Source organism: Coregonus lavaretus (genome assembly GCF_964263955.1).
Source record: "Coregonus lavaretus genome assembly, chromosome: 4".
NCBI lineage: Eukaryota > Metazoa > Chordata > Actinopteri > Salmoniformes > Salmonidae > Coregonus > Coregonus lavaretus.
This window is the reverse complement of record NC_139991.1, coordinates 65,637,916-65,771,346: the sequence shown is the minus strand read 5'-3', so window position 1 is coordinate 65,771,346 and position 133,431 is coordinate 65,637,916. Positions and strand designations below refer to the sequence as shown.

General features: G+C 44.4%; 9 protein-coding genes across 10 annotated transcripts in view; 4 read left to right on the top strand and 5 right to left on the bottom strand.

Annotated features, from left to right (window-relative positions):
- Positions 1-9,663, bottom strand: part of camk2b2 (calcium/calmodulin-dependent protein kinase (CaM kinase) II beta 2) — a gene marked incomplete at both ends in the record, with an annotated part of 20,941 nt that extends 11,278 nt beyond the window's left edge. Inside the window, 5 exons of the mRNA XM_084159338.1 lie at positions 151-154; positions 616-670; positions 831-890; positions 7,266-7,360; positions 9,602-9,663. Coding sequence (XP_084015464.1) covers positions 151-154; positions 616-670; positions 831-890; positions 7,266-7,360; positions 9,602-9,663 — 276 coding nt within the window. The remainder of the gene's footprint in view (positions 1-150; positions 155-615; positions 671-830; positions 891-7,265; positions 7,361-9,601) is intronic.
- A 2,094-nt stretch (positions 9,664-11,757) lies between these two features.
- On the bottom strand, positions 11,758-19,245 carry nudcd3 (NudC domain containing 3). 2 transcript variants are annotated; one of them, XM_084159241.1, is made up of 6 exons: positions 19,158-19,245; positions 16,848-17,176; positions 16,393-16,525; positions 16,039-16,182; positions 15,758-15,946; positions 11,758-12,488 (listed from the first exon to the last, which is right to left on the bottom strand). In XM_084159241.1, the coding sequence occupies exons 1-6, from the start codon at positions 19,203-19,205 to the stop codon at positions 12,378-12,380; spliced, it is 954 nt and encodes a 317-aa protein (XP_084015367.1). In that variant the 5' UTR covers positions 19,206-19,245; the 3' UTR covers positions 11,758-12,377. The 2 variants fall into 2 exon arrangements, with proteins under 2 accessions (XP_084015367.1, XP_084015366.1); XM_084159240.1 differs by lacking the exon at positions 19,158-19,245 and adding an exon at positions 18,325-18,900.
- Positions 18,857-20,672, top strand: mrps24 (mitochondrial ribosomal protein S24). The gene is made up of 4 exons (XM_084159242.1): positions 18,857-18,941; positions 19,171-19,251; positions 19,377-19,488; positions 19,721-20,672. The coding sequence occupies exons 1-4, from the start codon at positions 18,906-18,908 to the stop codon at positions 20,002-20,004; spliced, it is 513 nt and encodes a 170-aa protein (XP_084015368.1). The 5' UTR covers positions 18,857-18,905; the 3' UTR covers positions 20,005-20,672.
- Positions 20,673-22,540: 1,868 nt separating this feature from the next.
- Positions 22,541-41,118, bottom strand: gnsb (glucosamine (N-acetyl)-6-sulfatase (Sanfilippo disease IIID), b). The gene is made up of 12 exons (XM_084159239.1): positions 40,784-41,118; positions 40,112-40,171; positions 39,736-39,939; positions 38,438-38,503; positions 38,247-38,345; positions 26,375-26,625; positions 26,103-26,221; positions 25,714-25,817; positions 25,491-25,592; positions 25,224-25,334; positions 24,896-25,003; positions 22,541-23,082 (listed from the first exon to the last, which is right to left on the bottom strand). The coding sequence occupies exons 1-12, from the start codon at positions 40,961-40,963 to the stop codon at positions 22,930-22,932; spliced, it is 1,557 nt and encodes a 518-aa protein (XP_084015365.1). The 5' UTR covers positions 40,964-41,118; the 3' UTR covers positions 22,541-22,929.
- On the top strand, positions 40,849-47,525 carry polm (polymerase (DNA directed), mu). The gene is made up of 11 exons (XM_084159238.1): positions 40,849-42,009; positions 42,247-42,454; positions 42,700-42,798; positions 43,037-43,207; positions 43,353-43,424; positions 43,521-43,641; positions 43,781-43,913; positions 44,896-44,998; positions 45,244-45,693; positions 46,472-46,555; positions 47,055-47,525. Exons 1-11 carry the CDS (start codon positions 41,828-41,830, stop codon positions 47,139-47,141), a joined length of 1,710 nt encoding a protein of 569 aa, XP_084015364.1. The 5' UTR covers positions 40,849-41,827; the 3' UTR covers positions 47,142-47,525.
- Positions 47,526-57,794: 10,269 nt separating this feature from the next.
- Positions 57,795-59,502, top strand: LOC311127515 (uncharacterized protein; the record flags this gene model as incomplete). Its single annotated transcript, XM_084159337.1, has 3 exons — positions 57,795-58,080; positions 58,453-58,733; positions 59,152-59,502. 3 exons carry the CDS (start codon positions 57,795-57,797, stop codon positions 59,500-59,502), a joined length of 918 nt encoding a protein of 305 aa, XP_084015463.1.
- Positions 59,503-60,699: 1,197 nt separating this feature from the next.
- On the bottom strand, positions 60,700-63,375 carry h2az2b (H2A.Z variant histone 2b). The gene is made up of 5 exons (XM_084160430.1): positions 63,283-63,375; positions 62,299-62,376; positions 61,880-61,993; positions 61,615-61,744; positions 60,700-61,461 (listed from the first exon to the last, which is right to left on the bottom strand). Exons 1-5 carry the CDS (start codon positions 63,283-63,285, stop codon positions 61,400-61,402), a joined length of 387 nt encoding a protein of 128 aa, XP_084016556.1. The 5' UTR covers positions 63,286-63,375; the 3' UTR covers positions 60,700-61,399.
- Positions 63,376-66,923: 3,548 nt separating this feature from the next.
- On the top strand, positions 66,924-69,527 carry purbb (purine-rich element binding protein Bb). Its single transcript, XM_084160429.1, has one exon. It carries the CDS (start codon positions 66,962-66,964, stop codon positions 67,862-67,864), a length of 903 nt encoding a protein of 300 aa, XP_084016555.1. The 5' UTR covers positions 66,924-66,961; the 3' UTR covers positions 67,865-69,527.
- A 44,949-nt stretch (positions 69,528-114,476) lies between these two features.
- On the bottom strand, positions 114,477-126,927 carry cnnm3 (cyclin and CBS domain divalent metal cation transport mediator 3; the record flags this gene model as incomplete). The annotated part of the gene is made up of 12 exons (XM_084160494.1): positions 114,477-116,885; positions 118,292-118,421; positions 118,494-118,624; positions 120,467-120,563; positions 120,982-121,151; positions 121,811-121,969; positions 122,175-122,318; positions 122,529-122,686; positions 123,749-123,925; positions 124,291-124,430; positions 124,694-124,888; positions 126,196-126,927. The coding sequence occupies 12 exons, from the start codon at positions 126,925-126,927 to the stop codon at positions 116,836-116,838; spliced, it is 2,283 nt and encodes a 760-aa protein (XP_084016620.1). The 3' UTR covers positions 114,477-116,835.
- Positions 126,928-133,431: the final 6,504 nt, after the last annotated feature.

Sequence of the window (133,431 nt, the reverse complement as noted above, 5' to 3'; positions counted from 1 at the left end):
CACATACGAACACACATATACACACACAGCGGAGGGGGGATGTCCTCGTTAGGGGAAACCCCGGCTCTGCAGGAATCTCTCTGGCTCGGTTGCCATGGAGACAGGCTCCACTGCAGGGGAGTTTGTGTGTGTGTGTGTGTGTGTGTGTGCAAAGCTAGATGGAACTGAGCATGTGCAAAGAGGGGGGGGGGGGTTATGTAATAGGGAAAAATCTCCTTGGAAACGGGGAGAGGAGAGGAAAAGAGGAAGGAAGAGGAGAGGGGGAGGATGAGAGAAGAGGAGGAAGGAAGAGGAGAGGGGGAGGATGAGAGAAGAAGAGGAAGGAAGAGGAGAGGTGGAGGATGAGAGAAGAGGAGGAAGAGGAGAGGGAGAGGATGAGAGAAGAAGAGGAAGGAAGAGGAGAGGGTGAGGAGGAGAGAAGAGGAGGAAGAGGAGAGGGAGAGGATGAGAGAAGAAGAGGAAGGAAGAGGAGAGGGGGAGGATGAGAGAAGAGGGCAGTAAGAAGGAAGGCGAGAAGAAAAGGCAGAAAAATGGGATGGAAGGGAAGAGGAAGGATAGAAGAAGGAGGGAGGGATAAAAGATATAGAGGGAGGAGAGGAGAGCGCTGCCACTCACAGGTCAAACAAAAGGTAGTGGAAGCCCTCCTCTGATATACTGTCATGGAGACGAACTAGAGAGAGAGAGAGAAAGAGAGAAAGAGAGAGAGAGAGAGAGAGAGAGTGGGGGGGGGGGGAGAGAGATGGGTTGAGAACGTCAGCAGAAAACATATTCTCTACTGTATTCCTGTGCTGCAGCCCCAGCTGCAGAGAGAGAGAGTTTCAGGTACTGACCGATATTGGAGTGTTTGAGCAATCTGCAGATCCTGGCTTCCCTCTCCAGCTTCTGGTGATCTGAGGAGAGAATAAGAAGATATAATCTTGATACAATGATATCATAATATGGTACAATATGATCTATCATATTATCATTACCACAACAGGAGGATATCAGAGGTTTGCTATAAGTGTATTCAACAGGAGGCGAGAAATATTTTAGAATATGAAGTCCCCATCAATATACGCATTTGCACGCACACACACTTGCCCACACACACAAGGTTGTAGATATAGTAGATACCCTGAGGGTTTCAATTGCCCCATATTAACTCCCCTTACTATAGCTTCAGATGATGGAGAGATGGAGGGACAGAGGGAGAGGAGTAGAATAGAGGAGGGTAGAGATAAAGTATAGATATGTGGTATGGAGTATGGGCCTGAGGGTACACACTTAGTGTGTTGTGAATTCTGTAATGAATGTATTGTAATGTTTTGAAATAAAGAGGAATCAATGTTGGCACACACAACCTATTTTAGCCCATAGGGAAGTGTATGTAAATAATCCATACATATCCCAGATGTTAGGTCCTGTCAGAGGTCAGCTCCACCTCCTTACATTCAATCCAGTGGTTCTCACACCAGGGTCCATGGACCACCACCAGTCCCTTGATGTGGCTGGCTGTTCCCTGACCATTCCCTCAGATGGTCAGCTGGCACCAATTTAGATTGATTGAAATGGGGAGATAGAGGAGAGGGACATAGTGTGGTCCAGAAGCGCTCCCACTAGACCAGCCCCCGGTACCTTAAACTCATTTCAACGTTCTTTTTTTCTTTACACAAAAGGTTAAGAAACCCGGTTTCTAAACTGTGTGTTTCCCTCTACTCCAAGGTGACCTCCCAAAGTATCCAGCTGCAGCACAGCGCTCTGCAGTATCTGACCTATTAACAGTAGATCAGTGTTGTACATTGTGGGTGCCAGTGTAATACAAGATCTACTGTGTCAGGTTACACTGTCAGGAAGTCCCACAGCAAACTTAGTAATGGGTACTATAGCTCTATACAATACAACCCAGCCAGCTCAGCTCAGCCCAGTTATACCAGGAAATAAATGTATTGTGTAGAACTGATATGATTGTCTATCATGCAGATTAGGGAATGTCATCGGCTGTAGTTGTTACATTTCTGTCTGCAACATTATGAACGTTCCAGTTCCACCTCACTGAATAGGGCTGCAGGTAGCCTAGCGGTTAGAGCGTTAAGACAGTAACCGAAAGGTTGCTAGTTCAAATCCCCTAGCTGAAAGATGTGCTTAAGGGGCGCAGGACAATGGCGACTGTGACCCCACTCTCTCAAGGGGTGTTGGGATATACACATATCCAATTCACATGTTTTTTAATACACACTTGTACATGTGTGAAATAGGATAAATATAAGCACCCACATAATTATTATCATTTATACACCTCTCTCTCTCATCATAAGATATCTCCTATTGGCTAGAAACAGCTGACAATCAGGTGCATCTTAATAGTGTAAGATGTGTTCCTCCCCTCCCCTCCTCCTTCACTGACGTGAAGGTTCAGCTGTCCTGTTCAGAGGGAGAGGAGAAGAGGAAACTAAGAAGAGAATTTAGACTGTTGACTTCAGATGCATCCCTGGTGTTGTTTAGTAGCCTCATGTGAGGCGTGTGTGTGTGTGTGTGTGTGTGTGTGTGTGTGTGTGTGTGTGTGTGTGTGTGTGTGTGTGTGTGCGTGCGTGCGTGCGTGCGTGCGTGCGTATGTGTGTGTGTGCGTGCCTGTCTGACAGGTTCCTCAAGGATACTGTTCATTATAAAAATCATATTATGTGCATTATTTCCATCCTGAGACTGGCCTTTGAGACTTCCTGTAACGGGGATTGTACACACACACACACATCAACTCAAACAAACACACACACACCAGCCTGAACCTTCTCTATGAGGACATGGAGGGAATAGCTTTGATTTCGTGACAAAACAGACTCAGGCTGGGGGGGCATGCTGATGTGTGTGTGTGTGTGTGTGTGTTATCAGTATGAGGGGGGATGGCCTAGCCAAGCTCTCAGTGTTTAATTGAGTGTTTTAATATTGTTTGAGGCAGAAAGTTATAATTTGATATTTACAGGGCAGATTAACAGTCTACCAAAATATGAGTGTTGTATGTGTTTGTGTGTGTGTGTCTGTGTGTGTCTGTATGTGTCTGTGTCTGTCTGTGTGTGTGTGTGTGTGTGTGTCTGTATGTGTCTGTGTCTGTCTGTCTGTCTGTCTCTGTGTGTGTGTGTGTGTGTGTCTGTGTGTCTGTGTGTGTGGCTGTGTGTGTCTGTGTGTGTCTGTGTGTGTCCTCATTTCCTTGTGTCCTCTCCCCCTCTCCTTGACTCCTCTCTTCCTGTTCTCTCCATCCTCTGCTCTGAGCTGAGGAGACTAGAATTTGGATGACCAGCTCTTTTAGATATTCAGCCCTTTGCAGATGGTGGAGGAGATGAGGGAAAGGTGGGGTCAGCGACTGTAGATTATTGAGATGCAGCCCTTGTCTCTAAATGAAGAGCTTCAGAGGTTGTCCTGCCATATCTGTTGGCAGTAGAAAGGGTTCTACTCTCTCTCTCTCTCTCTCTCCCCCCCCCTTTTGTCTCTCTCTCCTCTCTTTCTCTCGCTCTCTCCGTCTCTCTCTCCATCTCTCTCTCTATCAAAAGTAGCATAAATGACTCTCAATCTGTAGAATCAAGCGGCATCTCAAATATGTTAATGTGAGCTTGCAGATCTAGGACACCAGAAGCACACACACATATAGACACACGCATACATGCACACACACACGTGGACACACACATGCACGCACACATTTAGAGGCATAGCTCTGGAAAAAATTAAGAGACCACTGCAAATTTTTCTTAAATAAGCATCTCTACATGTATGACATCCATTCCAGTGTCTGTTGAATTCCAACACAGGCACACCTCATTCTACTGAATTAGGTACTGATTAGGTGATCACCTGAATCAAATCTTATTTAACGAGGAAAAGTATAAAAACCACTGCTGTGGTCATCACTATCCTCCTGCAATAGGACCAGTTGAATGGCAAAAACAGTGCTAATAGTACCTCAAAAGTAATATTAATCAAAAAATAACTATTGACCATGCCAAAAGAGTTGAAAAGGAAAGTTTTGAATGAGGAAAAGAAGGGTTCAATTCTGGCTTTACTGGCAGAGGGATACAGTGAGCGTCAGGTTGCTTCCATCCTTAAAATGTCAATGACGGCGGTTCATAACAACAAGTTCAAGCAGCAGACATTGGGGACAACAAAGCTACAGACCGGCAGAGGGTGAAAACGACTCTCTACTGACCAGGATGACTGCCAACTCATTCGAATGTCACTCAACAACCGTAGGATGACATCAAGTGACCTACAAAAAGAATGGCAAACGGCAGTTGGGGTGAAGTGCACGGCGAGGACGGTTCGAAACAGGCTCCTAGGGGCAGGGCTGAAGTCGTGCAAAGCTAGAAAAAGCCCTTCATCAATGAGAAGCAAAGAAGAGCCAGGCTGAGGTTTGCAAAAGACCATAATGATTGGACCGTAGAGGACTGGAGTAAGGTCATCTTCTCTGATGAGTCCAATTTTCAGCTTTGCCCAATACCTTGTCGTCTAATGGTTAGATGGAGACCTGGAGAGGCCTACAAGCCAGTGTCTCGCACCCACTCTGAAATTTGGTGGAGGATCGGTGATGATCTGGGGGTGCTTCAGCAAGGCTGGAATCAGGCAGATCTGTCTTTGTGAAGGACGCATAAATCAAGCCATGTACAAGGTTGTCCTGGAAGAAAACTTGCTTCCTTTTGCTCTGACATTGTCCCCCAACTCTGAGGATTGGTTTTTCCAGCAGGACAATGCGCCATGCCACACAGCCAGGTCAATCAAGGTGTGGATGGAGGACCACCAGATCAAGACCCTGTCATGGCCAGCCCAATCTCCAGACCTGAACCCCATTGAAAACTTCTGGAATGTGATCAAGAGGAAGATGGATGGTCACAAGCCATCAAACAAAGCCGAGCTGCCTGAATTTTTGCGCCAGGAGTGGCATAAAATCACCCAACATCAATGTGAAAGACTGGTGGAGAGCATGCCAAGACGCATGAAAGCTGTGATTGAAAATCAGGGTTATTCCACCAAATATTGATTTCTGAACTCTTCCTAAGTTAAAACATTAGTATTGTGTTGTTTAAAAATGAACATGAACTTATTTTATTTGCATTATGCAAAGAAAAAGTCCAGTGTCTGTGTTATTTTGCCCATGTTAATCTTTTCTTTTTATTGGCCAGTCTGAGATATGGCTTTTTCTTTGCAACTCTGCCTAGAAGGTCAGCATCCCGGAGTCGCCTCTTCACTGTTGACGTTGAGACTGGTGTTTTGTGGGTACTATTTAATGAAGCTGCCAGTTGAGGACCTGTGAGGCGTCTGTTTCTCAAACTAGACACTCTAATGTATTTGTCCTCTTGCTCAGTTTTGCACCGGGGCCTCCCACTCCTCCCACTCCTCTTTCTATATATTTTAATGTGACAACACTGAAGAAATCACACTTTGCTACAATGTAAAGTAGTGAGTGTACAGCTTGTATAACAGTGTCAATTTGCTGTCCCCTCAAAATAACTCAACACAAAGCCATTAATGTCTAAACCGCTGGCAACAAAAGTGAGTACACCCCTAAGTGAAAATGTCCAAATTGGGCCCAAAGTGTCAATATTTTGTGTGGCCACCATCATTTTCCAGCACTGCCTTAACCCTCTTGGGCATGGAGTTCACCAGAGCTTCACAGGTTGCCACTGGAGTCCTCTTCCACTCCTCCATGACGACATCACGGAGCTAGTGGATGTTAGAGACCTTGCACTCCTCCACCTTCCGTTTGAGGATGCCCCACATATGCTCAATAGGGTTTAGGTCTGGAGACATGCTTGGCCAGTCCATCACCTTTACCCTCAGCTTCTTTAGCAAGGCAGTGGTCGTCTTGGAGGTGTGTTTGGGGTCATTATCATGTTGGTATACTGCCCTGCGGCCCAGTCTCCGAAGGGAGGGGATCATGCTCTGCTTCAGTATGTCACAGTACATGTTGGCATTCATGGTTCCCTCAATGAACTGTAGCTCCCCAGTACCGGCAGCACTCATGCAGCCCCAGACCATGACACTCCCACCACCATGCTTGACTGTAGGCAAGACACACTTGTCTTTGTACTCCTCACCTGTTTGCCGCCACACACGCTTGACACCGTCTGAACCAAATAAGTGTATCTTGGTCTCATCAGACCACAGGACATGGTTCCAGTAATCCATGTCCTTAGTCTGCTTGTCTTCAGCAAACTGTTTGCGGGCTTTCTTGTGCATCATCTTTAGAAGAGGCTTCCTTCTGGGACAACAGCCATGCAGACCAATTTGATGCAGTGTGCGGCATATGGTCTGAGCACTGACAGGCTGACCCCACACCCCTTCAACCTCTGCAGCAATGCTGGCAGCACTCATACGTCTATTTCCCAAAGACAACCTCTGGATATGACGCTGAGCACGTGCACTCAACTTCTTTGATCGACCATTGCGAGGCCTGTTCTGAGTGGAACCTGTCCTGTTAAACCGCTGTATGGTCTTGGCCACCGTGCTGCAGCTCAGTTTCAGGGTCTTGGCAATCTTCTTATAGCCCAGGCCATCTTTATGTGTGGTCCTCTGTAGCTCAGCTGGTAGAGCACGGCGCTTGTAACGCCAAGGTAGTGGGTTCGATCCCCGGGACCACCCATACACAAAAATGTATGCACGCATGACTGTAAGTCGCTTTGGATAAAAGCGTCTGCTAAATGGCTTATTATTATGTAGAGCAACAATTCTTTTTTTCAGATCCTCAGAGAGTTCTTTGCCATGAGGTGCCATGTTGAACTTCCAGTGACCAGTATGAGGGAGTGTGAGAGTGATGACACCAAATTTAACATACCTGCTCCCCATTCACACCTGAAACCTTGTAACACCAACGAGTCACATGACACCGGGGAGGGAAAATGGATAATTGGGCCCAATTTGGACATCTTCACTTAGGGGTGTACTCACTTTTGTTGCCAGCGGTTTAGACATTAATGGCTGTGTGTTGAGTTATTTTGAGGGGACAGCAAATTTACACTGTTATACAAGCTGTACACTCACTACTTGACATTGTAGCAAAGTGTAATTTCTTCAGTGTTGTCACATGAAAATACATACTCAAATATTTACAAAAATGTGAGGGGTGTACTCACTTTTGTGAGATACTGTATATATATCGCTTACACTACACACACACACTGCATAGAGATGGGAAAGCTAACGTTATATTGTATAATTTCAACAAATACCACACAGCTTACCCCCAGCTATTTGACAGTTGGCACATATTGTTTGCGTGTGGGTGGGTGTATGTGTCTCACCTCTGGCTGAGAGCTTTTTGGTATTGATGATTTTGGCAGCATACTCCTGGCCGGTGCAAAGTTTGACACAGCGGCGCACCACTGAAAACGCTCCCCTGGGAAACAAAGGCAAATAGAACAGGTGTTAGACATCACCTAGCCCTGGCAGCATTTCAATATTCTAGTCACTTCCTCTACTTTCCCCTTGTCTCCTTTCCTACATTCCCACTGATCTGAAAGAACTGGACAAGTTGAAAGCCTATCCTTATCCACTTCCCCTCTACTGCTTTCACATCTGCCTTTCAAAAGTAAAGACATTTCTCCTGAAAGGAGTCATTTGAGTGTGAGACACGTGACAAGCAGCTCAGCAGCACATCATGCAAATGAGAAGACTCAAGAGAAAACAACAAAAACTGTCTTTCAAGGATTTCTCTGTGTGTGCGTACAACCATTTGTATGTGTGTGTGTCTGTGTCTGTGTATGTGAGTGAGTGAGAGAGAGAGAGAGAGAGAGAGAGAGACAGAGAGAGAAAGTGCGAGAGAGAGAGAGAGAGGGTGAGAGAAGTGAGAGAAGTGTTTGAGAGAGAGAGAGAGAGAGAGAGAGAGAGAGAGAGAGAGAGAGAAAAGAGAGAGTGTTTGAGAGAGAGAGAGAGAGAGAGAGTGAGTGTGTTTGAGAGAGAGGAGAGAGAGAGAGAGAGAGAGAGAGAGAGAGAGAGAGAGAGAGAGAGAGAGAGAGACAGAGAGAGAGAGAAAGTGCGAGAGAGAGAGGGTGAGAGAAGTGAGAGAAGTGAGAGAGCGAGAGAGAGAGAGAGAGAGAGAGAGAGAGTGTTTGAGAGAGAGAGAGAGAGAGAGAGAGAGAGAGTGTGTTTGAGAGAGAGAGGAGAGAGAGAGAGAGAGAGAGAGAGAGAGAGAGAGAGAGAGAGAGAGAGAGAGAGAGAGAGAGAGAGAGAGTGTACTGTAGCAGTGCTGGTATTTTGGGGGGAGCTTGCATAACTAACTCAGCAGGGAAAACAGCATTAACTGTCTGTGTCGTTTTCTCTGAGCTATATATAGAACACCTTAGTACTGTTACATAATAACACACACACACACACTCTCTAACCTGACTGTCTTACACACTCTCATGCTTACACTAGACCCCCACGTCTCCCACACACACTCTTAAATGCCATGACAGGTGAGTGTGTAAGAGTATATATACAGAGACAGCAGGCTTACGGCAGCAGAGAAAGACTTGTGAGACACACGCACACAGACACACCAAAAAGGGACAATCTGCCATCCTTACAGGAACTGTAATGAAGGTCCTGTTATCTATTGGGACAGCTGCTGCCACCACAGCATGGCTATTGTCTCTGGCTAATCACACAGGCCAGAACACACACACACACACACACACACACACACGCCAGTGAACCTGCAGTTACATATACAAGTGCACTACATGCTGTGCCATAAAGGTCCAGACCTCTTGGTAGAACTCTTAGTATTAGGGGCTACACTTTATGGTAATATGTGCAGCAAATGTTTGGATTCCATAATGGCACCATATCTGCAGTTCTGTTTGCATAAGGATGTATTATGATCTATAAAATATGTTTCTCCTCCTGACAGAGAATGAGGAGAATACTCCCCCCTACCCAGTCCCACCCCCACACAGCCTGACACACCTATCCTGCTATGTGGTACAGTTTTTTTCTCTCTTTCTCTCTCTCTCTCTCTCTCTCTCTCTCTCTCTCTCTCTCTCTCTCTCTCTCTCTCTCTCTCTCTCTCTCAAACACACACCCTCTCTCTCTCTCTCAAACACACACACTCTCTCTCTCTCTCTCTCTCAAACACACACCCTCTCTCTCGCTCTCTCTCTCACTCTCACACACAGTCATACAGTCACACACACACAGTCACACACACTGCCGCACCTATCTTTCCATCCTCTCTCAAGACCCCAATTACAAAACATCCCATGCCGCTCTGATCTCTGACAGCTCAAATTGGCACACTTCCTCTCACTCCAGACCGCTACAGCATGTCCCCAGTCCCCACTGATGCTGTTGTTACAGACCATGCGGCAAGCAGATAAAATGTAGTCTAGCCCATCTTTTATCTTCAAGTTTAAATATTGTATGTCATGTCGAGGCTGCACTTCAAAACAGAGTGAAAACGTGCGTTTTGTTTAGCTGTGTTGCTGCGAACGTGAGAGATCAGCAGAGATGCGCTCTGACCCCCATTCCGCCGCGCTGCCTCTCCAACAACCCATACACATCTGCAAACATACAACGATGCAAAGCAACCATAGAATAACAGGATGAGGATACAATGATGGTGCCATCATAAAGCAATAATGCAGAAACGCCTTACTTTCCGAGTTCTTCATATAGTTGGAAATCGTCCGTAAAACGTGTACAGGTAGTCACTGCCATCTTCCGTTTATTCGCGGCGGTTGTGCGACCGAAATAATCCCGTCTTCAAGTGAATTGATATTGGATGTATCTGTTGAGTAGCCTAGTTATTCTATGTCCAAAAAAAATGCCGCGGTGTAATGCGTTTTCTGTCCAGAGAGCACTAGGAAATAGGCCTACAGATATGTAGGCTATTCGAGTGGAGGGGAGGCAGTGGTGCTACTCTCTCTCACTCTCTCTCTCCGAAAGTGTGTCGCTCAATCGCCTTTCACTCCGTTTCTGCACGGACGAGCGCGCTGTAAATACAACACATACTTTTTCTACCACCAGGGGGCATTGCAACGGCTCGACAACACCTGGCACATCAGAATCAGATAAATTCTTTACAGGCTTTGGCTTCATCATCATCATCATCATCATCACCAATCATGTGTAGCATCTGGAACAGATATAGCCTACAGGCTATACAATTGATTGACGTCTTTTCTTAGGTCTACCAAAATAAAATGGATTATGTTTTAGTGTGTCGAAACTGTTAGACAGTAAATATCGTTAAACTGCCATAAATCTAACAATGTGAACAAAAGTACATTTGAGTGTTTGTTATACTTTGATTATCGTATTTTAAAAATGACCCGACACACACCAATTCAAACCAAAGTGTGGTCCATGGTAGGCAACATCAGTGCTTGAAGTGGGCCGGTGCTCAACGCAGTACCTCAACATTTCTCCTGTGATAACTGGCCCCTCCTGTAGATAATTGACTATAAAGCATGATGAATACAGGCTCCTAAATATAACATTTGCCAACAGCACCTATTTCAGTCCACTTGAATAACTGGGCAAATTAAAGCACCAGTGTAACTGACCTGGGATGGAAGAGATATGCTGAGTCATAGGCTACTACTGTCTATTGTCTCTATTCTTGGATTGTTCTTCTACACTGACATCACGAATAACTCTATTCTTAGGAGCAAAGCTTCTACACTTCAGACCTGAGGAACAAAGACAATCCCTTTGATCTTCAAAAAATTATCTGTGACTGTATTCATCTTTAAATAATTATCTGTGACTTTATGGATCTTTAAAGAACTCTCTGTGGCTGTATTGATATTTAAAGAACTATCTGTGACTCAGTGGAGGCTGCTGAGGGGAGGACAGCTCATAATAATGTCTGGAACGAAGCGAATGGAATGGTATCAAACCATGCGTTTGATGTATTTGATACCATTCCACTAATTCCGATCCAGCCATTACCCCAAGCCCGTCCTCCACAATTAATCTGCCCCAACCTCCTGTGCTGTGACTGTATTCATCTTTAAAGAACCGTCTGCGACTGTATTAATGCATAAAGTAGTGTCTGTGACTACATTCATCTTTAAAGAACTGTCTGCCGGTGTCTATGCTGTCTGTCTGAGCATCTGACCAGTTCTAGATATATTAGTTCTGCTATCCATCTTCTATTTTATTCATCTGATACTGCCATTCTCAGACCAAGAAGGAATATTATACTGCACTGAGGAGAATCAGAGCGATCTTTTTATAGCGCCCTCCTCTGGCATTACTGTTAAATGTCAAGTCTGCCACCAGGCACTCCTGTAGATCTGCAGGGACCCATAGAGACATATAGAGATCTCTACTTAGAAATAACCAGTTTTTGCATGGACATTGCCTTTGAGGGCTTTCACCATTTTAAAGTAGTCAACTGGGTGGGTATTCCTATGGGTTGGGAACGATCAGCCAATGATCAGAGCATTGTCTCCTTCAAATTGGTTTGCCTAGTTTATAAATGTATTTCAGCCATATCACCGCCATCTAATGGCCACAATAAATAAATTACAAGATTTGGTTCAAGATTCCAGCACTGCAAGTGGTGGTAAATCACCAATCTTAGCTCTAAACTTTTTTCCAAACATCAAAAGAAAATGGACTACTTTAAAATGGAGATTGCCTCAATGGCGCTGCCCATTCTGACACAGATGCCATAATGGCAGATACAATGTTGAGAACTCTTTGCATCTTTATGGAAAGGACCACATAGGTTTTAGTGCCACTCCAGAGCATACATAGCCTACACACACACACACACACACACACACACACAGAGAGAACGCATCAGTGCAGGATTTTATTTTATTTCATTTATTTCAGGCACACAGTACTGACACACCTCAGTAAAATGAAAATGGCAGGGAGGTATTTAGCCAACCAATATAAGTCCTCTACATGTAAAACACCACCGAGACATCTGGACTTGGAAGTTGCCCCTAGAAACTGATCTAGGGTCCGTTTTGCATCCTCCACCTCAATTGTGAAGCTTAGGATATGGGGAGGGTCAACTGATCCTAGATCTGTGTCTGTACAGCTATCTCCCAGGTCCAGGTGTGTTCAGTGGGCAGACAGACACATAAACAGGTACGTTCAGGGTCGTGTTCATTAGGGCACGAAATTGAAAGTTTTTTTTAAACATTTTGCAACGGAAAGCGTAAATGAGCGTTCAGGGAGTGCAGGAAGTTCCTCACAGTTCAGTCTTTTTCTTCTGTTTGGTACCTAATGAACACAACCCAGGGATGTCACATCAGTCAGAACACAGTAACAAAGCTTATCTCCCTCCTATTCAAAGATCACTCAAAAAAATAAAGAAAAATCATCTTAAAATACCAGGCAGTTTCCACTGAAAAATCTGCCAACTCTCCTCAGTCTGTCAACCCCAATCCCCAACATTGTGTGTGTGTTCACATCTGTACGGCGCTGGAGGGGATGTCGAACATGGAGGGATCAAACTGTTGTCCTTTAAAGGGAGAGCCCTCAGCATCCCAGCCCTTCTTCAGCATGTCATGCACCTTCTACACAGAGAGAGCGAGAGAGAAGAGAGGAGAGAGAGGAGAGAGAGAGAGAATGGAATGCCCACATACAGTTGAAGTCGGAAGTTTACATACACTTAGGTTGGAGTCATTAAAACTTGTTTTTCAACCACTCCACAAATTTCTTGTTAACAAACTATAGTTTTGGCAAGTCGGTTAGGACATCTTTCCAACAATTGTTTACAGACAGATTATTTCACTTATAATTCACCGTATCACAATTCCAGTGGGTCAGAAGTTTACATACACTAAGTTGACTGTGCCTTTAAACAGCTTGGAAAATTCCAGAAAATGATGTCATGGCTTTAGAAGCTTCTGACATCATTTTGAGTCAATTGGAGGTGTACCTGTGGATGTATTTCAGGCCTACCTTCAAACTCAGTGCCTCTTTGCTTGACATCATGGGAAAATCAAAAGAAATCAGCCAAGACCTCAGAATAAATATTGTAAACCTCCACAAGTCTGGTTCATCCTTGGGAGCAATTTCCAAACGCCTGAAGGTACCACATTCATCTGGACAAACAATAGTACGCAAGTATAAACACCATGGGACCACGCAGCCGTCATACTGCTCAGGAAGGAGACGCGTTCTGTCTCCTAGAGATGAACGTACTTTGGTGCGAAAAGTGCAAATCAATCCCAGAACAACAGCAAAGGACCTTGTGAAGATGCTGGAGGAAACAGGTACAAAAGTATCTATATCCACAGTAAAACAAGTCTTATATTGACATAACCTGAAAGGCCGCTCAGCAACGAAGAAGCCACTGCTCCAAAACCGCCATAAAAAAGCCAGACTACGGTTTGCAACTGCACATGGGGACAAAGATCGTCCTTTTTGGAGAGATGTCCTCTGGTCTGATGAAACAAAAATAGAACTGTTTGGCCATAATGACCATCGTTATGTTTGGAGGAAAAAGGGGGGACTTGCAAGCCGAAGAACACCATCCCAACCGTGAAACACGGGGTGGCAGCATCATGCTGTGGGGGTGCTTTGCTGCAGGAGAGACGTGCACTTCACAAAATAGATGGCATCATGAGGAAGGAAATTATGTGGATATGTTGAAGCAACATCTCAAGACATCAGTCAGGAAGTTAAAGCTTGGTCGCAAATGGGTCTTCCAAATGGACAATGACCCCAAGCAAACTTCCAAAGTTGTGGCAAAATGGCTTAAGGACAACAAAGTAAAGGTATTGGAGTGGCCATAACAAAGCCCTGACCTCAATCCTATAGAAACTGTGTGGGCAGAACTGAAAAAGCATGTTCGAGCAAGGAGGCCTACAAACCTGACTCAGTTACACCAGCTCTGTCAGGAGGAAATGGGCCAAAATTCACCCAACTTATTGTGGGAAGCTTGTGGAAGGCTACCCGAAACGTTTGACCAAAGTTAAATAATTTAAAGGCAATGCTACCAAATACTAATTGAGTGTATGTAAACTTCTGACCCACTGGGAATGTGATGAAAGAAATAAAAGCTGAAATAAATCACTCTCTACTATTATTCTGACATTTCACATTCTTAAAATAAAGTGGTGATCCTAACTGACCTAAGACAGGGAATTTTTACTAGGATTAAATGTCAGGAATTGTGAAAAACTGAGACTTCAACTGTACATATTTACATACAGTGCATTCAGAAAGTATTCAGCCCCCTTTTTTGACATTTTGTTATGTTACAGCTTTATTCTAAAATTGATTAAATTGTTTTATCCCCTCAACAATCTACACACAATACCCAATAATGACAAAGCAAAAACTGTTTTTTATAAAAAAGTGAAATAATACATTTACATAAGTATTCAGACCCTTTACTCAGTACTTTGTTGAAGCACCTTTGGCAGCGATTACAGCCTCGAGTCTTCTTGGGTATGACGCTACAAGCTTGGCACACATGTACTTGGGGAGTAACTCCCATTCTTACTCCCATTCTTCTCTACAGATCCTCTCAAGCTCTGTCAGGTTGGATGGGGAGCGTCGCTGCACAGCTATTTTCAGGTCTTTCCAGAGATGTTCGATCGGGTTCAAGTCCGGGATCTGGCTGGGCCACTTAAGGACATTCAGAGACTTGTCCCGAAGCCACTCCTGCGTTGTCTTGGCTGTGTGCTTAGGGTCGTTGTCCTGTTGGAAGGTGAACCTGTTGGAAGGTGAACCCGATCGAACATCTCTGGAGAGACCTGAAAATTGCAGCACCCCTACATCTTGCGGCTATGAGAAAGTGCAGTTGTCTTTACATGTAGGTCTGATATCTGATTGGAGGTTAACTTTACAGTAATACCATTGGTCAACAACTTAGATGTTGAATCCAAACAACTCAGATGTTATAAAATGGTCTCAGATTCATTGTCCTTTCTCTTTGTTCCTGACCATCTGTGGTGAGATGCACTCGCGCACTCGCTCTCTCTCTCTCTTTCTCAATTCAAGGGCTTCATTGGCATGGGAAACATAGGTGAACCTTCGCCCCAGTCTGAGGTCCTGAGAATCTTGTTTCTCATGGTCTGAGAGTCCCTGCCGCTGAAAAACATCCCCACAGCATGCTGCCATCACCATGCTTCACTGTAGGGATGGTGCCAGGTTTCCTCCAGACGTGTCGCTTGGCATTCAGGCCAAAGAGTTCAATCTTGGTTTCATCAGACCAGAGAATCTTGTTTCTCATGGTCTGAGAGTGCTTTAGGTGCCTTTTGGCAAACGCCAAGCGGGCTGTCATGTGCCTTTTACTGAGGATTGGCTTCCGTCTGGCCACTACCATAAAGGCCTGAATGGTGGAGTGCTGCAGAGATGGTTGTCCTTCTGGAAGGTTCTCCCATCTCCACAGATGAACTCTAGAGCTCTGTCAGAGTGACCATCGGGTTCTTGGTCACCTCCCTGATCAAGGCCCTTCTCCCCCGATTGCTCAGTTTGGCCGGGCAGCCAGCTCCAGGTAGAGTCTTGGTGGTTCCAAACTTCTTCCATTTAAGAATGATGGAGGCCACTGTGTTCTTGGGGACCTTCAATGCTGCAGACATTTTTTGGTACCCTTCCCCAGATTTGTGCCTCGACACAATCCTGTCTCGGAGCTCTACGGACATTTCCTTCGACCTCATGGCTTGATTTTTGTTCTGACATGCACTGTCAACTGTGGGACCTTATATAGACAGGTGTGTGCCTTTCCAAATTATGTCCAACCCTTCTCAACATCATGAGGCTTAGGTTAGTTTCTGATGGTAGTGTATGTGTGCTTACGTGCGTCTGCCTGTGTGTGTGTGTGTGCTCTCACCATCTCATGGCTCTGGGGCTTGCCCTGTAGTTTCTGGTGGTAGTCGAAGGTGAGTCTGTCCAGCACGGCGTGCTCCTCCTCGTCCACCGTGGCCATGGAGCGCTCCCTGTTGATCTGGTTCACATCAATCTCCTTCTCTCCCTTCAACACAGCACTCCACCAGACCTCCCCACTCTTACTGAGAGACAACTTCAGGGGGAGGGAGGAAGGGTGGGTCAGTGAGTGAGTGTGTCTATATATATTTGTAGTTGTGTGTGTGTGTGTGTGTGTGTGTCACTCACCACCACACAACGTCCAGGCTCCAGGCTCCATAGTGAGTTCTCAGTGTTGATCTTATGCGTGAACTCTCCTTCCATCAGGACCGTCTCTCCAGCCCCCTCCTTCAAACACACACGCACACTGCCCGGCTGCATGTTCACACACACCTGGGCAGGGACACACACAAAGAGAAGTTATCGCATAAATACTTCACATACATTACATGTTACAACCCCAGGAGAAATTTTTAACTTGAGAATCTCATCAACTGGACATAGGAAACTCATCACATTATAATAATTTATAAACATTAACGATTTGTTTTTTGAAAAGGTTGAAATACGTAGAAAGAAGAGCCCTGTGGTGGCCGTGTTAACCTGTCTGCCCTTGACGACGGTCTTGGGAACGTTGACGCGGACCTCGACGTCGGTGTAGTCCTGAGACCAACTGTAGGTGTCCCTCACCGCCCCATTGTAACTATCTGGATTGGCCTGTTGCATCACCTGACCACTGATACACACACACCCACATGTACGTACACACACACACACAGTGGAAGAAGCACTTAATAAAAGGGTTGGTATTAGGGTGGGTTTTAGAATTAGGGTTGGGGTCAATTCCATGCCACTAAGGAGATTCTACCAAATTCAAAACTGCCAACATGTATTTGTAGGGCATTTCAGCAAATATGTAAATGTCCCATCTATAACAGGTTTTAACAGTTGTGGACCTGTTTTATGTAACTTCGTGGACACTTTTCTAAAGCATTGAAAAAGCTTATAGAAAGAACCAGTCATATTGGCATAGCCAAGAGAGGCAGTACAATACTAACTCTGTAGATGCTGAACTGGCTGCTGCCTGGTCTCCATGTGATGACTGCTGGGCCATACTGCTGCAATGGGGCTGTGGAATAGAGGCTGAGGCTTGGCTGGAAGAGGCTTGGCTAGAGAGTGCACTGGGCTCTCCAGAGGCTGAGGCAGAGCTCTCTCTCTGGGCAGCAGGCTCTGTCCTCTCCCCCCTCGGCTCCTCCGGCTGCTCAGTGGCCTGCAACTCCAGCTCCTGCAGCGCGGGGGGCGCCACCCTGGCCTCCTGTCTCTGCTGCATCTCCCTCTGCTGCCTCTCTCTGTCCTGCTCTGCCACACGCTCAAACAGACGGAAGGACTGTGGAGTATAACAGACGTGCCAAGTCCATAATCAACCCCCTAATCATTTTTGTGTACCTTAAAAGGTAGTCTGCAAGATGGTATCATCATAGACAAGGGGAAGGTATCAACTTATAACCAAATCAGCCAAGACTGACATCTCTTCCCATATGAGTTTAGACACAAGGTGAAGTGCCAATAATGGTAGTCTTGACAGGTTAGGTCACTGTTAACCTATCGTAGCAGGCGTAAAAGAAAACGCCTGAGCGGAGTTCCCACATCCAGTTTTCAGCGAAAACGGAAGCTAGGTAGAATTAGCTCTGTGCTGTATCCCTGAAAACCGGATACATCCGATTGTTGGCAACATTTGCCGCGTTCAAAACAACTGTAGCAATCATGGCCGAATACTGTCCAGTCACGCAGGGCACCTGACCTCCAGGGCCCACCCCCCTAGCTAATTTCCTGCAATTCTACACATTTTGCCATGACTTATGCCATGTTAATGATATCTGAGTGAGAGTGACTAATAAAATCAAATGGTGGGCCCCCTGGAGGTCAAGGCCCTGGGCATGTGCCCTGCGTGACCGGTCGGTATTTGGCCATGATTACTAGAAGTTTAGAGAGCTGGCAAGACTAATTTACCAATCTAAAAATATTTAGCTAACATGGCTAATTGAGTGACTGTCAGTGACTGACATAACACGAGAGAAATTGCCGATGCACAAACACATTTCGAACTTGCACCTTATGTATTCTACTATAAGCGCCGTTGCTTATGTCTGGAGCAGGCCCCTGTTCAAGACCACTTGGGAACTCGGGAAAAAACGAGCTCAGACTGGGAAAAATCGTTTTGAACGATCATCTAACTCGGAATTCAAAGTCGGAAAATCGGGCATCTTTCTAAAGTTCAGACCTGAAGATCACTGACGTCATGATTTTACCTCGTTTTTCCCCCCGAGTTCCCTGTTGTCTTGAAAGCACCATCTGTTGGTGTTGTATGTAAGTCGACCCGTTGTTTATGATGATGTCATCCTACTGAGTGTAGCTTTAAAAACGACGTATATGGTGAGCAGCGATCTAGGGTGCAAATTGGCTAGCCTGAACGGCTAACACAGAAGTTGTCAAAGGTTTAACTAGCTAGCTACAGTAGTAAGGTACATTAACTACCTTTAGGACCATTTTCTCTGCCACCCCTGGAGGGAAGCCCATACGGTCGTTGGGGGTTGACAGCAAACGGTAAAAGTCTGTCTTGCGGTACAGGAAGCCGAAGTAGACCTGAAGGAAATTCTGGATGTTTCCAACATGCTGCAAGATTCCAAGCAAAGCGTTGTCATATAACTCTGTCATTTCCATGGGCGACGCCATTGTAGATTTTAAACTTTACGTAATTTGTCAAACTGTTGAAACTTGACGCAAAAGACTGTTGTATTTCAATAAATGTATCCTTATCGCAAAAATGTATTGTTGTCCGTTGAGATTGTGTGTACCAAGCAAGCTGGATAGCTATTTCGATTTTTTTTTAGGTACGAACTGAAAGTTGTCCCCAGGGTAACACCACCCGCAAAATAAGGTTCCTATGTCAAAACATTGTTTTCTAATATAATACACTGTGTTGAATATAATACATCCATTTCAATTTATATAATCAATAACAAAATGTAATTGGTGCTTATATAATTTTACATCGTGATACAATGAGAAAATGGCTAATATCTGGCACTTCCCACAAACCCTTTCGTCAGTAAAAAATGGCTGCGTCCTTGAGCTGTCGGAGTGTGATATCGGTGAGAAACATGTTTACATTCGGTCCATAATTTGACAACTGTTTGAGATTATTCTACTTTAAAGTGTTGTGATATAATCTAACGATGACCATTTTTTGTTTTGATACGTGGGCGGTGCTTGGAGAAAGAGCGTGTTTCTGGCTGGCTAGCCAATGATGTACCAGCTAACGTTAGCCAATGTTACTTGGCTGTTGTTCAGTGTCTTTGCTTTCTCACCTTTGCCCCACAGAACGCGCTTGCCAGAGTAGGCACTTCGATATGCATCAACTCTGGAACACGAGCACTTCATGTCACTGCAGCATGCTGCAAGGTATGTATTCAAACTGACTGTTATAGCCATTGACTATTGCCATCCACATTCCCTCACTCACTGGCTGGCTGCTAAAAGGATTGCCTACAACTGGACATCTGGTACTTTCCCTTTTGTGTTGTCAGAATCGCGCAGCTCGTATTCGGGTGGGGAAAGGAGACCGACCACTGACCTATGAGCAAGCACTCCACCCCCACCACATAGGCCACCGCAAGGGCTGGCTTTCCCAGCACACGAGTAAGTCACTGTCTAGTTTTCCCCCTGTAGCCCTCACACTTATCTGACCTAGTACAAGATAACTCAGTGTATAGCGAGTAACAAAGTTACTGTCATACGCTGGGCTAGGTTATAGACTAACCATAGTGATCAGATAGAAATGCAAACAAACTTGATAATTGTCATTGTGTGTCAAAGAAGCCTTAACATTTCTGTCCCTATTTCTCCCTCCATCCCTCTCTTTATCTCCTAGGTAACCTACAGGGAGAGGGAGGAGCATCAGATCGTACTGTGGAAGACGTGTTTGTACGACGTTTCCTCTTCGGAACTTTCCATAACTGCCTGGCCAATGAGATTGTGATTAAGCGAAGAGGCAACATGCTAGTGGTTTGTGCCCTGATGCTGCAGAAACTCCCTCCACAGAAGTTCTACTTCCTGATTGGCTACACTGAGACGCTGCTCTCCCATTTCTACAAGTGTCCCGTCAAGATGGAGGTGCAGACCCTGGAGGACAAGCCTGTCTTCAAGTACCTCTGAGGAGACAGGAATTGCTGACAGATTTGACTGTTTCAAGACTTGTCATATAGGACTATTTTGGTGAAACTCCTCGCCGTACAGTTACATTGTAAAAAAAATAAATAAATGTCTATTGATATGTCTTTATCTACAGTGTGTGGAAACCAACTTGAGTGTGTGCCTTGGAGTTGGCTCGTCACAGTAGGAATAGACAGACTACCAGACAGTGTTATCTTAACAGCAGGACACCTGTGTGTATTCAGTCAGGTGAAACGTTAACTTAGTGAAAATAAATGTCATGTATAGAAGTGACAAGTGTCTCTATTCTACATGGCAGACAGTCATCTGTTCAACACAGTACATTTCTCTTTTTAAGGAGAAGTGAGAAAGGTAGGAGAGCGTGTCACAAATAGGCATTGGGTCAGATTTAAACCCAGTCATTGGTAGGTGTGTGCCGTCGGTGGCGGGACTGACAGCCAGACCACAATACATTTCTTTCTGAACATTCTGTAACACTGCACAATAGACATAATACCACATTGCACCCTCCTCAACAGGCCCCATGGTTTTGCCACCTCAGTTCCATTTCCTCTTTGAACTGGATTCCATTCCAGTCATGCTGTCCAATATAACTATTCACAACTTGTAAATCACGTGTTGGAGTTATAAATGTGCTTATGACAAACTCAGTGGAATGCTTTTCATTTATTGATTTCTCACGACGCTGTCACATTCACATTGAACAAGGCATTAAAAAGCTGCTTCAGTGCAAAAAGACAAGGCCCACAGATTACATCATCTTCGTCCATATCAAAGGTTAGAGTATGAAAAATTCCCTTAAATATCAGTGATATATTCCTGTCCGTAAGGCCACATTCATTTTTCAAAACGATTTGAAAACAATTCCACATGCATATAACATGTCTGTTCTACATCTAGGAAAATGTCCCTCTTGATTTCTTTTGAAAAATGTGTCATGGCTACTGTAATGGTTAATACTCAGATTGTACAACATTTTGGGAACATTGAGTGATAAATCTTGTTTACACCGACAGTAAACTTCACAGACGACTAAAGTTTACATTCTCTCACAGACTCTTCGCCTGCATCACAATCCATTCTTTCTTCTAAAGTGCACTTGTACACTCCTCCCCATACATTTAAAACCATTGGATCAGTATAGACATGGACTAAAGGGAGTTAATGTCTTATAATACCAGTAATTTCCTTTGAAATCCACAAAGGGAAGTCAACAAGTGCACACTAATGGCAGAAAGTACAGCTTATTGCGAGGCAGGCTTGGAGTCACACAAACAGCAAAGATAGGACAAATACCACTTGTCCTCTGGGCTCACATTCTGAAGGAACAGGCTCATTCAGTCTTCACCTCACTCTTTCCCTGTAAAAGTGCTCATAGACTAAAATGTAAAACACAGCTCTCCTCTTCCTTCTGCTCCATACATACAGCGAGTGGCAAACACAGCTCTCCTCTTCCTTCTGCTCCATACATACAGCGAGTGGCAAACACAGGGAAGTCATTCAATTGGGCAAGAAGTAGCTAATTTGCCACCCGCAATGTGAACAAACCATAAAGCAGGGGGAAAGGCAGGTAGGCTAAATGGGATTGATGGTAAAGTTTGCCTTGGGCACAGACCTAGGATCAGTTTAACTTAACCAAATCTTAAAGCATGGAGGGGTAAACCTGAGATCAGTGTCTAGGGACAACTTCATCATACTCAGGTAAACCTTGGGCTAAATTGGGTCAAAACCTCTACATTGCCATTGCAACCTCTTCCTTTCTGGGGTTATGACACTGACTTTTGATTGGCTCTGGCTGGTGAGAAAAAGGTTCTGATTGGATGCCAGACCCTGTACTCAGATAAAGAACATAATCATGATAAAGAGTGCATTCCAGGTACTCATTTTGTGCATATATATTATTATTAGAACATTGATGTGGTTCCTTAAATTCCAATTCACACATGCGTATAATACAATGTGTGAAATAGGACAAATATAAGCACCCACCAAATTATTATTATCTGCATGGAAAATGTGTCTCTGGAACGCACCCAAGGAGTCTATACAGTGCAACATGTCTGCCAACACAATAACTTCATAGTATGTGGATGGGCTGAGGGTAGGTAGAGGGTTAGGGTTAGTCCACCCACAGAGTGAAACATCAGCACGGTTCAGGTAGAACAGTGCTCACTATGCTAATTCTACTCAGACAACTTTGTCCAATCCCAAATCGACCTCTCTATCCCCCGCTCCTAATCACTTGTGTAGATCTGAAAGGAGCAATATGCAACAAGCAATCTGGTGAATATTATTATTATTATTGGCCTCCCGAGTGGCGCAGTGGTCTAAGGCACTGCATAGCTGTGCCACTAGAGATCCTGGTTAGAATCCAGGCTCTGTCATAGCCGGCCGCGACCAGGAGACCAATGGGGCGGCGCACAATTTGTCCAGGGTAGGGGAGGGAATGGCCGGCAGGGTTTGCAACGCCAGGGTTGTGGGTTCGATTCCCACGGGGGGTATGATTTTAAAAAAAAAATTATAATAATGTATGCACTCACTAACTGTAAGTCGCTCTGGATAAGAGCGACTGCTAAATGACAAAAAAATAATATATATATGCCAAATCTATCAAAGTGGACCTTATTTTCACATTCTAAAGGGGATTTTCTTAACATTGGCAGCCATATTGATATGAGCCGTGCTTTGGGAAAACCTCTGATGGTGTCCAACATCGTGGTCACAGATACACCTCCCGACCATCACCTACTGCTTTTGAGGCATTTCGTATGCCATCTCAAAAAAGCGCATTGCCATTTTGTTAATACCTTTCAGATCTACATTTGGTTGCATATGGATAAGCGGGGTCAATTTGGGATTGGATGTCAGCACTGGGCTATGGTCCCGCCCAGCCTGCAGTGTGATAGGTTATTTCTTGGTGTCGCGGCAGCTGTCGCCCTCGCATGACTGCAGCTTGATCAGCCGTTGGTTCATGGCCTGGAGGAGGGTGGGGTCAACCTTCTTAACGATGTTCTCCAATTGGTGGGGGTCAGAGGTCAAGTTATATACCTCCACAAATGACTGCGGTGAGAGAGAAAAAGCGAGAGAGAGAGAGAGAGAGCGGAGAGAGAGAAAACAGAGATTGAGAGGTAAATTACTCATTAAAATCCATAGAAACAAGACAACATACCAAATAAGCTAGGTAGTACAGTCGTGGTCAAACGTTTTGAGAATGACACAAATATTAATTTTCACAAAGTCTGCTGCCTCAGTTTTTATGATGGCAATTTGCATATACTCCAGAATGTTATGAAGAGTGATCAGATGAATTGCAAAGTCCGTTTTTGTCATGAAAATGAACTTAATCCCCAAAAAACATTTCCACTGCATTTCAGCCCTGCCACAAATGGACCAGCTGACATCATGTCAGTGATTCTCTCGTTAACACAGGTAAGTGTGTTGACGAGGACAAGGCTGGAGATCACTGTCATGCTGATTGAGTTAGAATAACAGACTGGAAGCTTTAAAAGGAGGGTGGTGCTTGAAATCATTGTTCTTCCTCTGTTAACCATGGTTACCTGCAAGGAAACACATGCCGTCATCATTGCTTTGCACAAAAAGGGTAAGTAAGATTGCACCTAAATCAACCATTTATCGGATCATCAAGAACTTCAAGTAGAGAGGTTCAATTGTTGTGAAGAAGGCTTCAGGGCGCCCAAGAAAGTCAGCTGCGGGATCGGGGCACCACCAGTGCAGAGCTTGCTCAGGAATGGCAGCAGGCAGGTGTGAGTGCATCTGCACGCACAGTGTGGCGAAAACGTTTGGAGGATGGCCTGGTGTCAAGAAGGGCAGCGAGGAAGCCACTTCTCTCCAGGAAAAACATCAGGGACAGACTGATATTCTGCAAAAGGTACAGGGATTGGACTGCTGAGGACTGGGGTAAAGTCATTTTCTCTGATGAATCCCCTTTCCGATTGTTTGGGGCATCCAGAAAAAAGCTTGTCCGGAGAAGACAAGGTGAGCGCTACCATCAGTCCTGTAAGTTGCTCTGGATAAGAGCGTCTGCTAAATGATGTAAATGTAAAATGCCAACAGTAAAGCATCCTGAGACCATTCATGTGTGGGGTTGCTTCTCAGCTAAGGGAGTGGGCTCACTCACAATTTTGCCTAAGAACACAGCCATGAATAAAGAATGGTACCAACACATCCTCCGAGAACAACTTCTCCCAACCATCCAAGAACAGTTTGGTGATGAACAATGCCTTTTCCAGCATGATGGAGCACCTTGCCATAAGGCAAAAGTGATAACTAAGTGGCTCAGGGAACAAAATATCAACATTTTGGGTCCATGGCCAGGAAACTCCCCAGACCTTAATCCCATTGAGAACTTGTGGTCAATCCTCAAGAGGCGGGTGGATAAACAAAACCCCACAAATTCTGACAAACTCCAAGCATTGATTATGCAAGAATGGGCTGCCATCAGTCAGGATGTGGCCCAGAAGTTAATTGACAGCATGCCAGGGCGGATTCCAGTGGTCTTGAAAAAGAAGGGTCAGCACTGCAAATATTGACTCTTTGCATGAATTTAATGTAATTGTCAATAAAAGCCTTTGACACTTATGGAATGCTTCTAATTATACTTCAGTATACCATAGTAACATCTGACAAAAATATCTAAAAACACTGAAGCAGCAAACTTTGTGGAGACCAATACTTGTGTCATTCTCAAAACTTTTGACCACGACTGTACACTTCCAAAGTTAATTTAAAACTGTACATAAACAGAGCCATATACAGTCTGTACATATATGGCTCTGCATAAAATTACTAACACAGACAAAACAGCTACTATAAGTCATAAAAACATGACAAATGCACATGCCCGCCCACACACCTCACTGTCTGCAAACTCGCAGTACTGCAGGTTGTGTTCGACCAGGGTCCTAACACAGGCATAGGTGTTGTTGTAGGCGTCCTCACACACACAGTCTGGGAAACATTGCTGGAGAGGAGAAGACAGAGAGACATTTTGTAATCCTCCAAGACAGAGATGCACTTCAGTGGGACTATTGCCTCGACTACAGTAATACTGTACTAAAAAGAGTCAGGCCAATGATGGTGGAGGTAAGAGTAATGGTGATGGAGGATACGGGTAGGGGAACAGGTGAATTATAATAGTTCATTGTAAGTGGTAATAAGGGTGGTGTAAAGGGGTAACTCACCGACACACCAGGGCCCAGTTTAGGGCAGGCGGGGTCGGGGTCAAGGTGTCCCTCTCCTGTGTACTCTACCAGGAAGTAGGGGCGAGCTGTACCGTTACGCAGCTCAGGGGCCTACAAAGAGACAGAGTCAGATGGACAGACAGACACAGACGATAAATGGACAGAGAGAACAATAAGTAGCCTAATTGACCATCGGAGAGGAAGGACGTCCGTCCAAACACTCCCAGATAAAAGACAGAGGAAGAAATAGACAGACATCTAGCTCACCATCTGAGAGAGGAAGGACTGTCCGTCCATATTGACGAAGGAGAGGTTGAGCCCTGAGATGTCTAGAAAAGTGGGAGCCAGGTCTATGTTCAACACCGGGGCCTGGAGGAAGACACACACATAGATAAGTATGGATGGAAAAGTGGAATGAAAGCATGGATGGGTGGTTGATGGATAATAACTGGATTGATAGATTGATTAATCAATGGAGCCAGGGACTCACCAGGAGTGTCTGTTTAGGTTTGATGCCTGGCCCACGCACCATGAGAGGGATCCTGATATCAAACTCATACAATTGTCTCTTATCAATGGGCAGAGAGAATTGACCTGGGAGAGAGAGAACACAAGGCACAGAATACCTTACTATAGAACACTTCTGTTGAAAGTGGTGACATATCCTGATACAGAAAACTGGGGATTTCATTACGTTTCCCAAACGTAGCTTTTAATAATCTGACAAATGTGAAGGTGATACTAGGGGTCTGTTTGTTGTGAAGTCGAGCTGTGAAGTTGAACTGTTACATCAACCACAGGAAGGAGGTCACTGCAGGTGTGAAACAAACAGATACCGAATATAGACAGGCAGATAGAGACTCATACACCCACACTTACCGGTGTGGTAGCCGTTGTCAGAAGTGTAGAAGATGTAGGTGTTGTTGAGCTCCTTCAGCTCTTCTAGTTTCTTGACCAGCGCCTCCACCATGTCGTCCACTGACAGCAGGGTCTGCCACCTGCAGGACGGGAGGGGAATTACAACCATTACATGAAAATAATGTTAGTATTTTGCTACAATTGTATCCAGGTGACTATTATGAGGTTTATTGTGATGGAGAAGAGTGATTGAGAAGAAAAGTTTATAGGGATGATTTGATTGGCTGTTGTACCTTTTCCTGTAGGCGCTATCCAGGAAGTTCAGGGAGGTGCTGGGCATGGGGTTGCTAGGCTGGCGCAACAACCAGTGTTTATCCTTCCCAGGTTTGTCAAAGCTACCATCCCGGGGGGCTTTGACATCTGCAAAGTTTTTCTCGTACTGAGGGGCGGCGGTCCAGGGGGAGTGAGGGGCGGGAGGGGACAACATGATGAAGAACGGACGCTGGGGACTCCTGTCATCCAGGAAATGGAGAGATCTGTTCAACTGGAGAGACGAAGGAGAGAGGGAGTGGAAAGAGATAATATTAAAGAGAGAGCAAAGTTTAAATCAGGTGCTTTAATCAAATCCTTATAATCACAACACAGCCAGATGAGCTTTTGTTATATGAAAAACTAAACTAAAACCTGTAACTTATAGCAGTTAGAACCCAAACAAGACTGGGGAAATATATTTTTGGAACATCGAGACAAAACTCTTCTCAGGCATTCAGAGACAATAGGGTGTTTGAGTGGTGGCGGGATAAAACAAAACCAGACCGTAATTAACTGGAGGAGTTGGAACGAAGACAAGTGGTGAGTTGCGCAACACATCTGTGAAATATTACAGGCTTAGTTCTGGTCCTAGTACTGGTTCAGATGGCTCAGTGTGTTGGAGCATGGTGCTGGCAAAACAACATTATGCTTCATAAATGTATGTTAACACTAAATAGCTACTAAATGAACATCTCTGCTAAATATCCATACAGTCCTGCATTGTCTTGCTGTGTGCTTAGGGTCATTGTCCTGTTGGAAGGTGAACCTTCGCCCAAGTCTGAGGTCCTGAGCGCTCTGGAGCAGGTTCTTCAAGGATCTCTCTGTACTTTGCTCCATTCATCTTTGCCTCGATCCCGACTAGCCTCCCAGTCGCTGCCGCTGAAAAACATCCCCACAGCATGATGCTCCCACACATTGCTTCACTGTAGGGATTGTGCCAGGTTTCCACCAGATGTGACGCATGGCATTCAGGCCAAAGAGTTCAATCTTGGTTTCATCAGACCAGAGAATCTTGTTTCTCATGGTCTGAGAGTCCTTTAGGTGCCTTTTGGCAAACTGCAAGCGGGCTGTCATATGCCTTTTACTGAGGAGTGGCTTCCGTCTGGCCACTCTACCATAAAGGCCTGATTGGTGGAGTGCTGCAGAGATGGTTGTCCTTCTGGAAGGTTCTCCCATCTCCAGAGAGGAACTCTGGAGCTCTGTCAGAGTGACCATCAGGCTCTTGGTCACCTCTCTGATCAAGGCCCTTCTCCCCCGATTGCTCAGTTTGGCCGGGCGGCCAGCTCTAGGAAGAGTCTTGCTGGTTCCAAATGTCTTCCATTTAAGAATGAGGGAGGCCACTGTGTTCTTGGGGACCTTCAATGCTGCAGACATTTTTTACTACCCTTCCTCAGATCTGTGCCTCGACACAATCCTGTCTCGGAGCTCTACGGACAATTCCTTCGACCTCATGGCTTGGTTTTTGCTCTGACATGCACTGTCAACTGTGGGACCTTATATAGACAGGTGTGTGCCTTTCCAAATCATGTCCAATCAATTGAATTTACCACAGGTGGACTCCAATCAAGTTGTAGAAACATCAAGGATGATCAATGGAAACAGGATGCACCGGAGCTCAATTTCAAGTCTCATAGCAAAGGGTCTGAATACTTATGTAAATAAGGTATCTCTGTTTCCGACTTGTCATGCAGCATATGGATTTTTTTAAATAACAGACTGGGTTGTTGACATGTAAACTATATTTCATCTCCAATGGTTATTGAAAAGATAAATACATCTGCACAATGATCACTTGATGTCTCAAACACACTGTTACAGTTGTTGGTTAGCTAGCACATTTTTTGCATTATTAGCATTGACATGAAATCAGTAAAAACACCTCCAAACAAGACATGGTACAGTGAGGGAAAAAAGTATTTGATCCCCTGCTGATTTTGTACGTTTGCCCACTGACAAAGACATGATCAGTCTATAATTTTAATGGTAGGTTAATTTGAACAGTGAGAGACAGAAGAACATAAACAAAATCCAGAAAAACGCATGTCAAAATTGTTTTAATGAGGGAAATAAGTATTTGACCCCCTCTCAATCAGAAAGATTCCCCACATGGCAGTTGTTTGTCAATGTTGGTAACTATCTGGCCACCCAGAATCACAACAACTCACAGACTTCTTCCCCATTTAAGCGTGTGCATCATTTGTGACATTGTCAGCTAACCCATCTACATACTACCAAACTCTTACATACAAGTTCAAAATCCATTCATTGACATTTGTAAGTAACAGGCGTTTTACATACATAAACGCAGTTAAACTGACACAAACTGTAAACAGAGAACATGAGCTTTAAAGTAAAGTAGCAGTGGAGCTGATTCACCATGGGTTAAGATAATGTTTCACCCTCTCAAAGTGCAAGCCAAGCAGAACATTTACCAAGTTGCATAACCAGGGGTGGGATATACATGCAGACACACATAGGTAAGGAGAATACTGCTGATAGAATAAATCACTCATTAACCACACACAATATGCAAAATAAAGAAACTGCATTTTTTGCAATTTTGGTACGGGTGAGGTAACTGCTCCAGATAGCTACCTTTTCATTGGCAAGATTAGTAAATTTAGGCATGACATGCCAACAACTAATTCTGAACCTACATGCATAACTGACCCAATTATGAAAGACAAGCATTGTAATTTTGAATTCCGTAAAGTGAGTATGGAAGAGGTGATTTTTTTTTGTCTATCAACAATGGCAAGCAACCTGGGTCTGACAACTTGGATGGAAAATGACTGAAGATGATAGCGGACTGTATTACCACTCCTATTTGCAATCTCTTTAATCTAAGCCTACAGGAAAGTGTGTGCCCTCAGACCTGGAGGGAAGCAAAAGTCATTCCACTACCCAAGAATAGCAAAGCACCCTTTACTGGCTCAAACAGCTGACCAATCAGCCTGTTACAAACCCTTAGTAAACTTTTGGAAAATATTGGTTTGACCAGATACAATGCTATTTCACAGTAAAGAAACTAACAACAGATTTTCAGCACGCTTATAGGGAAGGGCACTCAACATGTATGGCACTTACACTAATGACTGATGATTGGCTGAAGGAAATTGATTGTGGGAGCTGTTTAGTTAGACTTCAGTGCAGCTTTTGACATTATTGATCATAATCTGCTGCTGATAAGACGTTACATCTGCTGCTATATTGTGTTACCCATCTAACAGAACACAGAGGGTGTTATTTAATGGAAGCCTCTCCAACACAATCTAGGTAGAGTCAGGCATCCTTTTTATCCACACCAAACTTGGTGCAAAACAACACCCACGAGAAACCTAGCAACATTCAAAGCTGCACAGATAGAGTTTGGTTGTTCCCTTGTGAGAAGTAAAGGCACGCGAGAGAAGGAAGAATGCGAGAGACGGAATCCCCACCAAAACAAAACATTGCCATCAATACCTTGCATTTTCCCGAATTAAAAACATATCTAATAAAGGGGGTCAATGTAAATAGTCAGTGTAGCCATTTCATTAACTGTTCAATAAGCTGGTCCTAAATGTTTCAAAAAACTAAAAGCATTGTATTTGGGACAAATCATTCACTAAACTATAAACCTCAACTAAATCTTGTAATGAATAATGTGGAAATGGAGTAAATTGGAGGAGACTATACTGCTTGGTGTAACCCTGGATTGGAAATGGTCATGGTCAAAACATATTGATGCAACGGTAGCTAAAATGGGGAGAGGTCTGTCCATAATAAAGTCCTGCTCTGCTTTCTTGACAACGCTATCAACAAAACAAGTCCTACAGGTCCTAGTTTTGTCACACCTGGACTACTGCCCGGTCATATGATCAAGTGCCATAAAGAGGGACATAGGCAAATTACAGTTGGCCTAGAACAGAGCAGCAAAGAACTCTATTCCACATCAAGTAACTCATGCAAGCAGTAAAATCAGATTAGTTTTTTTTTAAACAGATACAAATACACCTTATGGAACAACGTGGACTGTGAAGAGACACAGTCACTCTACACACGTACATTGTAATATTGCTACATTATGGATTTTTTATGGCGGCAGGTAGCTTAGTGGTTAAGAGCGTAGTGCCAGTAACCGAAAGGTCGCTGGTTCTAATCCCTGAGCCGACAAGGTGAAAAATCTGTCGATGTGCCATTGAGCAAGGCACTTAACCCTAATTGCTCCTGTAAGTCGCTCTGGATAAGAGCGTCTGCTAAATGACTAAAATGTAAATGTATTGTAGATATGTTGTGGTAGAGTAGTGTGTAATAACGTGATGTACTGTTTTATATGTAATTGCCTAATGGGATCCGTAATAAAATACACACAAAAAATAAGGCACAGTGGGGTATGGTACAGGTAAGATTTACATTTACATTTACATTACATTTTTTACATTTTAGTCATTTAGCAGACGCTCTTATCCAGAGCGACTTACAGTTTGTGAATACATATATATATATTTTTTTATACTGGCCCCCCGTGGGAATCGAACCCACAACCCTGGCGTTGCAAACGCCATGCTCTATCAACTGAGCTACATCCCTGCCGGCCATTACCTCCCCTACCCTGGACGACGCTGGGCCAATTGTGCGCCGCCCATGAGTCTCCCGGTCGCGGCCGGCTGCGACAGAGCCTGGATTCGAACCAGGATCTCTAGTGGCACAGTTAACACTGCGATGCGGCGCCTTAGACCACTGCGCCACTCAGGAGATACAAGATACAAGTAACGTAAGATACAGGTAAGGTAACGTACAGGTAAGGTAAGGTAAGGTACAGGTAAGGTACACGTAGGTTGTCGTGATGTTTTTAAAGTATTTAACTGTATAAAGCTAAAGGTTAATTTTCACACTATGGACAACGTTTTTCTTTCCTAACAGGCTGTGGCAACCATCTGTTGCTCATTAGGGGTAAAGGGGATACTTAGTCAGTTGCACAACTGAATGCATTCAACCGAAATGTGTCTTCCGCATTTAACCTCTCTGAATCAGAGAGGTGCGGGGGGTTGCCTTAATTGACGTCCATGTCATTGGCGCCCAGGGAGCAGTTTCTGTTGGGGGTTAACTGCCTTGCCTTGCGCCACTTTGCCGGCTCGGAGATTCGAACCAGCGACCTTCCTAAGCTATGCTACCTGCCGAGTTCGGGTAGGCGAATCGAACGAGTGTGCTTGCATACCAGTGGAGACTGCTGAGGGGAGGATGGCTCATAATAATGGCTGGAACAGAGCGCATTAAAACACATGGAAACTATGTCTTTGATATATTTGATACCATTTCACTAATGCCGCTTCCGCCATTACCATAACCCCGTCCTCCCCAATTAAGGTGCCACCAACCTCCTGTGTTGCATACACCCTTACATAGTTCAGAATACACAAGATCAAGCACACACAAAATAATATTATTTATTTTGAAAGACATCTTTCATTGACAAGCTATAAGTGAATTATTGATGCCCAGAGCTGGAAACAAATCAGATGGCTTCTACAACATGTGAACAATAGTAGAATAAAAAAATGGGATTGATAAACCTAACTACTAGAAATGGGCAGATGGTTTAGTAAGCGGTGTCAGGTGTGGTCATGGGACGTTTCCAAGTGTCCCTAAACCTCTCCAAAGTGGCATATGTCTGTAAATTAGATAATTCCAGTGCTATTACATATTTGAAATCCCTAAATGCTATTTGTTCAGTATAAAAACACAATTTCTAGCATATCAACCTCACTCAAACATTGTGGTGATGTTATTGGGTATCCAGGGTAAATTCAAATGTCCTTTCCACCTCTCCTAAGTGTCCGAAGGTGGTAGTTGCACTGTTTTTGCACACTGGATGTGCCTACAAGTTATTGTTCACTATAAAAACTAAATTTGTACAACACCAATCTCTCTCAAACATTGTGGTGGTGTCGGGGGACATACAGGGGATATCCAAGTGTTTTTTCAACCTCTCCAAAGTGCCTGAACGTTTAGCCTAGGCATATCCAAAGTATTGGTCCCACATACAAAACAAACTGTTTACAAAAACAATATAAAAGCAACAGATATACATTTTACAAAAAATAATCTTATCAAACACCAACTTGGTTACACGTGTCCTTCACTAAAAAAGGCGCAAAAATAGAAATAAGCTGAACTATTTACAAATGGCATTCGTGTTCGTTTTACATCCCAGGTGTAGATGATTAGATTTCACATTCACCGTAGCTTGTGAATGTCGTCATCTGGCATTTCACCCTTTTTTCCCCCCACCTGTGTTCTGTGCAATGCTTGCAGTTCTTCCTTTTGTCTTTTGGCATGTGTGTTGGATAGTGGCGCTCACCTTGAGCGGGGGATCTTGTGATGGTTGTGAGGTTGCTATGGGCCCCCAATTCAGCCATTTCCAACACCAGCTGCTCTCGGAAGGCCAACTGGGAGAGAGGGGTTTGACCTTTTGCTTTGGCCATCTGCTTGTGGCGAATGAAAGCATTTACTGTCGCAATGTCCACAAAGTGGTAAAAAAAAAGTCTTATACCACTTCCTGGTCTTGTGGACGACCTGGTAGTAGCCTATCAGAGCATCAGATAGGTCGACATCCCCCCATGCTGGCATTTCAATTGAACGCTGCTGGCACCCGCCCACCCGACTAGAATCACTACTCTCGGCGGGTCTGACCTAGTCTATCACAGTGCCATCCGTTTTGTCACCAAAGCCCCATATACTACCCACCACTGTGACCTGTACGCTCTTGTTGGCTGGCCCTCACTACATATTCGTCGCCAAACCCACTGGCTCCAGGTAATCTATAAATCACTGCTAGGCAAATCCCTGCCTTATCTTAGATCATTGGTCACCATAGCAACACCCACACGTAGTATGCGCTCCAGCAGGTATATCTCACTGGTCATCCCCAAAGCCAACACCTCCTTTGGCCGCCATTCCTTCCAGTTCTCTGCTGCCAATGACTGGAACGAATTGCAAAAATCTCTGAAGCTGGAGACTCTTATCTCCCTCACTAACTTTAAGCATCAGTTGTCAGAGCACCTTACCGATCACTGCACCTGTACACAGCCCATCTGAAATTAGCCCACCCAACTACCTCATCCCCATATTGTTATTTATTTTGCTCATTTGCACCCCAGTATCTCTATTTGCACATCATCTCTTGCACATCTATCATTCCAGTGTTAATACTAATCGTAATTATTTTGCACTATGGCCTATTTATTGCCTTACCTCCATAATTTGCTACATTTGCACACACACTGTATACATAATTTCTGTTGTATTTTTTTGACTTTATGTTTTGTTTTACCCCATATGTAACTCTGTATTGTTGTTTTTATCGCACTGCTTTGCTTTATCTTGGCCAGGTCGCAGTTGTAAATGAGAACTTGTTCTCAACTGGCTTACCTGGTTAAATAAAGGTGAAATAAAAAAAATAAAAAAAATGTGTGGTCCTTCACAGAAACGGGGACATTCTTCCCTTTTCACCCTCCTTGAGACATGGTTGTTATTGAATGCCTTATGCTGTGTGGTGAGCATGGTTACTTCCCTAGTGTCCTTCCATTTCACAAAAAGCAGCTTGTTAGTCCTGATCCAACGTATGGTCCCCCTCTCCGCTGTCTTTGTCATGTGGTTTACCTTGGTCTTGGGGAAACCCATTCTGTTAGGACGACAAGCCCCTCTCCCCTGTCTTTGTCATGTGGTTTACCTTGGTCTTGGGGAAACCCATTCTGTTAGGACGACAAGCCCCTCTCCCCTGTCTTTGTCATGTGGTTTACCTTGGTCTTGGGGAAACCCATTCTGTTAGGACGAATGGTGCCACAAGCCCCTATGTTCTTTTTCAAGAGGTCTATGAAAAGTGGATGTAGAACCATCAGACAGGGTGATTAAAATAGCAGTGGGGGGTGAAGACCTTGACCGGCGGGGGCGCTTGCTGGGGAGGGGTGGCTCCCAAACGTTATCATCCAAATCCTCTGCATCCTTCACTCTGTAGTGAATAAAATAAAGGGATATATTGTCGTAATACACACAGATTTATAGTTTACTACATTTACAAAACGACATTTCTGTCAAGTAAAAACAGCAAGACTAAACTTTATCTGTACAGTGACTCACATAGGTGTGAAGCACACACACATGCAGTAACACTTTGGAGACAAAGGCAGAGCTGAGAACCACAAATAAACAATGGCCATAAGAGTTTAGTGGCCTCTCCAAAGTTACAAGGATGAAACTTAGAACAGTGAACTAATATGAAACATAGCCAATAACTACTTTGGAATTATATAACATTGAAATGACTTGTTACATAGGCCTATGTAAACTAAATCCAAAGCACAAAATGCAGACAACATACAGTGAGGGAAAAAAGTATTTGATCCCCTGCTGATTTTGTACGTTTGCCCACTGACAAAGAAATGATCAGTCTATAATTTTAATGGTAGGTTTATTTGAACAGTGAGAGACAGAATAACAACAACAAAAATCCAGAAAAACGCATGTCAAAATGTTATAAATTGATTTGCATTTTAATGAGGGAAATAATTATTTGACCCCCTCTCATTCAGAAAGATTTCTGGCTCCCAGGTGTCTTTTATACAGGTAACGAGCTGAGATTAGGAACACACTCTTAAAGGGAGACCTCCTAATCTCAGCTTGTTACCTGTATAAAAGACCATGTCCACAGTAGCAATCAATCAGATTCCAAACTCTCCACCATGGCCAAGACCAAAGAGCTCTCCAAGGTTGTAGACCTACACAAGGCTGGAATGGGCTACAAGACCATCGCCAAGCAACTTGGTGAGAAGGTGACAACAGTTGGTGCGATTATTCGCAAATGTAAGAAACACAAAATAACTGTCAATCTCCCTCGGCCTGGGGCTCCATGCAAGATCTCACCTCGTGGAGTTGCAATGATCATGAGAACGGTGAGGAATCATCCCAGAACTACACGGGAGGATCTTGTCAATGATCTCAAGGCAGCTGGGACCATAGTCACCAAGAAAACAATTGGTAACACACTACGCCGTGAAGGACTGAAATCCTGCAGCGCCCGCAAGGTCCCCCTGCTCAAGAAAGCACATATACAGGGCCGTCTGAAGTTTGCCAATGAACATCTGAATGATTCAGAGGAGAACTGGGTGAAAGTGTTGTGGTCAGATGAGACCAAAATCGAGCTCTTTGGCATCAACTCAACTCGCCGTGTTTGGAGGAGGAGGAATGCTGCCTATGACCCCAAGAACACCATCCCCACCGTCAAACATGGAGGTGGAAACATTATGTTTGGGGGTGTTTTTCTGCTAAGGGGACAGGACAACTTCACCGCATCAAAGGGATGATGGACAGGGCCATGTACCGTCAAATCTTGGGTGAGAACCTCCTTCCCTCAGCCAGGGCATTGAAAATGGGTTGTGGACGGCCAAGGCAACAAAGGAGTGGCTCAAGAAGAAGCACATTAAGATCCTGGAGTGGCCTAGCCAGTCTCCAGACCTTAATCCCATAGAAAATCTGTGGAGGGAGCTGAAGGTTCGAGTTGACAAACGTCAGCCTCGAAACCTTAATGACTTGGAGAAGATCTGCAAAGAGGAGTGGGACAAAATCCCTCCTGAGATGTGTGCAAACCTGGTGGCCAACTACAAGAAACGTCTGACCTCTGTGATTGCCAACAAGGGTTTTGCCACCAAGTACTAAGTCATGTTTTGCAGAGGGGTCAAATACTTATTTCCCTCATTAAAATGCAAATCAATTTATAACATTTTTGACATGCGTTTTTCTTGATTTTTGTTTTGTTATTCTGTCTCTCACTGTTCAAATAAACCTACCATTAAAATTATAGACTGATCATGTCTTCGTCAGTGGGCAAACGTACAAAATCAGAAGGGGATCAAATTACTTTTTCCCTCACTGTATAAAAAACGAAATACATACAGTAAATTAGCTATATAAAGTCATGAAAATAATTGTACTTACAGATCTAAGTGGATCCAATCCTTCTAGAGAGCAATTTGTGTCGGCCGAGTCGAAATCCTCGTTGTCCAAATCGCTCTCCTGATCCGAGTCCGACCAGTATTTTATTCAAAGCTTCCATGTCGGTATACTTATTCAAAGCTGCCTTTTTAGCTTCCTGTTCGATATTCTTCGTTTTTACCTTCCCCCCCCCCCCCCCTTGAGAAGCCATCTTTTATGCTAAAGCGATTAAATTAAAGCGATGAAATCTGTTTACAATGTAATGTAGCGTGTTCGGTGCGTCTTGTCTCTGAGCCAGGTATCAACAGTTCACATTACGCATAAAAGGTTCTAGGCCTCGCTTTGTCCCACCCAGGTCAACTGCATATCCCTGGAAAGCTTATCGCATTGGCTACAAGACTGTCAAGGTGCCATAGTAGCCAATCCCCTGTGTAATGGATGCCTACAGCGCGTAAGCAGGCAACATATTTTTTATGCGCAAAGATAGTCACTTGGTGGACATTCGATGTTGCCATTAGCGATACATCATCAGATAAGATTTGTTCCTACCAACCTAAGGATTAATTTCATACCCCCCATGTAGCTATAGCTCAAACACAGACCAAATTGAAGCTTACCTTGTAAGATGTTTGCTCTTTGGTGAAACGTTATGTAAAATAAACATTTTGACATATGTATGTGTGCTGTATGTACAGTACGTGTTTGGAGAAGGACAGGTTTTGCTATCCTCTGTGTAATGTGTAAAGTGTCCAAGTAAGCAAAGCTCCTCTCTGAGAATCTACATTCCTCTCAGGGAAGTGATCTCTGTATGTGTCATCAAAAAGGGTATGCAGCTGCTGCTGATCAAACACACTGAAGAATGACCCTGGATAGAACACCGGCATCAATAAGACATCAGCTACTGCATCATATCTCACAGGGGATCTACAGCATCATATATCACGGGGGATCTACAGCATCATATATCACGGGGGTTCTACGGCATATCTCACAAGGGTTCTATGGCATATATCACAGGGGTTCTACTGCATCATATATCACTGGGGTTCTACTGCATCATATATCACAGGGGTTCTACTGCATCATATATCACAGGGGTTCTACTGCATCATATATCACAGGGGTTCTACGGCATCATATCTCACAGGGGTTCTACGGCATCATATCTCACTGGGGTTCTACGGCATCATATCTCACTGGGGTTCTACGGCATCATATCTCACTGGGGTTCTACGGCATCATATCTCACTGGGGTTCTACGGCATCATATCTCACTGGGGTTCTACGGCATCATATCTCACTGGGGTTCTACGGCATCATATCTCACAGGGGTTCTACGGCATCATATCACAGGGGTCCTACAGCAACATATATCACAGGGGTTCTACGGCATCATATCACAGGGGTTCTACGGCATCATATCACAGGGGTTCTACGGCATCATATCACAGGGGTTCTACGGCATCATATCACAGGGGTTCTACTGCATTAAATATCACAGGGGTTCTACTGCATTATATATCACAGGGCTTATACTGCATTATATATTACAGGGGTTCTACTGCATTATATATCACAGGGGTTCTACTGCATTATATATCACAGGGGCTCTACTGCATTATATATTACAGGGGTTCTACTGCATTATATATCACAGGGGTTCTACTGCATAATATATTACAGGGGTTCTTAACAACTGGGCAGCAGCTGTGTTAAATACACACTGTAGCTTCAGTAACAAAGAGACCAGACTGAATAGAAGGAGAAAGGCAAACACACACCCACACACAGGACACACACCCACACACAGGACACACACCCACAGACAGGACACACACCCACACAGGACACACACCCACACAGTTGTATGGGTTGAGGGCTTACTATGAGGTCTGTGAGGTAGTCTTTTTCATAATTGTCTCCATGCTTCTCCTCTTTACCGTTGACTGACAGAGTGTAGTTGTAGTACTGAGAGTTCCCCATCTGCAACGTCACACACACACACAAAAGCATCAACACAGCTGTGACATCATCATCATGCACCAATATATCACGTGTGTCTGTACAGGACTTACCAGTGCATGCCATTGGTCCCAGCCTGGGGGAACATAGCCAACATTCCCTGTTTCCTTCTTCCCGTACTGAGGAGAGAGAGGAACACGTGACATAGTGCTACAGACAGACACATGTGAAGCAGGGTTGGGGTCAATTCCATTTCAATTCCAGTAAATTCAGAAAGTCCAAATGTTCCTAACTGAATGGAATTGACCCCAACTCCGATGTGAAGTACAAACAGACTAGACACACAATAGACAGATCTGGGAACAGACAGACAGACTAACTAACTTGATGACACTACAGATGGATCTGGGGAAGTAACTGCATGAAGCCAAAAAGAGACTGATTTGACCACAAGAATTTGCACATATTTACTACTTTTTCTATAATAAAGAGCTGTTAATACAGTTTGGAAGTTGAGGTGATTCATAGATCTGATAATCTTCGCAGAAGTTAGCCTAACTCAGGTTGAGCATGGTGAACAACCAGATTATTATGACATGACACATCAGTATGTCCAGGAGAAAAGAGGAAGAAGCATTGGTAGACTTATGCACAGATTATATGACCACATCAATTAACAGCTAGGGAAGCATGACATGATGACATGCACAGTCACATTGCATGTCAGCAGTGTACTGTGTGTGTGTGTGTGTGTGTGTGAGATGGAGCGAAAAAAATCTGAACAGTTACATATCGCAATATTATATCGATACTTTGACTCCAATTATCGATTTGTACTAATATATATATATATATAGTCCTCTGTAGCTCAATTGGTAGAGCATGGCGCTTGTAACGCCAGGGTAGTGGGTTCGATCCCTGGGACCACCCATACGTAAAAATTTATGCACACATGACTGTAAGTTACTTTGGATAAAAGCATCTGCTAAATGGCATATTATTTTTGTATTATATATATATATATATATATATATATATATATATATATACATATACATATACACACACACACACTTATTTTTGCTAGGAAGCGTTAGCTAGCGCTTGTCGGCTGTACCTGCGCCAAAACTTTTTCATCTATATCTTGTTCTCAATCTTCTTTTTAAATAGTGAGCCAACAGGTTTTCAGCACTTTTATTTCCATGACTGAACAAAACTCATTTTCTCATGCCTTCTCGTTTCTCTGCAGCAGACATAAGAGTAATATGTTTGGCACATCAAATCGCAGTATCCAATCGCAATACATACAGAATCGTGAAAACGGCAATACATATCGTATCGGCACCTAAGTATCATGATAATATTGTATCGTGAGGTCCCTGGCAATTCCCAGCCCTAGTGTGTGTGTTACCTGGTTGAGATACTTCCCGGCGTAGAAGGTCTGGTACTGCTGTTTGCTGAGATAGACCGGGAAGGCCGTGGTCTCTGGTCCTTTCTGCCACAGGGGGCTGGAGCAGTTCCCATCCAGGGAGTTGTTCCTCACTGCGTGGTTATGGGGGTACTGCCCCGTTAGGATACTACTCCTACTGGGACAACACAGCGGGGTCGCCGTGAACTGGAGAGAGAGAGGGAGGGAAAAAGAAGTAGAGGGGAGAGATTAGGGACATCTCAAAACCTCAGTGAAACTCCAGCAATTGGGACCTCAGTGTAATGGCTTAGGTGTTCGACTGACTGACAGTTGCAGGTTCGAGGACCATGTTGTTGATGTGAAGCTGTTCGGTACTCACAGCATTTGAAAAGGTGGCTCCAGCATCTCCAATCAAGACTTTGGTTTTCTTCATAGGGGTCTGTGGATCCGAGAAGCACAAAATGAAGAAGTGGTTTATTTTATCTCAACATGAAACCTTACATACAAACACTTTTGTTTAATCTGAAACGATACTAGGAAGAAGAAAAAATATTAGACATCCTGTTTGGGTCCAGGTTGATATGAAATGATGAAACATTCCGTGGCTCATTTCTCATACTTTTAATAGACTACAGGACACAAGAAGCATGTAACATGATGATCATAAGATAGAAAAGATAAGGACAGTCCTAAAGCCTATATATTGACCATGGTTTTGACTTTGTGCAATGTCACTGCTACAACGTTGGCTACTGTTTGTAGTATAATGTGATTGGCCTCTGCCTCAACGTATAGGCCTTTAGCCACGTAATGTACGTATGGAAAGTAGGATATGAGAATGGCAGTGAGTGGGTCAAGCAAGTTTTCCTCAGTTCAAAACACCGTCAGCCCACCATAACAACAACTATAGGCCTGGCTATAGCAGGGGACCACCACAATTATATTAGCCTACACGTTATACAGTTTTAATATACATTAATACGTTTGATTTACGCACAAAACGTACTCGATTTAGTTCTTAAACAAACCCAGCCAAACTAGAATTACTCACCATTCCCCCGAGGTACACATCCTGATCATCGGCTAAAATCAGGACGATATTGCTCGGTTTTTTGCATTCCGAACACCTGAGCGTGCAGGTAAACAGCGCGAGAAACAATGCTGCGCGCACACCCCCATTCGGTGTTCGTTGTCGCTTCTTTTGTCCAGTTCTTGCCTCCGAACTTGCCATGAGTTCGCTGGCTACCGCTCCACTGTTATAGTTCGGTGGTTTCGTTTCCTGCAATAGGCGAAATAATGTACATACGAAAACACCTATGGACAGGGGACGGGGACGGACAGAATGCAAGTCACACTGCTCCTGAGCACAAGGGAAGGGACGTCTGAGAAAGTTTGAGGAAGTAACCAGCTAATTATCATATGATCACCTTTTTTTCACTCGATTGAGGAGGACTTTAAGTCGCTGGTGGTGTGGTGTTTTAGATGAATACCAAGGAAATGTGTCAGCTTGCTTGAAATTCCACAAAAGTGTTCTTATAACGATTCACAAATTGCAAACATCATTGTAAAGGAGTCTAGCGCGGAGTGTTTAAGTTGATGGTTAGTCTTAAAACAGCTGTAACAGTTTGGTCAACATTTCTGTATACTATTTTTGCTCTATTTCAAATAAAAATAAAAGTGTATTGGTTTCTAGCTAGACATTTGCCATGCTGGTCATTAAATGTGTTTATCCTAATAGAGAACGGATTAATTGAAAGTACAAAGATAAAACCACGAGCACTCATATGTTAGCCACATGGGCGCGTGGTAGGAAGGGCACTTCCTGTTTCCCCGTCGGAACTATTTTTAGTGTTGCACGGCTGCAGAAGGCGGTTCTCCAAACTTGAATTGATGAGAAGACATGTACGTCATCGTGGTAGCAAGACAGCAGCTCACTAGTCACTATCCGTTCAGTAGGTGGCGGCAATACACCAATAGGCCGTAGTCTGCCATTACACCTTAAAGAAGAAGCAGAGGCACACTCGTGATAATTATGAATGTTTGTTCGTGTATCTATTATCGTTTTATAGACAGATGAGCGAGCCTGCCGACAAATATGGTTCCTATAAAGCGCAGGAAAGTGAACTGCTTTGTTACAAGCGACAGCAGCGGTGACAGGACCAGCAAGTTTCCCGGGGTTGTCATCTTCCTCCTGGAGAGAAAGATGGGAGCCAGTCGGAGAGCCTTCCTCACTCGGCTCGGCCGGGGGAAAGGTTTCAACATAGAAGACTCCTTCAGGTAGTGTGAACAACAATCTTCTGGGGTGAAAATAATGTAGGCTAATAACTTCACCTTGTCTCCAGTACTGTCCCTGCTGATCTAAGATAGCTAGACTAGAAAGATTGAGTAGGTCTCAATTGAGACTTAAGTTCCTATAAATCAGTGGTCTTGAATGAAAGGGAACAAGGGTGCTTAGGGACACTTTAGGGATGTTTGCCAATGTAAATCAATTCTTGGTAACCTCTTTTTCCCTAGCTGTTCCATCACTCATATAGTGTCCGAGAATAATTCTGGGGAGGAGGTCCGGACATGGCTGGACTCCCACACTGGAGGACAGTGGAGAGAAGGAGGAGAATGTAGGACAGCCCGACCTGGTTCTGTCCATCTCCTGGACATGGTGTGGTACACAGCGAGCATGCAGGCTGGCAGCCCCGTGATTATACTGGACAGACACCGACTACAGGTGCGATATAGCCAGGCCACCTACATACTACCAGTGCCTGCACTTTGACTGATGTCATCTTCCTCGCATAGTGGAGAATGAAATGGGTTGTGTTCATTGCAACAAAAAGCGAAAATTAGCATTTTTGTGTTTGGCAAGTCCAGTTTTCTTCCGCCCTGTAAAACAACGCATTTCACTGCACCAGTCCAGTCTGTGACAATTTTAAAAATAAAATAATTGGGGGGGTGCCTAACCTTGTTCCACAGGAGAGAGAGAAGCCCGGTTTGGAGCTGGCAGTGGTCTCAGTACCCAGCTACGCCTGTCAGAGACACACCCCTCTACTGCACCACAACACAACACTGACCGTGAGTCCCCTCCTTCCCACAATCCACTCTTTACTTACGAGGTGTTGATGTTCTGAATGACGTCTATGGCAACTTTGTTCCATCCCAAACACTAACTTGTTGTCAAAAGCATATTGTCTTTAGTGAACGAGCTGTCTATATACCCCTCCTACCCTCCCTTCTCTCTCGCTCTCTCGCTGTCATTTTCTGTCTGTCTCTCTCTCATTTTCTGTCTCTCTCTTTTTCCCTCCCCCTGTAGGATGCGTTGTCCATACTGGCTGAGAATGCAGAGCTCAGTGAAAACGAGGGACGGGGAGTGGCGTTCCGTAGGGCGGCAGCCTTGTTGAAGTCCCTCCCCCAGGAGGTCAGAGGGGCGGAGCAACTACGAGGACTGCCCTGTCTGGGGGAGCACTCACTCAGAGTCATCAAGGTCTGGATACAGACATATCTCTCTATTTTCACTTCTCTATGTTTCTCACCACTCGCTCTTTCTGTCTGTCTGTGTGTATTTCTCTCTCTCTCTGGTCTCATATCAGAACCTCTCAATACCTCCTCCTCCCTCTGTTTATCTTTAGGAGGTTCTGGAGGATGGTGTATCTCATGAAGTGGAGACCACCACGCATTCAGAGCAGTTTAAGGCCATGAAGGTGAGTTAGGGCGCGCTGAGACCTCCATCTCTGGTTATGGTCCCTGAATCTCTGTCCATTGTTTCCACTTATTGGAGAGACGTGTGTGTTTTTCAGGCCTTAACAGGTATTTTCGGGGTGGGGGCGAAGACAGCGGACCGTTGGTTCAGGGAGGGAATACACACCCCCTCCGACCTGCAAAGATCAGGACACACACTCAACAGAGCGCAACAAGCAGGTGTGTGTGTGTGCACATGTCAAGTGCCTCTCTGAGCATTGGTAGTAAGCCCAAAGTGCCCTCTGCACAATAGTTTTCTACAGTCAGTACAAAGGTCACTCAAACCTCTTTTCTCTTCATCTTTCTCTCTCCTTCTCAGGTCTGCAGTATTATGATGAACTGAACCTACCTGTCACGAAAGCAGAGGCTGTTGCCATTGGTCAGATTGTGGAGAGGGCGGTCCATGCTGTGCTCCCAGGGGCAGAGATCACTCTGATTGGAGGATTCAGGAGGTACGCTGAGCAGTTTTCACTGTCTCCTTTTCTCTTGCTCTTCCTTCCCCTCTATTTCTCTCCTCTGTTGATCTCTTTCCTCTTTCTCTCTCTTTCTCTAGAGTAGGGATGTGAACGTTTAAATGAAATTCGGATCCTTTCCCCCCACAAAATTAAAATCACATTGCAGCTGGCTCTCCTGTTCTTTCTCTTCACTAATGATGCCAGTGTATTCTGTCTTCAATCTGTTGCTAGTAGAATATCCTAGCATATTCATTGATGATAGGCCCTGCTTTACTGATGTTGCGAGACATTGCAAGCTAAGAAATTGCGAGATTCAGCTTTTTATTGCGGATAGATAGGCCTACTGCACGGTTCTGACTCCATCTGCCTGGTGGCCGACCTGCCTATACTGAGCCCCTCCCCTCTCTCTCCGTCCCTCGCTAGCTCACTACGAAAGATGCAAGTGTTTGTGTTCTCAGAAGTACGGCAACTTATCAGTCTCCTCCGTTTCCATTAAATACTGAATCTTAGGAGTCGATACCTAGCGGAATATGTTTTCTTTCTGCTAAATGTCTTGGTAAGTCACAGTATTTAAAACAAATGTATGCCCTTTTTTTAGGAGAGAGAGGTCTGTGCGCAGGCCACTCAAGATAATTTTATTGACAGTTATGGTCGTATAGGGATGGACGTTAGTCCTACTTCATAAGTGGCATTTCTTTACAGACAAGTAAAATGCCCGTTCAGTGGTGCTTCGAAATGATCCCCAGAGAAGGTTTCGTTTCATCATTTAAAAAGCCGTAGTGTACCCTTATAGACAAACAAACATGCTGTAGCCGAGGCGCTATTAAAGGGTAGGCTATATGACTGTGGTAGATATAACTGGCCCTAGCGATCATACATTATTCTGCATTGTGAATTGACGTGTAATTGTACGATTTTTTTTTTCTTGCTGTTTTTAAACGTAAAGCAAAATTGTTAATTTGTCACATCCCTACTGTAGAGGTAAGCAGACGGGTCATGATGTGGACTTCCTGATAACCCACCCAGATGAGGGCAGAGAGGAGGGGCTCATGCCTAAGGTGGTGTCCTGGCTGGAAGCACAGGTGACACACAGCATTTTTTTCTGTTTTCTATCCTTCAGTAGTGATTGTTCGTCAACGAACAACTTTACACTATCTATTACAATTCCCAGAAAGCCTTTCCCCATTTCCTTCTATCAACTAAATATGGAATGTATGCTCAGCTGTTTACTGTACAAAACACCATCAGGCCTGGTCAGTTCAGCAAGCCATCCTGAGTAAGGATATTTCTGTACCCCCAGGGGTGTAACACTCTATTCTGTCCCCAGGGCTTCCTGTTGTACCAGAAGACCACTGGGAACTCTTATCTGGAGAGCAAAGAGGGTCCTGCGCGGCCGGCCTCTAACATGGATCGCTTTGAAAGATGCTTCTCCATCTTTAGACTGAGCACAGACAACGAAGGGACTGAGATCCAGACTGGGACTGAGATCCAGACGGGGACTGAGATCCAGACGGGGAATGGTCCACAGACATACTCACCGACACTGACCAATACAGATCCACACACCCACTCAGAGACTCACCCACACACACATACAGACTCACACCCACCTCCCCAGACCCTTGTGGTGGTGGGTGACCATGCCCAGAAGGTGAGCTGGGTGCTGGGTCATTCTCAGTGCTCAGGTCCCCGATCCTGGAGGGCAGTGAGAGTAGACCTGGTGGTCTCTCCATACAGCCAGTTTGCCTTCGCATTGCTGGGCTGGACTGGATCGAAGGTACGGCCTAAACCTAACCCCCGACCTCTAACTTCTGATCCTGATATAAGGCTTCCAGATGCACCTCACCACCCACCAGCCTTCCATGTGAATCTTCGGCCTTTTCTCATTTGGAAAAAAGTCCGTCCTCCGTCTTCTCTCCTCCGGAAACCGATAAGTGGTCAAGGAGAGTATACATTTTTTAGTAGGCGCACGGAAGAGTGTCCTCCCCTCCTTGATAGCCACCTTTCATCGAGGATAGTCATGTGTATCCTACCTTAGTCCTTCGTTTTGATATCTTTCACACCCCCTTTGAAGTAGTTGTTTTCTCAAAGGAGAAAAGCGCGCAAACATTTAATAACGATATGCTACTTATCTATGAAATGTGTTGCACAACTAGCTAAATTTGTTTGATCACTTTACACATTTATTTTGGGATTCAACCCCTGTAAATGTAATTTGCCTGATGACATGCGAGCGGAGCACAGTTTCAACCACGTTCCTTCTCGCTGCCTCTCCTCGATTAATTTTTTGACCTGTTTAAAAGGGAGGCGAGAGAGGACACAGGAGTTGAGCATATCCAATTGAGAAAAAGCCTTAGTCTAAAAGAGTCTAAAATGGCCTTCACCAATCATCTGTCTGTACTGACCTAATGAAATGAAATGAGTGACTGTGTGGGGGAAGGGGGTCTATAGGGTGATTTTGGTTTTGCTTTGTCCCAGTACCTTTACCCTACCTTCTGTTTCTCCCTCCTTTATTCACTCTCTCTCTTTCGCTCTCTCTCTCTCTCTCTGCGCAGTTGTTTGAGAGAGAACTGCGTCGCTGGGCAGTACATGAGAAGGCCATGACTCTGAGCAGCCATGCTCTGTACGACAGAAAACGGGTACACACACCCTCTCATACACACACACACACACATTTTAAATACTTTATTAGAATCCACAAATCACATCACAGTCAAGAAGGATTCAAACATTTCAAAGGTCACAGATACTTGGACACTAATAGATACACACACACACACTCTCAAAAGTCATACACATGCACACACTGCTCACTTAGCAGGTAAGCATGCGGTACTCCGAAGGGCTGGCACCTGCACAAAGACATGATGCTGACGATCAGTTACAGTGATCTGAGGGTTAAACTGTGGTCTTATCTGTTTCCTACCTCTATCTCTCTCTTATTCTCTCCCTCTTTTTGTCTCTCTCTTTCTCTCTGTTATCTCTCTCTCTCTCTCTGTTTGTTATATCTCTCTCTCTCTGTCTCTCTCTCTCTCTGTTTGTGTTCTCTGTCTCGCTCTCTCTGTGTTATCTCTCTCTCTGTTTGTGTTATCTCTCTCTGTCTCTCTCTCTGTGTTCTCTCTTTTTCTGTCTGATCAGACGCAGTATCTAAGGGCTAGTTCAGAGGAGGAGATCTTTACTCATCTGGGTCTGGAATACATCCCTCCCTGTGACCGGAACGCCTGATGACAACATACTGGACTGATAACGCATACAGATATAGTCTAAGAGCTAAGCTAAGCAAACCCAAGCTAACCTGACTTAACTTAAACCTAAACATAAGCCAAATCAAACTAGGCCTAATCCTGAGCACAACACACAGGCCAGATACAGCCCAGGGTAGACTAGAAGGGGGGGGGGGGGGGTGAGAGAGCGGTGGATAGATCGTTACATAGCTGTATTTTATTAAATTGAAAATCATAGAGAACATCCGGACCCAGGATGTTGTAAAGTACCAAATCTATAGATGTGTTTTATTTAGTTAACTTAAATCATTTTTATTTAGTTAACTCTTATTAATTGTACAGTGTGCTTTTTTTCATATCTGACATATTAAATCATTTTCCTTCATTGGTGCCTTGTTATTTAATCATTTTTTAATATTTACTGCAATATATCAGCTTGTTTGCACAATTGAGAAAGCAGTTAAACTATGTGAATAAAAATTATATCAATTTTAGATATAATGTAGGCCTAAAACTGTAAGTGTGTGCATTCTGAGGGAAAGTGCTTTCTATATGCATACCCTCATGCAGTGTGTGTGGTTCCGTTCCATTTTGCATGATGACAGCAGTGGCCTACTTACACAGCAGGTGTACACTACACACACCACCATCCAACTCACGCTCTCTCCCTATTACCGCTCATGACATGTCTGAGCATATAGTTTGTACATTGATATATGTATATTTAGTGTACCATTTTATGCATTGTGTTGTTTTTGTGCACTCTTTTTTTATAAATCTTTATATACGACCAGAGGGGGGCGTAAAAGTTGATTAGGGACCAGTAATATTTACATTTATGTCATTTAGCAGACGCTCTTATCCAGAGCTACTTACAAATTGGTGCATTCAACTTATGATAGCCAGTGGGACAACCACTTTATTTTTTTATGGGGGGGTGGGGGGGGTAGAAGGATTACTTTTATACTATTCCAGGTATTCCTTAAAGAGGTAGGGATTCAAGTGTCTCCGGAAGGTGGTCAGTGACTCCGCTGTCGTGGGGGAGCTTGTTCCACCATTGGGGTGCCAGAGCAGCGAATAGCTTTGACTGGGCTGAGCGGGAACTGTGCTTCCGTAGAGGTAGGGGGGCTAGTAGGCCAGAGGTGGATGAACGTAGTGCCCTCGTTTGGGTGTAGGGTCTGATCCTGAAGGTAAGGAGGTGCCGTTCCCCTCACAGCTCCATAGGCAAGCACCATGGTCTTGTAGTAGATGCGAGCCTCAACTGGAAGCCAGTGGAGTGTGCGGAGGAGTGGGGTGACATGAGAGAACTTGGGTAGGTTGAACACCAGACAGGCTGCAGCGTTCTGGATAAGTTGTAGGGGTTTAATGGCACAGGCAGGGAGCCCAGCCAGCAGCGAGTTGCAGTAATCCAGACGGGAGATGACAAGTGCCTGGATTAGGACCTGTGCCGCTTTCTGTGTAAGGTAGGGTCGTACTCTGCGAATGTTGTAGAGCATGAACCTGCAGGATCGGGTCACCGCTTTGATGTTAGCGGAGAACGACAGGGTGTTGTCCAGGGTCACGCCAAGGTTCTTTGCACTCTGGGAGGAGGACACAATGGAGTTGTCAGCCAAGGTTCAGCTTGAGGTGGTGATCCGACATCCACACTGATATGTCTGCCAGACATGCAGAGATGCGATTCGCCACCTGGTTATCAGAATGGGAAAAGGAGAAAATTAATTGTGTGTTGTCTGCGTAGCAATGATAGGAGAGAGGATATGACAGAGCCAAGTGACTTGGTGTATAGAGAGAATAGGAGAGGGCCTAGAACTGAGCCCTGGGGGACACCAGTGGTGAGAGCCCGTGGTGCAGAGACAGATTCTCGCCACGCCACCTGGTAGGAGCGACCTGTCAGGTAGGACGCAATCCAAGAGTGAGCAGCGCCGGAGATGCCCAACTCGGAGAGGGTGGAGAGGAGGATCTGATGGTTCACAGTATCAAAGGCAGCAGATAGGTCTAGAAGGATAAGAGCAGAGGAGCGAGAGTTAGCTTTAGCAGTGCGGAGAGCCTCCGTGACACAGAGAAGAGCAGTCTCAGTTGAGTGACCAGTCTTGAAACCTGACTGGTTTGGATCAAGAAGGTCATTCTGAGAGAGATAGCAGGAGAGTTGGCTAGAGACGGCACGCTCAAGAGTTTTGGAGAGAAAAGAAAGAAGGGATACTGGTCTGTAGTTGTTGACATCTGGTTTTTTGAGGAGGGGTGCAACTCTCGCTCTCTTTAAGACGGAAGGGACATGGCCAGCGGTCAAGGATGAGTTGATGAGCGAGGTGAGGTAAGGTCTCCGGAAATGGTCTGGAGAAGAGAGGAGGGGATAGGGTCAAGCGGGCAGGTTGTTGGGCGGCCGGCTGTCACAAGTCGCAAGATTTCATCTGGAGAGAGAGGGGAGAAAGAAGTCAAAGCATAGGGTAGGGCAGGACCAGCGGTGTCATTTGACTTAATAAATGGGGGGATACTGAGTTTTTCCACACAAAAGGGCTTTATTACAGACAGAAATACTCCTCAGCAACCCCCCCCCCCCCCCCCCCCCATTCCCCCCTGACAATCCCGCAGGTGAAGAAGCTGGATGTGAAGGGCTGCGTTACGTGTGGTTGTCAGGCTGGTTGGATGTATTGACAAATTCTCTAAAATGACATTGGAGGCAGCTTATGGTAGAGAAATGATCATTCAATTATCTGGCAACAGCTCTGGTGTACATTCATGCAGTCAGCATTCCAATTGCATGACCCCTCAAAACTTGTGGCATTGTGTTGTGTGACAAAACGGCACATTTTAGAGTGGCCTTTCATTGTCCCCAGCAAAAGGTGCACCTGCGTAATGATCATGCTGTTTAATCAGCTTCTTGATATGCCACACCTGTCAGGTGGATGGATTATCTTGGCAAAGAAGAATTGCTCACTAACGGATGCAAACAAATTTGTGCACAAAATTTGAGATAAATAAGCTTTCTGTGCGTATGGAAAATTTCAGAGATCTTTTATTTCAGCTCATGAAACATGGGACCAACACTTTACATGTTGCATTCATATTTGTGTAACTATATAACTAGGTATAAAGTGACAGTAAACAGTAGTAGCAGCGTATGTGATGAGTAAAATAATGGCTTTAAAGCAGATAGTCTGGGTAGCTATTTAGCAGTCCTATAGCTTGGCGGTAGAAGCTGTTCAAGGTCCTGTTGGTTCCAGGCTTGGTGCATAGATACCGCTTGCCGTGCGGTAGCAGAGTAAACAGTCTATGACTTGGGTGGCTGGAGTCTTTGACCAGTTTTAGGGCCTTCCTCTGACACCGCCTGGTATAGAGGTCCTGGATGGCAGGGAGCTCAGCCCCAGTGATGTACCATGACTAATATACTCATGGTATGAAATGAAAGCCACTCATTTTTACATTTATTTAGCAGACGCTCTTATCCAGAGCAACTTACAGTTGGTGAGTGCATACATTTTCATACTTTTTTCATACTGGCTCCCTGTGGGAATCAAACCCACAACCCTGGCATTGCAAGCGCCATGCTCTACCAACTGAGCTACACGGGGCTATAATAACACGCCTGTTTTTACCCCAGACAGTCAACCAACCAACCAACCAACAATCAAGAATTGCCTAACATTTTGAATTTTGAGTTTGATTTGATTTAAATCAGCATTAGATACAATTACACTCTTCAGTCTTGAGAATATATATATTTTTTCATTAAATGTCTGCTTTCTCAGACTGCTGAACTACCAAAAATAAATATGACACAAATGCACCCAAGGTTCAAACTTGCTGTAGAAAATGATATACAAGTGAACTTTCAGTTATTTTGCTCAACATTTAAACACAGGGGTGTCATAACTAAAAGCTCCTCACTCTGCAACCCTGCCTTATATCTCATGTTCACACAATCCCCACCTCTTCCTACAGGGTTTTAAAGGTTTATTGGAAACAAACAGGGTCATTTCTCATATTGTGTGTGTGCCTCCGCAGGCGTTTCCAGCACCTCTTCCTAACAGTCTCAATAACCTCTAAATGCCGTTCAACTTCAAAAGGTATTCTCACAATTCCTCAGTTACACCCCTCACACACACACACCTCAGACCGCTCTGTCACACCAAACTCAACGGGACAGGATGAGCTTAGTGAAAGACCCCTAGGATAGCGTTCTCCTAAAGGCATTTCTGACAGTCAAACTAGTTATCATGAGTTCAAATAAAACATTTATTTAAACAGATAAGCATGTAAAGAGGCTTGTCAATCTCAGAATGTGTGTGCGTGCGTGTGTGTGTGTGTGAGAGAGAGGCGGAGCAGCAGTTTTCCTCCACGACGCCTGCTCCTCGTTGGCACGTCACCTGTTCCCACGCCAGTGACACCACACGTGTGAAACAAAAGTTACTCACTGACTGACTGGAAGGGAGGGAGGGACACACAGCAACAACACCTTCGTGTTCATCAGGGCATACTGAACACATCACTACTGGTGTGTGTGTTCATGCACTTGTGTATGTGTGTGTATGTAAGAGGGTGTGTGTGTCTCCCATGCCTCACCTCTATAGAGACTGAAAAGGAGACCGCCTGTCTGTGGGGCCAGACTGCAGGCCTGCCTACTGTAGGTAATAATAGTTTTGTTGGGGGGGGGGGGGGGGGGTCATGACTAAAGGCTCATCCTCCTTTTGATCATAGGGGTCGCAGTGCCTGCTTTTCCTCCAAGACCAGTTTATCAGGAGGCCCCAGGAGCCTTTGAAGGAGCTGATGGGGTTCTATAAGACAAGGAGAAGAGTTTTGACTGACTAGCTGACTGTTATACACCACACAGGGCGGGACACTAGAGGACAACAGGAGCCAAACAGGTTAATAATCATTACATCACAGACTAACTAACATGAACAAACAGGGCATGACTGGCAGATTTACTGATATAAAACTTCAATCAGAGGGTTTATATCAGCAGTGTTTAGGTGTCCTTCAACGGATTGGTCTGATGATACTGTGCATGTATTGAAATCAATTAAAAGGCACCACTGTATGTGTGGTATTTGGACATGTGTTACAGTATTTTACCAGTCCCCCTTTCCATGCTGGGCTGATGTATCAATGCTGCCAGTTGGACTGCTTCCTGTCCTCTGTCTCTCCTAATCCCCCACTGGGCACAGATCTTGGATCAGCTTAACCTCCCCAAATCCTAACCATAACCATTTGTGGGTGAAAGTGCTAAACTGGTCTTAGATCAGTGTCTAGTAGGGGCAACTTCTGTTTGTGTTTGTGTGTCTGCGTGTGTGCATGTGTGCAAGTGTGTGTGTGCCTGTGTGTGTGTGTGTGTGCGTGCCTGTGTGTGTGCGTGCACCCCTGCATGCTTGTGTGTGTGTCCTGAGGGGGCAGGGGGAGTGTTTGTGTCCATAACAGAGCAGCAAACAGGGCCATTAGAGATGAAAGGCTGTGAATGGAGCCAATCAAAGAGAAGCACAGCTGGAGACCGTCAGCCCACAGACAGAATGGCCTCTCCTTGGATCACACACACACACACACACACACACACACACACACACACACACACAAACCAACTAATAATGGTGAGCTAAAAATGTAACCATGTGAGTTAATACAGTTGAACACACACACAGCAGAGTGTTGGTCCATTTCGTTTTGTCAAGAGTTGAATTTGAGAAAAGACAAAGGGGTCTAGCTCAAATCGGGAGTGGAATTTGACATAAAGGTCAAATAGGGCCCAGTTATGTGCCCAACACACATATGCACAAACTAACACACATTGTAGTAGGGCTTGACCTAGTTGGAAACAGTGTGGTCCATAAATAAGGGTAATGGCAGAGCAAACAAACTACCTGAGCTATAGCTAATACAGTTGAAGACACACACACACCACGAAAGACCAATCAGTGACTACACTAACAGAGTCCAAATGGAATGGGCCTTTCAGTGACTACACTAACAGTCCAAATGGAATGGGCCTTTCAGTGACTACACTAACAGTCCAAATGGAATGGGCCTTTCAGTGACTCCACTAACAGTCCAAATGGAATGGGCCTTTCAGTGACTACACTAACAGTCCAAATGGAATGGGCCTTTCAGTGACTACACTAACAGTCCATAAATGGAATGGGCCTTTCAGTGACTACACTAACAGTCCAAATGGAATGGGCCTTTCAGTGTTGTTGTTGTTTTTATCGCACTGCTTTGCTTTATCTTGGCCAGGTCGCAGTTGTAAATGAGAACTTGTTCTCAACTGGCTTACCTGGTTAAATAAAGTTGAAATAAAAAATAAAATAAAAAGTGACTACACTAATAGAGTCCAAATGGATTGGGCCTTTCAGTGACTACACTAACAGAGTCCAAATGAAATGGTGACTACATTAACAGCGTCCAAATAGAATGGGCCTTTCAGTGACTACACTAACAGAGTCCAAATGGAATGGGCCTTTAAACAAGGCAATCACAGAACCAGGAATATGCCTTAGCAATGTATTTATGAGTGTGTGTTGGGTTGACTAACTCAATGCAATGTGTCACTCACATACCAGGCTTTAATATTCTGGAAGTAGGGCATAGTCATGAATAAAATGTCATAACCTGTTTGGTAACTGTAGATTAGAATGTTCCGGGAGCTTCCATCAATAAAATAAGAACTCATTCTAAAGTTCCATCTTACACAGACAGCAGTGGTTCCCAATAGAACCCTCACTCCACACTCTGCAAGGACTGTATGTATTAATTAGTAAGGAAATAAATGAAGTAAATGAAATAAAGTACATTAAGATTAGAAGTAGTAGTGCAGAGATTCCTAGGATTCATTTCCTCAAGTGATCTGCCGTCCACACACACACACACACACACACACACACACACTGAGGAATTTGCATACAGGCCTATTGATTACAGTTAAGACTTCAAAAGATCCTGATATTTTTCTTTACTCTCTCCTTCCATATCTCCACCCCTATCTCTCTATCTCTCTATCTCTATCTCTCTCCCTCTCTGTCTCTCTTTCTCTTTCACTGCTAGGCCCTCAGTCTCTTCATACTGTAGAGTGGGATGGGTGTCAGCCTAGCCCGCCTGTCTGTCTCCCCTCTGTCATCCTGATCAGTGATAGTGAGCTGGGTGCTGTGCTTTGATCTGGGGCCTGTTGAGCAAGAAAGAGAGAGAAAAGAGAGAGACAGGAGACAGGAGTCTCAGACGGGAGAGGTACTGCAGGAGACAGCACAGCCATCTCTCCCATACCACTGCCAAACAGATGCCATCAAAGACCCTGATTGCGTGTGTCTGTGTGTGACTCTCTATATAATATAATAGTCCTCCTTCCCAGGAACCCCACATTTATTTATTTTATTTTATTTTATTTTTGAATGATTATTTACCACAGAGTGACTATAGGCAGTTATTACTTGCATTAATAAGAGCCTTTTTGTACAGCAATGCAGCTCCTGTGGTGCTGTAGCCTATAGTGGCCATGCCTGCCTATTGATTGGCCAACTGGCCATCTATCCACTTAAATCAGTCAAATATCTGATGCCATTTAATTAAAAAAAATAAAGGCATGGAGCGACTTTGGCCAAATGCGCGCTGTACAGTGTAGATACAGATGGGTTTGGAGACTTTGGCCAAATGCGCGCTGCACAGTGTAGATGCAGATGGGTTTGGAGACAGGAGCGGTGACGCGCTGCTGTGGATTCGTGGTTCAACTGGCGCCTCTCGTCCCAGTGGGTTTCTGCCAGCCTCATTCAGCCCATTGTCTCCCTCCCATTCAATGTTACAATAAGGATCAGGGGAACAAGTCAATCGGTCGTCTTTACAGCCGATAACAAACTAAACAGTCCTGTCTTTTCTAAAAGACCAAAGTAGGCTATCTCCTCCACTGCGTCTCGGGTAGACAGGGGCGGGGAGGGAGAGGTATTATGCAGAGTAAGTGATATATTGTGTTAGGGATTAAATCAATTTTTTTCTTTATTTAACTAGGCAAGTCAGTTAAGAACACGTTCTTATTTACAATGACGGCCTACACCAGCCAAACCAGAACGACGCCGGGTCCATTGTGCGCCGCCCTATGGCACTCCCTATCACGCCGGTTGTGATACAGCCTGGAATGAACCAGGGGGTCTGTAGTGACGCCTCAAGCACTGAAATGCAGTGCCTTAGACCGCTGCGCCACTCACGCACACTCTAATCACAGTTTATTGGTCGCATAGACAGTTTTGCAGATGTTATTGCAGGTGCAGCGAAATGCTTATGTTTCTTGCTCCAACAATATCTAGCAATAAAATAACAATACACACATAATAATCCAAAATCGGTTTAATCACAAACCGACCCATTGATAAACTAATGAAGGGCTGTTATTCGGACGGGTGGGCTGGCTCCACTTCTCCGCCTCCAGACGGCTGTCTCCACGCGATAGCGCTCCGTGTAGTCGTGCTAATCGGTCATTAAAGGAGACCGGTCCCTTCAGAGGAACGTGGATCTTTGATACTCACAAACCCGAATGTAGCTTATCAGAACTCCAATGGGATACTATTAAATAGGAAATAGTTTCCATAAATGTAAAACAATGACATTTACCAGACGCTCTTACAGTTAGTGAGTGCATACATAGTTTATAGTGCATACACAGTTTTAGAAAGGTTACCCCCCTCCTCACACACACACACACACACTGACACACACACCATCCCATCCGTACTGTCCTCACTTCCCCTCTCAATACAGCCCTATCTGTGTGTATGAGTGTGTGTGTGTGAGAGAGAGCTCATTATTTCATCCTGTACATGTATTCTCAAATAACATATTGTGTTCTTATCAGGGATAGCTCACCCAAATAACAAAATTACACATTGGTTTCCTTACCCTGTAAGCAGGGAAACTAAACCAAAGCATGGAATGCTGTTATACCTCTCCATTAAGCAGAGTAAGAAAAAAATGTCATTTTGTAATTTGGGTGAACTATCCCTTTAACACTGAAGCATTTCCTCCTGCTCCTCAGCTCTACCCATGGAATAAAAATATAATGTTTCACTATATTTATGAATATCATCAACATCTACGTCATTTAGCAGACGCTCTTATCCAGAGCGACTTACATTAGTGAATACATTATTTTTTTCATACTGGCCCCCCGTGGGAACCGAACCCACAACCCTGGCGTTGCAAGAGCCATGCTCTACCAACTGAGCTACACGGGTACAACGCTTTTGGCGAGATGGCCGTTACATTTCAACACTATAGAAAGCCTAAATCCTACATACAATAGACCAAGAGGTTCAATACATTTTTGCGCAAACAACCCAAACAACAATCCAATTATAAAATCAGAGCTGTTAGTCCTCCCGCTCACCAGTGGAGACAGATCCAATGAGACTGATCATTATTAGACAACAATGTCTTTCGGGATCAGGCAGATCAGCCATTATTTCATTATGTTGAGCCAATCAATCAAGGCTGGTCACCATTCAACTGGTTAAAGACATATTCAAGGATTGAATGACTTCCCAGTAGGCCTATACCGGGTCAGCAGATCATGGAATGTATGAAGTTGTAATTTGATATGATGAAATACACAATAATGGGTGTTATTGGATCAGTTATTATCTCCCGAGTGGCGCAGTGGTCTAAGGCACTATGCCACTAGAGATTCTGGTTCGAATCCAGGCTCTGTCATAGCTGGCTGTAACCGGGAGACCAATGGAGCGGTGCACAAGTCGTCCAGGGTAGGTGGAGGGAATGGCCGGCAGCGATGTAGCTCAGTTGGTAGCGCATGGCGTTTGCAACGCAAGGGTTGTGGGTTCGATTCCCACGGGGGCCAGTATGAAAAAAATAATATATTCACTAATGTAAGTCGCTAAATGACGTTAATGATATTCATAAATATAGTGAAACATTATATTTTTATTCCATGGGTAGAGCTGAGGAGCAGGAGGAAATGCTTCAGTGTTAAAGGGATAGTTCACCCAAATTACAAAATGACATTTTTTTCTTACTCTGCTTAATGGAGAGGTATGACAGCAATCCATGCTTTGGTTGAGTTTCCCTGCTTACAGGGTAAGGAAACCAATGTGTAATTTTGTTATTTGGGTGAGCTATCCCTGATAAGAACACAATATGTTATTTGAGAATACATGTACAGGATGAAATAATGAGCTCTCTCTCACACACACACACTCATACACACAGATAGGGCTGTATTGAGAGGGGAAGTGAGGACAGTACGGATGGGATGGTGTGTGTCAGTGTGTGTGTGTGTGTGTGTGTGAGGAGGGGGGTAACCTTTCCAGACTCACTGGAGCCAGAGGGTAATGGCCTCATTCAGGCTGATTGAGACGTCTTAATTACTGCAGTTGTGAAAACTGAAGGAGGGAGGGAAGAGGGGAGGATGTGTTCTTTGATCCTTAGCTGAGTGAGTTGTAAATGAGGAGGGATTCCCTGGATAAATACTGACTCTACTCCTGAGACTCAGATCATTACTCCATTTACCAGGACACTGACCCGCTGAGAGAGAAGAACACACTCTTCACTGGACTTACCCAGCTCTGAGAAAACATTGTTTGCATTTCTGGAACCCAAAGGATAACATTAGATTATATTCCTCCAAAAGGACACATTTTTGATTTATTCTATTGGATATCTCCATCGTCCAACCATGAGGCGACATTTCTCCATCGAGTGGCTTGCCCAGAGTAGCCAGGCGTTGGGAAGCACGAGACCCTCGCCTCTCTCCTCTTCCTGGACCTCTGTTGGACCGAACAGCACCTCTGGGACCCAACCTGAGAGCCTACCTGGGTTCTACTGCCGACTGAGACCCGAGAATCAGGCGAACCAGGCAAGGAGAGGACAGGGGCTCAACCCATGCATCCATCCCTGCCTGGCAGGCCCTGAGACAGGTACACATACCAAGAGGAGTAGCCCCCTCCACCACAACCACCAAGGTAGGTTCACTCTCCCTCAAATGAACTCATCTCAGGATCTGAGCTTAGATGGGGGACATAAATTCATTTAAATATTGTCTTGTTGTTTTTGGGTGTTTTTTGAGCTAGGTATTGGTGGAATTAATTGCAATAATAATAATAATAAATAATAATTGTCTCAGAGATACAGAATTCATAAGGAATAGCTACATCTAATTTGGCTCTTATAGTGCTGAAAGCTCCATAGTTAGGACGCACCTCAGAATGAGTTGTTGTCTGGAGAATTTGTTTGTATGGTTCAGAGCACACAAACATTTTGGGAACCACTATGATGTGACATATGGATGGATTTGAAATCCAACCTCTCTCCATTTCTTCCCCCTCTCTCCTCAGAAGTGGCTGAGACTGGCCTCCTCAGTGGAACAGAGGAGGAAACGTCAGGGTACGAGAGCGAAGGCGGGCAATCCCTCTCCCCCACCGCCCCCACGGACGGCACCTTCACCTCTCCCTCCTTGTCTCCCATCTCTCTCTCTCTCCCTACGGGGAGGCGGCCACGTACAGCCTACAAAGCGGAGCAGATCAACAGTCTAGAGATGGCCTTCAAGGGGAACGCCTACCTGGGCACTCAGGACAAGGCCAAGCTCTGCAAGAGACTCAACCTTACAGACAAACAGGTAGGCACCACACACACACAGACGCACATACACAGGTTAGCAGCAGTTTGTGTGATCGTTCATGCCTCTAACTCAGGGATGGTCAACTGGCGTTCCTTTTGTGTAGGCCAGCGGATCAATTTCCCCCAAAAAATACATTTACTTTACTTGGCTCTTCGCGCTCTAGTGACTCCTTGTGGCGAGCCGTGCACCTGCGGGCTGACGTCGGTCGTCAGATGAACAGTGTTTCCTCCGACACATTGGTGCGGCTGGCTTCTGGGTTAAGCCGGCGGGTGTTAAGAAGCGCGGTTTGGCGGGTCATGTTTTGAAGGACGCATGGCCTCCTGAGCCTGTTGTAGTTGCAGCGATGAGACAAGATCAAAATTCGGGAGAAAAAGGGGTTGCCCCTCCCTGCTCTAACTCCTCTGTTTCTCCTCAGATCCGTAACTGGTTCCAGAACAGGCGTATGAGGATGAAGAGGATGGTCCAGGACGCTCTCTGCCAAGCTAAAGTAACCTCTCACCTGCTGCACTACACCGAGCTACAGGCCTACCGCCCTGGCCCCAACCCCACCTACCACCCCCATCACACAGGAGCCGAGGGGGGCGCCTCCACCCCATACCTCCACCCCCACTACAGCTCCTCCACGGCCGGTCCAGCCCTGCCCAACCTCCCTGCCACCCCCCTGGACTCTTTCTACCAATATGCAAGCCTCCCCAGCCTTGTGATGCCCACTACCGGGTCTAACCCACTGATGGGGGCCTACCAGCCTCACGCTCACCTGTATTAGAACTTTTGGATGATATAGGGTGGTTCACAATAGTCTGAAGGGATTTTAAGGAAGCGAGATGAGGGTAGAAAGCTACTTTAGACTATAGAGATGTATCCCACTACCTCTTCACTAGCTTCTATACTATTCTAATGTATTGACTTACTAAAAAAGCTACTTAAAGGAGAGGTGAAATTGTGAAGTTTTCCACTCAGGGTAGAGTGCAATAATGAATGTGTTCCTGCTTTCTTTTGTATTGTCATATTGTAAGTTCTATTCAAGTATAAAATTGTAAAAACTTTTAATGAATCTGTGTGGCTGCTGTGTTCTAAAGAAGTGAGAAATATATTTTCTTTCTTTCTTCAATTGCATTATAATCAGATAATCTCTGTTCCTCCACTTGATTGATATATTTGGAAGTACTGTGTAAAAATAAAATGAAACAAAAACATAATGCCTGAATATAGACTGGATTTTGTTGTACTGTGATAGAATGTCTGATGATTTCAAACACCTCAATATCTCTGACCAGCTTACAAATTGTTGAGGGCCACCTACTGCCTAATTCAAGGCTCATCTGTAAAAGAGACCATTGTCTCAATATGACTCCCTGATAAAATAAAGTTTGAATACAAAAAATGAAATAAAAACATCTGTAATAGAGAGAAGGTCCACACTAATGAATGTGTCGTGAAAAAATGAAAATTGATAAGATTTCTCAGAACAAACGTTTCATCAAACTGAACTAATTTTTTTCCCCCACCTCAAATTCATGAGTGCCGACCTTCCTTCATTCTCCATTGAATATAATTACATAATATCTAAACTACTGTATCTCTAGGTGAGCGAGGTCAAAGCTACATAGAAAATCACTAAATCATATTCTGGCTAAAATTTGAATAACACACACAGATAGTTTTTTTTAAAGACTTTAACTTTTGTAGGTATAAAACAAGTTTGGAGCAAAATCCAATAAACTCAAAGTTTTTCAGAACAAGACAAGAACTTCAGCATTTGTTGGTCAGTAGCTAGGTTTCCATCCAATTGGCGACAGATTTTCATGCGAATACTCAAATGTACATAAAGAAAATATGCACATTTTACCATCAGTGGAGTTTCCACCCAACTGACTTTGAGCAGATAGAAATCAGTGCGTGATGACGTAGTGCACACAAAATGTACTTTTTTGCTTACGTTTTCATGTACTGAAAAAAAAAAAATCAAAAGTTGTGTTTCCATCGCATTTTCAACTCTATCAATAGTTTTGTCACAAAAATTGTTGCATTAAATAGCAAATGTGCCAACTCCGTATTTATTGGAAAGGAGCATCAAGCTCATCACCGTGCACTTTCACCACCCTGTGACGTTCATCATAACATTTCATCTATTGCCTAATAAACTACATGGTTTCCAGAGTCCTAGTGGGAGGACCACACAGCATATCATTGCGTGACTCCAAGTTTACTTCGATATGATGGTTATTATATCAATATTTGCGCATAAAGGCGTTTCACCGGCAATTCTCTCATAATACATTTTACCGACACTAAAAGATCCCACCATGTCGAACTAACAAATTGTCTGTTGGCATTTATAAAATTGTACCGAAACTTCCTGTTTCCATCACAGTTGTCTTGATTTGTTATTCTATTTTTTTTTTTTATACACTATGACTTTACTCGCATAAAAACTGTGGATGGAAACGTGGTTATTGCACAAGTTTCTTGTCTGAAAAAACCCCTACCCTAAACACACCCCTTTTCCCCTTTAAAACAGTACAAATCAACACATACCTCAAAGACTACACATCTCCCTCGAGAGACTACAACTACGGTTACAAAATGACCCCCCAAAAATATGAGAAACAAAAAGAACATGGCTGCCCATTCCTTCCTGGTGGTGTGGGAGGTCACTTCCTCTATGCAGTCTTCTGCTGGCCCTTCTTTCCAATCAGAGACTTGTGGATGTGAGGGATCACACCTGCAGGAGGGAGAAAAAATGAAATTACGAATGGGTGCTAGTGCTACAAATTGGTGGGTGAAGAGGTGAATTTGCCCTACCCCATGTAATATAAAGTGCATTGAGTTCCTGGAAGAACAATACATAAACCCAATCCATTCATTTACAACTCACCTCCTCCAGCGATGGTAGCCTTGATGAGGGAGTCCAATTCCTCATCTCCGCGGATGGCCAGCTGTAAGTGACGTGGAGTGATACGCTTCACCTTCAGATCCTTGGAGGCGTTCCCTGCCAACTCCAACACCTGAAAGGGAACCACAACAATAGGTTCAGTCATTGTGCGTTAGGGAAGGGTTGGAGCAAAAGCCTGCTCTATTGACCTTCGTCAGAACCCTCAATGAGTCCTTTTTTTGTGTTTAAAAAAAATAAAACATCTCACCTCAGCGGTGAGGTACTCCAAGATGGCGGCGCTGTAGACGGCTGCGGTGGCTCCCACTCTGCCATGGCTGGTGGTCCTGGTTTTCAGGTGTCTGTGGATACGACCCACCGGGAACTACACAAGGAGAAACATAAACACAATCAGAAACACTCTAGGTAGAAGTTGCCTATTTATCTGTGATGTAGGATTCACTTGTGACTAATTCAACAGGGAAAACACGCTGGTAGAGCACGGCGCTTGTAACGCCAAGGTAGTGGGTTCGATCCCCGGGACCACCCATACACAAAAAATGTATGCACGCATGACTGTAAGTCGCTTTGGATAAAAGCGTCTGCTAAATGGCATATTATTATTATTATTATTATTACTTGCGACTGATGTGACCACAGAAAACCAGGTAAAAGAGAGTGGGTACATGCCTGGAGTCCAGCCCTCTGGGAGCGAGACACGGCCTTCGCCTTGGCTTTACCACTGTCCTTTCCAGCTTTTCCTCCTGCCTGGAAGGGGACAAACAGAAATTCAGTGAAATTACTTTTGATGCATCAACTTGATCAAATGTTGTTTTTGTTACTTCTCAAAGCCATGCCGAACTGTGGCCAGGGTGAAAAAGACTAAATGTGGTGTGGATGTACAAAAGAAAAAGTATTAAATCACAAGCATTCTCTTAATGTTATTTTTGTTTACAACTTCAAGCAAATCGAAGGCGGCACATGCAACCTGTCATTACAATCACACACTTATCCCGCCAACTGGAAGATAATGCACAATTTCCGGTAGATAGTTAGGTAACTGGTAAACTGTCATTTGATTTATTGAAGATAAATCATTCAAATTTTGCAAACAAAAATTCAAAATATGCATAAATACGCAGGAAGAATGGTTTTACAATAGTTAACTAAAACTGTGAAATATTGGTAAACTTGTTGCTAACTAACGTTAGCACAGGTTTTCTTGGCTGCTCGCCAGTAGTATCTGCGCTCGCTAGGCGGATTAGTGCTAACCTGGTTTAGCTAGCTAGCTCGGTGGAAACTTGCTACCGTAACGTTACTTCAAGATACAACCCAAACTTTGCGAATATCTTGGACTATTAACATAATATAAATCAGACAGAGACGGGAGGTAACGTATTAGATATAGTTAAGCTATGTTTGAAATAAGTAGGAGAAGCGAGTCGGTTGTAAACCAGATGGCGTTGTAGCTAAATGTAGATGGCGCTCTTTCGTTAGCTAGCTTTCGAGTGTCAGTCGACGACGTCCTAACGTTATTTCGCACGCAAGCTTGCATTCGTGAATGCTACAAGCCAGTTTAGCATATCAATTACATTTAATCAAATGTACTATAATCTGTCCTATAATACAGAGTGCACACACAAAATGTGCATAAAATAATCAAAAACTCGTTACCATGTCGCCGGTGAGTTTTCCCTGTTCTATTTCCAAACGGAGAGAAACAATAAACCCCGAAGCAAAGCCAAACCCGATGAATGAGGATTCCCGGAGCTTCCAGAGCCAACCAATAGCTTTTCTGCTTGCTGGTTCGAACGGTCTCTTCAGCCAATTGTAATCGTGTTTGTACAGTGTTTACTCATTCCTGCAAGTGGATTGGACGCTTTGGGATAGTAGAAATACCAGAGAAATACTACTGCACTTCAAATTAATTGAAGGTATGGTCACACAAGTAGGCCTACATGCAGAATAAGATGAAATACCAAAAATTCTGTCACATGGACAACATTTTGACTACATAATCCATGTAACTGAGTTGATTTATTAATTTTAGAAATAATGACTGTCTCATTGTTTAATCTTCTTTTCCAGTGATACTCAGAAGGATCATTCAGATAGAACGAATGAATAGGCTACATTTGTACTTAGGTTTTTTAATAAATGAATAATGATGGGATTTATATTGTGCTTTTCCAGTTGGTCAGAGCGTTACATTGTATGAGAAAAACTCCTCTCATCCACCACACTACCAATGACTCTGACCTACCTGAATCCCATGTCTCTCTGTTCCCCATCTCTCACTTGTTCAACGTTGATGCTGCCAGACCCGGGTCAAATGCATGAGTGATGTAATTTAGTTTGGCTGGCACAATCGAAGCAATAAAAATGTCACAAAAGTGCAAACTCCAAGCTAGTAAATGATGTGCCCCTCAACTAGCCTAGCCTACTTTACAGTATTTGACCAATGTTATCTGCCAGTAGATTCAAAATATTTAGTCCCGTGTAGCTCAGTTGGTAGAGCATGGCGCTTGTAACGCCAGGGTTGTGGGTTCGATTCCCACGGGGGGCCAGTATGAAAAATGTATGCACTCACTAACTGTAAGTCGCTCTGGATAAGAGCGTCTGCTAAATGACTAAAATGTCAATTAAAAACCCTGTACCAGTGGACATTGATGTTTGCAACCTAAGTAGTAGGTGAGCAGGCTAGGCACTGTGTTGGCTGCTGCCCTTCCACCTGGGGTGTATTCAAAAGGATGCATCTTTACAAAACGTTAAAATAGAAATGTAGATTATTTGATTAATATTGTCATGTTAGGATAAAAATTGTTTTGCAAAGAAAAAACAACAACATGTAATGTAAAACCTAGACCGTGGCTTTAATGATTCTTTACTCTAATCTTATCTAATTGACAGAGAGAAGCATGTATGTATTCTACTATCTGAACTTTCTGTAGCATTATGCCCTCCTGAGAAAGCCTCTGGCTGGCCCCTCTTCCTCGTGAGAGAAGCCCATCCCAGTCAGGCCTCCTCAGTGCTGGAGCGAGTCTCCCCTGCTGCCAGTGCTGCTGTGGTTGGAACTGGACTGGACTGTTGGGCATTACAAATCAGGGCACCTATGTAGGATATTAAATATCACTGTGGTTTGAGCACCCCTATAAGTGTCACTGTCAAGAATATGTTGGGCACCCCAACATTCAATGTGTAATTTGTACCCTTGACTTACGTGGTAAAAGGTGAAATATAATGGAATAAAACTTCGGCATGGGTGTTGCCTGCCTGCTGGATGTACACTGAGTGTACAAAACATTAGGAACACCTTCCTAATATTGAGTTGCACCCCCTTTCGCTCTCAGAACAGCCTCAATTCTTCGGGGCATGGACTCTACAAAGGTGTCAAAAGCGTTCCACAGGGATGCTGGCCCATTTTGACTCCAATGCTTCCCACAGTTGTGTCAAGTTGGCTGGATGTCCTTTAGGCGTTGGACCATTCTTGATACACGCGGGAAACTGTTGAGCGTGAAAAACCCAGCAGCGTTGCAGTTCTTAACACACTCAAACCGGTACACCTGGCACCTACTACCATACCCTGTTCAAAGGCACTTAAATATTTTGTCTTGCCTATTAACCATCTGAATGGCACACATACACAATCCATGTCTCAATTGTCTCAAGGCTTTAAAATTAATTCTTTAACCTGTCTCCTGCCCTACATTTACACTGATTGAAGTGGATTTAACAAGTGACATCAATAAGGGATCACATCTTTCACCTGGATTCACCTGGTCAATCTATGTGTAATGTTCCTAATGTTTTGTACACTCAATGTATATGAGTTCAATGTAAAGAGGGCCTCTTTGCCACATTATCAATATACTGTAGCGTGCTTGTTTTGGAACCAGAGTGGCCTGGGCCCAGTTTAAAAAAAATCCTGATCAAAATGACGCTGTGTTGTCTCAACCCTGTTACCCCATTCCATTTTGTTCCCCCTTCATTTCAGAAAATATTTAGACCAAATTTCATGGGATCATATAACATGATCTTTGTTGTAGCATATGATGTGGAATGTTATGGTTTGGTTCTGTTTTTGTCTTTTAAACTACATAAAAAAACGAGGGACCACATCTGAAGGAGGAACAGAATTTAACACATTATATGTTTTTATCTGGATTAAATGTTTTGAAAAACTGGGCCCTGAGTTCGAGTCTTGACCAATCCACCGCTGAATTCGTTACACTGGTGTCAGAAGTGAGATAGTGGAAGAGGGATGTATAGTGTAGTGATCTTTGGTGCTTGCCTCTGAATCAGAGACCCGTGTTCAAGTCCCAGTGTACAACCCCTCTGAATTGGCTACAATACTATCTGACTGATCGTGGTTTAATTGGTTGATTAGTGTCATGGGCGGCATGTAGCCTAGCAGTTAAGCACCTTGGGCCAGTAACTGAAAGGTCGTTGGTTCGAATCCCTGAGCCGACTAGGTGAAAAATCTGCAGATGTGACCTTGAGCAAGGTACTTAACCCTAATTGCTCCTGTAAGTCGCATCTGCTAAATGACAAAAAAATTAAATTACATGGGCACCACTGTGGTGAAATTAATAGTAATATTCATATCTGGGTGACAGGGAAATTATTAGGAGTTACATGGCTAAATATTTTAGTACCAAAGCCTAGGTTTATGAAAATGTGCAAGGTAAAATGTATTCATCTCAGTGTAAATGGCTGGTCTTTTGTGACATTGTAAAATGACTGTCACTGTATAGTATAAGTGTAACAGTTGGTATGATTTAAAAAAAAAATATATATATATATATATAAAAAAAAAGTATGCACTCACTAACTGTAAAGTCGCTCTGGATAAGAGCGTCTGCTAAATGACTAAAATGTAAATGTAAATAAGGAATTGCTTTTATTACTGCTTTTGTCTGTAGTGTAGAATTTCACGCGTGCCCAGTTTTGCCTTAAATGCCATAGCAACTGCACAGAAAAGGATCAGCTACAATTTATTGGCACTTCATAGTAAAAATAGTTGTAACAATATTGGCCCGTTGATTGGACGGCGGTGTGGTCGTGAATGATGGAGTGTGGATCCCGGTGTCCAGTAGGGTAAAAGCTCCACGAGAATTACGTCAACAGAACCGAAATCTGAACCAATTACATGTTACAAGGTTACGATGTATGCGTGATTGGCAGCGGAAATTGACCAATGAGGGAAAGCGAATTAGTTGAACCTGGAGTGATTGGCAGACCCAAGGCCAATGCGGGAGCGCTCGGGGCGGGTTTTGGTGGTGACCGTGAAAGGGGTGTGCAAGCGGAGAGGGAGATACGCAGGAGAGAGTGAAGCTGGCTGGCGGTGCTGAAGATGGCGGATGGTGACAGTGGGAGCGAGCGCGGCGGTGGCAGCAGCGGAGGAGGGGGAGGTGGAAGCGGGTTTCAGCACTCCCAGAGAGAGCAGGAGACCCAGGAGCTGGCGTCCAAGCGGCTGGATATCCAGAACAAGCGCTTCTACTTGGACGTCAAGCAAAACAACAAGGGCAGGTTCATCAAAATCGCGGAGGTCGGGGCCGGGGGCTCCAAAAGTCGCCTGACCCTGTCCATGTCAGTTGCGGCGGAGTTTCGCGACTACCTGGGGGATTTCATAGAGCACTACGCCCAACTGGGGCCTAGCAGCCCGGAGCAGATCGCCCAGTCCTTGGTCGGAGAGGACGGCGGGCCCAGGCGAGCCCTGAAGAGCGAGTTCTTGGTCCGTGAGAACCGTAAATACTACCTCGATCTGAAGGAGAACCAGCGGGGGAGGTTCCTGCGGATCCGACAGACCGTCAACCGAGGGCCCGGGTTCGGTGTAGGGGGGCCTGGAGGAGGCATGCAGGCCGGCCAGACCATAGCCCTTCCGGCCCAAGGCTTAATAGAGTTTAGAGACGCCCTTGCCAAGCATATAGATGATTACGGTGGAGACGACGAGGAGTTGGCGGGTGGAACGGCGGCTGGGGGCTATGGGGAGCTTCCCGAGGGCACATCCATCATGGTGGACTCTAAACGGTTCTTTTTCGACGTCGGGTCCAACAAATACGGCGTGTTCCTGCGAGTGAGCGAGGTCAAACCGAGCTACAGGAACTCTATCACCATCCCGTTCAAAGCGTGGGGGAAGTTCGGAGGAGCTTTCAACCGCTACGCGGAGGAGATGAAAGAGATCCAGGAACGACAGCGGGATAAAACTTACGAGAGGAGAGAGGAGTCGGAGGGAGAGGAGGTGGATGACGACTGAGTAGTTGAAACTGCTTATATAGTTCAGTTCACACCGTAAGATCAGCAATAGGGTATGTGGCAGAAAAATGCAGAAATGACAGATTTAAGTGCATGACGAATCGAACTTTAATACTAGAAAATATCGTGGTGTAAAAAAGTACATTTGACAGGGGAACTATTGATGTATTTAACACCTGGAGTTTGTTTATGAGGGTTAGATGGGGTGGGAAGTAAAACAAAAAGTTAAAGTTATGGGACTAGTAGTGTGTAAATGAGACTTTTCTCATGGGTTTAAAAAAGATTGCAATGATGTTTTGTAGAAAAAGAAATATACCTAAAACCAGCAACTTGGTTTTCATAACAATTTAAGAAGCCAATGACATCTTTATAATAAATGTTCCCTTTCAAATATAGATATATATTTAAAAGAGTAAGGAGTGTACCTTGACCCCATTAATTTAGCTATTATTTCAATTTCTCCGTGTAAGGAGATAACCAGCATCCATTGTATTCCTGTTTTAGGCCTCTCCTATGTGGGCAGTGTGTGTGGGATCCTTATAAATTAGTGAAAGTTGTAGGAAGGAATGTCTAGAATGCTGCTGTCATTTTGTAGAGGTTTATATTTAGTGTGTTAACTGATGGAGAGAGAGATAGCAATATAACACAGGCAGGCCCCTTAACAGACGATTATGATGAGAAACGTTACTGAGAGAACTATATCTGCAGGCCTATCTAAAGGCCTCAGAGACTAAATTGGAGCCTTGTGCTAACATAGTTAGCTCGCAGTATCACGTCACCCTCCAAACAAATAGACCTAAACATGGTGGCAGAGTGAATGCTTTTTTAATTTTTACATAGAAATGCCAGGCAATATTTACAAAGTCTGTTTCCTCAGACTTAATGGGTTTGAAAGTAATCTGTACGTTTCTGTAAGAGGGGAGCTGTGTGTCTCCTCAGTCCTCACGCAATGTGGCCTGGTGTCAAGAGATTGGCAGGCCTGTTATCCAATCGGCAACCAGAAAGGACAGTATCGTCCTTCTGTGTGAGTCCCGTGGGAGCCTGCCCTCTCAGCGTTGACACACGGATGGGACCCCCACGTATCCACACACACACACACACACCAACACACTGCAGGAGCCTTGTGACCAGGCCATTGCAAGTGATCACTGGGTGAAACCCAGAGCTACTACTACTGTCACCCAGCCAGCCAAGAGTGTGTGTGGGGCGTCAATGATAACGTACCACCAGTTCCTCTGCTAAGGCCCAGCCAGGAGAGACCACACACACACTCTGTCTCTCAGAGCCCAGGCCTCAGCACCACCACACCACTGGCATCACACTACGCCTCTGGACAGTAACAAATGGATGGATGGTTTCCTTTTTATTTCGAAAGAGAACTATATTGAAAGAAGATTATACGTATAAAAGAGAAGATACTGAACAAACCAGCATACAATATTTTTTAAATACCTTAAGAGAAGGAAAAATGTATATGAATTATATAGCCTAAGTAGAACGGAGGCTTATTTCATGAAACATAGCTGGGATGTGACTGAATAGTCCATGATGTTGATGTTTTCTTTTAGTTCTTTCTTTATTTTCACTTTCATTTTCATTTGTTGGTTTTCTCCCAGAGAGTGAAAGAAATAACACTTCTGTGATTAAAAATAATATAAATGCAATAGATATTGTGATTGTATACTTTAGAAAACCGCTTTCTCTCCCCCCTCAACAACCAGCAGCTGCTGAAAGGCAGTCCATAGTTCTCCATTTTAACTTACTCTTCTTAGGTCGTATTAGTTTTAAAGCTCCTACTACAATCAGTTCAAATAATTGTAGTCCCAGCTGGTCTCTGTTGCTTGTAGTTGTTCCCAATTTAACATGTAGAACCAGTCACAGGCAGTTGGTCTGAGTTGGGGGGAAAACTACCCAACGCATTGTCAATGTGAAGGAACCTTCTTCATATTACACGTTCTCAACTCCAAGCTTGAAGTCGCCTTCTGTTTAACTTATTCCATATTCTCCTTTAACTATGTTGCCAGTGCCATCAAGGCAATTAGGTTTTATTTTTGTTATTGGAAAAGACTACCAAATAGTGTACGATAATTACATGAGAAGGCAAACAATGCACTGACTGACATTCAGGGCTCAGTTAGGTATTTAAAATGCGTAGTAAACCAATTGCTTTCTGACACTAAGAATGTGTGGTGTTGGATTCTTTGCCACTTTGTTGTTGCACTTTAAGATAGCAAACACAATGTCATATTATTTCTTAGACTCAGCCAGTTTGGGGGGGGGGGGGGGGGGAGTGTCTCCAGTCTTCTCCCCAGCACAATCTCAGTGACACGGCAGCTGTCATAGACGTGTGCTCTGCTGTTGCACCATATCTAGACCCTCCTCTCTTCATCAGTCAATAAAGTAGCTCTTTACTTAGGAAAACTGATTCTCCGGCCTGAACATTTACATCAACACAACACCAGGTAAATGTCTCAAATATACAGTAGAAATAGGAACTAGAAGGCATATCTTTCAGATTTTGATCTACACATTTGTCACAACTGTTCAAATCAACACAGTAAATAAATGAGTGTGTTTGAGATACACAGATTCGTCTTCTAATATGTCTGCACAGATGATCGGATCATTATCAACAGCAAAATATCTGTTGATTTGTATAATCTGTTTATCTCTAACAAGTATGTCTCCATCAGACCAAATTAAACTAGGGTTAACATGTTTGAGGTACCTTAGAAGTTGTCCTTAACCATAGGTCTCGCAGATTACTTTACCCCCAATCCCAACCTTTACCATTCTGGGGGTTGAAAAAATATCTGACCCTATATCTGAGGTTAGGGGTAATATCTACCTACATATGGCGTGGTGAAAGCACATGCCATGTCGGCTGAGGGGAGGGTGAGCTCTGTCATACAAAGCAGTAGGAAGACTACTGTAGGGGTAACCTGACTCCTCCTCCCCTGCAGTGGTCTCTTCCTCTGTTCTCTGGGCCTATCAGGTCTCTCGCCCTCTTTCTACCTCCCCTTTACTCTCTCTCTCTCATGCACTGCATCTTTTTCTCCCTTGTTCCTCACATGGCTTCTTTCCCCTTCTCTGTCTCTTTCTTTCTTTCTTTCTTTCTTTCTTTCTTTCTTTCTTTCTTTCTTTCTTTCTTTCTTTCTTTCTTTCTGTAAATCTGGAGTGAGGACAGCCGTGTGTGTGTTTGAGTGTGTGTGCTGACAGGGCAGCAGGTGCTATTTTAATGTTGAAGGCCTGGACAGACTAACATTCCTCCTGTCCTGCCTAGGAGTCAGCTGTGCCATTAGATCCTGAGTGCCCCCCCCCCACACACACACACACACAAGCATGCTCATATACACACATTTTCTCACACTCTCAGGGTTTGATGGTGTTAAAGCCTGTTCACACACAGTACACAAACCCAATTACAGACAGACGACAGACAGCACATCCAGAGAGATGGAGCCTGGCTGGACAGGACTAGCACAGATGCTCAGTGTCTCAGATAGTGTGTGAACACACACACAGCGATGTAGTTTATCAGTATACCTCACCCGGATCATCCTAGCAGACAGGTTATTTATACTGTCTGGTCTAAGCAGCTGTGATGTGATGGTTCAACATACAGTGAGGAAAAAAAGTATTTGATCCCCTGCTGATTTTGTACGTTTTCCCACTGACAAAGACATGATCAATCTATAATTTTAATGGTAGGTTTATTTGAACAGTGAGAGACAGAATAACAACAAAAAAATCCAGAAAAACGCATGTCAAAAATGTTATAAATTGATTTGTATTTTAATGAGGGAAATAAGTATTTCACCCCTCTGCAAAACATGACTTAGTACTTGGTGGCAAAACCCTTGTTGGCAATCACAGTGGTCAGACGTTTCTTGTAGTTGGCCACCAGGTTTGCACACATCTCAGGAGGGATTTTGTCCCACTCCTCTTTGCAGATCTTCTCCAAGTCATTAAGGTTTCGAGCCTGACGTTTGGCAACTCGAACCTTCAGCTCCCTCCAAAGATTTTCTATGAGATTAAGGTCTGGAGACTGGCTAGGCCACTCCAGGACCTTAATGTGCTTCTTCTTGAGCCACATCTTTGTTGCCTTGGCCGTGTGTTTTGGGTCATTGTCATGCTGCAATACCCATCCACGACCCATTTTCAATGCCCTGGCTGAGGGAAGGAGGTTCTCACACAAGATTTGACGGTACATGGCCCCGTCCATCGTCCCTTTGATGCGGTGAAGTTGTCCTGTCCCCTTAGCAGAAAACCCCCCCCAAAGCATAATGTTTCCACCTCCATGTTTGACAGTGGGGAGGGTGTTCTTGGTGTCATAGGCAGCATTCCTCCTCCTCCAAACACAGCGAGTTGAGTTGATGCCAAAGAGCTCAATTTTGGTCTCATCTGTTCACAACACTTTCACCCAGTTCTCCTCTGAATCATTCAGATGTTCATTGGCAAACTTCAGACGGCCCTGTATATGTGCTTTCTTGAGCAGGAGGACCTTGCGGGCGCTGCAGGATTTCAGTCCTTCACGGCGTAGTGTGTTACCAATTGTTTTCTTGGTGACTATGGTCCCAGCTGCCTTGAGATCATTGACAAGATCCTCCCGTGTAGTTCTGGGCTGATTCCTCACCGTTCTCATGATCATTGCAACTCCACAAGATGAGATCTTGCATGGAGCCCCAGGCCGAGGGAGATTGACAGTTATGTTGTGTTTCTTCCATTTGCGAATAATCGCACCAACTGTTGTCACCTTCTCACCAAGTTGCTTGGCGATGGTCTTGTAGCCCATTCCAGCCTTGTGTAGGTCTACAATCTTGTCCCTGACATCCTTGGAGAGCTCTTTGGTCTTGGCCATGGTGGAGAGTTTGGAATCTGATTGATTGATTGCTTCTGTGGACATGTGTCTTTTATACAGGTAACAAGCTGAGATTAGGAACACTCCCTTTAAGAGTGTGCTCCTAATCTCAGCTCGTTGCCTGTATAAAAGACACCTGGGAGCCAGAAATATTTCTGATTGAGAGGGGGTCAAATACTTATTGTTATTCTGTCTCTCACTGTTCAAATAAACCTACCATTAAAATTATAGACTGATCATTTCTTTGTCAGTGGGCAAACGTACAAAATCAGCAGGGGATCAAATACTTTTTTCCCTCACTGTAGTCAACCATTCTGCCTGCCTGCTCTACCAGCTGTTAGTGCTCTGGTGGGCTGTGATGTGTTGGTTGTGTAGAAGTTGGTGAGTCACTGATGGAATTGGTGGTATGTGTGTCGTTTTGGTAGTCAGTGTGTGTGTGTGTCTCCAAGAGTTGGCATGGTTTGGCCTGTGAATCAACTGAAAGCATGAAAGCTCTCTCTCTCTCTCTTTTACACACACACTCACCTGCTTTTCCTCCTCCTTCTCCCCTCCTCTTCCTCTCTCGCCTTCTCCCCTCTTCCCCTCTCCCCTCCTCTTCCTCTCTCCCCTCATCTTCCTCTCTCTTCTTCCTCTCTCTCCTCCTCTTCCTCTCTCTCCTCCTTCTTCTCATGTCCTCTGGCAAACTGTTTTTGTGAGGCAGAGAAGAGAAGTTAACTGGCTCTCTGAGTTTCTCATTACTCACGACTCTGGCGTGTGAGCGAGAGAGAGAGAGAGTGGCCTGAGGAGGGGAGGAACACAGTATGACTACATCACCCTACCCTGTGATGGTTTGAGGGTGTGTGTTTGCACCACCTGACACACTTTTACCACGTTAAGATCTTAGGTTTAGAGAATGAGTGTGTGAGCATGTGTGTTGAGGGTTAGTAAAAGGGTTGTGGATGACCCCCCCCGAAGCTGATAATGTGTTTTACTACCAGCTTCCTGCAGTGCAGTATGGGTTTACTCTGTTACTCCTTCAGTCTGTGCAAGCTATGATATGGAGCCGGATAAAATTCCCCATTGACACTGTTATGAGGTCAGTTTTAAGTATAAACTGCTCCTAGATCAGTAATATCTCTGTTACTCCTTAGGCTAGAGTTTTACCCAGAGCTCCTGACACAACCATATGGCGCAGCATTGATGATGTCACCCGCCACACACACACACACACACACACACACGCACACACACAGAGAGGCATAGGTGCAGACAAAAAGCTGGCAAATGCCCTTTTTAGCAAACGACACAGGGTTGGGTGGAGGATGAGGAGGGGACATGAGAGGGAGAGAGGGAGGAGGAAGTAAGGAAGTTAAGGGAGGGAAGGAAGAAGGAGGGAGGAGTTAGCTCTAAACCCCATGTCAGTGTGTGGACAGATCGACAGGAAACATCTTTCACACACAGAGGGAATGGCAAATGAGAACATTTCCTGCTGGGCTCTCCACCAATCAGATTCCCCTTGATGACAAATTTGACTTCCTATTTCTCTTAGATGGGAGAACGATGGATTTACCATTAGAAACAAATCTATGGTAATTTTTGCATTATAAGTCATCCCCTGGGCACAGATCTAGGATCTGCTTACCCTCCCCAAATCCTGACCTTAATAATTATGGGGGGAAACGCAATACTGACCTTAAATCAGTGTCTAGGGGCAATGAAATCCTACTGTCCTACTAATATTTCTGTTCTGACTGACAGCCTCCCCTCCAACGTCACACACACACAAACCTTCTCTTCTTCAAGCATGGGAGAAGTTTGTGTTTGTACAAGAGAGAGAGAGAGAGAGAGAGAGAAGTGGAAGTAGTGAGACTATGAGCCATGTCATACTACACTGGGCTCTGTGCCAGATCAAGCTGGGATTATTCCACATGCTCCCAGCAGCTCTCTGCCATCACGCTAAGTGTGTGTGTGTGGTTTCAACACTTGAGCAATTGAGGAAGCCTGTAGAACACTTTGGCTTGGAACCAAGTGTGACTGTATGACATCATAGTGTTGGCCAGTGTGTATAAAAACACTTTTTATAAAGATAGAATCATCACTATTATCCCTGTATGATTAGATCAGAATGGTAGCTAGCAATAATAGGCCTACACCAACTGTAGTCACTGTCAGCTGGGTCACTTCCTGCAACCATGTTTTATCATAATGTGAGGGTCCAGTGTGTATGTGTTCGTGTGTGTCTGTGCGTGTGTGAATGCGTACATGCATGTGAGCGGGTGTGTGCGTGTTGGTCGGTGTGTGTATTGCATGATTCAGAGTTTTAGAGGGCAAATGTAGGATGGCATCCATACCCGGGAGTACTGTGGGAGCAAATGGGGTCATGTGTTTTCAGTATTAGAGAAGTGCTAAAAACAGCTGTGTGTGTTTGTTTGTGTCAGCAACAGAATATAGCAGTCTATTTACAACAAAATAAAGATACACAAGCAGAGAGAGAGAGAGAAATACAACATATGCTGGCGCTACTGTACCATTTATACTGTAGTGTGTTTATAATTCTACTGCTGCTATGGGCTTCCCTAGTGACCCAGAGAGGAAGCCCACTGAGCATGCTCACAAACAGAGGGGATGGAGCGAGGGAAGAATGAGGGACCGAGAGAGAGCAGGAGAAGGAGAGGGAGTTGCATGACAAAGGAGAGAGAGAGAGGGCGTGCGATTAAGTGAGAGAGGGCGAGCGGGTGGGTGAGGGAGGGAGGGAGTACCATGATGGCTGGAAGGAGAAAGAGAGAGGGAAGGAGGGAGGGAGGGATGGAGAGTAGTATGACGGAGGGATCCATGCCTGCAGGAGGAAGCGGTGATCCTGCTGTGATGCCGGGCTATATTTAGCTTGTGTTGCCATGTGCCCGGAATGTCCATGGCAGAGGCACACACACAGATTCAGACATACACATGCAAACACACCCGTGTGTGTGTGTCTGTGTGTGTGTGTGTGTGTGAATGTATGCGTGCCACACAGAGACAGGAATGAACATCATCAGATGAGAACCATCTCTCTCTGTGTTCAGTGTCTAATGGTAACACAGGATCTCTCTCTGTGTTCAGTGTCTAATGGTAACACAGGATCTCTCTCTGTGTTCAGTGTCTAATGGTAACACAGGATCTCTCTCTGTGTTCAGTGTCTAATGGTAACACAACATCTCTCTCTGTGTTCAGTGTCTAATGGTAACACAACATCTCTCTCTGTGTTCAGTGTCTAATGGTAACACAGGATCTCTCTCTGTGTTCAGTGTCTAATGGTAACACAACATCTCTCTCTGTGTTCAGTGTCTAATGGTAACACAGGATCTCTCTCTGTGTTCAGTGTCTAATGGTAACACAGGATCTCTCTCTGTGTTCAGTGTCTAATGGTAACACAACATCTCTCTCTGTGTTCAGTGTCTAATGGTAACACAACATCTTTCTCTGTGTTCAGTGTCTAATGGTAACACAACATCTCTCTCTGTGTTCAGTGTCTAATGGTAACACAACATCTCTCTCTGTGTTCAGTGTCTAATGGTAACACAACATCTCTCTCTGCACTTTAGAATCCTCTCTCCACCCCTGATATGAATCTGTCCTATTTTTACCCTCCTAGACCAAAACCGCACATCACCCCACAACCTGCATCTCTCTACTACCCCACATACATTATGCACAGCTACAGCATAGGAGCCAACCACATGGCGTTCAGAGATATCACTATGCAAACCAGCATACCGACGACCAATGAGGAGGCCTCTTCCTCCTCTACACCTCCTCTGGTTGGCTGGGTCCATTTCATCCCGCCATGCGAGATTCTAGGCTTATGGGTTTGTGTTTGATGAACACAGAGCTCCAGAGTCCTGATTCACGCTGTGTGTGTGTGTGTAAGAGTCGATGCAGAGCGCTACACCAAGCCTATTTCTGACTAAATATTGACAGAATGACCAACTCAGAAGTCACTACCGCATGTAGATGTGTTTGAGGTGCAGTCCAACCTCATGTTACTGTTTGTTCTGCTCTTACATCTTCACAAAAACATCCAAATGCATTGAATTTAATACCATTTATTAACTGTACTTCCAACATACAGCAAAAGACATCATCATATAATCATTGAAAATGTTTAAAAAAATGTAAAATAAAAACAGTCTTGAATCATTGAAATACTACAATATTTGCTTTAAAAAGAAAAATGACAAAGAACATAGTTTATTACATATTAGTTGATGTTAGCAGTAATATAGTATATTAGCTTAGCTTTTTAAATACGTAATACATAAATATATAATTAATCATAATATTAGAAAAGGGATGATTGACTTTCTTATAGAAAATAAACAAAATAGCATTACATGTCACAATTTCACAGTTGATAATACTTCAAATACAAATGACATCTGCAATGTTAGACAAGGAAAAATAATGATTAACTTTCTTATAGGAAATAAAACAAAATAGCTTAAAAATCTAATCTTCACTAATATGAAGCATATCATTCAGTCAGAGCACAAACAGACACATTCAAAAACGATTTTCCCAAAACGATATATTACCCAAAAAGTAGACAAAATAAAAACAAATCACAACTGTCCTGCTTGGAGGACGATTAATGATTATACTATACTGTAATATTGCCATACTCTACTTAGCCCGTGGAACTGCAACCATAAGAGAAATAATTCAATATGAAGTAACTATTTTTTTTTTTTTAAATTCACACTTTGAGCATTTACGGTCTGTGACTAAAACGTTGCGAAGCTAGAGCAAGGGTTTCTTGATCCTGTCTCTAGCCTACAGCGTGATCAGTAGTTACTGGGCGGTCCCTGAAAGAGAGCGAGCCCGGGCTACTGAGGCACAACGCGACACTGCAAAGGAGAGAATGAACACACAGCACCACCTGCTGGTCACGCACGCACGCACACTCACTACAACCAAACCACTTTCAATTGACATTGGTGCGCTCAGAAAAAAAGGCGCTATCTAGATATGAAAGGGTTATTCGGCTGTCCCCATAGCAGAACCCTTTGAAGAACCCGTTTTGGTTCCAAGTAGAACCATTTTGGTTTCCAGGTAGAATGCTTTTGGGTTCCATGTAGAATCCTTTCCACAGAGGGTTCTACCTGGAACCAAAAAGGGTTCTCCTATGGGGATAGCCGAAGAACCCTTCTGGAACCCTTTTTTCTAAGAGTGTGGTGGTACAAGGGTCTATCAATTCAAGATGTCTACAGTATCCATCTGTCTGAACTCTCTCTCTGGCTGTACCTGGTACATACACTCTTGGGATGGGGTGTGTGTGTGTGTTTAGTTTTTGACTGAGAAGTTGATATTTCTGACGTCCTCTTTCTGACACATCTCTACGGGCTTGCGTTGCTCCAGTGAGGTGCTGATGAACCAGCCGGGGTACTTGGCCGACTCGAAGGTTGTCAGGGAGATGCCTTGGGTTGTCTTGTAGAAGAGGAAGCGAACTGTGTCTCCCTGAGCGCTGATGGTCTTCAACTGGTCCTCAGAACACAGCTGAGAAAGAGAGAATGGGAGGGGAGGAGAAATGATTAGGATGATGAGAGGTGAATTGAGTATGTAGAGGTAAGTGTGTGTGTGTTTGTGAAAGTGAGAGAGTGAAACACACCTCCAACTGTAGGATAGGAGTTGTGCTGTCTGTCTGCATGGAGCAGGACAAGTTGAAGTTGCTACTGGCAATCCCCAAGACAACTGGCTTGGCATGGATAGTGGAGGAGTCCATATTAATATCATACATGGAGAGGTTGAACCTCGCTGAGAGACAGAGAGAGAAAGAGAGAGAGAGAGTTAAAGGGCATTTTCACTATTTTAGTCATTTTTAACACTCAACTGTGATATTAACACTCAACTGTGATGTTGCCGATTTTGGTAAAGGCTGCCAAAAAAACGACGCTTACGGAATGCTTACACTGTGCTTGCAGTGTAGTTTGGCAGTTAGCCTACCTCTCAGGTGGTTGTTGCCTCCCTGCAGTGTAACGGCCTGTAGCACCATGGTTTCAGGGTAGTGCACCACGCTCTTCTGGTAATGGTCACGCAGGGTGCACTGCTCGGGGCTGTCCATCCGCTTGAAGGTCCCCTCAGCCTTTTTAGCCATCGCTCCTTCTGGCTCCTGGACCCGCTCCATCACACAATCTACACAGAGGAGGAGGGAGGGGGTAGCAGTAGGGGAAAAGACAAGTGGGGAGAGGGGAGTGTGGGGGACATGGGACAGGGACTATCAATCAACTGAATTGTTAACAGTGACCTGGGCCTAAAGAAACAGAAAATCAGTCCAGAGTACAGTCTAATCAAATAATATAGATTGTCTATTGGTGACTATACGGCATGGCAGTCTATGTACCTTCCACCAGGTTGTCCATGATGATGCTGCAAAGCTGTTCGTCGGTGCACTCCATGCCCAGGGGAGTGTGTATGGAGTCGGACTTCTGGAAGGTGTGTTTCATCCTGTGCATCGCTATCACCAGGTGAGCCACCTGTCTCATGCCTCCCTGACGCTGCTGGAGAACCTCCAGTTCAAAGCTCAGGCCCAGGTGCAGCTCCATTTCTGGTCCACCCTACACACATACAAGTAATTAGAATGAGAGTCCAAGTAGAAAAAAATAAATACATTCTGTCAAGAAAAGAAAAAAATATCTATTTTCTGGAGTTGTCCCAGGTTTCCCTCAGTTTTAAAGGTTTGAGGTTTAAAGAGATTTTAAAGACTGTTCTATTGAACATGCCACCACTATTAAGGCAATTTAATATCAGAGTGCCTTATTGGTCCTCTTTATGCATGAGCACACTGACTCAACCTACGTTTTTAATGTTCTACAACTAGTGTATCCTAATCCTTGTAGCGCTTGCCATCCTTTTTTATACAATGTGTAGCAAAATGTCTTACCTTCGCACCAGACAGGCTGCATTCCGCATCAAACCCCATACTCTCCGAATAAGAGCTTCAGGGAAAAAACACAAAAGGTGTTAGCCTTAAATCTCATCTTCCTCTTCAAGCTCAGATAAACAAGTTATTTTTATATCGAGGTGGGTCTAACAAAGGTTTGTGCAAACTGTAGCCTATACATCAGCATGCAAATTGGAAATAGGTTTAAGGCTAACAAATACATGCAAACAAAAAATACAGTATTCCTCAGGAATCAATTCAGGAGACAGCCTACCTCCGCAGAGCATCCGCCAAATCGAAGTCCATGATTCTGAGACAAAATGAGAACAAAAATGAGATTAGCCAACCATAAAATACCTGAAATTAATTGTATGCTATTTTCTATATTTCTAAAATGTGTTTTGAAAAGTTTAGTACGTTTTTCTAAATACTCTAACTTTAGAGTGATCGTTTAACTCTTAGGGGAGTTGGCTAGTGGCGTTGAAGCGTGAACAGGATGCCAACTGTGCCTTTGTACGCTCTTTATATACCACTCGTCTCTAGCGCATGGGAAACTCCCGCACCTGCCCTAAACTTGGTTGAAAAAGTAAGAGCACTTCCACAGTTTAATCACTAGCTAGGTTTCCAATTGGCACAGATTTTCATGCGAATATTCACAAATCCGCGTGTAGAAAATATGCCTATTTTCCCACCTGTAACAACGTTTCCATCCACAGTGCGAGGAAAGTCATACCATATAAAAAAAAAATCACGACAGCTGTGATGGAAACAGAAAGTTTAGGACAATTGTAGAAATACAAAAATATAATTTGTTCGTTCGACATGGTGGGATCTTTTAGTGTCGGTAAAATTAATTATGTGAGAATTGGCGGTGGAAACGCCTTTATGCGCAATTATTGATATACAGTGAGGGAAAAAAGTATTTGATCCCCTGCTGATTTTGTACGTTTGCCCACTGACAAAGACATGATCAGTCTATCATTTTAATTGGTAGGTTTATTTGAACAGTGAGAGACAACAAAAAAATCCAGAAAAACGCATGTCAAAAATGTTATAAATTGATTTGCATTTTTATGAGGGAAATAAGTATTTGACCCCTATGCAAAACATGACTTAGTACTTGGTGGCAAAGCCCTTGTTGGCAATCACAGAGGTCAGACGTTTCTTGTAGTTGGCCACCAGGTTTGCACACATCTCAGGAGGGATTTTGTCCCACTCCTCTTTGCAGATCTTCTCCAAGTCATGAAGGTTTTGAGCCTGACGTTTGACAACTCGAACCTTCAGCTCCCTCCACAGATTTTCTATGGGATTAAGGTCTGGAGACTGGCTAGGCCACTCCAGGACCTTAATGTGCTTCTTCTTGAGCCACTCCTTTGTTGCCTTGGCCGTGTGTTTTGGGTCATTGTCATGCTGGAATAACCATCCACGACCCATTTTCAATTCCCTGGCTTTTGACGGTACATGGCCCCGTCCATCGTCCCTTTGATGCGGTGAAGTTGTCCTGTCCCCTTAGCAGAAAACCCCCCCTAAAGCATAATGTTTCCACCTCCATGTTTGACGGTGGGGATGGTGTTCTTGGGGTCTTGTGTAGGTCTACAATCTTGTCCCTGACATCCTTGGAGAGCTCTTTGGTCTTGGCCATGGTGGAGAGTTTGGAATCTGATTGATTGATTGCTTCTGTGGACAGGTGTCTTTTATACAGGTAACAAGCTGAGATTAGGAGGTCTCCCTTTAAGAGTGTGCTCCTAATCTCAGCTCGTTGCCTGTATAAAAGACACCTGGGAGCCAGAAATCTTTCTGATTGAGAGGGGGTCAAATACTTATTTCCCTCATTAAAATGCAAATCAATTTATAACATTTTTGACATGCGTGTTTCTGGATTTTGTTGTTGTTATTCTGTCTCTCACTGTTCAAATAAACCTACCATTAAAATTATAGAATGATCATTTCTTTGTCAGTGAGCAAACGTACAAAATCAGCAGGGGATCAAATACTTTTTTCCCTCACTGTAGAGTCACGCATATGGTGTGTGGTCCTCCCACTACTACTATAATAAATTACACTACATGGTCAAAAGTATGTGGACCCTTCAAATTAGTGGATTCGGCTATTTCAGCCACACCCGTTGCTGACAGGTGTATAAAATAGCGCACACAGCCATGCAATCTCCATAGACAAACAATGGCCGTAGAATGGCCTTACTGAAAAGCTCAGTGACTTTCAAAGTGGCACCACTGTCATAGGATGCCACCTTTCCAACAAGTCAGTTCGTCAAATTTCTGCCCTGCTAGAGTTGCCCTTGTCTGCTGTAAGTAGTGTTATTGTGAAGTGGAAATGTCTAGGAGCATCAACAGCTCAGAGGGGAAGTGGTAGGCCACAGAAGCTCACAGAATGGGACCACAGAGTGCTGAAGCACATAGCGCTTAAAAATCGTCTGTCCTTGGTTGCAACACTCACTACCAAGTTCCAAACTGCCTCTGGAGGCAACTTCAACATGAACTGTTCGTCGGGAGCTTCATGAAATGGGTTTCCATGGCCGAGCAGCCGCACACAAGCCTAAAATCACCATGCGCAATGCCAAGCGCCGGCTGGAGTGGTGTAACGCTCGCCGCCATTGGACTCTGGAGCACTGGAAACGTGTTCTCTGGAGTGATGAATCACGCTTCACCATCTGGCAGTCCGGCGGATGAATATGGGTTTGGCAGATGCCAGCAGAACGCTACCTGCCCTAACGCATAGCGCCAACTGTAAAGTTTGGTGGAGGAGGAATAATGTTCTGGGGATGTTTTTCATGGTTCAGGGTAGGCCCCTTAGTTCCAGTGAAGGGAAATCTTAACGCTACAGCATACAATTACATTCTAGACGATTCTGTGCTTCCAACTTTGTGGCAACAGTTTGGGGAAAGCCCTTTCCTGTTTCAGCATGACATTGCCCCTGTGCACAAAGTGAGGTCCATACATAAATGGTTTGTCGAGATTGGTGTGGAAGAACTTGCCTGGCCTGACAGAGCCGTGACCTCAACCCCATCAATCTTTTCGGATGAATTGGAAGGCGACTGCGAGCCACGATAGTGCATAGTGAATGGCTAGGCCCTCTACACTATGAAACCACACACTATTGGAGAGACTTTGACGTTACCGGCCGCAATTGATATGGTGAAAACAATGTGTGGGGAGGCAGAGGCACAGAAACTCACATTAGTACCTTTGTCAGATAACACTGTTAAACAAAGAACTTATGCTATTGCTAGCAATCAAGTGGAAACTGACTGAAAGACTCAAAAACTCCCCAGCTTATGCTCTCCAAATGGACGTTAGCTGTGAGGGCCAAGATGCCCATGCATTGACTTTTGTTGGCTATACATGTCGGGGGATGCTATTTACGAGGACATATTGTTCTGTCTCACGATTCCCGAGGATGAAACGGCACAGGGGATGTTCAGTGTGCTGCGTGGCTATATTGACGAAAAACTGATTCCATGGGATCTAATGGTGGGCTTTTGCACAGATGGGGCTCCATCAATGTCTGGACGGTAGGCAGGCCTCTGCACTCTAGTTAGGAATGTGTCTCCCTCTGCCATATGGACGCATTGTATGTTACACCGAGAGCAACTGGCAACAAAAGAGCTGAGTACAGAACTCGGAGATATACTGCAGCAGGTAACTTTGATTGTAAACTATATCAAACAACATCCACTGTGCGCATGTCGGTTCTATTTCACAGGCTTGGTGGTTATCGAGGGGGAGTGTTGGAAAGATTTTTCGCATTGAGAGAGGAACTGTTGTCATTCACAATGTATGTAAAAAACGGACTTTCTGTGTAATGAAAATAAAATGTGACTCCTTGCATATGTAACAGACATATTTGGGAAACTGAACGAACTGAATGCAAGCATGCAGGGGAAATACAAAAACATTCTACAGATGAGTTACCGAATCAGTGGATTCAGAGGAAATAATTCTCATTGGAGAGAGAGTCTTTCAAAAGCGAACCATGCCTTCTTCCCTCGGCTGTGTATGTTACTAACAGAAAACAGCATCAGTAAGTGTCCCACACGAGTGATGACTGCTCACCTCCAACACTTGGAAGAGCACTTTGGGACCTACTTCCCAATCCATTTGACTGTGATCCTGGCTCAGTTAACATGCCAGTAAATTAAATCAAACAGCTGATCGAGCTGTCATGTGACCGAATGCATTCATTGGTCACTAAGGAGGAGTTTTGGTTCTTGACTCAAAGGGAATACCCTGCCGTCTCCCTCTGAGCATTAATGCAATATAACTGGGAAGTAGTAACTGAAATCTCCAACTTCCAACTTCAGTGCGTTCAAGACAACTGGGAACTCTGAAAAAAACTAGCTCCGACTGGGAAAAATCGGTTTGAACGGTTGTCCAACTCGGAATTCCAACTCGGGAATTCTGGCCTCTTTCTATAGCTCCGACTTTCCGACCTGAAGATCACCGACGTCATGATTTGACCTCGTATTTTTCAGAGTTCCCAGTTGTCTTGAAAGCACCATAAAACTCATGGTACCCCTCACCAGCTCATATCTGTGTGAAGCTGGATTCAGTGCTCTCGTCTGCATTAAAACCAAATATCGATCCAGGTTGGATGTGACAGCAGAGATAAGGTCCGCACTGTCGACCCACTGACTTTGAGAAGCTCCGATGCGACATGTATCAAACACACCCATCTCATTAGTGGTGGTGAGATAAGATACATTATGTCAGACTAATTTGCATAGCCCACATTAAAAGTACACATCAAAAGTATGTGATGGCGAGTTGAGAAGACAATCAGAAATACTGTTACAATGTTTTCAAGTTGACTGCCATTGCCCCAAATAAAAAAATAAACATTGGCTGTTAATTACATACATGGTTGGGGTCGCGAGAATTTTCAGATATCAAAATGGGGTCTTGGGCCAAGAAAGTTTGGGAACCCCTGGCGTACACCTTTAGTGCGTGCTGCCGATTCAACTGACCCACCACCACCCCGCTCTCCTCCCCATTGTCTTGCCCAACCAGACTTCCTGCACAATGGTGGGCCAGCTCAACCCCAGTCCATGACCAGGGGCTGGCCTCGCCAGCAGGAAGGCCAGCACAACCTCAGCCTATGGCTGGGGGTTGGCCCTGCCAGCAGGTTCAGCACAACCTCAGTCCACCACTGGGGGCTGATCCTGCCGGAAGGCCAGCTCCAACCTCAGTCCACCACTGGGGGCTGATCCTGCCGGAAGGCCAGCTCCAACCTCAGTCCACCACTGGGGGCTGATCCTGCCGGAAGGCCAGCTCCAACCTCAGTCCACCACTGGGGGCTGATCCTGCTGGAAGTGCAGCTCCAACCTCAGTCCACGACCGGGGGCCGGCCTCCCTGACCACTATCCACGCCAAATCACTCATATCCTACTCCATCCACTACCACCCTACTTTACTGTACTGTAGCATTACAGTTGAAGAAGGATTTTTAAGCCTTTAGACAATTGAGACATGGATTGTGTATGTGTGCCATTCAGATGGTGAATGGGCAAGACAAAATATTGAAGTGCCTTTGAACGGGGTATAGTACTAGGTGCCAGGCGCACCAGTTTGTGTCAAGAACTGCAACACTGCTGGGTTTTTCACGGTCAACAGTTTCCCGTGTGTATCAAGAATGGTCCACCACCCAAAGGACATCCAGACAACTTGACACAACTGTGGGAAGCATTGGAGTCAACATGGGCCAGCATCCCTGTGGAACGCTTTCGACACCTTGTAAAGTTCATGCAAAAAAAAAAACAATACAGTATATGGATATAATCCTAAAAACATGGTTCTGGATGAGTTTTTGGTTTCACCAATGCTGCTAACATGCTAGTATGCTAATGTGAGTGAAACTGGCTGGTGAATGTTGCGTCTATGAGGTGTGCTCCTCACCTCCTCCATGCATCATGGGAATCCCGATCTTATGTGTTTCCTAAAGGGTTGAAGTCTTCCTGCCCTGCCCTATTCCAGCCTCACATGCCAGGAGGGCCTCTAGGCTCTGCAATAATAAGGCAGGTGAGTTAGTGGTGAGTGGGCATGTGGGTGGAGACTGACACCAGCCCTACCATGATTACTGGAGGATATACAGAGAGAGAGACATGGGCAATCAGAAGCTCAGATGAAACATTAGACAGTCAGGACATTTTCCGTCTGTTAGGTCAGTCAGGTGCACCTGTGGGGTTGTGGTATTACCTGTACAGGTGAGCAACAACACAGACACGCACCTACACAACTTCCTGTTTCTCTAAATAGGCTATATACTACTGCCTACACCCAAGACAACAGGTGCGTTCCAGATTAAGTAAAGCTAGTGTGTCCACGTATGCAGATGACTAAACACTATACACGTCAACTACTACAGCGAATGAAATGACTGCAACAGTTAACAAAGAGCTGAAGTTAGTTTCAGAATGGGTGGCAAGGAATAAGTTAGTCCTAAATATTTCAAAAACTAAAAGCATTGTATTTGGGAGAAATCATTCACTAAACCCTAAACCTCAACTAAATCTTGTAATGAATAATGTGGAAATTGAGCAAGTTGAGGTGATTAAACTGCTTGGAGTAACCCTGGATTGTAAACTGTCTTGGTCAAAACATATTGATACAACAGTAGCTAAGATGGGGAAAAGTCTGTCCATAATAAAGTCCTGCTCTGCCTTCTTAACAACACTATCAACAAGGCAGGTCCTACAGGCCCTAGTTTTGTCACACCTGGACTACTGTTCAGTAGTGTGGTCAGGTGCCACAAAGAGGGACTTAGGAAAATTACAATTGGCTCAGAACAGGGCAGCACGGCTGGTCCTTAAAGGTACACGGGGAGCTAACATTAATGATATGCATGTCAATCTCTCATGGCTCAAAGTAGAGGAGAGATTGACTTCATCTCTACTTGTTTTTGTAAGAAGTGTTGACAAGCTGAATGTACCGAGCTGTTTGTTTAAACTACTAGCACACAGCTCGGACACCCATGCATACCAAACAAGACATACCACCAGAGGTCTCTTCACAATCCCCAAGTCCAGAACAGACTATGGGAGGCGCACAGTACTACATAGAGCCATGACTACATGGAACTCTATTCCACATCAGGTAACTGATGCAAGCAGTAGAATCCTTTTTCTTTTTCAAACAGATAAAAATACACCTTGTGGAACAGCGGGGAGTGTGAAGAGACACACACAAAGGTACAGACACACATGCAAAGGCACACAAGCGCTAGCACACGCACTCTACACACACGTACAGTTGAAGTCGGAAGTTTACATACACCTTAGCCAAATACATTTAAACTCAGTTTTTCACAATTCCTGACATTTAATCCTAGTAAAAATTCCCTGTCTTAGGTCAGTTAGGATCACCACTTTATTTTAAGAATGTGAAACGTCAGAATAATAGTAGAGATAATGATTTATTTCAGCCTTTATTTCTTTCATCACATTCCCAGTGGGTCAGAAGTTTACATACACTCAATTAGTATTTGGTAGCATTGCCTTTAAATTGTTTAACTTGGGTCAAACGTTTCGGGTAGCCTTCCACAAGCTTCCCACAATAAGTTGGGTGAATTTTGGCCCATTCCTCCTGACAGAGCTGGTGTAACAGTCAGGTATGTAGGCCTCCTTGCTCGCACACGCTTTTTCAGTTCTGCCCACAAATCTTCTATAGGATTGAGGTCAGGGCTTTGTGATGGCCACTCCAATACCTTGACTTTGTTGTCCTTAAGCCATTTTGCCACAACTTTGGAAGTATGCTTGGGGTCATTGTCCATTTGGAAGACCCATTTGCGACCATGCTTTAACTTCCTGACTGATGTTTTGAGATGTTGCTTCAATATATCCACATCATTTTCCTTCCTCATGATGCCATCTATTTTGTGAAGTGCACCAGTCCCTCCTGCAGCAAAGCACCCCCACAGCATGATGCTGCCAACCCCGTGCTTCACGGTTGGGATGGTGTTCTTCGGCTTGCAAGATCCCCCCTTTTTCCTCCAAACATAACGATGGTCATTATGGCCAAACAGTTCTGTTTTTGTTCCATCAGACCAGAGGACATTTCTCAAAAAAGTACGATCTTTGTCCCCATGTGCAGTTGCAAACCGTAGTCTGGCTTTTTTATGGCGGTTTTGGAGCAGTGGCTTCTTCCCTGCTGAGCGGCCTTTCAGGTTATGTCGATATAGGACTCGTTTTACTGTGGATATAGATACTTTTGTACCTGTTTCCTCCAGCATCTTCACAAGGTCCTTTGCTGTTATTCTGGGATTGATTTGCACTTTTCGCACCAAAGTGTGTTCATCTCTAGGAGACAGAACGCATCTCCTTCCTGAGCGGTATGATGGCTGCGTGGTCCCATGGTGTTTATACTTGCATACTATTGTTTGTACAGATGAACGTGGTACCTTCAGGCATTTTGGAAATTGCTCCCAAGGATGAACCAGACTTGTGGAGGTCTACAATTTGTTTTCTCAGGGCTTGGCTGATTTCTTTTGATTTCCCCATGATGTCAAGCAAAGAGGCACTGAGTTTAAAGATAGGCCTTGAAATACATCCACAGGTACACCTCCAATTGACTCAAATTATGTCAATTAGCCTATCAGAAGCTTCTAAAGCCATGACATCATTTTCTGGAATTTCCCAAGCTGTTTAAAGGCACAGTCAACTTAGTGTATGTAAACTTCTGACCCACTGGAATTGTGATACAGTGAATTATAAGTTAAATAATCTGTCTGTAAACAATTGTTGGAAAGATGATTTGTGTCATGCACAAAGTAGATGTTCTAACCGACTTGCCAAAACTATAGTTTGTTAACAAGAAATGTGTGGAGTGGTTGAAAAACTAGTTTTAATGACTCCAACCTAAGTGTATGTAAACTTCCGACTTCAACTGTATATATATAAAAACAATTAAATCCCTGCCCCGTCCCCGCAGGAGGCCTTTTGCCTTTTGGTAGGCCGTCATTGTAAATAAGAATTTGCTCTTAATTGACTTGCCTAGTTAAATAAAGGTTAAATAAATATATATTAGTGTGTAGACCAAACAGACAGAAGTTGGCAGATCGGCAGCACAGACTTCAGACGAGTCCCGTGATGCTTGTAGGTGTCGTAGAGCAAAACGGAGAACACCATCGTGTTCGTGAGAGTCTTTCCATAGAGGGTATGGAACAGATACAGTGGCTTGCGAAAATATTCACCCCTCTTGGCATTTTTCCTATTTTGTTGCCTTACAACCTGGAATTAAAATGGATTCTTTGGAGGTTTGTATCATTTGATTTACACAACATGCCTACCACTTTGAAGATGCAGAATATTCTTTATTGTGAAACAAACAAGAAATAAGACAAAAAAATAAAATAAAACTTGAGCGTGCATAACTATTCACCCCCCCAAAGTCAATACTTTGTAGAGCCACCTTTTGCAGCATTTACAGCTGCAAGTCTCTTGGGGTTTGTCTTCATAAGTTTGGCAAATCTAGCCACTGGGATTTTTGGCCATTCTTCAAGGCAAAACTGCTCCAGCTCCTTCAAGATGGAAGTGTTCCGCTGGTGTACAGCAATCTTTAAGTCATACCACAGATTCTCATTTGGATTGAGGTCTGGGCTTTGACTAGGCCATTCCAAGACATTTAAATGTTTCCCCTTAAACCACTCGAGTGTTGCTTTACCAGTATGCTTAGGGTCATTGTCCTGCTGGAAGGTAAACCTCCGTCCCAGTGTCAAATCTCTGGAAGACTGAAACAGGTTTCCCTCAAGAATTTCCCTGTATTTAGCACCATCCATCATTCCTTGAATTCTGACCACTTTCCCAGTCCCTGCCGATGAAAAACATCCCCACAGCATGATGCTGCCACCACCATGCTTCACTGTGGGGATGGTGTTCTCGGGTGATGAGAGGTGTTGGGTTTGCGCCAGACATAGCATTTTCCTTGATGGCCAAAAAGCTAAATTTTAGTCTCATCTGACCAGAGTACCTTCTTCCATATGTTTGGGGAGTCTCCCACATGCCTTTTGGCGAATACCAAACGTGTTTGCTTATTATTTTCTTTAAGCAATGGCTTTTTTTCTGGCCACTCTTCAGTAAAGCCCAGCTCTGTGGAGTGTACGGCTTAAAGTGGTCCTATGGACAGATACTCCAATGTCCGCTGTGGAGCGTTGCAGCTCCTTCAGGGTTATCTTTGGTCTCTTTGTTGCCTCTCTGATGAATGCCCTCCTTGCCTGGTCCGTGAGTTTTGGTGGGCGGCCCTCTCTTGGCAGGTTTGTTGTGGTGCCATATTCTTTCCATGTTCTAATAATGGATTTAATGGTGCTCCATGGGATGTTCAAAGTTTCTGATATTTTTTTATAACCCAACCCTGATCTGTACTTCTCCACAACTTTGTTCTTGACCTGTTTGGAGAGCTCCTTGGTCTTCATGGTGCCGCTTGCTTGGTGGTGCCCCTTGCTTAGTGGTGTTGCAGACTCTGGGGCCTTTCAGAACAGGTGTATATATACTGAGATCATATGACAGATCATGTGACACTTAGATTGCACACAGGTGGACTTTATTTAACTAATTATGTAGCGGGTGATTTGGACGGAGTCAGGCGCAGGAGGGTAAATCACAGAATAAATCGTTTATTCAGCAAATACAGCGGTACGCAGCAATGCGTAAAACAATACAGTGCGGTATAACGGCGCACTGGAGAAAACAAAACACACGGGTGAATATCCCGGCGATACAAATATATAAAGCTCCACCGAGCTATCGTCACCTCCACAATAAACAATCACACACAAAGACATGGGGGGCAGAGGGAATACTTATACAGGTACTGATGAGGGGATATGAACCAGGTGTGTGTAAAAACAAGACAAAACAAATGGAATGATGAGATGAGGAGCGGCAGTGGCTTGAAGGCCGGTGACGACGAACGCCGAATTTTGCCCAAACAAGGAGAGGAGGCAGCTTCGGAGGAAGTCGTGACAAATCATGTGACTTCTGAAGGTAATTGGTTGCTACAGATCTTATTTAGGGGCTTCATAGCAAAGGGGGTGAATACATATGCACGCACCACTTTTCCGTTATTTATTTTTTAGATTTATTTTTTCATTTCACTTCACCAATTTGGACTATTTTGTGTATGTCCATTACATGAAATCCAAATAAAAATCCATTTAAATTACAGGTTGTAATGCAACAAAATAGGAAAAATGCCAAGGGGGATGAATACTTTTGCAAGGCACTGTATCTCTATCTTAAACAGATTGATTGTGATGGGAATTATTGTATTATGCTAATTCGATTTATGCGTGGGCGCATACATTGACTCTAGGGGATTTCAAACGCATAGCAGAGGTGTGAGGTGTAAAGATTAAAGTTATGTTCACATGGCAAAACATAAGGAGACATACGCAGTTCCTTGTTCAGCTGACTCAATTAAGTGTAACGTGGGACAAGGGTTGCCATTAGCAGGAAGTTTGGGGTTAGGGGGGAGGGTGGGTTTTTCTAGTGGATTTTTTGTGATGCACATTTGAATGTTTAACAAGAAAAAAAACTAAATCATTCTAACACTGGTATTTTTGATGCAGGTGCCAAAGACACTATGCAATAGAGGATTTTGGAAAATGGCAGAACCCTGCACTATATTCCCTATTGGCTCACAACAGTGGTTTTGTAATAATGAGAATTAGCCAGTAATTACCCACTGGGCACAGACGTCAATTCAATGTCTATTCCACGTTGGTTCAATGTAATTTAATTGAAATGACGTGGAAACAACATTGATTCAACCAGTGTGTGCCCAGTAGGGAGTGGCCCTTCGCAGACGGGTTGCCTCCCACATTAAGAATGTTGTGCTGCTGCTCTAGGTCTGGGATTTCATAGACTAGCCAGTAACGGTAAAAGGTGCAGGTTAAAGTGTGTTGCTCTATCAGACCAGAGGTAAGGGGAAAGTTAGGCTGGTTATGTAACCTGTGTGTTTCATCACCTCTGCGGAGCGTGCTCTTACCACGCTGGGAATTCCACTGACAAGGTCAATGCAGTGCACATGAGGTAAGTGTGTTTTTGTGTGTGTGTTTGTGTATACACACACAGGTCACTCCCCCACACCTCTCTTCTCTTCCTCTGTTAATTTATAAAGAGGCTAAACCAATGGGGGCCTTCCCTTCTCTTCACCAGAGACACCTGTTGTTATTTTACCTTCAACTATATGGCCCACTTTTTCCCAGAACAATATTGAACTTATGGAGAACCGCTTTTTGTTGTGGAACTACAAGTGAAACTTATTTTGAGGTACTTTATTGGAGAAGTGAAATTGTCAGTTCACTTAGAACTACTCGGGCATCTATACAGCATAGAGTCTCAGTCTCATAGTTTCAATTCTGAAAACCATGATTGTGGTCTGGTCTACACACGGAAACACACACACACACATACATATACACACAAATAAACCCACAAATCACACGCCTGGGGGCAGCAAAAGGCGCCATGCTCTAAGGCTTGGTTTCCCAAACACGGTCCGGGTGCATGTTTTGTTTTTTGCCCTAGCACTACACACCTGATTCAAATAATCAAAGCTTGATGATAAGTTGGTTATTTGAATCAACTGTGTAGTGGTAGGGCAAAAAAACCAAAATGTGCACCCAGGGGGAGCCCCATGACCGAGTTTGGGAAATCCTAATCTGAGGGGAAGTTACCTTTGTGTAACTTCATAAGAGTAAGTGATGCTGTGTACCACCTCTAGGCTCTACTAAGATCACTCCAACATCACTCTGAAGAAGTGTGAGACATACATAGTGCGAATTATAATTATAACTATTTGCTCTTGCGCAACATTTTTTATGAGCCTAATAGTAATGACATGTATTTTAACTGTCAGAATGTATTACCATTTAATGTGGCATGAACACAACCAGTCGTGCTGTTTTCATCTGATTGTCAAACAAAACACTTCAAAAAGTAGACTACCTGCACACTCCAATAACTCCAGCATCCAAAGAGTGCACCGTGCACCCTCCATTTGGGTTGGACCCAGTATATACAATGTTGCAGGTTCACTACAGAAAGCTCAGATTGGGGAAGACTGGCTCATTGTAATGGCTGGAACGGAATTAATGGAATGGTATCAAACACATGGTTTCCTTGTGTTTGATACCATTCCATTCACTCCATTCCAGACATTATTATGAGCCGTCCTCCGCTCAGCAGCCTCCTGTGGCAGACAGCTAGCATGGCTGACGCGACCCACGTAACTCACAGCGCATGGAGAGCTGTGAAACATTGGTCTGGAAAGGAGGCTGTTTGTTAATGCAACATTCTCTCAGAAATTGAGCAAAGGGTTTGATTGATTCTTTCAAATGTTTTTCTTTCCTCTGGGTTGAGACCTCTCATTGTTTGGATTTGAAAATCCAACCGTTGTAATTGAAGGGGGCAGCAGTAGGGGGCTGTGTGTGGCTGTGCATGTTGGTGTTTGAGTGAGAAAGATGCAGAGGAGAGCCAACCAGTAAAAGCACAGCCCCCTTCATTATCGACATTTACATTACATTTACGTCATTTAGCAGACGCTCTTATCCAGAGCGACTTACAAATTGGACACATTATACCGACAACATCAAAGAGCAATTCCAGACTCTGAAGTCAGGAGGATTTTGAGAGTTAGGTGTTAGCCAGTCTAGCAGACAGGCGGAGTAGAGAGATTAATGACATTGAAAGATCTGGAACCAACTGTCACTGGTTTAAATCATGCAGTGGTGTAAAGTACTTAAGTAAAAATACTTTAATGTACTACTTAAGTCGTTTTTTGGGGTATCTGTACTTTACTATTTCTCTTTTTGCCAGCTTTTACTTTTACGTCACTACATTCCTAAAGAAAATAATGTACTTTTTACTCCATACATTTTCCCTGACACCCAAAAGTACTCGTTACATTTTGACAGGAAAATGGTCCAATTCATACACTTATCAAGAGAACATCCCTGGTCATCCCTACTGCCTCTGATCTGGCGGACTCACTAAACACAAATGCTTAGTTTGTAAATTATGTCTGAGTGTTGGAGTGTGCCCCTGGCTATCCGTCAATAAAAAAAAAAGTCATAACAATTGTGCCGTCTGGTTTGCTTAATATAAGGAATTTGAAGTGGTTTATACTTTTACTTTTACTCTTGTTACTTAACTACATTTTAGCAATTCCATTGACTTTTAAAACAAAATGCATGGTCTTCAATCGAACGCTGCTGGCACCCGCCCACCCGACTAGAATCACTACTCTCGGCGGGTCTGACCTAGAGTATGTGGACAACTACAAATACCTAGGTGTCTGGTTAGACTGTAAACTCTCCTTCCAGACTCACATTAAGCATATCCAATCCAAAGTTAAATCTAGAATCAGCTTCCTATTTCGCAACAAAGCCTCCTTCACTCATGCTGCCAAACATGCCCTCGTAAAACTGACTATCCTACCGATCCTTGACTTCGGCGATGTAATTTACAAAATAGCCTCCAACACTCTACTTAGCAAATTGGATGTAGTTTATCACAGTGCCATCCGTTTTGTCACCAAAGCCCCATATACTACCCACCACTGTGACCTGTACGCTCTTGTTGGCTGGCCCTCACTACATATTCGTCCCCAAACCCACTGGCTCCAGGCCATCTATAAATCACTGCTAGGCAAATCCCCGCCTTATCTTAGATCATTGGTCACCATAGCAACACCCACCCGTAGTATGCGCTCCAGCAGGTATATCTCACTGGTCATCCCCAAAGCCAACACCTCCTTTGGCCGCCATTCCTTCCAGTTCTCTGCTGCCAATGACTGGAACGAACTGCAAAAATCTCTGAAGCTGATACTCTTATCTCCCTCACTAACTTTAAGCATCAGTTGTCAGATCACCTTACCGATCACTGCACATGTACACAGCCCATCTGAAATTAGCCCACCCAACTACCTCATCCCCATATTGTTATTTATTTTGCTAATTTGCACCCCAGTATCTCTATTTGCACATCATCTCTTGCACATCTATCATTCCAGTGTTAATACTAATCGTAATTATTTTGCACTATGGCCTATTTATTGCCTTACCTCCATAATTTGCTACATTTGCACACACTGTATACATAATTTCTGTTGTATTTTTTTGACTTTATGTTTTGTTTTACCCCATATGTAACTCTGTATTGTTGTTTTTATCGCACTGCTTTGCTTTATCTTGGCCAGGTCGCAGTTGTAAATGAGAACTTGTTCTCAACTGGCTTACCTGGTTAAATAAAGGTGAAATAAATAAAAAATACTTAAGTATATTTAAAACCAAATACTTTTAGATTTTTACTCAAGTAGTATTGTACTGGGTGACTTTCACTTTTACTTGAGTAATTTTCTATTAAGGTATCTTTACTTTTACTCAAGTATGACAATTGAGTACTTTTTCCACCATTGAAATCATGACAGAGGTGGGGATGTTAGCTTAATTTGGAATAAGGTTTTATTTTCATATTAACCACTGTATAGAGTTGCAAAGGGAGGGTATATTACTGGAAACGTTTAAAGTTTACCGGTAAACTGGGTACTTCAGATTTTTACAGGTGTCTGGGAACTCTGAAAAAAACTAGCTCCGACTGGGAAAAATCGGTTTGAACGGTTGTCCAACTCGGAATTCCAACTCGGGAATCTCTGGCCTCTTTCTATAGCTCCGACTTTCCAACCTGAAAATCACCGACGTCATGATTTGACCTCGTATTTTTCAGAGTTCCCAGTTGTCTTGAAAGCACCATAAAACTCATGGTACCCCTCACCAGCTCATATCTGTGTGAAGCTGGATTCAGTGCTCTCGTCTGCATTAAAACCAAATATCGATCCAGGTTGGATGTGACAGCAGAGATAAGGTCCGCACTGTCGACCCACTGACTTTGAGAAGCTCCGATGCGACATGTATCAAACACACCCATCTCATTAGTGGTGGTGAGATAAGATACATTATGTCAGACTAATTTGCATAGCCCACATTAAAAGTACACATCAAAAGTATGTGATGGCGAGTTGAGAAGACAATCAGAAATACTGTTACAATGTTTTCAAGTTGACTGCCATTGCCCCAAATAAAAAAGTAAACATTGGCTGTTAATTACATACATGGTTGGGGTCGCGAGAATTTTCAGATATCAAAATGGGGTCTTGGGCCAAGAAAGTTTGGGAACCCCTGGCGTACACCTTTAGTGCGTGCTGCCGATTCAACTGACCCACCACCACCCCGCTCTCCTCCCCATTGTCTTGCCCAACCAGACTTCCTGCACAATGGTGGGCCAGCTCAACCCCGGTCCATGACCAGGGGCTGGCCTCGCCAGCAGGAAGGCCAGCACAACCTCAGCCTATGGCTGGGGGTTGGCCCTGCCAGCAGGTTCAGCACAACCTCAGTCCACCACTGGGGGCTGATCCTGCCGGAAGGCCAGCTCCAACCTCAGTCCACCACTGGGGGCTGATCCTGCCGGAAGGCCAGCTCCAACCTCAGTCCACCACTGGGGGCTGATCCTGCCGGAAGGCCAGCTCCAACCTCAGTCCACCACTGGGGGCTGATCCTGCTGGAAGTGCAGCTCCAACCTCAGTCCACGACCGGGGGCCGGCCTCCCTGACCACTATCCACGCCAAATCACTCATATCCTACTCCATCCACTACCACCCTACTTTACTGTACTGTAGCAATCCAGTTGAAGAAGGATTTTTAAGCCTTTAGACAATTGAGACATGGATTGTGTATGTGTGCCATTCAGATGGTGAATGGGCAAGACAAAATATTGAAGTGCCTTTGAACGGGGTATAGTACTAGGTGCCAGGCGCACCAGTTTGTGTCAAGAACTGCAACACTGCTGGGTTTTTCACGGTCAACAGTTTCCCGTGTGTATCAAGAATGGTCCACCACCCAAAGGACATCCAGACAACTTGACACAACTGTGGGAAGCATTGGAGTCTACATGGGCCAGCATCCCTGTGGAACGCTTTCGACACCTTGTAAAGTTCATGCAAAAAAAAAAAAAATACATTATATGCATATAATCCTAAAAACATGGTTCTGGATGAGTTTTTGGTTTCACCAATGCTGCTAACATGCTAGTATGCTAATGTGAGTGAAACTGGCTGGTGAATGTTGCGTCTATGAGGTGTGCTCCTCACCTCCTCCATGCATCATGGGAATCCCGATCTTATGTGTTTCCTAAAGGGTTGAAGTCTTCCTGCCCTGCCCTATTCCAGCCTCACATGCCAGGAGGGCCTCTAGGCTCTGCAATAATAAGGCAGGTGAGTTAGTGGTGAGTGGGCATGTGGGTGGAGACTGACACCAGCCCTACCATGATTACTGGAGGATATACAGAGAGAGAGACATGGGCAGATGAAACATTAGACAGTCAGGACATTTTCCGTCTGTTAGGTCAGTCAGGTGCACCTGTGGGGTTGTGGTATTACCTGTACAGGTGAGCAACAACACAGACACGCACCTACACAACTTCCTGTTTCTCTAAATAGGCTATATACTACTGCCTACACCCAAGACAACAGGTGCGTTCCAGATTAAGTAAAGCTAGTGTGTCCACGTATGCAGATGACTAAACACTATACACGTCAACTACTACAGCGAATGAAATGACTGCAACAGTTAACAAAGAGCTGAAGTTAGTTTCAGAATGGGTGGCAAGGAATAATTTAGTCCTAAATATTTCAAAAACTAAAAGCATTGTATTTGGGAGAAATCATTCACTAAATCCTAAACCTCAACTAAATCTTGTAATGAATAATGTGGAAATTGAGCAAGTTGAGGTGATTAAACTGCTTGGAGTAACCCTGGATTGTAAACTGTCTTGGTCAAAACATATTGATACAACAGTAGCTAAGATGGGGAAAAGTCTGTCCATAATAAAGTCCTGCTCTGCCTTCTTAACAACACTATCAACAAGGCAGGTCCTACAGGCCCTAGTTTTGTCACACCTGGACTACTGTTCAGTAGTGTGGTCAGGTGCCACAAAGAGGGACTTAGGAAAATTACAATTGGCTCAGAACAGGGCAGCACGGCTGGTCCTTAAAGGTACACGGGGAGCTAACATTAATGATATGCATGTCAATCTCTCATGGCTCAAAGTAGAGGAGAGATTGACTTCATCTCTACTTGTTTTTGTAAGAAGTGTTGACAAGCTGAATGTACCGAGCTGTTTGTTTAAACTACTAGCACACAGCTCGGACACCCATGCATACCAAACAAGATATACCACCAGAGGTCTCTTCACAATCCCCAAGTCCAGAACAGACTATGGGAGGCGCACAGTACTACATAGAGCCATGACTACATGGAACTCTATTCCACATCAGGTAACTGATGCAAGCAGTAGAATCCTTTTTCATACCACAGATTCTCATTTGGATTGAGGTCTGGGCTTTGACTAGGCCATTCCAAGACATTTAAATGTTTCCCCTTAAACCACTCGAGGGTTGCTTTACCAGTATGCTTAGGGTCATTGTCCTGCTGGAAGGTAAACCTCCGTCCCAGTGTCAAATCTCTGGAAGACTGAAACATGTTTCCCTCAAGAATTTCCCTGTATTTAGCACCATCCATCATTCCTTGAATTCTGACCACTTTCCCAGTCCCTGCCGATGAAAAACATCCCCACAGCATGATGCTGCCACCACCATGCTTCACTGTGGGGATGGTGTTCTCGGGTGATGAGAGGTGTTGGGTTTGCGCCAGACATAGCGTTTTCCTTGATGGCCAAAAAGCTCAATTTTAGTCTCATCTGACCAGAGTACCTTCTTCCATATGTTTGGGGAGTCTCCCACATGCCTTTTGGCGAATACCAAACGTGTTTGCTTATTATTTTCTTTAAGCAATGGCTTTTTTTCTGGCCACTCTTCAGTAAAGCCCAGCTCTGTGGAGTGTACGGCTTAAAGTGGTCCTATGGACAGATACTCCAATGTCCGCTGTGGAGCGTTGCAGCTCCTTCAGGGTTATCTTTGGTCTCTTTGTTGCCTCTCTGATGAATGCCCTCCTTGCCTGGTCCGTGAGTTTTGGTGGGCGGCCCTCTCTTGGCAGGTTTGTTGTGGTGCCATATTCTTTCCATGTTTTAATAATGGATTTAATGGTGCTCCGTGGGATGTTCAAAGTTTCTGATATTTTTTTATAACCCAACCCTGATCTGTACTTCTCCACAACTTTGTTCTTGACCTGTTTGGAGAGCTCCTTGTTCTTCATGGTGCCGCTTGCTTGGTGGTGCCCCTTGCTTAGTGGTGTTGCAGACTCTGGGGCCTTTCAGAACAGGTGTATATATACTGAGATCATATGACAGATCATGTGACACTTAAATAAAGTCCACCTGTGTGCAATCTAACTAATTATGTAGCGGGTGATTTGGACGGAGTCAGGCGCAGGAGGGTAAATCACAGAATAAATCGTTTATTCAGCAAATACAGCGGTACGCAGCAATGCGTAAAACAATACAGTGCGGTATAACGGCGCACTGGAGAAAACAAAACACACGGGTGAATATCCCGGCGATACAAATATATAAAGCTCCACCGAGCTATCGTCACCTCCACAATAAACAATCACACACAAAGACATGGGGGGCAGAGGGAATACTTATACAGGTACTGATGAGGGGATATGAACCAGGTGTGTGTAAAAACAAGACAAAACAAATGGAATGATGAGATGAGGAGCGGCAGTGGCTTGAAGGCCGGTGACGACGAACGCCGAATTTTGCCCAAACAAGGAGAGGAGGCAGCTTCGGAGGAAGTCGTGACAAATCATGTGACTTCTGAAGGTAATTGGTTGCTACAGATCTTATTTAGGGGCTTCATAGCAAAGGGGGTGAATACATATGCACGCACCACTTTTCCGTTATTTATTTTTTAGATTTATTTTTTCATTTCACTTCACCAATTTGGACTATTTTGTGTATGTCCATTACATGAAATCCAAATAAAAATCCATTTAAATTACAGGTTGTAATGCAACAAAATAGGAAAAATGCCAAGGGGGATGAATACTTTTGCAAGGCACTGTATCTCTATCTTAAACAGATTGATTGTGATGGGAATTATTGTATTATGCTAATTCGATTTATGCGTGGGCGCATACATTGACTCTAGGGGATTTCAAACGCATAGCAGAGGTGTGAGGTGTAAAGATTAAAGTTATGTTCACATGGCAAAACATAAGGAGACATACGCAGTTCCTTGTTCAGCTGACTCAATTAAGTGTAACGTGGGACAAGGGTTGCCATTAGCAGGAAGTTTGGGGTTAGGGGGGAGGGTGGGTTTTTCTAGTGGATTTTTTGTGATGCACATTTGAATGTTTAACAAGAAAAAAAACTAAATCATTCTAACACTGGTATTTTTGATGCAGGTGCCAAAGACACTATGCAATAGAGGATTTTGGAAAATGGCAGAACCCTGCACTATATTCCCTATTGGCTCACAACAGTGGTTTTGTAATAATGAGAATTAGCCAGTAATTACCCACTGGGCACAGACGTCAATTCAATGTCTATTCCACGTTGGTTCAATGTAATTTAATTGAAATGACGTGGAAACAACATTGATTCAACCAGTGTGTGCCCAGTAGGGAGTGGCCCTTCGCAGACGGGTTGCCTCCCACATTAAGAATGTTGTGCTGCTGCTCTAGGTCTGGGATTTCATAGACTAGCCAGTAACGGTAAAAGGTGCAGGTTAAAGTGTGTTGCTCTATCAGACCAGAGGTAAGGGGAAAGTTAGGCTGGTTATGTAACCTGTGTGTTTCATCACCTCTGCGGAGCGTGCTCTTACCACGCTGGGAATTCCACTGACAAGGTCAATGCAGTGCACATGAGGTAAGTGTGTTTTTGTGTGTGTGTTTGTGTATACACACACAGGTCACTCCCCCACACCTCTCTTCTCTTCCTCTGTTAATTTATAAAGAGGCTAAACCAATGGGGGCCTTCCCTTCTCTTCACCAGAGACACCTGTTGTTATTTTACCTTCAACTATATGGCCCACTTTTTCCCAGAACAATATTGAACTTATGGAGAACCGCTTTTTGTTGTGGAACTACAAGTGAAACTTATTTTGAGGTACTTTATTGGAGAAGTGAAATTGTCAGTTCACTTAGAACTACTCGGGCATCTATACAGCATAGAGTCTCAGTCTCATAGTTTCAATTCTGAAAACCATGATTGTGGTCTGGTCTACACACGGAAACACACACACACACATACATATACACACAAATAAACCCACAAATCACACGCTTGGGGGCAGCAAAAGGCGCCATGCTCTAAGGCTTGGTTTCCCAAACACGGTCCGGGTGCATGTTTTGTTTTTTGCCCTAGCACTACACACCTGATTCAAATAATCAAAGCTTGATGATAAGTTGGTTATTTGAATCAACTGTGTAGTGGTAGGGCAAAAAAACCAAAATGTGCACCCAGGGGGAGCCCCATGACCGAGTTTGGGAAATCCTAATCTGAGGGGAAGTTACCTTTGTGTAACTTCATAAGAGTAAGTGATGCTGTGTACCACATTTACATTTACATTTACGTCATTTAGCAGACGCTCTTTTTTTTGGGGGGGGGGGGGTAGAAGGATTACTTTATCCTATCCCAGGTATTCCTTAAAGAGGTGGGGTTTCAAATGTCTCCGGAAGGTGGTGAGTGACTCCGCTGTCCTGGCGTCGTGAGGGAGCTTGTTCCACCATTGGGGTGCCAGAGCAGCGAACAGTTTTGACTGGGCTGAGCGGGAACTATGCTTCCGCAGAGGTAGGGGAGCCAGCAGGCCAGAGGTGGATGAACGCAGTGCCCTCGTTTGGGTGTAGGGACTGATCAGAGCCTGAAGGTATGGAGGTGCCGTTCCCCTCACAGCTCCGTAGGCAAGCACCATGGTCTTGTAGCAGATGCGAGCTTCAACTGGAAGCCAGTGGAGTGTGCGGAGGAGCGGGGTGACGTGAGAGAACTTGGGAAGGTTGAACACCAGACGGGCTGCGGCATTCTGGATGAGTTGTAGGGGTTTAATGGCACAGGCAGGGAGCCCAGCCAACAGCGAGTTGCAGTAATCCAGACGGGAGATGACAAGTGCCTGGATTAGGACCTGTGTCGCTTCCTGTGTAAGGCAGGGTCGTACTCTCCGAATGTTGTAGAGCATGAACCTACAGGATCGGGTCACGGCCTTGAAGTTAGCGGAGAACGACAGGGTGTTGTCCAGGGTCATGCCAAGGCTCTTCGCACTCTGGGAGGAGGACACAACAGAGTTGTCAACCGTGATGGCGAGATCATGGAACGGGCAGTCCTTCCCCGGGAGGAAGAGCAGCTCAGTCTTGCCGAGGTTCAGCTTGAGGTGGTGATCCGTCATCCATACTGATATGTCTGCCAGACATGCAGAGATGCGATTCGACACCTGGTTATCAGAAGGGGGAAAGGAGAAGATTAGTTGTGTGTCGTCAGCGTAGCAATGATAGGAGAGGCCATGTGAGGATATTGCAGAGCCAAGTGACTTGGTGTATAGCAAGAATAGGAGAGGGCCTAGAACTGAGCCCTGGGGGACACCAGTGGTGAGAGCACGTGGTGCGGAGACAGCTTCTCGCCACGCCACTTGGTAGGAGCGACCGGTCAGGTAGGACGCAATCCAAGAGTGAGCCGCGCCGGAGATGCCCAGCTCGGAGAGGGTGGAGAGGAGGATCTGATGGTTCACAGTATCAAAGGCAGCAGACAGGTCTAGAAGGACAAGAGCAGAGGAGAGAGAGTTAGCTTTAGCAGTGCGGAGAGCCTCTGTGACACAGAGAAGAGCAGTCTCAGTTGAATGACCAGTCTTGAAACCTGACTGGTTTGGATCAAGAAGGTCATTCTGAGAGAGATAGCAAGAGAGTTGGCTAAAGACGGCACGCTCAATAGTTTTGGAGAGAAAAGAAAGAAGGGATACTGGTCTGTAGTTGTTGACATCAGAGGGATCGAGTGTTGGTTTTTTGAGAAGGGGTGCAACTCTCGCTCTCTTGAAGACGGAAGGGACATAGCCAGCGGTCAAGGATGAGTTGATCTGCGAGGTGAGGTAAGGGAGAAGGTCACCGGAGATGGTCTGGAGAAGAGAGGAAGGGATAGGGTCAAGCGGGCAGGTTGTTGGGCAGCCTGCCGTCACAAGTCGCAAGATTTTATCTGGAGAGAGAGGGGAGAAAGACGTCAAAGCATAGGGTAGGGCAGTGTGAGCAGGACCAGCAGTGTCATTTGACTTAACAAACGAGGATCGGATGTCGTCAACCTTCTTTTCAAAATGGTTGACGAAGTCATCCACAGAGAGGGAGGAGGGGGGGGGGGGGGGGATTCAGCAGGGAGGAGAATGTGGCAAACAGCTTCCTAGGGTTAGAGGCGGATGCTTGGAATTTAGAGTGGTAGAAAGTGGCCTTAGCAGCAGAAACAGATGAAGAAAATGTAGAGAGGAGGGAGTGAAAAGATGCCAGGTCTGCAGGGAGTCTAGTTTTCTTCCATTTCCGCTCAGCTGCCCGGAGCTCTGTTCTGTGAGCTCGCAATGAGTCATCAAGCCACGGAGCTGGAGGGGAGGACCGAGCCGGCCGGGAGGATAGGGGACATAGAGAGTCAAAGGATGCAGAAAGGGAGGAGAGGAGGGTTGAGGAGGCAGAATCAGGAGATTGGAGGGAGAAGGATTGAGCAGAGGGAAGAGATGATAGGATGGAAGAGGAGAGAGTAGCGGGAGAGAGAGAGCGAAGGTTGCGACGGCGCATTACCATCTGTGTAGGGGCAGAGTGAGTAGTGTTGGAGGAGAGGGAGAGAGAAAAGGATACAAAGTAGTGGTCGGAGACTTGGAGGGGAGTTGCAGTGAGATTAGTAGAAGAACAGCATCTAGTAAAGATGAGGTCAAGCGTATTGCCTGCCTTGTGAGTAGGGGGGGACGGTGAGAGGGTGAGGTCAAAAGAGGAGAGGAGTGGAAAGAAGGAGGCAGAGAGAAATGAGTCAAATGTAGACGTAGGGAGGTTGAAATCCCCCAGAACTGTGAGGGGTGAGCCATCCTCAGGAAAGGAACTTATCAAGGCGTCAAGCTCATTGATGAACTCTCCAAGGGAACCTGGAGGGCGATAGATGACAAGGATATTAAGCTTAAATGGGCTAGTGACTGTGACAGCATGGAATTCAAATGAGGAGATAGACAGATGGGTCAGGGGAAAAATTGAGAATGTCCACTTGGGAGAGATGAGGATTCCTGTGCCACCACCCCGCTGACCAGATGCTCTCGGTGTATGCGAGAACACATGGTCAGACGAGGAGAGAGCAGCAGGAGTAGCAGTGTTTTCAGTGGTAATCCATGTTTCCGTCAGCGCCAAGAAGTCGAGGGACTGGAGGGTAGCACCTCTAGGCTCTACTAAGATCACTCCAACATCACTCTGAAGAAGTGTGAGACATACAGTGGGGAAAAAAAGTATTTAGTCAGCCACCAATTGTGCAAGTTCTCCCACTTAAAAAGATGAGAGAGGCCTGTAATTTTCATCATAGGTACACGTCAACTATGACAGACAAAATGAGATTTTTTTTCTCCAGAAAATCACATTGTAGGATTTTTTATGAATTTATTTGCATATTATGGTGGAAAATAAGTTTTTGGTCAATAACAAAAGTTTCTCAATACTTTGTTATATACCCTTTGTTGGCAATGACACAGGTCAAACGTTTTCTGTAAGTCTTCACAAGGTTTTCACACACTGTTGCTGGTATTTTGGCCCATTCCTCCATGCAGATCTCCTCTAGAGCAGTGATGTTTTGGGGCTGTCGCTGGGCAACACGGACTTTCAACTCCCTCCAAAGATTTTCTATGGGGTTGAGATCTGGAGACTGGCTAGGCCACTCCAGGACCTTGAAATGCTTCTTACGAAGCCACTCCTTCGTTTCCCGGGCGGTGTGTTTGGGATCATTGTCATGCTGAAAGACCCAGCCACGTTTCATCTTCAATGCCCTTGCTGATGGAAGGAGGTTTTCACTCAAAATCTCACGATACATGGCCCCATTCATTCTTTCCTTTACACGGATCAGTCGTCCTGGTCCCTTTGCAGAAAAACAGCCCCAAAGCATGATGTTTCCACCCCCATGCTTCACAGTAGGTATGGTGTTCTTTGGATGCAACTCAGCATTCTTTGTCCTCCAAACACGACGAGTTGAGTTTTTACCAAAAAGTTATATTTTGGTTTCATCTGACCATATGACATTCTCCCAATCCTCTTCTGGATCATCCAAATGCACTCTAGCAAACTTCAGACGGGCCTGGACATGTACTGGCTTAAGCAGGGGGACACGTCTGGCACTGCAGGATTTGAGTCCCTGGCGGCGTAGTGTGTTACTGATGGTAGGCTTTGTTACTTTGGTCCCAGCTCTCTGCAGGTCATTCACTAGGTCCCCCCGTGTGGTTCTGGGATTTTTGCTCACCGTTCTTGTGGTGATTTTGACCCCACGGGGTGAGATCTTACGTGGAGCCCCAGATCGAGGGAGATTATCAGTGGTCTTGTATGTCTTCCATTTCCTAATAATTGCTCCCACAGTTGATTTCTTCAAACCAAGCTGCTTACCTATTGCAGATTCAGTCTTCCCAGCCTGGTGCAGGTCTACAATTTTGTTTCTGGTGTCCTTTGACAGCTCTTTGGTCTTGGCCATAGTGGAGTTTGGAGTGTGACTGTTTGAGGTTGTGGACCGGTGTCTTTTATACTGATAACAAGTTCAAACAGGTGCCATTAATACAGGTAACGAGTGGAGGACAGAGGAGCCTCTTAAAGAAGAAGTTACAGGTCTGTGAGAGCCAGAAATCTTGCTTGTTTGTAGGTGACCAAATACTTATTTGCAAATAAATTCATTAAAAATCCTACAATGTGATTTTTTTTCTCAATTTGTCTGTCATAGTTTACGTGTACCTATGATGAAAATTACAGGCCTCTCTCATCTTTTTAAGTGGGAGAACTTGCACAATTGGTGGCTGACTAAATACTTTTTTCCCCCACTGTACATAGTGCAAATTATAATTATAACTATTTGCTCTTGCGCAACATTTTTTATGAGCCTAATAGTAATGACATGTATTTTAACTGTAAGAATGTATTACCATTTAATGTGGCATGAACACAACCAGTCATGCTGTTTTCATCTGATTGTCAAACAAAACACTTCAAAAAGTAGACTACCTGCACACTCCAATAACTCCAGCATCCAAAGAGTGCACCGTGCACCCTCCATTTGGGTTGGACCCAGTATATACAATGTTGCAGGTTCACTACAGAAAGCTCAGATTGGGGAAGACTGGCTCATTGTAATGGCTGGAACGGAATTAATGGAATGGTATCAAACACATGGTTTCCTTGTGTTTGATACCATTCCATTCACTCCATTCCAGACATTATTATGAGCCGTCCTCCGCTCAGCAGCCTCCTGTGGCAGACAGCTAGCATGGCTGACGCGACCCACGTAACTCACAGCGCATGGAGAGCTGTGAAACATTGGTCTGGAAAGGAGGCTGTTTGTTAATGCAACATTCTCTCAGAAATTGAGCAAAGGGTTTGATTGATTCTTTCAAATGTTTTTCTTTCCTCTGGGTTGAGACCTCTCATTGTTTGGATTAGAAAATCCAACCGTTGTAATTGAAGGGGGCAGCAGTAGGGGGCTGTGTGTGGCTGTGCATGTTGGTGTTTGAGTGAGAAAGATGCAGAGGAGAGCCAACCAGTAAAAGCACAGCCCCCTTCATTATCGACATTTACATTACATTTACGTCATTTAGCAGACGCTCTTATCCAGAGCGACTTACAAATTGGACACATTATACCGACAACATCAAAGAGCAATTCCAGACTCTGAGGTCAGGAGGATTTTGAGAGTTAGGTGTTAGCCAGTCTAGCAGACAGGCGGAGTAGAGAGATTAATGACATTGAAAGATCTGGAACCAACTGTCACTGGTTTAAATCATGCAGTGGTGTAAAGTACTTAAGTAAAAATACTTTAAAGTACTACTTAAGTCGTTTTTTGGGGTATCTGTACTTTACTATTTCTCTTTTTGCCAGCTTTTACTTTTACTTCACTACATTCCTAAAGAAAATAATGTACTTTTTACTCCATACATTTTCCCTGACACCCAAAAGTACTCGTTACATTTTGACAGGAAAATGGTCCAATTCATACACTTATCAAGAGAACATCCCTGGTCATCCCTACTGCCTCTGATCTGGCGGACTCACTAAACACAAATGCTTAGTTTGTAAATTATGTCTGAGTGTTGGAGTGTGCCCCTGGCTATCCGTCAATAAAAAAAAAAGTAATAACAATTGTGCCGTCTGGTTTGCTTAATATAAGGAATTTGAAATGGTTTATACTTTTACTTTTACTCTTGTTACTTAACTACATTTTAGCAATTCCATTGACTTTTAAAACTAAATGCATGGTCTTCAATCGAACGCTGCTGGCACCCGCCCACCCGACTAGAATCACTACTCTCGGCGGGTCTGACCTAGAGTATGTGGACAACTACAAATACCTAGGTGTCTGGTTAGACTGTAAACTCTCCTTCCAGACTCACATTAAGCATATCCAATCCAAAGTTAAATCTAGAATCAGCTTCCTATTTCGCAACAAAGCCTCCTTCACTCATGCTGCCAAACATGCCCTCGTAAAACTGACTATCCTACCGATCCTTGACTTTGGCGATGTAATTTACAAAATAGCCTCCAACACTCTACTTAGCAAATTGGATGTAGTTTATCACAGTGCCATCCGTTTTGTCACCATAGCCCCATATACTACCCACCACTGTGACCTGTACGCTCTTGTTGGCTGGCCCTCACTACATATTCGTCCCCAAACCCACTGGCTCCAGGCCATCTATAAATCACTGCTAGGCAAATCCCCGCCTTATCTTAGATCATTGGTCACCATAGCAACACCCACCCGTAGTATGCGCTCCAGCAGGTATATCTCACTGGTCATCCCCAAAGCCAACACCTCCTTTGGCCGCCATTCCTTCCAGTTCTCTGCTGCCAATGACTGGAACGAACTGCAAAAATCTCTGAAGCTGATACTCTTATCTCCCTCACTAACTTTAAGCATCAGTTGTCAGAGCACCTTACCGATCACTGCACATGTACACAGCCCATCTGAAATTAGCCCACCCAACTACCTCATCCCCATATTGTTATATATTTTGCTCATTTGCACCCCAGTATCTCTATTTGCACATAATCTCTTGCACATCTATCATTCCAGTGTTAATACTAATCGTAATTATTTTACACTATGGCCTATTTATTGCCTTACCTCCATAATTTGCTACATTTGCACACACTGTATACATAATTTCTGTTGTATTTTTTTGACTTTATGTTTTGTTTTACCCCATATGTAACTCTGTATTGTTGTTTTTATCGCACTGCTTTGCTTTATCTTGGCCAGGTCGCAGTTGTAAATGAGAACTTGTTCTCAACTGGCTTACCTGGTTAAATAAAGGTGAAATAAATAAAAAATACTTAAGTATATTTAAAACCAAATACTTTTAGTCTTTTACTCAAGTAGTATTGTACTGGGTGACTTTCACTTTTACTTGAGTAATTTTCTATTAAGGTATCTTTACCTTTACTCAAGTATGACAATTGAGTATTTTTTCCACCATTGAAATCATGACAGAGGTGGGGATGTTAGCTTAATTTGGAATAAGGTTTTATTTTCATATTAACCATTGTAAGTCGCTTTGGATAAAAGCGTCTGCTAAATGGCATATTATTATTATTATTATTATTATGTATAGAGTTGCAAAGGGAGGGTATATTACTGGAAACGTTTAAAGTTTACCGGTAAACTGGGTACTTCAGATTTTTACAGGTGTCTGTAATTATCTCTGGCCCTCATGTGAAATATATGAAGTAATAAAATAAGATGGTTTTGAAATCAAAACTAGAATGACAAAGCTGTAAAACATTATCCTAAATATAAACAAACTTAATGAATATCATTGGTGTTTAATATGATGGTTTCAGCATGACATATAAAAACAAAAATCACACACATTTATTTTACTGTCAGTATGTATTTGTTGTCAATGTTTTGGCGTCCAACTGGTGGCAGTTGTGAAAAACTTCAATAGTTGGAGGAGCTGCAGAGTCAATTGAAAAGAATGCCATTGTTGATAAAGCACTTTTTTATTTTATTAATTAGGCTATTTTCTATTTAACCTCATAAGGATCAGATCCTTTTTTTCCAATTTTCGCCTAAAATGACATACCCAAATCTAACTGCCTGTAGCTCAGGACCTGAAGCAAGGATATGCATATTCTTGATACCATTTCAAAGGAAACACTTTGAAGTGTGTGGAAATGTGAAATTAATGTAGGAGAATATAACACATAAGATCTGGTAAAAGATAATACAAACAAAAAAACATACGTTTTCTATTTTTTTTTGTTCCATCTTTGAAATGCAAGAGAAAGGCCATAATGTAATATTGCAGTTTAGGTACAATTTAGATTTTGGCCACTAGATGGCAGCAGTGTGTGTGCAAAGTTTCAGATTGAACCAGTGAAGCATTGCAATACTGGACTATTTTGTATCAAGTCTGCCCAAATGTGCCGAATTGGTCAATTGATACATTTTCAAGTACATAACCATAGAGAACATACAAAAATGATATGGTAATACACACTCCCAGGAATGTCATACATGATGGATCATTAGCTTATACACTAACTTCCACACATCTAGATGGTTGGGCGTGGCGCCAGAGACAGCAAGGGTTCAAACTGTAGAACCCAGTTCCTACATTTGAATATAAAAATTGATTTTATCAAACAAAACTGTGCTACATTTTATCTCTGGGACCCTTAGGATGACAAATCAGAGCAAGATTACTAAATGTAAGTACATTATTGACCTTCAGAGGTGAATGTATCAAACCGTGGTAAGTTTTTTGTTGTTGTGCACTCTCCTCAAACAATGGTATTTTTTCACAGTAATAGCTACTGTAAATTTGACAGTGCAGTTAGATTAACAATAATTTAAGCTTTCTGCCCATATAAGACATGTCTATGTCCTAGAAAGTTTGCTGTTACTTACAACAGTCATGCTAATCACATTAGCGCACGTTAGCTCAACCGTCTCGTATACGGGAGACCGATCCCGTAGAGGTTAACCATTTACATTTTTACATTTAAGTCATTTAGCAGACGCTCTTATCCAGAGTGACTTACAAATTGGTGTTATGATAGCCAGTGGGACAACCACTCAATTCCTGTGCCGCTTTCTGTGTAAGGTAGGGTTGTACTCTGCGAATGTTGTAGAGCATGAACCTGCAGGATCGGGTCACCGCTTTGATGTTAGCGGAGAACGACAGGGTGTTGTCCAGGGTCACGCCAAGGTTCTTTGCACTCTTGGAGGAGGACACAATGGAGTTGTCAACCGTGATTGCGAGATCATGGAGCAGGCAGTCCTTCCCCGGGAGGAAGAGCAGCTCAGTCTTGCCGAGGTTCAGCTTGAGGTGGTGATCCGACATCCACACTGATATGTTTGCCAGACATGCAGAGATGCAATTCGCCACCTGGTTATCAGAAGGGGGAAAGGAGAAAATTCATTGTGTGTCGTCTGTGTAGCAATGATAGGAGAGACCATGTGAGGATATTGCAGAGCCAAGTGACTTGGTGTATAGAGAGAATAGGAGAGGGCCTAGAACTGAGCCCTGGGGGACACCAGTGGTGAGAGCCCGTGGTGCAGAGACAGATTCTCGCCACGCCACCTGGTAGGAGCGACCTGTCAGGTAGGACGCAATCCAAGAGTGAGCAGCGCCGGAGATGCCCAACTCGGAGAGGGTGGAGAGGAGGATCTGATGGTTCACAGTATCAAAGGCAGCAGATAGGTCTAGAAGGATAAGAGCAGAGGAGAGAGAGTTCGCTTTAGCAGTGCGGAGAGCCTCCGTGACACAGAGAAGAGCAGTCTCAGTTGAATGACCAGTCTTGAAACCTGACTGGTTTGGATCAAGAAGGTCATTCTGAGAGAGATAGCAGGAGAGTTGGCTAGAGACGGCACGCTCAAGAGTTTTGGAGAGAAAATAAAGAAGGGATACTGGTCTGTAGTTGTTGACATCAGAGGGATCGAGTGTTGGTTTTTTGAGAAGGGGTGCAACACTCGCTCTCTTGAAGACGGAAGGGACATAGCCAGCGGTCAAGGATGAGTTGATGAGCGAGATGAGGTAAGGGAGTAGGTCTCCGGAAATGGTCTGGAGAAGAGAGGAGGGGATAGGGTCAAGCGGGCAGGTTGTTGGGCGGCCGGTTGCAAGATTTCATCTGGAGAGAGAGGGGAGAAAGAAGTCAAAGCATAGTGTAGGGCAGTGTGAGCAGGACCAGTGGTGTTATTTGACTTAATAAATGAGGATCGGATGTCGTCAAACTTCTTTTCAAAATGGTTGACGAAGTCATCCACAGAGAGGGAGGAGGGAGGGGGAGGAGGAGGAGGAGGAGGATTCAGCAGGGAGGAGAAGGTGGCAAAGAGCTTCCTTGGGTTAGAGGCAGAGGCTTGAAATTTAGAGTGGTAGAAAGTGGCTTTAGCAGCAGAAACAGAGGAAGAAAATGTAGAGGAGGGAGTGAAAAGATGAGCAGGGAGTCTAGTTTTCCTCCATTTCCGCTCGGCTGCCCGGAGCCCTGTTCTTTGAGCTCGCAATGAGTCGTCAAGCCACGGAGCAGGAGGGGAGGACCGAGCCGGCCGGGAGGATAGGGGACATAGAGAGTCAAAAGATGCAGAAAGGGAGGAGAGGAGGGTTGAGGAGGCAGAATCAGGAGATCGGAGGGAGAAGGATTTAGCAGAGGGAAGAGATGATAGGATGGAAGAGGAGAGAGTAGCGGGAGAGAGAGAGAGCGAAAGTTGCGACGGCACATTACCATCTGAGTAGGGGCAGACTGAGTAGTGTTGGAGGAGAGCGAGAGAGAAAAGGATACAAAGTAATGGTCGGAGACTTGGAGGGGAGTTGCAGTGAGGTTAGTAGAAGAACAGCATCTAGTAAAGATGAGGTCAAGCGTATTGCCTGCCTTGTGAGTAGGGGGGGACGGTGAGGGTGAGGTCAAAAGAGGAAAGAAGGAGGCAGAGAGAAATGAGTCAAAGGCAGACGTAGGGAGGTTAAAGTCACCCAGAACTGTGAGGAGATAGACAGATGGGTCAGGGGGAAAAGAGAGAATGTCAACTTGGGAGAGATGAGGATTCCTGTGCCACCGCCGCGCTGACCAGATGCTCTCGGGGTATGCGAGAACACATGATCAGACGAGGAAAGAGCAGTAGGAGTAGCAGTGTTTCCTGTGGTAATCCATGTTTCCGTCAGTGCCAAGAAGTCGAGGGACTGGAGGGTAGCATAAGCTGAGATGAACTCTGGCCTGTGTAGAGAGGAGAGAACAGGGATAGAGAGACACACATAGTTGACAGGCTACAGAAAAGGCTACAATAATGCAGGAGAGATCAGAATAAAATTAACTAAACATCTGGGAAAGCGAGAGAGCGGGGCCTCCCTCACTGTAAGATATAGTGAGGGAAAAAAGTATTTGATCCCCTGCTGATTTTGTACGTTTGCCCACTGACAAAGACATGATCAGTCTATAATTTTAATGGTAGGTTTATTTGAACAGTGAAAGACAGAATAACAACAAAAAAATCCAGAAAAACGCATGTCAAAAATGTTATAAATTGATTTGCATTTTAATGAGGGAAATAAGTATTTGACCCCTCTGCAAAACATGACTTAGTACTTGGTGGCAAAACCCTTGTTGGCTATCACAGAGGTCAGTCGTTCCTTGTAGTTGGCCACCAGGTTTGCACACATCTCAGGAGGGATTTGTCCCACTCCTCTTTGCAGATCTTCTCCAAGTCATTAAGGTTTCAAGGCTGACGTTTGGCAACTCGAACCTTCAGCTCCCTCCACATATTTTCTATGGTATTAAGGTATGGAGACTGGCTAGGCCAATCCAGGACCTTAATGTGCTTCTTCTTGAGCCACTCCTTTGTTGCCTTGGCCGTGTGTTTTGGGTCATTGTCATGCTGGAATACCCATCCACAATCCATTTTCAATGCCCTGGCTGAGGGAAGGAGGTTCTCACCCAAGATTTGATGGTACATGGCCCCGTCCATCGTCCCTTTGATGCGGTGAAGTTGTCCTGCACCCCTGTAATTCGCTCCCTGATGTTTTCTGACAACGTAAATGTGTATGGAACAGCATTCAAAGGCGCATTTAAAAACAGAGAGGCATGTGACATTATAGTAGTTTAAAGTACTGACCATTTTCAGGGGTATACAACACGCACACCACAGGAGGCTACTGAGGGCAGGACGGCTCATAATAATGTCTGGAATGGAGCTAATGGAATGTAAATGTACATGGAAACTTTGTTTTTGATGTATTTGATCCCATTCCACTAATTCCATTACCAAAAGCCTGTCCTCCCCAATTAAAGGTGCCACCAACCTCCTGTGACACACACACACACACAGGAGTAGCAGTTGGGTCCGTGTGAAACACAAATCTGCTGAGCAGGCAGTGAAGTCGTCTTGATGTCATCACTCTCTCCATTTCCATGACCCTTCAGTCTCTACTTTCTGTTGTCCATCAGTCACAATGTTGCAACTTCCTCTTTCAGACAAGTGGGTGCGCAATCTCCACGAAATAATTATCATGGTTTTAATGTTGATTCCCATGACTGTTGTAAGAGTAGATCATCTGGGGACTCATTTATAAAACATTTGTTCACACAGATTTGATCACAAATTGCACGTTCCAACGAAATCCAAGCTTTTAAATTCTTGAACTTACACTGTCAAAAAAGTGGACCAAAACTGAGTCAGAAAAGTGGACCAAAACTGAGGCTTAAATGCAAAAACAGAACTGGTTTATTGGGTCATCATGATGCCCAGGAAGTGCAGAAAACATTCTAAAACAGGGGAGGAGTGCTCATAATAATGGCTGAAACTGTAAAAATTGAATGGCATCAAACCATGTGATTGATGTATTTGATACCATTCTACTTATTCCGCTCCAGCCATTACCCCAAGCCCATCCACCCAAATTAAGGTACCACCAACCTCCTGTGGTATTAAAATAATAAAAAGTTTAGTATTTGGTCCCATATTCATAGCATGCAATGACGACATTAAGCTTGTGACTCAACACATTTGTTGGATGCATTTGCTGTTTGTTTTGGTTGTGTTTCAGAATTGTTTTGCCCAATAGAAATTAAATGGTAAATAATGTATTGTGTCATTTTGGAGTCACTTGTATTGTAAATAAGAATATAATATGTTTCTAAACACTTCTACATGAATGTGGATGCTATTATGATTATGGATAATCCTGAATGAATCGTGAATAATGATGAGTGAGAAAGTTAGATGCACAAATATCATAACCCCAAGACATGCTAACCTCTCCTCATTACAATAACAGGGGAGGGTAGCATTGTTGGGGGGGGGGGGGGGGGGGGGGGGGGGGGGGGTGGTATTGGTGTGTCTAACTTTCTCACTCATTATTATTCATTAATTCATTCAGGATTATCTGTAATCATGATAGCATCCACATTCATGTAGAAGTGGTTTGAAACATATTCTATTCTTATTTACAATAAAAGTGACTCGAAGATTAAACAATACATTATTTACCATTCATTTCTATTATGGAAGAAGACCAGTTCACATGGCAGAAAGGAGCCATTTCATTGGATGTAGTCTGCAACTAAACCAAAGGCTTTCTTTCTGGCATAGTATTTGGCGGGAGCAGTGTGAACAGACCCTAAAACCACTTCATCTTGAAATGAGGGAGTAAAGCTGCTTTGTAACTAAGTAACAAATCAGGATAAACAAACAAAAAAAGACAAATGTATACAAGGACTGGGTTTATTTACTAAGAAACAGCAGATATTGAAATAGTTCAATGCAATGTAATGCAATGTTCTCTGCACACACACATCTCCCAGCATTCCAGAGAAGAATTGGGAAAAAAAAATCTATACAAAAAAGAAAAAAAAAACCTGGAGAGAAAGTAGCGCTGGTCCGGTTCTTATCATGGTAACAGTATTCTAAATTTGTACCTGAAAACTACAAGCTTAAATCTGCATCCTTGATTCATATTATCTCTAGATAAGCATATATTATATTAATATACAGTTCTCTACCCCCATCAAAAAACCCGACATTTCTCCCGATCAATATAAGTAGCATAAGTAATGACCTTTTTTACAATATACATTGTCTTTAATTACAATATAAACTGACTTGACACAACATAACCAACAGTACAATATTGTTAAAACAAATGGAAAATATTTACTTTGAATCACATAGTTAATCCCTTGTCTTAGCATATGTCATTAATTAGCGTATGTCCGTAATTAGATCAACTAAACAAAAACACTTTAGAGGGGTGGAGAACGACTGAGGCAACCAAGATGGCCGCCAAAATAGCCGACCCCTATCATGGTCGCTAGGAAACATGGGTCGTGTTCATTAGGCACCAAATGGAAAAACACGTACTGAAACAGGGAGGGACTACCTAGACTTGTCCAATAAGAATTGTTTGTTTTTGTTTTCCGTTGCAAAACATTTTGCTATGGTGTGCACTAATGAATATGACCCTGGTGGAGTCTCTGGTCCACGCCAAAGACTCCTAGCCCCAATCCCCACTCCAAAGACTCCTAACCCCACTCCAAACCCCTGTTTGCAGATCTGAAGGAATGAGATAGGTGTACACAGCATGGCAGAAGGTCCCCTAGGCCTGACATAAAGTCTAGGTGGTGCCATCACCTTTTCTTCAGATCTGTTTACACTAAGGGATAGGGCCTAGGAGCAAAGGGTAGATGACTAGGAGCCAGGGAAAGGTGTTAGGGGAAGGACCAAGGGGTTGATTATGGACCAGGCCTTTATCTAGGGGTTTCCTGTCTCCACAGGACAGTGGGTAACATATGTATTCCCTGCACACATGGGTAGTTACACTGCAACATGGGAAATGGAGTTTCCTGAAAGAGTCTGTAAGACTGAATACTGACTGACAGGCGCCAAGAGTCACACACACGGCCAGCCACACAGGAGCGCGCACACACACACACACGTGATGTGGAATGTTAAATGGTACTCAACCTACTCGGCTATCAAGGATGAGAAAATCAACAAGGTGCTTTAGATGTGACACACGCAGTCTACTCTGTATGATGTCTACGTGGACTTGTGTCTGTATATTGTCTATTCTGTATGGTGTCTATCTGGACTTCTGTCTGTATATTGTCTATTTCTAGCAGCACCTTCTCACCAAAGCAAATTCTGGGTATGTGTAAATGTACTTGGTGAATAAAGGGATTCTGATACTCTTTGGCAACTTGGCCAAACAAAAGGAATGCATGAAAGCAGACTGGGTCAGGGTTGGCACGCCGCGAGAGAAGTCAAATGGGAGAGGAGACACACAGACACTCACCTCTCTCTCTCATCACAACTCAGACCTACAGCTAAATGTCTGACTGTGCAAAGGCACGGACACAAGCGTTGCATAAGCTCTCTTAAAGGGATAGTGCGAACATTTTCAAATACATATTTATCTCTTTACTGTTGGGTGATCTAGCCCTTTAAGTTCCAATCTTCCCGTAGGTCTCCTTATATACTGTATACAGGCCCTCCATTAGGCCTAGAAAAACAACACGAAAACTACAAATATTTGGCTCTACATACAAATATGTATGTAACTGCTATGTGGGAGTGTATAAAATAAAATATGGACGTATAATCAAACAACTAAAGCAAATCACCAAGAGCGGTGTACACATTTCTGTGCAAATTGGCTTTTTTTGACCACCCTCTGTCTAATGCTTGGATGGACGGATTTTGACAACACACGCACACACACAGGGTTGAAGTGATTTGCTTTGGCACACAGATAGGCTAATAATGAAGGAACAGGCAATGTAACGTTTAGACAAAGGAGGCTGAATTACAACAGGGAGGAGAGGCACACACACACACACCGTGTACACACACACCACGTAGACACACACACAATTGGCATTGATGCGAAACATATAATGAATGAGGAATACAGCTGAGGATAGTGCAGTAGCCACACACACGCTCATTCCAGCCACGTCCAATCACTGCATAAGGGATTCACTGATAAAAATATATCTAAAGAAAACAAAAAAAGCCTCCTGGTTGGTTGTCTGAGTAACACACATAGTTCTGACAGAGAGAACTTCATTACCCATGAGCCTCCTCTTCCGTTGAACTTTCCTGGGATTTGCTGCCACCTGTGGAACCCAGCCAATAAGAGAGAGGGGGAGGCCGTGAGTGGGGAGATGACATCACACATTGCACAATGACATAATGCCATCCGTTATGACTTCCACAATGGCACTGATGAGGTTACAATGCAGCCCACTATGACATCACAATACCACCCTGTGACATCACAATATGCTCTTTGTGTAGCCTGGTGTACATGTGACTGTTTCAATGCAATGGACACATTTTGGTACTTGTTTCTTTTTGTCAACAGACATGCAGTCTTTACCTCCTGTACACACAGGAGGGGATGAAGGAGAAGGGTGGGAGAATAGCAGCATACGTACCCAGTAGAGAGGGATGGGATAGGGCAGCCACAAAAGGACAGAAAGATGCGACGAGAGATAGAACGAGGAAACAGACATAAGCTTTTCAAGCGCGCACACACACACACACACACACACACACCTCTCTTTCCATTCCGCACCCACAAACACACCATCTCATTCACCCTGACCTGATTGCATCTCACTATCTGTAAGATACAAATAAAGGGTACTAAATAAAGGGCACTAAAATAAATAACACTAAGTATTTAGAGAAGAAACAGTCTAAAAGAACCCCCTCTAATTGGGTACGTTCCACACACAAAGCCTTATCCCAGTGTCTGTGAAGGATCTGGTCAAGAGACAAAACTTTCTAAAGGCCGTATTCAGACTTGAAATCTGCATGCTTAACTTTCACATAAACTATTCAGTGATGTCAATAGGAGACTTCAGCAACCATTCAAGCGCATATCTCAAGTCTGAATAAAGCCCTAAATGACCCTCAGGCGCTTTGTGACTGACTGAAAAGAAAATGAAAAATACTATTTTATTTTCTCCCAATGCCTTGGTGTCCTTTCAGTGTGTGTGTGTGTGTTGTAGTTGTCATGTCACTGAGGACACTGCATTTCCTTTACCTCATGCACACAGAAAACACTAACAGTAGTTCTCAATGGTGTCAAAGAAGGAAAAGTTTACAGGGAACTCTGGAGTGGCCAGAGGAGAGGAGGAGACAGGGGAGAGGAGAGGAGGAGACAGGGGAGGGGAGAGGAGGAGACAGGGGAGGGGAGAGGAGGAGACAGGGGAGGGGAGAGGAGGAGACAGGGGAGAGGAGGGGGAGACAGGGGAGAGCAGGAGGAGACAGAGAGGAGGAGCCAGAGGAGAGAAAGAAGAGAAAGAGAGAAGTCTTAGTTCACCCAAAGGGAGTACAGGTTATACATGATGGAGAGAAGTCACAACAGGAACAACCATTATTATTATTATTATTATTACTACTACTACTATTATTATACTTCCATCTTCAGTTTCTCTTCATTCTAGCCCATGGTGTTAGTATAAGGGTGTGTGTGTGTACAGTATGCACCTATGTATCTGTGTGTTACTCCTACCTTGCGTGGCGGTGTTCCTCTCATTGAGAAGCTTGGTCTGACTGTTAGGCAGGATCTTGATCTCAGGAGATTCTGGGTTCTGGCCAACACGCGACGCCATCAGAGCATTCAGGTACTGCATGCGAGTCACCTGGCAGAGGAAGAGTACTGTTAGTCTGACACACACAGAGAAAGACAAACACACACACACACACACACTGACCCGTATGAGCTGCAGGTCAGTGAGGGCGTGGACGGTGTAGTCAGGACAGTAGCTGGATGGGCTGGTGGCATCTCCCATCTCAAATGGATCCCTGGGAGGACGACGCTGGGTCGAAACTGGAGACTGGTGCACTGGACACACACACACACAGGTGAATCAAACACGCACACACACAAATGCTGCCGGCAGCAAATTTTTGTGCCACCCCCAGTAAATTTCTACCACGATGGTGTTGCACTGAAGTTCACAGGAAACTCAAGAGACAGAACTCTGGTGTCAGCTCATTTTGTGCACCCCTGTCAAACTGTGCTGCCTTCAAATACAGCATCAAATAATTATGACACTAACTTTGCATTATGTAATCAAATAATTATGACGCTAACTTTGCATTATGTAATCCAATAATTACAACAGAGTAAATGTAAATGAGTCTGGAACTCATCCTAGAACGGGGTAGGCAGCTAGATTCAGCCACGGAGAGGATGGTCGGGGGGCCAGAACATAATTATAATAATTTGTACACTGCAAATTGACCACAACTAGGCCCAAACATTGAGACACAATCACATACACTACATGACCAAAGGTATGTGGACACCTGCTCGTCGAACATCTCATTCCAAAATCATGGGCATTAATATGGAGTTGGTCCCCCCCTTTGCTGCTATAACTGCCTCCACTCTTCTGGGAAGGCTTTCCACTAGATGTTGGAACATTGCTGTGGGAACTTGCTTCCACTCAGCCACAAGAGCATTAGTGAGGTCGGGCACGGATGTTGGGCGATTAGGCCTGGCTCTAGTCGGAGTTCCAATTCATCCCAAAGGTGTTCGATGGGGTTGAGGTCAGGGCTCTGTGCAGGTCAGTCAAGTTCTTTCACACCGATCTCGACAAACCATTTCTGTATGGACCTCGCTTTGTGCACAGGGGCATTGTCATGCTGAAACAGGAAAGGGCCTTCCCCAAACTGTTGCCACAAAGTTGGAAGCACAGAATCGTCTAGAATGTCATTGTATGCTGTAGTGTTAAGATTTCCCTTCACTGGAACTAAGGGTCCTAGCCCGAACCATGAAAAACAGCCCCAGACCATTATTCCTCCTCCAACAAACTTTACAGTTGGCACTATGCATTGAAGCAGGTAGTGTTCTCCTGGCATCCGCCAAACCCAGATTCGTCTGTCGGACTGCCAGATGGTGAAGCGTGATTAATCACTCCAGAAAACGCGTTTCCACAGCTCCAGAGTCCAATGGCGGCAAGCTTTACACCACTCCAGCCGACGCTTGGCATTGCGCATGGTGACCGTAGGCTTGTGTGCAGCTGCTCAGCCATGGAAACCCATTTCATGAAGCTCCCGACTAACAGTTATTGTGCCGATGTTGCTTCCAGAGGCAGTTTGGAACTCAGTAGTGAGTGTTGCAACCAAGGAAAGACGTTATTTACGCGCTACAGCACCCGGCGGTCCCATTCTGTGAGCTTGTGTGGCCTACCACTTCACGGCTGAGCCGTTGTTGCTCCTAGACGTTTCCACTTCACAATAACAGCACTTACAGTTGACCGGGGCAGCTCTAGCAGGACAAACTGACTTGACGGAAAGATGGCATCCTATGACGGTGCCACTTTGAAAGTCACTGAGCTCTTTAGTAAGGCCATTCTACTGCCAATGTTTGTCTATGGAGATTGCATGGCTGTGTGCTCGATTTTATACACCTGTCAGCAACGGGTGTGGCTGAAATAGCAGAATCCACTAATTTGAAGGTGTCCACATACTTTTGGATATATAGTATCTTGTTTTATTCGTGGGAATACTGGGAACAGATTTCCTAAATCAAAAACGTTGTAAAAACATACAACTTATAATTGTTTCTTGTTGTGAAACGTTTTATAACATTTTCCGTTGAGAGCCCTAATGAGCACGACCCAGGTAATGGTACTAGTGAGGTATATACGTATGTGCGTGCTGCAGTTCTGTGTCTTACCTGAGGTTGGCGCTGTGAGTGCAGACACACCGTAGTATGTGAACGCTCCGTTCTCAAACTTCAAGCCCTCTTTACCGATCTCAACCTCCACACGCCCCTACAGGGACATAGTCAGGTACCATAAAACATGCGCATGTGCCAACACACACACTGACCTGAAGGAGCAGTATGAAGTAGTCTACGGGGTGGTTGTGTGTGAAGAGGTAGTGGTCACCCACACACACACAAAATACACACACACTGACCTGAAGGAGCAGTATGAAGTAGTCTACGGGGTGGTTGTGTGTGAAGAGGTAGTGGTCACCCACACACACACAAAATACACACACACTGACCTGAAGGAGCAGTATGAAGTAGTCTACAGGGTGGTTGTGTGTGAAGAGGTAGTGGTCACCCACACACACACAAAATACACACACACTGACCTGAAGGAGCAGTATGAAGTAGTCTACAGGGTGGTTGTGTGTGAAGAGGTAGTGGTCACCCACACACACACAAAATACACACACACTGACCTGAAGGAGCAGTATGAAGTAGTCTACGGGGTGGTTGCGTGTGAAGAGGTAATGGTCGGGGCTCAGGCGGTTGGAGGGGTCAAAGTGGACTTCCTGGTTGACACTGGGGTGGCGCAGCAGGTGGAATAACACCTTCTCTGACACACGGGCTGGACTGAAGTGCTCTACCTCTATAAGGGGACATGGACACACACACACACAGCACCTTCTCATGACCTTTCCAGAACACAAACTGATTGCATTGCTTTGCTCAAGCGTGCTGCCTAATACACAGGTCTGTGGAGCTTTAGTTATCCAATACATTTGTGTAGGGCTGGGGCAAAAGCCTGCAACTATCCAGGAGCAGGGTTGGCGAGCCCTGGCCTATGGTTTCATCACTGATCAAAAGCATACTAGTTTGTCTAACAAACCTTCCATCTTGTCTTTTCTATTGTAATTAGCTACACTATTCTATTGTAGTCTACATTCTGTTCTATTTTCATTCCAAACCTTAGTGGCTAAAGGTGAATCTATGTCAAGCAGCTGAAGAGGACAGAGAAAGGTCAAATAACATCCACCCACATCCAAAGTGTAGTCCTATAATGCAGACAGAATAACTATCCAGGTTGAATATCCATTCCTGCATATTTTCCACCATGAAGACTTATCGTGTGTATCCATTAACTTCTGTTACAGTGATGTAATATTACCAGTGGTGTTAAACTGTTACTGTCCTGGTAAACCACTGACTAATGACATAAGTGTGTGTGTGTGTCTCCGTGTGTTACGCGCATGCGCACACACACACACACACACACACACACACCCACCCACCCACCCACCCACCCACCTCTGGACAGGAAGCGGTGTGTGGCCAGCAGTAGCTGAGGTGAAGTGCGGATCTTGGGTTCTCCCTCTGGGAGTTTGAACAGAGAGAACTCTTCGTGGACGCTGCGAGGCTCCAGAGGGATCTCCAGAGGGGCCAGCGGACGCTTCACCTTCATGTCCACTACAGAGAGAGGGGGTAGGGGTTAGTGGACAGGGAGAGCGGTTAGGAGTGAGGGGAGAGGGATTAGGTGACAGGGAGAGGGGTTAGGTGACACACACACACTCGCTCTCTCTCTCTCCCACACAGACACACACACACACAGCGCACACACTTGCAAGCCCATACGGACACACACAATCTCGGTCTCTCGTGCTCTCTCTCTTACTGTAGCCGTCTGACTCATCCAGGATCTCTGATTTGATGATCTCCTCGATGACGTCCTCCAAGGTGACCAATCCCAGCACCTCGTAGAAGGGATCGCCCTCCCCCTCGTTGTTCACCTTCTGAACGATGGCCAGGGCAGAGTTTCCTGGAGAGAGGGGGGTGAAAGGGGGTAAAGGTCAAAGTTGAGGAGAGCTGGGTACCTTAGTGGTCAAATCGCAAGCCAACCACAACTTTGGCTTTTCACATTAGTCCACAAGGTAGGTCTATGCAGGTGTGACGTTAAAGAAATTGACTTGATGTTGTGGCTATCTTTCAAAAACTATCACCACACACACACGTATTAACACACGCACACCTTTCTTGAACTCTTCCAGCATAGCGTCCAGTTTGGTGTCGTTGAAGACAAAGTGCAGAGGGTGATTGTAGAACTTGGTGATGGTCGTCATGGGAGTACAGTCGTCAGGGTCGACCAGAGCCAGGTCCTTGACAAACAAGATCTCCACGATGTTAGACCTGAGTAAATTACATTAGATACCTGTTAGTGTGTGTGTGTATATGTTCCTATGTGTGTGTTTGAATGACCCACCTGTCTTTTCTGTAGACGGGATGTGTGTGTATGTTTCTTTAAGTGTATGTCCCTTTGTGTCTGTGTGTCAGTGTGTGTGTGTCCCTTTGTGTCTGTGTGTCAGTGTGTGTGTGTCCCTTTGTGTCTGTGTGTCAGTGTGTGTGTGTCCCTTTGTGTCTGTGTGTCAGTGTCCCTTTGTGTCTGTGTGTCAGTGTGTGTGTGTCCCTTTGTGTCTGTGTGTCAGTGTGTGTGTGTCCCTTTGTGTCTGTGTGTCTGTGTGTGTGTGTCCCTTTGTGTCAGTGTGTCAGTGTGTCAGTGTCCCTTTGTGTCTGTGTGTCAGTGTGCGTGTGTCCCTTTGTGTCTGTGTGTCAGTGTGCGTGTGTCCCTTTGTGTCTGTGTGTCAGTGTGTGTGTGTCCCTTTGTGTCTGTGTGTCAGTGTGTGTGTGTCCCTTTGTGTCAGTGTGTGTGTGTCCCTTTGTGTCTGTGTGTCAGTGTGTGTGTGTCCCTTTGTGTCTGTGTGTCAGTGTGTGTGTGTCCCTTTGTGTCTGTGTGTGTCCCTTTGTGTCTGTGTGTCAGTGTGTGTGTGTCCCCCTTTGTGTTTGTGTGTCAGTGTGTGTGTGTCCCTTTGTGTCTGTGTGTCAGTGTGTGTGTGTCCCTTTGTGTCTGTGTGTCAGTGTGTGTGTGTCCCTTTGTGTCTGTGTGTCAGTGTGCGTGTGTCCCTTTGTGTCTGTGTGTCAGTGTGCGTGTGTCCCTTTGTGTCTGTGTGTCAGTGTGCGTGTGTCCCTTTATGTGTGTGTGTCAGTGTGCGTGTGTCCCTTTGTGTCTGTGTGTCAGTGTGTGTGTGTCCCTTTGTGTCTGTGTGTCAGTGTGCGTGTGTCCCTTTATGTGTGTGTGTCAGTGTGTGTGTGTCCCTTTATGTCTGTGTGTCAGTGTGTGTGTGTCCCTTTGTATCTGTGTGTCAGTGTGTGTGTGTCCCTTTATGTGTGTGTGTGTTGAGCCCATCCACCCACTTCTCCTCTTCATAGATGGGGACTCGTGTGTATCCACTCTGCATGATCTCTGACATGGTGGAGAAGTCCAGCACAGCGGTGGACGGCAGCATGAAACAGTCCTTCAGCGGAGTCAGGATGTCCTCCACTGTCTTCCTGCGCAGCGCACCACGGCTAAACTCTTCCTTCACAAACTCACTGCAAATCACAATGATGACAAACGATAACGATGGATTATAACATTTACCATTTACTAGGTGTCAAAGAACTTTACAATCCCAAATCAACCCCTAGCTCCTAAACCCTAGACAGGGGGTAGTCAACTCCAGTCCTGCAAGCTTTTCAGCCCAGTACTCGCAAACCTGATCAGTTGTGTATATGTTGGGCTGGAACAAAAGCCTGCCCCTGTTGGTCACCATGGCTAGATGTAGATTTTGTTTACTGCAGTATGGGAATAATCATACACACAGTAGTCCTATAGATCAGTGACATAGCAGTGTATGGCAACCATGGACATTACACACGGTCATACAGATATGTGTGTGTTTGTGTGTGTCACGTACCTGTAGGGGTCGTTGACGTTGGTGCGGATCATCTCCATGGCCCTCTCCCTCACGCCGCAGGTGCTGATGTCACGTCTCAACACCAGGTCCAGCACCAGGCCCAGTGGGCACGACAGTGGGCACGTCAGCACCATACACACCTGGCAGAGGAAGATGGAACCTGTTCAATTCTACCTTCTTGTTAAGAAAAAAATGTATATGGGGCTGCTAGGAGCCACCGGTCTCACTAGATGCTAGAGGACAATGGGGTTGTGTTCATTAGGGCACGCAACAGAAAACGTTTTAAAATGGAAAACGAAAATGAGCATTTCAGTCCAGGTATTTCCTCCCTGTTTGAGTCGGTTTTCTCCCGGTTGGTGCCTAATGAACACGACGCTTGCCTTCTGTTAGGTTCCATACAGACCTGTGCCAGCCAGGTGAAGCCTGGGGCTAGCTGGAAGCCGTAGCCGGAACACACTATGTGGGGAACAAGCTCTGACACCAGGAAGATGAGGAACCCGCTGGTGAAGACGGCGGGCGCTATGGAACCCAGGACCCTGTAGAGCAGCACACCGAGAACCGAGTGGCCCAGAGCGCACAGGAACAGCAGAGAACACACCTAGAACCGAGAGTGGGGATGGTGTGAAGTTAGTGTGGATTTCAGAGTGATGTCCTTACATCTGAATATTAAGAGGGTAGGGCAGGGGTCTCTGGTCTTGGATGTGCAGGCTTATATTCCAACCTAGCACTAACACACAGGGTTGGGGAGTAACTGATTACAACAACAAAACTAACTGTAATCAGTTGCGTTACCCGCTAAAATATTGGAATCAGATGAGATACTTTTGAAAAACTGATTACTTCTTGGATTACTTTTAAATTCAGAAAGGATGTTTGTGAAAAAATACATCATGACACCTTAATGTTTTCTCAATGACATTCAATTGAAAGGTGCACGTTTAAGTTTGTGCCACCTGAGCAAGTTTAACCCCAAGTCAGAGACTACTATGATGACACACCAAATACGTTTGATGGATCCCTTTTGTCTTCTTCTAATGCCTCTTAAAGGAAATGTAATCCAAAGTGACTGAAAGTATTCAGATTACATTACTGAGTTGGGGTAATCCAAAAGTTACGTTACTGATTACAATTTTGGACAGGTAACTAGTAACGGATTACATTTAAAAAGTAACCTACCTAACCCTGATAACACACCTGTTTCAACTAATTAAGGTCCAGACACGAGCTGATTATTTGAAACAGGTGTGTTAGTGCTGGGATGGAACAAAAGCCTCTACACCCAATAGCATAGCTCTACAGGAGGGGTGTAAATTGGGGACCCATGCACCCTAATTATCTGAGGGGCCAAAATGTGAGAATTTAGCATTTTTCAAACATCTGAAACAGCTTTTTCCTGCAATCTAGAGCCATAATCATTATTCTTAATTCGATGTAAAAAAATATATATTTTCCTGCATATCTAAGCATACCTCTCGAGTTGTCCTTTTTTTTAAAGAAACAAAATATGCTAAATATGCTCAAATCTGGGTAAAACTTTGAAAGGAATGCGAGTTTTATTCAGTACATTTAGTTATTGTTTGTTTTTCTAAAGTCTACCAACCTTGACAGCAGGCATGCCAGTTAAGGTAGACAAGCTAGCTACTCTAACTTGATTAATAGCATTAAATTGCTACTTGGTAGCTAGTTGGGAGATTGGAAACCTATCTGGGCTAGCTAACGCCAACTAAATAAAAATGCTAAGTGGCTAGTAGTATTACAGAGAGAAAAAAACATGTATTATATATTTTTTATATAAACAGGAAAAATCTTAAGGGGCATGTGCCCATGTATCCCCTATGGGCATCACACCTCTGACCCCAGGTCTAATCATTGTGTGTGTGAGTTGTAGTAGTAGTAGGGACCCACCAGGCAGTTGCCTCGTCTCCGGATTGGCTCGAGGCGCTTGGCGGTCCGTTTGTCCTCCTCGGAGCCGCAGCTGTGGAAGACGTAGAGTTCCAGGGGGTCCAGCCACAACAGGCTGAGGTTGACGCTCCTCAGCACCCCGCACACCAGGATCAGCAACACGATCAGCACCGCCAGACCCCACGGAGGGATGTAGTCCGCCAGAAGACCTGTGTCGTTGTTGATCTGCAGCCTGTCCGGTCCCACCGACACCCAGCTTCCGCTCTTCAGCACGCACAGGTGGTGGTAGGTAGGTTTGGCATCATCCACTCCTCCCGTGGAGGATGCAGCGGGAGAGCTGCTGCTCTTGTCCCGCGTCTGTACCGTTATCAACCCACTGTACTCCTCGTCCGCTGTGAACTCCCCCGTGACCTGGAAGGCGGCGGAGTCACGGCGGGTCTCCTGCTCGCACGGGTCGGCTGTATCCTCCACCGCCCCGGTCTCCTCCTGTCTTGCCCCAGCGAACGCCACCCACGGCCAGGTCCCATTTAGATCCCAGCCGAACAGCCGAAGCTTGAAACTGGCCCCTTGCGGCGCAGAGATGATCCGCTCCTTCATATACACCTGGCCTTCTGGGTCCTCCAGTCGCAGCCCCAGAACCCACGGGTCTTGCTGGGTGCAGGCGCCGTCCCTGGTCCTCCAGCAGAGCAACAATATCATCAACAAGAACCGTAGGTCTGCCAAGCTGGCCACCATATTGGAATTGGGCAGCTGGGCTTTGCGCGAATCATGTGACTGCCTGCCGGTGTCGCAGCTGCCCGCCCACCGAGGCTCTGCGAGCCACACAGCGCTCAGAAAGAAACTGGTTCCCTTTCGACGCCATTTTGGGGAGAAAGTGCATGAGCTTAGTGTCGTGCACTGCTCTCATTCGGAGCCGCAGTGGACGTAGTTTCCTCTTTTAAAAAAAACACCTTCTCGGAAATTGACCAATGAGTCTATGGCTGATGACACCCAATCAAGAAAGCGGGTTGTACCACGCCCATCTTTGTTTGGAGTCTTAAAAACAGTCAGCTTCCAGCCAAATGTAAAGGGTCCTTGCTATGCGGGATCCTTGGGACGTCCCCCCCCCTCCAATACCCATACCTAACATTTTAAATGGTTAGGTATGGTTAAGGTTTAGGGTAAGGATGTCCCAAGGATCCCAGATAGCACTGACCAAAACTTAAAGGGGCTTCATCAATATTCCTTGACGCATAATAGACATAAACGCATAATGCTAAATGACTAAATTATAATAGAGACCATTTAGGCAGCCTAAAGATTATGTAACTGCATGTTGTTAAAGCATTATTTAGTCATCCAGATTTTCCTGACTTTTGCTTTCCTCCATTTGATGGATATTGTCATCATCAGCTTTGTTCTGCACAGTGAAAACAATAGGCCTACAAAGGAGCGTTCAACTATGTTATTTCAGGATCCCTGTGAGTCCAAGTACAGAGCTCCAGGTAGAAGTTTCCTTTTGGCACAGATTTAGAATCAGCTTACCCTCCTTCAACTCCTAACCCTGATCGCAGATCAGTTTAGGACCAAATGCATTATACTCTGTACACTAAGACCGCTACAGATGGCTCCATCTGAGACAAAGCCATCCACTGGAGGATACAATCACCACTAAAGAAGCCTAAACAGTCACACCCAGCACCACACTGACTAGGCAAGTTAAAACATGACTGATTAAGGGTCTGCCACAGAGCCAAACGCTGTAGTTATGTAACCCCAATGAAAACACAGCATAAACGTGCAGTGGAAGGGTTAAATTCCTATCTTCATGTAGCTACCTGCATACTTCTACTTTCTGAAAAACTGTCTTTGACAAACTGAACTACATGACTTTGTGCTGTTGGAGTTATATGCGTCACAAAGAGAGCATTTTTGTTTACCTTTTGTTACTTGGCATTGACAAAAAGTAAGGCTAACAGTCACTGATGTTTGCCATCGGTGTGGCCTACTGTTGACATTACTATTGTGGGAATTTCTTTAACCTTTTCTATACGTTTGACACGTCTAGGTGGGATAAACAGTGAACACAGACTGTGACAAAAAGAGCACAGTAGACACAGCAGTTTACATAGAGAAATATATCTCAGGTTTATTAACCCTATATCGACTTCTTCAAAACTCCATACAGATTCATTATTATAAAACAGTAAGTACACATTGCTTACCACAGAACGTATTGCTGATCAGTCATTAAACATGAAAGTCGTTGTAGGACACAAGCACTCCAAACCCTAACTTCATGTAATAAATAATATAACATTTCCAACTCTGACCGGCTTCTCGTGGAAGACTAGCAGAGAGAAAACTGAGAGAGATCAGTGTGAACCTGGAGGCCAGACCCCTAGTCTCTGTCAGACTGTTCAGTGTGTGCTTATGGGTCTCTCTGAGTAAGCGGTATTAAACTGTCTAAAGAAACATTGTACCCATTCTAATTTAATGCACAAAAAGCATCCTTCTTGGAGGACAGTTCTATTCTATTTCATAGTGGGGGTCTGGCTCTCAGTCTAGCAGTATGGCACTAGCCTGTTCCCAGATCTGTGTGTGCCGTCTTGCCAACTCCTACACTGAACAAAAATATAAACACAACATCTAAAAAGTGTTGGTCCCATGTTTCATGAGCTGAAATAAAAGATCCAAGACATTTCATATGCGCAAAAAGCTTATTTCTCTCAAATTTGTTTACATCCCTGTTAGTGAGCATTTCTCCTTTACCAAGATAATCCATCCACCTGACAGGTGTAGCATATCAAGAAGCTGATTAAACAGCATGATCATTACACAGAACCGTTTTGCTAGGGAACAATAAAAGGCCACTAAAATGTGCAGTTTTGTCACACAACACAATGCCACAGATGTCTCAAGTTTTGAGGGAGCGTGTATTTGGCATGCTGACTGCCGGAATGTCCACCAGAGCGATTGCCAGAGAATTGAATGTTAATTTCTCTACCATAAGCCGCATCCAATGTCATTTTAGAGAATTTAGCAGTACGTCCAACTGGCCTCACAACCACAGACCATGTGTATGGCGTCGTGTGGGCGAGCGTTTTGCTGATGTCAACATTGTGAACAGAGTGCCCCCATTGTGGCGGTGGGGTAATGGTATGGGCAGGCATAAGCTACGGAAAACGAACACAATTGAATTTTATCGATGGCAATTTGAATGCAAAAAATACAGTGACTAGATTGTGAGGCCCATTTTTTTAAAGGTATTTGTGAGCAAGAGATGCATATCTGTATTCCCAGTCATGTGAAATCCATAGATTAGGGCCTAATGAATTCATTTCAATTGACTGATTTCCTCATACAGTGGGGGAAAAAAGTATTTAGTCAGCCACCAATTGTGCAAGTTCTCCCACTTAAAAAGATGAGAGAGGCCTGTAATTTTCATCATAGGTACACGTCAACTATGACAGACAAATTGAGGAATAAAAATCCAGAAAATCACATTGTAGGATTTTTAATGAATTTATTGGCAAATTATGGTGGAAAATAAGTATTTGGTCACCTACAAACAAGCAAGATTTCTGGTTCTCATAGACCTGTAACTTCTTCTTTAAGAGGCTCCTCTGTCCTCCACTTGTTACCTGTATTAATGGCACCTGTTTGAACTTGTTATCAGTATAAAAGACACCTGTCCACAACCTCAAACAGTCACACTCCAAACTCCACTATGGCCAAGACCAAAGAGCTGTCAAAGGACACCAGAAACAAAATTGTAGACCTGCACCAGGCTGGGAAGACTGAATCTGCAATAGGTAAGCAGCTTGGTTTGAAGAAATCAACTGTGGGAGCAATTATTAGGAAATGGAAGACATACAAGACCACTGATAATCTCCCTCGATCTGGGGCTCCACGCAAGATCTCACCCCGTGGGGTCAAAATGATCACAAGAACGGTGAGCAAAAATCCCAGAACCACACAGGGGGACCTAGTGAATGACCTGCAGAGAGCTGGGACCAAAGTAACAAAGCCTACCATCAGTAACACACTACGCCGCCAGGGACTCAAATCCTGCAGTGCCAGACGTGTCCCCCTGCTTAAGCCAGTACATGTCCAGGCCCGTCTGAAGTTTGCTAGAGTGCATTTGGATGATCCAGAAGAGGATTGGGAGAATGTCATATGGTCAGATGAAACCAAAATATAACTTTTTGGTAAAAACTCAACTCGTCGTGTTTGGAGGACAAAGAATGCTGAGTTGCATCCAAAGAACACCATACCTACTGTGAAGCATGGGGGTGGAAACATCATGCTTTGGGGCTGTTTTTCTGCAAAGGGACCAGGACGACTGATCCGTGTAAAGGAAAGAATGAATGGGGCCATGTATCGTGAGATTTTGAGTGAAAACCTCCTTCCATCAGCAAGGGCATTGAAGATGAAACGTGGCTGGGTCTTTCAGCATGACAATGATCCCAAACACAACGCCCGGGCAACGAAGGAGTGGCTTCGTAAGAAGCATTTCAAGGTCCTGGAGTGGCCTAGCCAGTCTCCAGATCTCAACCCCATAGAAAATCTTTGGAGGGAGTTGAAAGTCTGTGTTGCCCAGCGACAGTCCCAAAACATCACTGCTCTAGAGGAGATCTACATGGAGGAATGGGCCAAAATACCAGCAACAGTGTGTGAAAACCTTGTGAAGACTTACAGAAAACGTTTGACCTGTGTCATTGCCAACAAAGGGTATATAACAAAGTATTGAGAAACTTTTGATATTGTCCAAATACTTATTTTCCACCATAATTTGCAAATAAATTCATTAAAAATCCTACAATGTGATTTTCAGGAAAAAAAAATCTAATTTTGTCTGTCATAGTTGACGTGTACCTATGATGAAAATTACAGGCCTCTCATCTTTTTAAGTGGGAGAACTTGCACAATTGGTGGCTGACTAAATACTTTTTTCCCCCACTGTATGAACTAATTCAGTAAAATCTTTGAAATTGTTGCATGTTGCGTTTATATTTTTGTTCAGTATAAAGTAATTGGTGTGACAATGGCCACATAGTAGCTGGCAGACAGCCCAAACAGATCTGGAATCAGGCTAGTATGGCACCCTCGTGTCTCCTCAGTCATCACCTCTACCAGCCACCGGTGAGTCAACCACCCACAGTGGAAAAGCTGTCTCTGGTCTGAGAATACAGCACCAGGAATCTTTAAACCTCCCGGTCTATGTCCCAGGTCTAATCACCACACTTGGGCTGAGCTAACAACCACACAACAGAGCCTGGCTGCCAGTTAAGCTTTGCCGTCCCGCCAGGAACCAACCACCAGCTAGAAGGAGCTGGACATTACAAAAAAGCTTATAGGACTGTTCAGACCAGCGGTCAAGGAATTTCAACATTACTTGACCGGCGGGAGGGAGGAGGGGAGCGTAGAAGCTGGGGGAGAGGGTAAAGAAAGAAGCAGAGAATAGGCTAGAAGGAGGGGAGGAAGAGAGGAAAAAAGGGGGTTGAGGGAAGGGAAGGAGGGGAGAAGAGGGGAGGAGAGGAAAGAAAATTGGGAAAGGAAAAGAGGGGAAGGAGGCATGGTAGTCTATCCAGACAGACAGCTACCAGCTAGCTAACAGCTAGCTATGCTACCACGGTGCTGTGACTTTGGTCATTCATGTCAAATGGTCAGTGTTACTAAATGCTACTTCAGCTAGGGGAAAAAATTATTGGAGAGAAAGAGAAATGTTCTTTGAGGTCAAATCCAAGCAATGTTTTTATTGCTATTTCAATATCTTCCTAGTAAAATGTCTTAGTCTAAGGAGATATACATTTTTATCTCTGATAAGTATTCTCACAGAGGCTACTTTATACATGTGTTCCATATAGGCATCCTCGCTTACTCCCATTACACACAATATAGCAGACAAATGCCAGTTTCTTCATATACAGTAGTATTTACAGTAACATAATACAAGCAAGAAATATATAACATCTCTTCGTCTGTCACAATAACCCGTTGACAGACGCGATTGTTGTAAATGGAAGCCCGTTTCACGAGAGAACACATAAAAATAACTGAATATTATTACTTTTCAAATAAATACATTTCTAAGTAGTCGAACAATGCTTTCATAACATCACCGTTCCCAGTACACAGACTAGGAGCATCACAGCCAACCAGTGGCTAGACTTGAAACCAGACCAGTGCTGTAACAAAACCAGTAAGACCCAATGCTACAAGTGACCTATGTGAACCAGCAGTCAGGTCTAGGGTTTCTGGGTGTAGTAGTGTGTAAGGCTGCGCCCACCATAGACTTAGAAATCCTAGAATGGACGACCCCATTCAATAGCCTGTACTGAGGGGCTTGTGTCTGTTCTATTCATTCTAATATGTGTTATACTCTTACAATTCAGGTATGAACTCTTCCCTGTGGAACAGATTTTACAGAAATGCTTTGGAATAAATACTTAGTTCTACCTCAGTTTGTGATTTTCTTACCAAATTCATATGTGTAAATCAATCTTTTATCTAGTTGTTTTTCTTCATGTTGACAGTTGCTTGAGTTACTTCATATATTTCTGGGGCTCAAGATATGTAGATTTTCATGATAGCAGCGTTATATGTCTGGTCTGCTCTCCATCCATAAAGAATGCATGGTGAAGGAGACACACATAGTCATCTCTAAACTGTGTCCACTCCTCTGGAGGAGAGTACAGTCCTATAGTTCCTCTATATATAGTCCCGTGTAGCTCAGTTGGTAGAGCATGGCGTTTGCAACCCCAGGGTTGTGGGTTCGATTCCCACGGGGGACCAGTATGAAAATGTATGTACTCACTAACTGTAAGTCGCTCTGGATAAGAGTGTCTGCTAAATGACTAAAATGTAAATATATGTGTTATAGACACCATATCTACCCATAGAGAGCACGCCTGGGCACAGAGCGTGTAACAGTTTCATTTATAAACACACAATAAAACCTACATCACATTGAATCTGAATGGTCAATTGTGGATCCCCTGTTTTGGAATGTCCTTTTTGGAGTACATACAATGTAAATGGGAAGGGAACATTGTAGTGGAGGTGGCATGCCTTTTTTCAGGTCATTAGCAGTGCCAACCACCACTCACTGATTGTAACATCACATAGTAAAACTCTCAATTCTAAAGTTCATTGTGACATCACCCCTGAAAACAGTGAATTCTATATTCCATTGTGACATCACACAGTAATACTCTGAACTCTAAACTCCATTGTGACATCACTCCAAAGCAGCCA

What these genes read in the sequence shown, in the direction of transcription:
- h2az2b (XM_084160430.1), bottom strand. An exon ending in TGGAGTACCTCACCGCTGAG is followed by an intron (nt 61,745 to 61,879) that starts GTGAGATGTTTT and finishes GTTCCCTTTCAG; the next exon opens with GTGTTGGAGTTGGCAGGGAA. An exon ending in GGCTACCATCGCTGGAGGAG is followed by an intron (nt 61,462 to 61,614) that starts GTGAGTTGTAAA and finishes TCCCTCCTGCAG; the next exon opens with GTGTGATCCCTCACATCCAC.
- mrps24 (XM_084159242.1), top strand. Translation starts at nt 18,906, where the DNA reads ATGGCTGCGTCCTTGAGCTGTCGGAGTGTGATATCG. An exon ending in GCTGTCGGAGTGTGATATCG is followed by an intron (nt 18,942 to 19,170) that starts GTGAGAAACATG and finishes TTTGCCCCACAG; the next exon opens with AACGCGCTTGCCAGAGTAGG. An exon ending in TCACTGCAGCATGCTGCAAG is followed by an intron (nt 19,252 to 19,376) that starts GTATGTATTCAA and finishes TTGTGTTGTCAG; the next exon opens with AATCGCGCAGCTCGTATTCG.
- gnsb (XM_084159239.1), bottom strand. Translation starts at nt 40,963, where the DNA reads ATGGCAAGTTCGGAGGCAAGAACTGGACAAAAGAAGCGACAACGAACA. An exon ending in TGACAACGGCTACCACACCG is followed by an intron (nt 25,818 to 26,102) that starts GTAAGTGTGGGT and finishes TCTCTCTCCCAG; the next exon opens with GTCAATTCTCTCTGCCCATT. An exon ending in AGTCCTTCCTCTCTCAGATG is followed by an intron (nt 25,335 to 25,490) that starts GTGAGCTAGATG and finishes GTCTCTTTGTAG; the next exon opens with GCCCCTGAGCTGCGTAACGG.
- purbb (XM_084160429.1), top strand. Translation starts at nt 66,962, where the DNA reads ATGGCGGATGGTGACAGTGGGAGCGAGCGCGGCGGTGGCAGCAGCGGA.
- nudcd3 (XM_084159240.1), bottom strand. Translation starts at nt 18,522, where the DNA reads ATGGCGTCGCCCATGGAAATGACAGAGTTATATGACAACGCTTTGCTT. An exon ending in GCCAGTTCAGCATCTACAGA is followed by an intron (nt 16,526 to 16,847) that starts GTTAGTATTGTA and finishes TGTGTGTATCAG; the next exon opens with TGGTCAGGTGATGCAACAGG. An exon ending in AGCCTGGACGTTGTGTGGTG is followed by an intron (nt 15,947 to 16,038) that starts GTGAGTGACACA and finishes CTCCCCCTGAAG; the next exon opens with TTGTCTCTCAGTAAGAGTGG.
- polm (XM_084159238.1), top strand. Translation starts at nt 41,828, where the DNA reads ATGGTTCCTATAAAGCGCAGGAAAGTGAACTGCTTTGTTACAAGCGAC. An exon ending in ACCACAACACAACACTGACC is followed by an intron (nt 42,799 to 43,036) that starts GTGAGTCCCCTC and finishes CTCCCCCTGTAG; the next exon opens with GATGCGTTGTCCATACTGGC. An exon ending in ACTCACTCAGAGTCATCAAG is followed by an intron (nt 43,208 to 43,352) that starts GTCTGGATACAG and finishes GTTTATCTTTAG; the next exon opens with GAGGTTCTGGAGGATGGTGT.